Source organism: Coregonus clupeaformis, unplaced genomic scaffold (genome assembly GCF_020615455.1).
Source record: "Coregonus clupeaformis isolate EN_2021a unplaced genomic scaffold, ASM2061545v1 scaf0071, whole genome shotgun sequence".
NCBI classification, from domain to species: domain Eukaryota; kingdom Metazoa; phylum Chordata; class Actinopteri; order Salmoniformes; family Salmonidae; genus Coregonus; species Coregonus clupeaformis.
The window spans coordinates 543,963-665,858 of record NW_025533526.1 but is presented as its reverse complement, the minus strand read 5'-3'; the positions used below and the strand labels follow the sequence as shown (position 1 = coordinate 665,858).

General features: G+C 44.8%; 3 protein-coding genes across 4 annotated transcripts; 2 read left to right on the top strand and 1 right to left on the bottom strand.

Annotated features, from left to right (window-relative positions):
• The first annotated feature begins 227 nt into the window (after positions 1-227).
• LOC121586007 (cytochrome b5 reductase 4) lies at positions 228-18,225 on the top strand. 2 transcript variants are annotated; one of them, XM_041902411.2, is made up of 17 exons: positions 228-400; positions 1,014-1,135; positions 1,457-1,610; positions 4,764-4,864; positions 5,043-5,127; positions 5,227-5,265; positions 5,400-5,523; positions 5,655-5,712; positions 5,889-5,982; positions 9,839-9,871; positions 11,296-11,418; positions 11,680-11,820; positions 11,929-12,084; positions 14,468-14,618; positions 14,957-15,043; positions 15,628-15,789; positions 16,030-18,225. In XM_041902411.2, exons 2-17 carry the CDS (start codon positions 1,052-1,054, stop codon positions 16,082-16,084), a joined length of 1,647 nt encoding a protein of 548 aa, XP_041758345.2. In that variant the 5' UTR covers positions 228-400; positions 1,014-1,051; the 3' UTR covers positions 16,085-18,225. The 2 variants fall into 2 exon arrangements, with proteins under 2 accessions (XP_041758345.2, XP_041758346.2); XM_041902412.2 differs by lacking the exon at positions 228-400 and having other exon boundaries at positions 661-1,135.
• Positions 18,226-26,058: 7,833 nt separating this feature from the next.
• Positions 26,059-33,122, top strand: LOC121585462 (melanocortin-2 receptor accessory protein 2A-like). Its single transcript, XM_041901808.2, has 3 exons — positions 26,059-26,362; positions 28,612-28,711; positions 31,717-33,122. Exons 1-3 carry the CDS (start codon positions 26,239-26,241, stop codon positions 32,234-32,236), a joined length of 744 nt encoding a protein of 247 aa, XP_041757742.1. The 5' UTR covers positions 26,059-26,238; the 3' UTR covers positions 32,237-33,122.
• Positions 33,123-35,603: 2,481 nt separating this feature from the next.
• LOC121586008 (centrosomal protein of 162 kDa) lies at positions 35,604-63,770 on the bottom strand. Its single transcript, XM_041902413.2, has 27 exons — positions 63,366-63,770; positions 62,983-63,145; positions 60,422-60,577; positions 60,011-60,206; positions 59,615-59,691; positions 59,288-59,340; positions 58,856-58,886; positions 55,741-55,863; positions 55,303-55,518; positions 55,008-55,092; positions 54,673-54,895; positions 54,048-54,294; positions 52,915-53,108; positions 52,332-52,517; positions 51,687-51,836; positions 50,947-51,059; positions 48,987-49,086; positions 48,719-48,845; positions 48,366-48,529; positions 47,819-47,917; positions 47,467-47,706; positions 44,875-45,081; positions 44,210-44,715; positions 36,806-36,947; positions 36,594-36,692; positions 36,294-36,428; positions 35,604-36,114 (listed from the first exon to the last, which is right to left on the bottom strand). The coding sequence occupies exons 1-27, from the start codon at positions 63,423-63,425 to the stop codon at positions 35,929-35,931; spliced, it is 4,278 nt and encodes a 1,425-aa protein (XP_041758347.1). The 5' UTR covers positions 63,426-63,770; the 3' UTR covers positions 35,604-35,928.
• Positions 63,771-121,896: the final 58,126 nt, after the last annotated feature.

Sequence of the window (121,896 nt, the reverse complement as noted above, 5' to 3'; positions counted from 1 at the left end):
TCTGATACACACCTAACCTATAATCCACTGCACTTTTATTTTTAAATCACGTGTCAAGAAGAAACTATTCCCACCTAGGAATCCTTTTAGTGAGATTTGACTAATCAGATTACGTATTGACGTAAAGCTATCCCTGCATTACGCTGGTTGGTCATAAATACAAACCGTCTTTTTACCTTGTGTTTTGCAATAGGCCTTTGTACGTACAAGGCTCATGTGATACATGGGATAATCACATTTCTGAATTGTGACAAAATAACTGTAGGCCTATGGCAATTATTATCATATTGGGATGTCAAATCATTCCAACGAAGATTCAGAGGAGGACGAGGAGGAGGGAGATGGAGGAAGAGGGAAATATGTTTCTATTGTGAAATTTTTTTCTCTGGTTTCATACCAGGTAGGCTACGTTTTCTAAGTTATCATTTAGCATTTCCAAATACTCACATTTCTATTGCCAAAAAAGATACCCTATAAAAACATAAATGAGTCCTATTTTATCTTTATTTACATCGTCTTCTGAATTTGGGGGCGCTTTGTACTGTATCAGGGCGACTGTTGAGATTTATATGTACACTAGATGGCGCTCTAAGTATTTCGGATACAGTTTTACTTTAAGTGGTTTGACAAAATCATCATCATATTGCGACACCATCTGCAGCTACCGTGGGAATGTAGTTTTTAACAGTGACAACTCCAAATAGGTGTTGTTTACATAGTCAAATATTGTCTTACGAACAATGTATCGGAAGTGTAATTTGGTTCGGTCGATATCTAGCTCACCGGTTATTTCATACGTCTGATATTATGGACATATTTGGGCGTTTTGTTGTGAATTTGCTCTTCCGGGGTACTAGCCAGTCAGGTAGCTAGCTAGTTAGCTAAATTACTCAACTAGTGTCACTTCAGTGAAATGTGTTTCTTGTGACACAACGGAAACATAATTTCACAGTGGTTCACAACCAAGAGTTGGTCCTTTATTGTCGTGTTAATCGAAGGCCCGTCTTATACAGGATTCCTCCGGAATTTGGCCTGCTTTCGAAGAGTCGCGATGCTGAACGTCCCATCCCAGTCGTTCCCTGCAGCCAGCTCTCAGCAGCGTGTTGCTCCAGCCGGTCAGTCCGGCAGGAACAAGGTACTGTACCGGTAGCTGACGACATGATTGTTGTGTGAGAGTCATGCCTATATATCATTGTTACATAATGTTGATGACCCATCAGGGAGTTAAACTATTGTGGTCCTACTATGTGAATGTTCTGTGGCCCAATTTTTATATTGAGTTAGAAGACCCTGTCTGCCAAGTCAACCCTAAATTGATTGTCATCATGCCACACCCTTTGAATAAAGATAAAGACCTGTCTCTTGCCAACACATTACTCTTTACTGTACTGTAAGGCTGTGTTATCATGATGCCACCTGTGCTGACTGTGAGGGCTGCTCTTCCATGTTGTTTCAGGTAGCATTGAAGCCTGGCCACAGTCTGATGGACTGGATCCGTGTGGCTAAGAGTGGCCGGGATCTGACAGGGCTGAGAGGGAGACTCATAGACGTCACAGAGGAGGAGCTGCAGAAACACAACACACAGGACGACTGCTGGACCTGCATACGAGGTGACAGAAGCTAGCCCTGTACTGTTTACACACACACACACACACACACACACACACACACAATACTGGTCTTGGCGTTTCGCAGGTTTTTGTTTAAGCTCAGTACTAACACACCAGATTCAACTAATCAAGGGCTCAATGCCTCTCCAGGGCTAGAGTTGGCGAAACTGGGCTATTACTTAAATTGTTCAGGAAAATAAATGTGAAAACTACACACACACACACACACATACACAGTAGCTGCATACTATCTGTACACAATTCTGTCTCTTCTTTCCACCTTCCATAGGCCTAATTGAGTGATTCCTCACGAAACTCAGACAAACGAAATACCATGATTTTTGAGATTTTCACAAAATGTAATCCATAGAATAGTTCTTTCGAGGAATGATTGTGTTTTACATTTGTATCTAAAAGCATAACTGAGAAATAGTTCACCAAAGGTGGCAAATTTGTTAAATTTTTCCTTACCCAGGCTTCCTTTAAGACCCAATCATGTTTAACCTGTAGATGCTATAATACAAAGCAAAAATGTGTTTCATATGAAGCTTTACCACTTGCTCTGTAATATGAGTAGTATTTTGATTTCACAAAAACATTTCTTACATTAATTTATGAATATTGAAACATACAACATGAATATAGAAAATATGTTTAAAAATGCAATATATTGTTGAACATTATATACTCTACCGACAAATCAAAGTTCCAGGCTGGGATATCTGCCAGTTTTAAAGTTATTGCCCTTTTTTTAACACATACATTTGCATAGTTCAGCAATGTAACCAATCAAAGCTCTCCTTTTACTTGTATTGTTACACATCCTGCAAATCACCAGCAGAGGGTGACCATTTTGAATCCATTTTCACATTCACTCTGTTGTTAATGCATACAAATTGGATCATAACTCTTAAAGTAGCAGAGATCCCACTCTGGAACTTTGCTAAGCCTGTAGAGTATATTATCTTCAACCATATATTAAAACATTTGGCAATTTCAATATCATTTTTATATATTTGTCAATATTCATAAATTAATGTAAAGAAAAAGTTATTGAAATAGAAATACTACTAATTTTACAGAGAAAGCAGTATAGCTTCATATGACACCAATGTTTGCTTTGTAGCACCTACAGATGAAACACTATGGAGTCTTAAAGGAGGCCTAAGTTAGGCCATAATGTCATAATATGCCAACTTTGATAAATCAATTCTCAATTATACTTTTAAATACAAATGTCAAATGTATGTCAACAATCCTTCCTCCAAAGGACTATTATATGGATTACATTTAGTGAAAATCCCCTAAATCATGGTATTGTATTGTCTGGGTTTCATGAGGAATCACTTTCGTGAGGAATCTAGCACATTTCATCCTCTAATTTCCCCATGTGCGTCATTGAGATGAAATGCACTCATTGGTAGTCATGGAGTGGGTTCCTTTGTCTAAGGACATTGAGCAATAAAGCGTAATTGAATTTGCTGTGACTAGGTCTCTGTGCACTTCTTCTGATTCACTCACTCCTTCCCTCCCTCTGTGTACCTCTCTTTCTTTCTTTCTTCCCTCCCTATACCTCTCTCTCACACAAACTTATACACTCACAGATGCATGGCACACAGCAGGAACCTTTTTATGACTTATTTGACAATCAGTCCTTAATACAACAAATAACAACACCCGACAGCAGCATTAGGTTGTAGAGAATAAATATGGAGTTACACAACCGTATGCTGATGCCATTATCGTCATAATAATATAATAATATAATATGCCATTTAGCAGACGCTTTTATCCAAAGCGACTTACAGTCATGTGTGCATACATTTTTACGTATGGGTGGTCCCGGGGATCGAACCCACTACCCTGGCGTTACAAGCGCCATGCTCTACCAATTGAGCTACATATTTGTTGATCGCACTCATCAGCACTCCCATAGGGATATGTTATGAAGGCATTACCTAACCAATTTAATATCAGTAGGCTGTAAGACAGTTATTGGCAATTGTATACACAAATGAAGGTTCCCTGTGGTAGACACACCTCCTCCTCTCATACAGTGTTTCCATTGGGACTGTCTGTTTTCAGGGTCAGTGACTCACTCGGCTACAGCGTGGCCATGTGCTTGTGTTGGGAGGATAATGTTGTGTTTGTTGGGATAATATGTTTGAGTAGTGCATGTGTCTTTATGTTGTGAGAAGGCTTTCAATAGAAAGCGTTGGAGGCTGGGTCAACTCCCCCTCAATACCATACATTACAATGTGTATAGTTCAATAATTGTTCAAGCATAGTTCAATCATAGTTTAATCATTCATAACCATTTCTTTGAATGTATTGGCTGAATTCACTGTTATGTTTGTCGGTGTGAGTGGGCCCACATACCTGTAGACTGACTGTACACTGAGTATACAAAACATTAAGAACACCTGCTCTTTCCATGACATAGCTTTCACCTGGTCAGTCTATGATCCCTTATTGATGTCACTTGTTAAATCTACTTCAATCAGTGTAGATGAAGGGGAGGAGGCAGGTTAAAGAAGGATTTTTAAGCCTTGAGAAAGTTGAGACATGGATTGTGTATGTGTGCCATTCAGAGGGAGAATGGGCAAGACAAAATATTTAAGTGCCTTTGAACGGGGTATGGTAGTAGGTGCCAGGCGCACCGGTTTGTGCCAAGAACTGCAACGCTGCTGGATTTTTCACGCTCAACAGTTTCTGTGTGTATCAAGAATTGTCCACCACCCAAAGGATATCCATCCAACTTGACACAACTGTGGGAAGCATTGGAGTCAACATGGGCCAGCATCCCTGTGGAACGTTTTCGACATGTTGTAGAGTTCATGCCCTGACAAATTGAGGCTGTTCTGGGGGTAAAATGTTGCAACTCAATATTAGGAAGGTGTTCCTAATGTTTGGTATACTCAGTAATTTGTCACACCTCTTTCAGGACATGTTATACGTCAGTTGGGCTATTGGGTGATGACTTTTGGGAGCCACCATCCCTCCAATGCTGGTCATTTCCTACACGAGTTAGCCCTAATATACAGATCTTTAAAACATTTTGTATTGTGAATTGCTTATATGTTTTTGTTCTTTCTTTTGTTGCATTTTGTGAGTATTTTGTGAATAAATACTATTATTTCCTGTGTGTCTCAGGCATGGTTTATAATGTGAGCCCCTACATGGAGTTCCACCCTGGAGGAGAAGAGGAACTTATGAAGGCAGCTGGGATAGACGGAACAGACCTTTTTGACCAGGTCAGCTCTCATTGGACTTTCCCGAGTTAAAGGACAATCTTGCAAGTTCACATGTTAAAACACACAAGTTCAAAACATTAAAGCCATGATGTGTGTGATGATGCCGTGCTTGTCTAAGCTCTCTTGCTCACATTCTCCCTGTCTGCCCTTGTCCCTGTATCTGTGGCCATATGAGCAGGTCCACAGGTGGGTAAACTATGAGTCCATGCTAAAGGAGTGTCTGGTAGGGAGGATGGCTGTGAAGGCCAGCACTGCTCTCAAAGGTACAGTAACACACAATCCCTCTGTCTCAGGACTTTAATGTACCATATTTTCTCTTTCATGCAGGATGTTTTTTGAGACTTTCTTATTTGTCTCCACAGCTCAATCGGTGACAAAGGACAGCATCACTCATTTGAATGGTAATGTACAAACGAATAATAAGAATAGTGAACAAAACACGTGATTGTTCTGTATTGTCTTGTATTTGTGTGTGGGTGTTCTATATCACGTGTGGCTGAAATCAGAGTCCTTAATCTTGTCTCCCTCTCCTCAGGTCTAGCCCCTCCTCCCCCCACCTCCATGCTCCCTCCTGCTTTCCTCACCCCTCCCTCACCCTCCTCATCACTGCAACCCTCAGCCGCCCCGCCACCACCCCAACCCAAAGACGCCCGGCCCAGGTACGCTCACAAAACAACAAGAAGAACTGTTATGATATTGAGAATGGTGACACAGACTGGATGATGTGAAGTATGATAGATGGATATGAGCAGGTAATGAACATACTGTATCTGTATATTGTTTTTTTTAGGTATGACTGGTTTCAAACTGATGTCACGGTCAATATTGTGGTTTACACCAAACGGAAGGTAAACAGCCCCACTTTGCAATTTTTAAATGGGCATTTTTAAAATGAGGTTTGAATGAAATGTGAGCCAGAACGGGCACTAGTTGTTCTTTAACCTCTCCTCTCTCCCCCCCTCTTTTCTCTCCTCTCTTTCCCCCGTCTCCCTTATTTTCTCTCCTCTCTTTTATCCTCTCTCAGCTCCCCAGCTCTGGCTGTACCATAGTTGACCTGCAAGATGGTGTTCTACGGGTGGAAGTTCTTCTGGGGAAAATGTCCTACGTGCTGTGTCAACGTAAGTCGCAGCTTCCTTTGATACAACATTGTGACTGTTTTCTGACATGAGTTGTCGTAGCCGCCTCTTTCAATCTCCTTTCTTTTATCCATCTATTACAGCCATACTCTCATTCTCTCATTCTTTCTAACCATCCTGTACTAGGGGTGTGAACGTTTAAATGAAATTGGGATCGTTAACTGAAAAACCATGTTTATTATTATATATCTTTCTTATTTCCTCCCATAAAATTTAAATCACAGTGCAGTTATCACACTTAGCACTAACAGGTCCCGATCATCATCATAAAGGGAACATTTTAAATTAAAGAAATACCTAACAAAACAATGCTGTAAAGTTAGTAGGAGGAGATATGCATCTTTCGAATGATTTGCCACGGATATAAAGCGCTCTGCACTTCATTCGTCGTTAACAGTTGGAAAAATGGCAGAGAGTGAGACAGGGAAGTGACAGCAGCAAAGTCCTGTATGGCAATACTTTGAGAAGTTAAATGAGAAGGTGATGAAACGCAAACTTTCCGAGGTGAAATTGAGCTACAGTGGCAGTACAGGTGCAGTGCTTAACCATCTGAAAGGGAGGCACCTTGACACCCAAGCCGTTTCTGGCAGCAGCAGTGCAGGCCCCCAACAACAGACATTAGACTCTTCAGTCTTCACACGAAAGAAGTGCGATAAGAGACGGAGTGAGAAAATCACAGCGCTGATTACAGAAATGATTGCAGTTGATGTGCAGCCATTTTCAATGGTAGAGGATGTCGGCTTCAATGCCTTAATGGCATATCTAGAACCATACTACAAGATTTACATTTACATTTAAGTCATTTAGCAGATGCTCTTATCCAGAGTGACTTACAGGGGCAATTAGGGTTAAGTGCCTTGCTCAAGGGCACATCGACAGATTTTTCACCTAGTCGGCTCGGGGATTAGAACCAGCGACCTTTCGGTTACTGGCACAATGCTCTTAACCACTAAGCTACCTGCCGCCCCATGTCGAAAAACCATGTTGAAAAACCATGATTGCCCAGATGGACAAATTGTACAATGATTGCTCTGCAAGTACAAAGCGCGAGCTGTTTTCTATTTGATTTGTCTTTCTCCCTCTCCTCCTGATGCATGCCGCTTCTCATACTAAGCCCCCTGTCACTCAAGGAGTGAGCAGTTGCTCGACCACATGAGTCACGAGCACTTTCTTGCCATTCACTCTGCTGTCTGCATGGTCAAATACAGTGCCTTGCAAAAGTATTCATCCACCTTGGCGTTTTTCCTATTTTGTTGCATTACAACCTGTAATTTAAATTGATTTTTATTTGGATTTCATGTAATCGACATACACAAAATAGTCCAAATTGGTGAAGTGGAATGAAAAAAATAACTTGTTTCAAAAAATTCTAAAAAAACATATGTATTCACCCCCTTTGCTATGAAGCCCCTAAATAAGATCTGGTGCAACCAATTACCTTCAGAAGTCACATAATTAGTTAAATGAAGTCCACCTGTGTGCAATCTAAGTGTCACATGATCTCAGTATATATACACCTGTTATGAAAGGCCCCAGAGTCTGCAACATCACTAAGCAAGGGGCACCACCAAGCAAGCGGCACCATGAAGACCAAGGAAAGAATATGGCACCACAACAAACCTGCCAAGAGAGGGCCGCCCACCAAAACTCACGGACTAGGCAAGGCGGGCATTAATCAGAGAGGCAACAAAGATAACCCTGAAGGAGCTGCAAAGCTCCACAGCGGAGATTGGAATATCTGTCCATAGGACCACTTCAAGCCGTACACTCCACAGAGCTGGGCTTTACGGAAGCGTGGCCAGAAAAAAGCCATTGCTTAAAGAAAAAAATAAGCAAACACGTTTGGTGTTCGCCAAAAGGCATGTGGGAAACTCCCCAAACATATGGAAGAAGGTACTCTGGTCAGATGAGACTAAAATTGAGCTTTCTGGCCATCAAGGAAAAACGCTATGTCTGGCGCAAACCCAACACCTCTCATCACCCGAGAACACCATCCCCACAGTGAAGCATGGTGGTGGCAGCATCATGCTGTGGGGATGTTTTTCATCTGCAGGGACTGGGAAACTTTTCAGAATTGAAGGAAAGATGGATGGCGCTAAAAAGAGGGAAATTCTTGAGGGAAACCTGTTTCAGTCTTCCAGAGATTTGAGACTGGGACGGAGTTTCACCTTCCAGCAGGACAATGACCCTAAGCATACTGCTAAAGCAACACTCGCGTGGTTCAAGGGGAAACATTTAAATGTCTTTGTATCGCCTAGTCAAAGCCCAGACCTCAATCCAATTGAGAATCTGTAGTATGACTTAAAGATTGTTGTACACCAGCGGAACCCATCCAACTTGAAGGAGCTGAAGCAGTTTTGCCTTGAGGAATGGGCAAAAATCCCGGTGGCTAGATGTGCCAAGCTTATAGAGACATACCCCAAGAGACTTTGCCGCTGTAATTGCTGCAAAAGGTGGCTCTACCAAGTATTGACTTTGGGGGGGGGGGTCTCCCTCTCAGTTTTCAGGTCTCCCTCTCAGTTTTGCCCCTAAGACCCTCACAAACTTTTACAGATGCACAATTGAGAGCATCCTGTTGGGCTGTATCACCGCCTGGTACGGCAACTGCACCGCCCACAACCACAGGGCTTTCCAGAGGGTGGTGCGGTCGACCAACGCATCCCCGGGGGCACACTGCCTGCCCTCCAGGACACCTACATTACCCAATGTCACAGGAAGGCCAAAAAGTTCAAGGACATCAACCACCCGAGCCACGGCCTGTTCACCCCGCTGTCATCCAGAGGGTGAGGTCAGTACAGGTGCATCAAAGCTGGGACCGAGAGACTGAAAAACAGCTTCTATCTCAAGGCCATCAGACTGTTAAATAGCCATCACTAGCTGGCTACCACCCGGTTACTCTACCCTGCACCTTAGAGGCTGCTGCCCTATATACATAGACATGGAATCACTGGCCACTTTAATAATGGAACACTAGTCACTTTAATAATGTCTACATACTGCTTTACTCATCACTCATATGTATATACAGTATTCTAGTCAATGCCACTCCAACATTGCTCGTCCTAATATTTAGATATTTCTTAATTCCAATTTTTTTACTTTTAGATTTGTGTATTGTTGTGAAATGTTAGATACTACTGCACTGTTGGAGCTAGGAACACAATCATTTTGCTACACCCGCAATAACATCTGCTAAAAATGTGTATGTGACCAATATATTTTTTAATGTTGTTGTTGTGTGGAACGAACAGCTGACTGAAGACGGACGGCCGGGCATTTGTGCGGTTGAGTCTGTTTCTGCCGTAACATGGACTCTTAACAACGTGATGAAACTTTGTTGCTCCTTGCTGAAACATGCACAGTGTTGTAGCAAATGAGTCTTTGGTTGCCTAGGCAACGACCCTTCCCTGCAGCTGCACACATCAGCACATGCAGTCAGGAGCGGAGCGGAGAGGAGAGGAGGAGAAAACAAAAAACGTTTTTTTCCCCCATTATTATAATTTTTTGGTATTCTAACCGTTATTACGGTGACCATGGTCATTTTGGTTGGCCAATTATTGTCATCCAAAGTTCCATGACCATCACAGCCCTAGTCCATTATCAGCTTTAATTATATTGTTGAGTTCCCTCAGAGCTTATTTTTCCATCTGTGTTCCAGCCTGCCAGAGGACTTGACACCATTAAACTCTCTATATCGCTCTATCTCTATCCCCCTCTGTCTGTCTCTCTCTCCCTCTCTTTCTGTCTCTATCTCTCTGTAAAATGGGGACTTTTCTTGTGATTCATTTGATTATATTAATTTATGGTAAACAACTCACTAGGAGGCTCTCTTTTTCAGGTCTAGCCCAAGAAGTAGAGGGAAGCGTTGCTGGTAAGTAGAACATTCATGGTCTGATGTCTTTTCATAAGCTAAAGCTGACAAACTATTTAACGTTTTCCAACTCCCTCCCTCCCATCTTTCTCTCTCTCTCTCTCCTCTCTCTCTCTCTCTCTCTCTCTCTCTCTCTCTCTCTCTCTCTCTCTCTCTCTCTCTCTCTCTCTCTCTCTCTCTCTCTCTCTCTCTCTCTCTCTCTCTCTCTCTCTCTCTCTCTCTCTCTCTCTCTCTCTCTCTCTCTCTCTCTCTCTCTCTCTCTCTCTCTCTCTCTCTCTCTCTCTCTCTCTCTCTCTCTCTCTCTCTCTCTCTCTCTCTCTCTCTCTCTCTCTCTCTCTCTCTCTCTCTCTCTCTCTCTCTCTCTCTCTCTCTCTCTCTCTCTCTCTCTCTCTCTCTCTCTCTCTCTCTCTCTCTCTCTCTCTCTCTCTCTCTCTCTCTCTCTCTCTCTCTCTCTCTCTCTCTCTCTCTCTCTCTCTCTCTCTCTCTCTCTCTCTCTCTCTCTCTCTCTCTCTCTCTCTCTCTCTCTCTCTCTCTCTCTCTCTCTCTCTCTCTCTCTCTCTCTCTCTCTCTCTCTCTCTCTCTCTCTCTCTCTCTCTCTCTCTCTCTCTCTCTCTCTCTCTCTCTCTCTCTCTCTCTCTCTCTCTCTCTCTCTCTCTCTCTCTCTCTCTCTCTCTCTCTCTCTCTCTCTCTCTCTCTCTCTCTCTCTCTCTCTCTCTCTCTCTCTCTCTCTCTCTCTCTCTCTCTCTCTCTCTCTCTCTCTCTCTCTCTCTCTCTCTCTCTCTCTCTCTCTCTCTCTCTCTCTCTCTCTCTCTCTCTCTCTCTCTCTCTCTCTCTCTCTCTCTCTCTCTCTCTCTCTCTCTCTCTCTCTCTCTCTCTCTCTCTCTCTCTCTCTCTCTCTCTCTCTCTCTCTCTCTCTCTCTCTCTCTCTCTCTCTCTCTCTCTCTCTCTCTCTCTCTCTCTCTCTCTCTCTCTCTCTCTCTCTCTCTCTCTCTCTCTCTCTCTCTCTCTCTCTCTCTCTCTCTCTCTCTCTCTCTCTCTCTCTCTCTCTCTCTCTCTCTCTCTCTCTCTCTCTCTCTCTCTCTCTCTCTCTCTCTCTCTCTCTCTCTCTCTCTCTCTCTCTCTCTCTCTCTCTCTCTCTCTCTCTCTCTCTCTCTCTCTCTCTCTCTCTCTCTCTCTCTCTCTCTCTCTCTCTCTCTCTCTCTCTCTCTCTCTCTCTCTCTCTCTCTCTCTCTCTCTCTCTCTCTCTCTCTCTCTCTCTCTCTCTCTCTCTCTCTCTCTCTCTCTCTCTCTCTCTCTCTCTCTCTCTCTCTCTCTCTCTCTCTCTCTCTCTCTCTCTCTCTCTCTCTCTCTCTCTCTCTCTCTCTCTCTCTCTCTCTCTCTCTCTCTCTCTCTCTCTCTCTCTCTCTCTCTCTCTGCTGGTACAGTCCTGACAGCCTGTGCTGTGGGGAAGATTGAGGTCAGCATGCGTAAAGCGGCCAAAGGAAAGTGGGAGGAGCTTGGTCAACCACTGGAATTCCATCATTCTCTTTTCAGGAAGAAAGATCGAGGTATGAATAGGGGCTCTTTTCCAATACGTCTTTCCTTGATTCCTCACGGCCTCACTCCTCACCTTCTTCTCAAAATGCGTTTTGAGGAGGCAAGGAGAGAGGAAGTGAGGAATCGAGAAAAGACTAAAGAAAGACCCAGGATGCCATTTCAGACACATCCAAATAAATGTTTATCCATCTGTCTTATCTTCTGAATTGATTTTATTACATTCCCATATTAACCAAAATCACATGTCAGTTATTCACTCTCTCTCTCTGCAGCGATCTTCTACAGGGAGTGTATGTTAGTTTCTAAGACAGAGGTCACACATGACACATGGGTGTTCCGGTTACAGCTCCCTCTAGGGACGCTCATGCACGTGCCTGTTGGGAAACACATCTACCTCAAGGCCCTCATCCAAGGTAAGGGCTAGCCTATAGATCCATGCTAATGCTACATCTGGGCTAGCGCTAATCCCATAGCAGCCCATGTGGTCCATTGCTAGTGCTTATGCTATCCTACATGTGTAGACAGTGAGGTGGTGAAGCCCTACACGCCGGTCGAGGAAACACTGGTACCAGCTACACAGGACTCTACACAGGGGACCGCAGCCACTGACGTCTTCCTCATGATCAAAGTCTACCCAGATGGAGTGTTGACTCCACACCTAAACAACCTCAACATCGGTAAGTCTGAGGCCACCACTAACCCTCCCGGTTACAGCTAAGTGGGTTGATCAAATCACATTTTATTTATCACTTGCGCCGAATACAACTGATGTAGACTTTACAGTGAAATGCTTGCTTACGAACCTTTCACAACGATGCAGAGTTTAAAATAAAAAATTAATAAAATAATAGTTACTAACATGAGGAATAAAATAAAACACACAAGAATGGAGCTATACACAGGGAGTACCAGTACCAGATCATGGAACTTGTGGTGGATATATACATGAAGGCAGGGTAAAGTGACACGGCATCCGGATAGATAATAATAATAATAATAGTAATAATAATACAAAATAAATAAATATAAGGTTGTTAGTGAGTGGGTTGTGTGGGTGCGTGCGTGCATTTGTTTCTGTGTGTGTAAATGTATGTCTGTGTTCATGTGCTGTGTGTTCATATGTAGGTGGAATATTAATATATAGAGGTCAAGTGTATTTGTTTTATAATGGGCTACTACTTCATCCTAGCCATGTGTAGGCGTAGGCTGTACACAGTCAATTGGCTTGTGTGTGAGGTGTACAGCAGCATACGTCAATCTGCAGGTGGTTTAGCTGCGCTGTGGAATACTAATGTCTTAGATAAGTGAGCAAGGTAGGCACCAACAACAACATCAAAATAAAATAAAAATAGCACGTGAGAAACCGGAGGTAAGGCTATTTTTCTTCCAACCAGGATTGATTAGATGACCTTTTTGTTTACCATAAACGAATCTACATGTTTGCCTGCTGCATACACAAGTAGACTAGGTGCCTGACCGAAGTTGTTGACTCCTGTGCGTCGATAAAAAAAAAAAAACTCTAACAAGCATTTATTTTAATTATGATAGGGTACTGCATTTAGATGACCGTTAGTAATAACATGATTATGACATCAACATTCAAAGGTGCAAGGACTATACTCTTACCATTGTGATTAGGGATATTGTTATGATTAATAGGTGCACTTTGCACTTCTATTCTCATTATGTATTTTGAGTATTAAATGTCAAATGTTACAAGTAGTTAGGGCTGGCACAATTATCGTATAATCGTGTAACAAACAATTATGGACAATTATGTACTTTGATATTCAAGTAGATAATAGCATTTTTTAAGTTTTACATGAAGTGGGTACATTTGGTAGTCATTTTACGAGCAGAACGGCGCGGTCGGGAGGAGAAGCTTCATTTCCAAAAGTTCCAAGTGGTAAACAAACCATTTGTTTTTGAGATAGGGGTGTCACCAATGCTGTGTTGTATTTATTAGGTATGCATTACAAGCTGAAAACATTTTCCATCAAAAATGACAATTATGACAATAACTGTGTCCATTTGCATGACAATTAATCGTTACCAAAATTCTATAATCGTCACAGCCCTAGTTAGACCCTATCTTTTCTCCTCATCTCTCTCTCTCTCTCTCTCTCTCTCTCTCTCTCTCTCTCTCTCTCTCTCTCTCTCTCTCGCTCTCGCTCTCGCTCTCTCTCTTATTCATACATCAGCAGAAGCAGGCACTATTCAGATAAATCAATTACAGGGGGGAGATTGCTCAGCTCCCAAACAGGATTGATGGTGTAATTAGTTTCTATTTAAAGACTCATAAACAGGTCATTTTATCTCATCTATCCTCCTGACCACTTCTCAGAGTCCAGCCTTATACATAGTCAGGGCCAGAATATAACCCATCTTTCCTTTCCTTTCCACCCCCAATGAATCGGATTTCCTGGCCTTTGTCTTGTGTCTTGTCCTCTTAACAGTGGAATCAATACATATCTAAATCCATGACCTTCTCCTTCCTGGAAAAGTCATTGTCCTACCAGTCCATCTGCACAGAAGTGGACAGGAAATATAGACGCTTCTGTCTCTATCTTTCTGTGTAAACTACGCTCACTGACAGGGCATAGTTTATTGTGATTGTCCTCATCTGGCCCCCATTACCTGAATATTTCCTAGTGTTGTGCTTGTGTGCACGTGAACTTGCGCACGTGTGTGTCTGGTTGCCGGGTGATGCAGGCCCAGCTGCAACATTGGGACAGATGGAAGATGTTTAGTTCCCAGTCAGTCATTTAAAGAAGAAAAACCGTCTCCATTATAACGGTACCATGTGCCTTTCACTGATATACATTACATCTAGATAACACCTAATAACAAAAAGTAGCTGGACAGTACAAACAGAAACATAATGTAAGAGGAAATTGATAGCTGATGGTAGGAAATGAACAGACACTGTGTTCTGTATTCATTATTCAAGCTATCCTGATTTGTACTCATTTTCTATTGCCATCTGTTTTTGCTTATTCTTGTGTTTGTGTGGTTTCTCAGCTTAATGGTTTCCTTCTCTCCTCTTCCCTGGTTGCCTAGGTGACCACCTGTCTGTCAGCAGCCCGGATGGTCCGTTCAGTCTCCGCCTCCTGCGTGAGGTCACTCACCTCTACCTGTTAGCAGCTGGCACGGGGTTCACGCCCATGGCTCGGGTGATCCGATTGGCCCTCCAGGACCTGGGCTCACTCAGGTGAAATACGCTGTCATGGCTCCACCCAAAAACAACCCCTACTATAGCCCCTTCCCCCTAAGCACTTGATATGAAATAATTGGATGGGTATAAGCAGTATGGAAAATATTCTGCCTATCCTGTCAATATATACTACTATATTGTGGATGATCTCTTTCTTTCAGATATTTTATTCAGAGTATTTCATTTATACTTGTGACTAAATAGAAACTGAAGGAGGCTATACTCTGATTTACTCCTGTGTTATTGCATGGCTGTCATTGTTCTCTTTCTAAGGATTTGTGTACATTGTAAAGGGCAAGGTAGTTCTGACGGCATTAGATGTTTGTGTGTTCTAGGAAAACCAAGCTGATGTTCTTCAACCGACAAGAAAGAGACATCCTGTGGCACTTTGAACTTGACAGCCTCGCTGCTAAAGATGAGAGGTGTGTACGGTTGCACTGTGTGTTCGTATTGAGGGTGGTCATTATGAGGCTGGCTGCGTTAGATGTCAGTAAGACTGACCCTCTGTGGTGAATCTGATCATTAGCGTGTGTGTGTTCTTGCCCGCTCCAGATGTCTATAATTGCATGTCTTCATGGTGTGTGAATACTCCCCAACATCACCTTTGATCACATCATTACCATATTGACTACATTACCTGTGAAGCAGCATTAACACATGCATGTACTCTACATCTAGTCTTGCCGCTAGGCAGAGAATGTTCTCTCTCTTGATCTCTATGGTTACTCAGAGTGTACAGTATGTTCTGATGACCCGTCTGTCAATTGGTAAGGCAGAAGATACATTTTCGTTTCTTACATTCTATGGTTTCAGGTGGAGTATGTTCTGTCAGAACTGTGTGATAGGTTCTATTCTGCTCTATTCTATGGTTCCAGGTTCCAGGTGTAGTATGTTCTGTCAGAACCATGCGATAGGTTCTATTCTGCTCTATTCTATGGTTTCAGGTGGAGTATGTTCTGTCAGAACCATGCGATAGGCTCTATTCTGCTCTATTCTATGGTTCCAGGTTCCAGGTGGAGTATGTTCTGTCAGAGCCATGTGATGGATGGACAGGCAGGAAGGGGCGAGTTGAGGCCTCCATGCTGACTGACTTCCTGGTTAGGCCTGAGGGCTCAAAGGTCTTTGTGTGTGTGTGTGGCCCCTCAGCCTTCACCGAGCTGACTGTGGGGTGAGTGACACTCCACACCCCTCTACACACTCCAGTTAGGCATTTACATTTCTAAATGTAGAACCCATGCAGTATGTTTTTATGTTAATGTTGATGTAGTAGATTTAAGCCATTTCAGGTTATGCAGTGCAAGGAAGTTAACTTGTATAACATTGGTTAACTTTGGATTACTTTTCCCACCTTTAGGCTTTGTCTGAGTCCCCCTCTCACCTCTCTCAATCTCCCTCCTCTCTTTCTCAGGTTGGTGAGACAGTATTGTTTCAGTGACGAGGAGATTCATGCGTTCCAGGGCTGATTATGGAGTGTCAGACTCAGACCTGACATATCTCAACCTCACAGCCTGAGATGTCAATGGGACATTGTGTGAGAGCAACGTGTGTGTGTGTGAGAGAGAAGACACAGGGTGTGAGAGAGTGTGTGGGAGAAAATGGATGTTGTTAGGCCACCGGCCAATGTGTTTTTTGGAACAATGTCTTTCTATGCACTGTAGACTGAACTGATGGACCTGACTCCTGTGGTTAGCAGCGATGCCAGAGACCCACAGAGGCTCTTTGAGGCTGGAAGGAAAGCAGCTCTGTCTCTCTCTCTGTCTCTGTCTCTCGCTCTCTGTGTGTGTGTCTGCCTCACTCTCTCTGTCTCTCTCTCTGGTGCTTTGAAACACAGATGGACAGTCATTCTCTCTGGTCGCTAAGGACGTGACCGCTGGGCTCTCTGAGCTGGTGAATCACACACAAAGGATGAATGGCCAATTACCCAGCAGCACTGAACCCTCAGGTCAACATCCTCAGCTCACTGTCTGTCTCTCTCTGTACCAGAGTTCTTTGAACAGTCCTGTCCTTGTACACTCCTCTGCTCTGACCACAGAGAGAGAGGTCTGGGGTTGTTTATGAGAGGTCACTACCATGTCTTACATACTGTATCTCAACAACATCTCAATCTATCTCCCAGTCCACACACACCCGCTACATTGTGATGTTATCTTTGCTGTCGGTCCTCCCAAAAAGCAGGACTTTGTGAGCGTTTCATTAGTTCTGATCATTACATCTTCCTTTTGTTTAAGAAGTAATGAGAATTTCCAACCTGCTGTTGGCATATGAGACATCCTCCTACAGAGAGTTATTATTATTCAGCTAGTTGCTATGGCTGTGCTGCTGCTGTTGCCTCTGGTCTGTTCTGCAGCCTGTGGTTCTGTTTGAGAGAGACTGATGGTTAAGCAGACCAGTCTTCAGAATCAGTACATTTACTCTCTCTTTCTCTTGTCTCTCTCTTTTATCTCTTTCTTTCTCTCTCTCACAGGTTGATGTTGTAGTACTCACAGTAGGTGATACATACCAATGGGAATACATTATGCAATACATTACACACCTATGTAAATGTATTTAATTAATTAATTTAATTATATTTGTATTAAATGTATTTATTTAATTAATTCATTAATACCTAAAGCCCACAGTGATCTGATTTAAGTGCTTGGCGTTTGATGCAGTTAAATGATTCTAAAATGCGTCAGAGAACCCTTTATTCTCTCTCACTCTTGTGAAATACATGAGGTTGGTAAGACACCAACTAGATGTGCTGCTAAGTAATGCAGCTCACAATCATCCTGTTTTTTCCTCTTGGAACATCAAACTGCCAGACAGAACTATGTCAATCCTGCAGAGTTTGTCTAAGATGTAGCTCATCTATTAACCTAATGAGAGAGGCTCTTATCTGGACGATTCCAGCTGCAGTCAGTCCATCTGCCTCTTTACATGTATCCTTTCAGACATCATTACTGAGTCAATCTGGGTGAAAATGGAACGAAATGTCCATGAAATTCAAGTTGTGTTTTCATGAAGTCTAGGAGATGTCGTTTGGAGGAAGAGTCTTTTATATTGGACATTGGTATATAGAAAGGATGTCCATGCGATCTTCACCTTTTTACAATTTTTTCTCTAATTTGTACTCTGTAGGAAGGTACCATTTATAAACCTTACCCTGCGTGGTATTTACTTTTTAATAACATGAAAGTACATCATGTCATGGTAAATGTGTTCCTTTTTCACACAAAATGAATTGCAGCATTTCTTACCACTGAACATTACCAAGATCACACCTGTCAACGTAACACACATGGCCATGCTACGTGCAATACTATAACAGTTACACTTCTATGGATGAAGACTACTTGATGAAAGTACCAGTTTATTTTTGACAGGCGAAACAATGAGTGAAATGTCTTGGGTTCTGGTTATAAAGAAATACAGGAGCTGATTATTTAGATTGAGCTTCACTTGGTTTTGTAGCTCATCTAATCTTGATCTAACCAGATATATTTTAATGCATATCCAGCTTTGTACATCATGCACATTATAACTTAACATGTCAATCATATGAGCTGTCCTGAAGCAAATTAAAAGATGCACTAAACGTTTTTGTTGTGTTAAGATTTGGAGACCTGGTTGTATTGTGTTCAGTTGTTTCTGGCTGAAATGTACTACAGTAAATTCATTAATGAAATCCTTCACCTTAGGGAAGAGGCAATTCAAATGTGCAGGGGAATGATTCCACAACCACACCAGGAAGTAGAGGATTTTAAAGACTTACACTGAAAGACACATATGCAAAGCTTTAATTATCCAAGGAAAGATACACCCTGCGGTCTCTCTCATTCACTCACTGTGTCTCTGTCTGTCTCTGTCCCCCCATCTGCCCTCCGGACCCTCTACACACACACACAGAGTTATCTTAGTAAATCTCATCATGTTGGTGGCCAGCCCTTCCCTATAGGAATAGGTTCCCCACCCACTAGGCAATACGATGAAATTGCATGTCTTGGCAGATGAAAATCAAAGGTCACCATAGATGAAAAACCACTGTGTGTGGCTTTGATTCTCAATGAGCTTTATGGTATCTACAGGAGGGGGTGGAGAGCGCGAGTCTGACAATGGGAGTGTAAAGCTTTCGCATTAGGAATTCTCTTTAGATAAACGAGTCGGAATATAAGTGGACTGACTAGTTAGCATCATTACTGGCTTCCAGTTGAAGCTCGCATCTGTTACAAGACCATGGTGCTTGCCTATGGAGCTGTGAGGGGAACGGCACCTCCGTACCTTCAGGCTCTGATCAGTCCCTACACCCAAACGAGGGCATTGCGTTCATCCACCTCTGGCCTGCTGGCTCCCCTTCCTCTGCGGAAGCATAGTTCCCGCTCAGCCCAGTCAAAACTGTTCGCTGCTCTGGCACCCCAATGGTGGAACAAGCTCCCTCACGACGCCAGGACAGCGGAGTCACTCACCACCTTCCGGAGACATTTGAAACCCCACCTCTTTAAGGAATACCTGGGATAGGATAAAGTAATCCTTCTACCCCCCCCTTACCCCAACCCACCCCCCTCCCCACCTAAAAAAAACAACAACAAAAAACACATTGTTAAGTGGTTGTACTACTGGCTATAAGGTGAATGCACCAATTTGTAAGTCGCTCTGGATAAGAGCGTCTGCTAAATAACGTAAATGTAAATGTACAATTACTGGCTTCGCAGTGTGAGGGTACTTTCAAGGGAAATAATGTAGAGGTGAGGTCACATTGATATCTAAATCTGTTATCATGGCATTACAGATGCTTTTCAGTTAATTTGATTTGACTGATATGACACATGTAGTGCAAATAGCATGTTGTTCCAGACAGGCGAGAAAGCCCCTATCCCGTCTAGCAGCAGCAGCTCTATGATTGACTGTGAAAGCTGAGGGGAGTTGTGTAGGAGGTGAGGAGAGTACTAGTACCTGACACACTGAGAGTGGTGCTTGAGACTGGAGTGGCACTCACTATCTGTCGTCTGTCTGCCACCACCACTAACATTACTCACTGTCACCATCTCCAAGACCTGCTGCATAGCTTGATCTGGCTTGGGCATTACAAGCCTCCATTCACTGTACAGTCGTGGTCAAAAGTTTTGAGAATGACACAAATACTAATTTTCACAAAGTCTGCTGCCTCAGTTTTGTTGATGGCAATTTGCATATACTCCAGAATGTCATGAAGAGTGATCAGATAAATTGCAATTAATTGCAAAGTCCCTCTTTGCCATGAAAATTAACTTAATCCCCCCAAAAACATTTCCACTGCATTTCAGCCCTGCCACAAAAGGACCAGCTGACATCATGTCAGTGATTCTCTCGTTAACACAGGTGAGAGTGTTGACGAGGACAAGGCTGGAGATCACTCTGTCATGCTGATTGAGTTAGAATAACAGACTGGAAGCTTTAAAAGGAGGGTGGTGCTTGAAATCATTGTTCTTCCTCTGTTAACCATGGTTACCTGCAAGGAAACACGTGCCGTCGTCATTGCTTTGCACAAAAAGGGCTTCACAGGCAAGGATATTGCTGCTAGTAAGATTGCACCTAAATCAACCATTTATTGGATCATCAAGAACTTCAAGGAGAGAGGTTCAATTGTTGTGAAGAAGGCGTCAGGGCGCCCAAGAAAGTCCAGCAAGCGCCAGGACCGTCTCCTAAAGTTGATTCAGCTGCGGGTTCGGGGCACCACCAGTGCAGAGCTTGCTCAGGAATGGCAGCAGGCAGGTGCGAGTGCATCTGCATGCACAGTGAGGCAAAGGCTTTTGGAGGATGGCCTGGTGTCAAGAAGGGCAGCAAAGAAGCCACTTCTCTCCGGGAAAAACATCAGGGACAGACTGATATTCTGCAAAAGGTACAGGGATTGGACTGCTGAGGACTGGGGTAAAGTCATTTTCTCTGATGAATCCCCTTTCCGATTGTTTGGGGCATCCGGAAAACACCTTGTCCGGAGAAGACAAGATGAGCACTACCATCAGTCCTGTGTCATGCCAACAGTAAAGCATCCTGAGACCATTCATGTGTGGGGTTGCTTCTCAGCCAAGGGAGTGGGCTCACTCACAATTTTGCCTAAGAACACAGCCATGAATAAACAATGGTATCAACACATCCTCCAAGAGCAACTTCTCCCAACCATCCAAGAACAGTTTGGTGACGAACAATGCCTTTTCCAGCATGATGGAGCACCTTGCCATAAGGCAAAAGTGATAACTAAGTGGCTCGGGGAACAAAAAATCGAAATGTTGGGTCCATGGCCAGGAAACTCCCCAGACCTTAATCCCATTGAGAACTTGTGGTCGATCCTCAAGAAGCGGGTGGACAAACAAAAACCCACAAACTCCAAGCATTGATTATGCAAGAATGGGCTGCCATCAGTCAGGATGTGGCCCAGAAGTTAATTGACAGCATGCCAGGGCGGATTGCAGAGGTCTTGAAAAAGAAGGGTCAACACTGCAAATATTGAATCTTTGCATAAACTTAATGTAATTGTCAATAAAAGCCTTTGACACTTATGGAATGATGGTAATTATACTTCAGTATACCATAGTAACATCTGACAAAAATATCTCATAACACTGAAGCAGTGAACTTTGTGAAGACCAATACTTGTGTCATTCTCAAAACGTTTGACCATGACTGTAGTGTATGTGATAGAAAAGACAAATGAGTTGATTCATATCATCAATATCCTATATATCCTATATTTTTGTTGTTTTATGTGCTTCACATCCTTTTTATTTAATTTGACTAATTAATATTTCTTAGAACTAATTTACATTTCATTCGTTTTCATCACTGCTCCAGGCGACAACCTTGTAGGCTAATTCTCTGCTGCTGCAATGTGTAAAGCAATGTAGCAAATAATATGTAAATATAGCTTATGGTGTGGTCAGTACTTCAATGTTGAATTATATCTAATGTTTTTCTGAGTTAGAGAGAAGTTTGTCGTTGAGCAAATCAATCAATCAATACTGGCCCCTTAACATTCAGCGTAGTGCTCCCCAGATCCGTCCACTCCAACGTACAGCTGACAGTGGAGAAGACAAGAGTATCTTTAGAGAGAATCCATTAGAACAGATGCATGTTTTATTGAGCTGGTTCCGTTAATGAGATGTCTGATCCACTTTGGATGAGTTCATGTGAACTATTACACACAGAATTATTAATTTTAAGGTGCACGACCACCACTCCCCAGTAATGTGGAGCTTGATCCTGCTTAATTTTTCATCTAATTGCTATCCCCTCTCTGTATGAGTTCAACACAACAGCAGCCTAGCCCCAGTACACATCCTCATCTTCAAAAGAAACTGCTTTTATCAGAGAGAGGAGACGAGGGGTTTACTCCTCCTGAGGCCGCCTACCACTGAGTAAGTTCTTTGATAACATGACTCCCCCTCTGGCTTAGTGCAGTTGTGACCAGAGGTAGAGGGAGAGAGGCTTTGCTGAAACACTTAAAAAGATGGGTCTAAAGCTAAAGAAGGTTTTCCTGTTGTTCTTTCTGTAGCAGAGAAACAAAGGAACCCAGAGGAACAAAATGAATCTAATTTCAACACTTTATTGAATGTATTGTGTTGCAAAGAATTATTCACTTTAACTGACAGTAATTATGTTTAACTATGCTGAGTGCTTCAACATTTTTACTAAATGAAATGTTTTAATTTTGATTAATAAACCTGGTGATAAGGAAAGGTGACAGAAAGACAGGTTCACCATGATGATCCAGAAAGAAGAAATTCCATCAATCGTCAATAACCCCGTCAAGTGCCTGGAAAATGACGAGACCCTAAAGGACAGCCAAAACATCAAGCGCCTACAGAGCCAGCTGAAAGAAGATCCACAACACAGGGCTCCCCAGGAAATTATAATCCTGGATGAACCAGCACAGTGTCCTCCCCCGAAATAACCTGGCCGCTAACCCTGTACGAGGTCACCCCATCAACAACAGAGGCACTAGAGAGAATTGCGAACCGAGACCTACGCAGATGGCTTGGCGTGCCCCCCAGCTTCTCATGTGTGGGCCTGTACAGTAGAATAGAAAAGCTACAACTACCAATCTCATCACTGGTAGAATAATTCAAAGTGGCAAAGGCCAGGCTAGTGATGACCCTCAGGGACTCCAAAGACCTGAAGATACAAGGTGCCATGATTGAGGTCAGGACACAAAGAAAGTGGTCTGCCACCAAAGCCGTCAACCAGGCTGAAGCACGGTGACATTTTTGTAGTCTTTTTTTTTTTTTTACCCTTATTTTACTAGGTATGTTGACTGAGCACACGTTCTCATTTACAGCAATGACCTGGGGAATAGTTACAGGGGGGATGAATGAGCCAATTGGAAGCTGGGGATGATTAGGTGGCCATGACGGTATGAGGGCCAGATTGGGAATTTAGCCAGGACACGGGGGTTAACACCCATTCTCTTACAATAAGTGCCATGGGATCTTTAGTGACCACAGAGAGTCAGGACACCCGTTTAACGTCCAATCTGAAAGACGGCACCCTACACAGGGCAATGTCCCCAATCACTGCCCTGGGGCATTGGGATATTATTTTAGACAAGAGGAAAGAGTGCCTCCTACTGGCCCTCCAACACCACTTCCATTAGAATTTGGTCTTCCATCCAGGAAGCGGCCAGCACCAACCCTGCTTAGCTTCAGAAGCAAGCCAGCAGTGGGATGCAGGGTGATATGATGCTGGCGAAAAGTGGGGAACATCTGCCAATAAAGACAGGGCCTTGAAACAACACAAACCTCATGCTAGGCCAAAGCCAACACCACTGAAAGGAGGCACCTGGTGCAGCAGGAAGTAAGGCAAATGGAGGAACAGAGTAGGGCCAAAGCAGTGAGGTTGAGAGCACAGGGAGCCTGGACAAGGTGGGAAACAGAGAGGAGTCTCTCTTGGGGTGAGCTGTGGAGGATGGAGCCTACCAGAATCATGTTCCTGTTAAGATCTATCTATGATGTGCTCCCATCCCTTACTAACTTACACAGGTGGGGTCTCACTGAAAACCCAAACTTCCCTCTCTGCAACAAACCTGGCACCATGGAGAATATTTTAACATACTGCACCGTTGCCCTCTCCCTAGGCAAATTCAATGGAGGCACGACCAAGTTTTGAGGGAACTGGCCATGATCCTCGAGAATCAACAGAGATAAAAGAGGACTCCCACCAACAAAGGCCACCACTTCAACTTAGTCAGGCCACGAGAAGCAGAAGCAGCCAGACCCAGGACAGCATCCTGGAACAAGCCAGAATGTGGTAGATGCCAGATCGTGGTAGATGCGTGCTGACCTAGACAGACAGCTGAGCTTCCCCCCTGACATGGTTGTCAGCACTCTCTGTCCAGATATCATCATATGGTCGGAGAAGGAGAAAAAGCTGGTGACTGTGGAACTCACAGTGCCCTCAGAGAGGTGCGTGGAAGCATACCAGTGCAAGAAGGGAAAGTATGAAATCCTGGCAGATGAGATGCGAGGGAAGGGATGGAGTGTCTGGGTTTACCCAGTTGAAGTCAGCTGGCATGGCTTCCCTGCCCAATCAACATGGAGACTGCTTTCCACTCTGGGCATCAAAGGAAAGGACAGAAGATCTGCGGTATAGCGCCTAGCAAGTGCTGCTGAAAAGGCATCCTGCTGGTTATGGTTGAAAAGATCTGCGCCAAGCTGGAAGCCATCCACAGGCGGGCAATGATTTGGCCAATTTCTGTCGACTCACCATCTTGAGGGCGTTCCTGGATAGGAGTTGAAAAGTCCAGTGAGAGGTGGACCGGGCTGATGACGCCTGTGGATCAGCAATCAAACACTGATTGTATCAGGTACTACAAAACCCATAATCATATCATGAGAGGGAGAGGTCAGAATGCACTGTAGTAACCAATCATCGGCACTGAAAACCATGATCCACATGTGTTCTCCTGAAGGTCATATTTAACAAGCATGGTTAACAGAGTAGTCTATAACTGGTTATATAACACAAGCTATAACAGGATAATGCTGAATTCATTCTTTTTTTGTGAATCTAATTAAATATTCAGCTCAGGGTGTACCTACCAGATCCATATCCCAGGTGCGCTGTACAATTATATGGTACAGTTGTCCTGCGGTCCAATTAACTGTAGCAGAGACTGTGTGTGTGTGTGTGTGTGTGTGTGTGTGTGTTGTGGTCCCTGATCTCTGGTTAATAAGAGCTAAACACTGACCTTCAGGTCTGGAAGGATGACTCAATAGAATAGCACACCTGACCTGCTATTCACACAGCAGATTACACAGGGTTACACGCCTACAGTATAGCCAGATATAGTGTTTTATATACGTGCCTGCTTTGATTAATGTTCCCTTATTATCTTTGAGAGGTTGCATAGGTAGGCTATTGATCATTTCAGACATAGAGATTTCTCTTTAGTCTTGACCCTCTAGATGATCAATTAGAGGCATGGACAAGATGCCTCAGGGTTAAGAATGTGTACTATAATGACCAGGCCAAGGCCATTATGGTTCAGCATTCAAAGTGAAAATTGCTATCTTACTGTAACTGCAATGTGAGTTCACCCACATCTTTTACATGCACTACAATGATAGGCCTACACCAATTTTAAAGTGATTGTCCCATTTTCACCTCAAAATTAATATCTTCAAAAGCCCTTGCTTGTATAGTGTCTTGCTTGTATAGTGTCTTGCTTGTATAGTGTCTTGCTTGTATAGTGTCTTGCTTGTATAGTGTCTTGCTTGTATAGTGCCTTGTGCGTCCGTTCAGTTCAGTTAATATTTCATCCCTAAATATCATTTTAAACAAGATCATTGATTTCAATTTCAGCTGTGAGAAAGAAAGACAATGATGAACAAAGAGTGATGAATGAAATGTATCTTCTGAAAGTCATTGCTTTTCAAATATCCACTGATTAATTAACTGTTGAACCATAGATGAAGAATAGCCTGGATTCTGCTGCTGTAATTTCACTCTAAGACTTCGTGACAATAAAATAGAGTACACTTGACCTTTGAACATGATGGACTATTGACAGTATTCCAAAACACAGGTCCAGAACATGTTTAAAGCCACTAGTGCCTTTGCATAAATATTTTCATTGATAGATAGTGATAAGATCACTCCACATCGCAGCCCCTCTCTTCTAAAATTGTAGGCTACATATCCTACTTACCGCTCTCCATTTTACCGTCCTCCAACTCATTATTGCTCTGCGCATCCTAGCCAAGCGCGCGAGTCCGAAAGCAATCCAAGATGATGTCAATGGAGATGCACACCTTCGTTCCGAATCCAGAGAGGGAGAGCGTGCGGTGTAAGAACACGACGGAAGCACATAGCTGCGTGTGGTGAAGTTTAGTATACCTCATATAATAACTATGTTATGCTGTTATTAAACGGAGAGTCAATTTCAGAAATCCTCGCCTACTTCGCTAGCTTTTTTTTTATTGATGTGAGGGAATAAACCTGTCTCACTGCGCACGCACCGCACCAACATTGTCCCGTGTCCAATGACTGAAGCTTGCGAATCTACTTATGACCACTACTCGACATTGTTTGGCACATTGCGGTGTGGCATTTAACGTTAGCCGTTTTGGTTGTTTTTAATCTCCTGCGCTCTTGGATCTTTTTGGAGATGTCCAAGTTTAACCAATCAAATATATCAGGCGGAAACGCTCCGGACCCGGACTACAAGTGGACATATGAATATTACGACGATGAGGAGCCTGTTTCGTTCGAGGGACTCAAAGCGCACCGATGTAAGTACGGGATCTCTGTTTATAGTACTGTGCTGCCCCTCCATCCCATTCACCCATCTACTTTGCGTTACGAATGCATTACTTTATTGTAGAAAGGAATTGTAATCAAATCATGTGTGCATGTATTTATACCTGAGAATTGCCATGGCTCATTGCATCACATTTATATTTCTGGCTAGAAGTTAAAGTTAAGTATAGTGGCTAGATATTCTACATAATGACAAAGAGGTAGAGGGTGTGTGTGTGTGGTTTATGAAAGAGGGAGGGAGGGGTGGGGGGTCCGTTTTGTGTTGTCAGGGACAGCCTTAGAGTGGAAACCCTGAAGAGAAATATAAGCATATCAATGCTGAGAGTGTCTGAGTAAGGGGGTTCCTTGTTTAGGCCTGTATGTGTCAGCCTTTTAACATTAGACACACACACACAATCAATACATTTATTTTCCCTCTAGGATAACATGCACAAATCAATGTCACCTCAGTCTAGACACTTAGACCATAATACATTTTCATATCTTTATCTCTCTCTCTCTTTCTCTCTCTCTCTCTACTCTCCATCTCATGGTGCTTAAAATACTGTTGTTTTTGTCATGCTACAGATATACAGTGGGGAAAAAAAGTATTTAGTCAGCCACCAATTGTGCAAGTTCTCCCACTTAAAAAGATGAGAGAGGCCTGTAATGTTCATCATAGGTACACGTCAACTATGACAGACAAGACAAGACTTTTTCCAGAAAATCACATTGTAGGATTTTTAATGAATTTATTAGCAAATTATGGTGGAAAATAAATATTTGGTCAATAACAAAAGTTTCTCAATACTTTGTTATATACCCTTTGTTGGCAATGACACAGGTCAAACGTTTTCTGTAATTCTTCACAAGGTTTTCACACACTGTTGCTGGTATTTTGGCCCATTCCTCCATGCAGATCTCCTCTAGAGCAGTGATGTTTTGGGGCTGTCGCTGGGAAACACGGACTTTCAACTCCCTCCAAAGATTTTCTATGGTGTTGAGATCTGGAGACTGGCTAGGCCACTCCAGGACCTTGAAATGCTTCTTACGAAGCCACTCCTTCGTTGCCCGGGCGGTGTGTTTGGGATCATTGTCATGCTGAAAGACCCAGCCACATTTCATCTTCAATGCCCTTGCTGATGGAAGGAGGTTTTCACTCAATCTCACGATACATGGCCCCATTCATTCTTTCCTTTACACGGATCAGTCGTCCTGGTCCCTTTGCAGAAAAACAGCCCCAAAGCATGATGTTTCCACCCCATGCTTCACAGTAGGTATGGTGTTCTTTGGATGCAACTCAGCATTCTTTGTCCTCCAAACACGACGAGTTGAGTTTTTACCAAAAAGTTCTATTTTGGTTTCATCTGACCATATGACATTCTCCCAATCCTCTTCTGGATCATCCAAATGCACTCTAGCGAACTTCAGACGGGCCTGGACATGTACTGGCTTAAGCAGGGGGACACGTCTGGCACTGCAGGATTTGAGTCCCTGGCGGCGTAGTGTGTTACTGATGGTAGGCTTTGTTACTTTGGTCCCAGCTCTCTGCAGGTCATTCACTAGGTCCCCCCGTGTGGTTCTGGGATTTTTGCGCACCATTCTTGTGATCATTTTGACCCCACGGGGTGAGATCTTGCGTGGAGCCCCAGATCGAGGGAGATTATCAGTGGTCTTGTATGTCTTCCATTTCCTAATAATTGCTCCCACAGTTGATTTCTTCAAACCAAGCTGCTTACCTATTGCAGATTCAGTCTTCCCAGCCTGGTGCAGGTCTACAATTTTGTTTCTGGTGTCCTTTGACAGCTCTTTGGTCTTGGCCATAGTGGAGTTTGGAGTGTGACTGTTTGAGGTTGTGGACAGGTGTCTTTTATACTGATAACAAGTTCAAACAGGTGCCATTAATACAGGTAACGAGTGGAGGACAGAGGAGCCTCTTAAAGAAGAAGTTACAGGTCTGTGAGAGCCAGAAATCTTGCTTGTTTGTAGGTGACCAAATACTTATTTTCCACCATAATTTGCAAATAAATTCATTAAAATCCTACAATGTGATTTTCTGGATTTTTTTTTCTCAATTTGTCTGTCATAGTTGACGTGACGTGTGCCTCTCTCATCTTTTTAAGTGGGAGAACTTGCACAATTGGTGGCTGACTAAATACTTTTTCCCCCACTGTAATAGCCTACAATACATTGGAACTAAAACATGTATTTGACCTGTCAATCAAATCTTGTTATGTTGCAGACTCTATTGTGATAGGCTTCTGGGTGGGCCTGGCTGTCTTTGTCATCTTCATGTTCTTTGTCCTGACGCTGCTCACCAAGACAGGAGCTCCACATCCCGAGTGAGTCTCTTATCAACCAGCCATCACGTCAATCAAGTGAATTACTTAGCAGTCCACCAACCCCCAGTGCCTCTTAACATGTACACAATTATTTTCCGCTGTAGGTAAATGGCATAGACAGTGTGACTGGTCCATGTTCCAAGTTTCATGGTGCTTTTCAGGAACATGGACAGCACCATGCTTATTAGTGGTGGTTCAGCACCATGGACAGTTTCTTAGCATGCTCAATAATTTTTCACACCAGGTAAATACCATTGTCAGTGTGGCTGTTTCATATCCCAAGTTTTGTGGTACTTTGTTTTCAGCACCATGGACAGCACCAGGCGTGTTAGTGGCAGAGCCTTACACAGGCTGTGGTTAGTTCTGCTTCAGCACCACAGAGAGCGCCTGGTTCAGATCATTGTTTGGAGAGCTTCAGCATTATGCTAGAGTGTCTCTTGGTTTTCCTCTCTGTAAGTGAGACAATTCTCGCTCCCAGTCTCAGTGCACTCTGATGTTTGATGACCTCTTAGTAAAGTATTCTAATTATCAGCAGCCCTCTTCCCTTTTATCCATGGTTGTAGTCTCCATGGTTGTAGTCTCTCTCTCTCTCTCTCTCTCTCTCTCTCTCTCTCTCTCTCTCTCTCTCTCTCTCTCTCTCTCTCTCTCTCTCTCTGCCAGCGCCCTCATTTTTCTTATTATAAGCTCTGCCTCAATCCTTCTTTCTCTCTCCTTTTCAGTCAGAGATCTCTTCCTTGGTGGTCCCTCTCTTCTGCCTCCCTCTGTGCCCTGTCTCTCTCCCACTCCCCTCATCTCTCTCTCTAGCCTCATGCAAACAAACTGCGGTAAACTGTATGCGTTCCGGTGGAAGTCCATTCATTTCAATGGGAGGCAAGCCGCACCGCTGCGACTCATCTGCCGGACTAGGCTGCGGTCGGTGTGTGCAGTGTGTTGCATACTTTGGAATTTTCCAACTTGTGCGTTGCTTTGCCGTGCGATCTCAGAAACGGAAGCAGATTAACCACAGAAGACAGTGCAAATCTGTAGCTTTTTTGTGTGTTTATGGGATAGCAACAAGACATTTTGACAGGTCAATACATTTAAAGTACAAGATCAAAGTTTATGATGTTTATAATTGTAATGAATTATGTGGTAACACTTTAGTTGACACCCAGTGTCACAATATGTTATGACACGGTCATAACCCTGTCATAATATGTCATAACAGCTGACATAACTTGTCATAACCTGTCATAATATGGTCATACCACTGTCATGACCCATATATTTACACCTGTTGTGACATACATGGTGTTATTTTATGGCTGGTTATAACACCTACATAAGAGTGTGAAAGCCTACATTTATTCAAATTAGTTTTTTTCCCTGCCAAGAAGTTTCCTTTCATTTGAAAGTATGTCTCTTAAATCTTTTGTTTTTGTTGTAATGAATTCTTTACAGTCATGTTTTTTCATCATATTTTAAATACACTTTATGACACTGTCATGAAGCATTATGACCATCCTGTGTCACTTTACTTAGACTAAGAAAATACACTTTATGACACTGTCAAGAATCATTATGACCATCATAATCATATAAGCCAGATAGACATATCACATACGTGCCCTTACATCAGTCATCAGTCAAAAAGACTGTCTTGTCATGTTCCTGAAATCTGCTCCTGCATTCATCCCAGTCATCATCAACAGAACATTGGGGTGGGTGCATGTCTGACATCAATGTGTGCGCAATTACAATGATAATTTAACATGGTCAATAAAAAATAAAAATAAAGTATATAACATAAACATACTGTTGACATGTAGGCTATGGTGAAATTGAATGTTTTGCCTTGTGTGGTAGGTTTTGTGGGCTTTGACACTCTTATGTAGGTGTCATAACCAGCCATAAAATAACACAATATACGTCACAACAGGTCTAAATATATGTGTCACGACAGTGTTATGACCATATTATAACAGGTTATGACAAGTTATGTCAGCTGTTATCACATATTATGACATGGTTATCACTGTGTCATAACGTGTTATGATGCTGGGTGTCAAGTAAAGTGTTACCAATTATGTTTTATGTAATATAGACCTATGCCATTGCTATTGCTGATTTGATTCATAATAAAGTGAGCCTGTTGTTACACACAGCATGTGGCTGAAAGATAATGATTAAAACGTCCATGTTGCGTGATGCTGATTGTGGTGATGCGGTGCATAGACTGCAACAATTGCATAGCAATTATCGTACGGCAATGTGATGATGCAGTCTGTTTGCATGCAGTGTCTGAATTCTCTTTCTCTTGGAGCTCCATCCCCCCTCTCTCTCTGCCAGTCTCCCTTTCTCAACTCTCTCTAAGCTGACTCTTTCTTTAAGCTCAATTTCTTTCACTCTATGAACCACCCTCATCGCTGTGACTGTGTGTGTGGCGGGTGCCATGGCTCTCTCAATAGCTGTCAGAGCTGAGCCAGTGAGTCTGTATGTATCTGTTCCTCTGGAGTGGATCTCTGCCAGGCTCAGCTCTGGGATCCCTTACAGACAAACCTCAGGGCCAAGCCTGTTAACCTCCCAGGTCTGCTGATCACAGCACTCCACTGCTCCAGTCCAACACCATGACATCCATTTACTCAGCTTTCTCTCTCCCTCCCTCTCACTTCCTCTCTATACTGAGCTGAGCTAAAGACAAAAAACAAAGACACACCGCTAAGAGGATAGAAATATGGTGTTGAGCCAATATACACAGACTTAGCGCACGGATGTGCAACACAGCTCTTTCCAAACATGCATTGATTATACAATCCAAAGATTTTTGCACCAAAATGAGAGCATGAATGAAGAGTCATACGCCCCAAAAGAGAACACATGATACCCTCTTACCTAACATCCATGTCTCTTTCTTCCCTCTCCCTGATTCTGATTAAGGCAATTTATGTTTTTCACTTTTAATTGTGAGGTAGTCACACCTATTTTTCTTCTGATACATTCCTGGTCCTCAACTGTACCCCGTCCAGAGGAGCTGAGCCCCGTAACAAGCGTGTTCGTCTGACCAGCTGTGTGGAGGACCTCTGCCCCCCTGCAGACCCTGTCAACCGGCCCTGCCTCCATCGCCCCCTACTGGACTCCTCTCTCAGCTGCTCCCTCTTCCACTGCTACATCAATGAGGAACAGGCCCAGGCCCAGGGGGGGTCCAGGCCTAGAGCTGGGGCAGGAGCTGTGGGAGCACCCAGAGGAGGGCTGGTCCCGGGGCTGGGGCGAGGCAGGTCAGGCAGCCCAGAGGAGGAGGAGGGGGTGGTGGTGAGGATAGGAGAAGGGGTAGGTGTCAGCCTTGCCCTGCAAGGGGCTGCCATGCTGGGGGGGAACCGGACTGACCACAGAGAGGCAATGTTCCTGTCCCACTTCAACATCCCTAACGTTGTGAACTCCGAGCACAGCTCCGCCCTGGGGGAGGACGATCTGCTGCTGGGGGAGCCGCCAATCATCATGGAGGGGGAGTGTCATCGGCCCCACAGCACACATCACATGATGGACTAAGGTCCCCTCTACTTCCTGGGGAGCCGCCAATCATCCTGGCGGGGGAGTGTCATTCCCATGGGGCCCATCACACGATTAACTGGGGGAACCACCAATCATCCTAGAGGGGGAGTGTCATGGGCCACGCAGCGCCCTTCACAAGATGGACAGTCCTGCCCATCACACAATAGACTATGGTCCAGCTTATTTCTCACACCACCTCCGTTAGGACATTATGGATAATTATGAGGACATCACAGGACTCACCAGCCTTATATAGAGAGAGTTGTGTCAACCAAATTTATGGAGGTTCAAATAGGTCCTAATCTAACATTCTAACTGTGTTGTGCCGGTCATGTACAGTGCAAGCTCTCCAAATTAGGCTGTGGTTCCAGCTTCTCACAGCACCTCTGTTAGGACATTATGGAATATTATGGATCCTCTTACTGTAACTGTACATCCTGCCCTTTTCATTCTGTTCAGATTTGGTTCAGGCTAAAATAGTCCAAATATAATCATTTAAATGTACATATGTGAGATGAGCTACTTTTCTAATCTTTATGTCAACAAAGTTGCCTACGTAGAGCCAGAACTTGTGACGTCACATTAACGCTAAACTGGAAGTCCAACTTCAAGTTGATTAGAATGTATAGTGGTGGAGGCCTTGCAGGAGTCAATTAAGGGGATGGAGACAAGAAGAGGTAAGGACAATTTGATGCAATAACCAAAATACACCAGAAAGGCAAGACTCTTCTATTGGGTTTTCAATTCAACAGCAGTCTGAATGTTGTCCTTGTTCAGTACTAATCGTAGCACACCTGTTCATCACTCTAAACTGTTATATACAGTTGAAGTCCGAAGTTTACATACACCTTAGCCAAATACATTTAAACTCAGTTTTTCACAATTCCTGACATTTAATCCTTGTACAAATTCCCTGTCTTAGGTCAGTTAGGATCACCACTTTATTTTAAGAATGTGAAATGTCAGAATAATAGTAGAGAGAATTATTTATTTCAGCTTTTATTTCTTTCATCACATTCCCAGTGGGTCAGAAGTTTACATACACTCAATTAGTATTTGGTAGCATTGCCTTTAAATTGTTTAACTTGGGCCAAACGTTTCGGGTAGCCTTCCACAAGCTTCCCACAAGAAGTTGGGTGAATTTTGGCCTATTCCTCCTGACAGAGCTGGTGTAACTGAATGAGGTTTCTAGACCTCCTTGCTCGCACACGTTTTTTCAGTTCTGCCCACAAATGTTCTATAGGATTGAGGTCAGGGCTTTGTGATGGCCACTCCAATACCTTGACTTTGTTGTCCTTAAGCCATTTTGCCACAACTTTGGAAGTATGCTTGGGGTCATTGTCCATTTGGAAGACCCATTTGCAACCAAGCTTTAACTTCCTAACTGATGTCTTGAGATGTTGCTTCAATATGTCCACATACTTTTCCTTCCTCATGATGCCATCTATTTTGTGAAGTGCACCAGTCCCTCCTGCAGCGACGCACCCCCACAGCATGATGCTGCCACCCCCGTGCTTCACGGTTGGGATGGTATTCTTCGGCTTGCAAGGCACCCCCTTTTTCCTCCAAACATAACGATGGTCATTATGGCCAAACAGTTCTATTTTTGTTTCATCAGACCAGAGGACATTTCTCCAAATAGTACGATCTTTGTCCCCATGTGCAGTTGCAAACCGTAGTCTGGCTTTTTTATGGCGGTTTTGGAGCAGTGGCTTCTTCCTTGCTGAGCAGCCTTTCAGGTTATGTCGATATAGGACTCGTTTTACTGTGGATATAGATACTTTTGTACCTGTTTCCTCCAGCATCTTCACAACGTCCTTTGCTGTTGTTCTGGGATTTATTTGCACTTTTCGCACCAAAGTACGTTCATCTCTAGGAGACAGAACGTGTCTCCTTCCTGAGCGGTATGACGGCTGCGTGGTCCCATGGTGTTTATACTTGCGTACTATTGTTTGTACAGATGAACGTGGTACCTTCAGGCGTTTGGAAATTGCTCCCAAGGATGAACCAGACTTTGAGGTCTACAATTTTTTTTTCTGAGGTTTTGGCTGATTTCTTTTGATTTTCCCATGATGTCAAGCAAAGAGGCAATGAGTTTGAAGGTAGGCCTTGAAATACATCCACAGGTACACCTCCAATTGACCTATCAGAAGCTTCTAAAGACATGACATTATTTTCTGGAATTTTCCAAGCTGTTTAAAGGCACAGTCAACTTAGTGTATGTAAACTTCTGACCCACTGGAATTGTGATACAGTGAATTATAAGTGAAATAATCTGTCTGTAAACAATTGTTGGAAAAATTACTTGTGTCATGCACAAAGCAGATGTCCCAACCGACTTGCCAAAACAATAGTTTGTTAACAAGACATTTGTGGAGTGGTTGAAAAACGAGTTTTAATGACTCCAACCTAAGTGTATGTAAACTTCCAACTTTTTATATACCGTGTTGCTCCTGTCAATGCTTTGCCTACATGTCATATCAATGTCTCATCTGTCAAGTCTATAGAAGGTTGTGACTAAATAAAACTATTTAAAACGCCAGCTGATTGTGTTAATTATATAACCATTTCAAAGTACCATGGAACCATGAATCAGAACGTTCTCTAATTCTGAAGATAAAAGTGGTGAATTGTTTCACTATTGTTTTCTTTTCATTTTTACAGGATTTAACTTTTAACTTTCCCTTTTGAAAAGTGATATCCCAAGTATAAATACAGTAAAGTACACACTAAAATACATGAGTGTTTTATAGACAACTGCAAACTTCAAGGAGTAGGGCATTCAGGGAGTTGGTCTGATGTGATGTCATCGGCCTCCCCACTTGCTTGAGAAACAATAGAGAACAAAAGAGGAAAGGCCCGCCCCCCCACTTGTGCTATGTCATGAGTTACCTGGACCACCTATTGAGATGTGCCTTTTGCTAAGTAAATGAGGTGAAAAGGAGACTAGAGTAGAACTTTAAAATCCCTGCAGTGTTTGATGCAGAGTTTCAGTTACAATCCTCTAATTCTAAGGATTAGATCAGGGGAGAATAAACCTAACATTATTGTGTTGGGTTTACAAGAGAGCGAAAAGCCCTGCTGTGCACCTGCAGAACAAAACGCTTCGCTGCCATGAATAACTACAGCCACTTTCTTCTTGTCAGATGTTATGCTAATACGTGTAAAGGAGCTTTGATGATATGCTAATGAGTAGCAACAACCGACAATTGGAGTCAACAGCAACAATCATCTTGGGGATAACAATAGGCCAATTTCAAAATGTCTGAATTTGAATCATTTGTTAGTCAACTTTGTGCTTTACTGAACACTTGTTACAAATTCAAACACACAGGAAAAAATTATACAAAATGTCCTTTATTTTTCTAACACGCATTGAATAACTTAAAATAAATTCCAATGATCAAGTATAAAAATACAAATCTACAAAAATAAATTACCTGATTGTTCAGTACAATGATGGGTTCTCCTAAAGGGTGTGTGAGTTGGCTCTCAATTGCTTACAAATCCGCCCTCTCCTCGTCTCCTCCCCTTCATCTGCACTGAACAAAAAATACTTAACCGGTTTAAACAATAGTGGAAGCTCATCATTAGGCTGGCTTTCACCTGGTCAATTCTTTCAGATCAGACAAGGTGAGGACAGATTTGTAACTAATTAGAAAGAGCCTATGTCCCATGGTTCAGGTCCTCTAGGTGAAGGGTACAGCAGGGATGACCACTCCCTGTCTCTGTAGTTCTCTCAGGACGTCCAGGATAGAGTCCAGTTCCAGACGGAACACCTCCAGCTCCTGGGTCTTCCCCTGAGCCAGCCTCCTCCAACGCTCCACCTCAGACTGCTGCTCAGCCTCCACCACCAGCCGAGTCTGACCCATCACCTGCAGGATGGCACCGTGGACATATGTGTTAATGTTCAGTGTTTGGTCAGTGTGTGTTATTCAGTGTTCTTTCTGTGGGTGGTGTGTGTATTTACCTGCAGCAGCTCTTTCTTCCTCTGTGTGTGTGTGTGTGTGTGCGCGTGTGGATAGTGTGTGTGTGTGTGTGTGTGTGTGTTCACCTGCTGGAGCTCTTTCTCCCTCTGAGTGTGTCGTAGCTCCATGCTGTGGATCTTTCTCTCCAGGCTAGTGAAGTGTCTGAGCTCTGGGCTGTGGCACTCCTTGGCCTGCTTCAGCTCCTCCAACAGCTTTGTCAGCTAAAGAGAGCGTTAAAGAGATGAAACAACCATTAATGTTGAGCTATCCCCAGGAAATACACTCACCTTGTGTTGTTTCCTTGCTATGACACTTCAAGTACTGTGATAACACTAGTGTGTTGATGAAGTTGAGAGGACGATAAATGTTATCTGAATCATAAGTACCTGGTTCTGTAGGGTGTCCTCCCTCAGCTTGGACACAGCCAGAGCATCCTTTGTCCCCTGCAGTTCCTTCACCTGGTCACGCAAGTGCTGCACCATGATCTGAAGGTTCATAAAGACACACAAACCTGTTTATCCTGTTGATACGTTATACCTGGAAGAACAACACCAATAACTATTAGTTGACATGTGATTGGTCCATTGTGAGCCTTTACCTCCTGCGTGGTCACCTGATTGGTCAGTTCGGCCACTTTAGAGGAGGAGTGGGCGAGGGCGTGGCTGGTAAGCAGGCGCTCCAGCTCCCTCTGATGGTCAGCCCTGAGAGAGGACACCTGGTCTGCTGAATGCTCCTGTACCCTGCAGGATGGTAGATGCACCGTTTACATATCATTTAGCATCCTCTAACCCTAAACCTCTGGTGGTCAATGCTCCAGAGGGGTATACTACAACGCTAGCTAGATTTACATTCCTGCACAGGCTTACATTTTTTACGGCTTCATCCGTATTACAACGGTGGATATTGCTCAGCCGCCTGCCGCTAACTATCAGTCGTGTAACTGCACATGCAGTTTAGTAGTTCAAAGAAACTACTACTAAAGGACACCAATAAGAAGAGACCTGCTTGGGGCAAGAAACACGAGCAATGGACATTAGACCGGTGGAAATGTGTCCTTTGGTCTGGAGTCCAAATTGGAGATTTTTGGTTCCAACCGCCGTGTCTTTGTGATATGCGTTGTGGGTGAACGGATGATCTCCGCATGTGTATTTCCCACCGTAAAGCATGGAAGAGGAGGTGTGATGGTGCTTTGCTGGTGACATTGTCTGTGATTTATTTAGAGTTCAAGGCACACTTAACCAGCATGGCTTTCACAGCATTCTACAGTGATACGCCATCCCGTCTGGTTTGGGCTTATCATTTGTTTTTCAACAGGACAATGGCCCAACACACCTCCAGGCTGTGTAAGGGCTATTTGACCAAGAAAGAGAGTGATGGAGTGCTGCATCAGATGACCTGGCCTCCACAATCCCCTGACCACAACACAATTGAGATGGTTTGGGAAGAGTCGGACCGCAGAGTGAAGGAAAAGCAGCCAACAAGTGCTCAGCATATGTGGGAACTCCTTCAAGACTGTTGGAAAAGCATTCCAGGTGAAGCTGGTTGAGAGAATGGCAAGAGTGTGCAAAGCTGTCATCAAGGCAAAGGGTGGCCATTTGAAGAATCTCAAATATAAAATATATTTAGATTTGTTTAACACTTTTTTCTGTTTACTACATGATTCCAGGTGTTATTTCATAGTTTTGAAGTCTTCACTATTATTCTACATTGTAAAAAATTGTAAAAATAAAGAAAAACCCTTCAATGAGTAGGTGTGTCCAAACTTCTGACTGGTAGCGTATGTTAAAGAAAAACACCACTGAACGATTCAGAACATGAATAATCTTATTTGTCTTAGTAAAATGTATTTTATAACATAAGGAAGTGAAATTTCATCACAAAAGCTCTGGGCAGAGTGGGTTTGACACCCTACTACATGTTTTGGCAGAGTCACCTCTCCTCCTTCAATGAGATTACCTGTGATTAGTATGTAGATCCGTGTGCCCAGTCTGTTGATGCATTCAGATGTTGGGACAAGGTGCTGCCAACACCAGATGGCCAGGGACGCTGTCTGTGTTCCAAATGGCACCCTATTCCCTTTATTGTCCATTGCTTTTGACCAGAACTCTGGTCAAAAGTAGTGTACTACACAGGGAATAGGTTGCAATTTGGGACGCAAGTTAGTCTCACCTCTCTGTATGAAATAATGGAAATCCATGTATGTGTCACCTTCAGACAGTAACAAGGTTAGTGACTGCCGATCGATCATGTGATCAACCCAATCACCCTATTATGGATCAGATCAATATGTGAATCACTGGCTGGGAGCTACGTCCTCCTCTGCTACATAGGCTGAGTTCCAAATGCCACCCTATTCCCTATATAGTGCACTACTTTTGACCAGATCCCTATGGGTAGTGCACTTTATAGAGAATAGTGTGGCATTTGGGAAACATCCATACAGTAGGTCATCATGGAGGATAGTCCTCCCATCATTACCCTTCACACAGCCTATCAGTCATCCTTCATTCCAGCCATAATCAGACAGTTTATTAGACAGGTAGTAGTATGGCGAGAGAGAGCGAGAGATTTCCTGCCTCTCTGGGGTGGGGACAGATGTGGTTCAGTACCAGCCCAACCACCCCTGACCTTTACCAGCACCTGGTGGGGGAGACAGGGGGAGGTGGGGGGGAGACAGTTTGTGGTTCTTTTAGGTATTTTGGGGTTGTTTTGAGTACCTGTTTGTGGTTGTGTTGGGTTCTTTAGTGTAGGGCTGGCACAATTACCATATTACCGGCTGGGCATTCGTGCGGTTGAGCCCATTTCTGCACGTGATTAAACTTTGTTGCGCCTTGCTGAAACAAGGAAGGTGTTGTAGCAAACGAGTACATATACAAAAGGTGCAGGCAAGATGCAGCAGAGGCACACAGAAATATAATATATGGCAGCACATGCAGTCAGGAGCGGAGAAGAAATAAAAAAAATTGCGTACAAAAAAAGGTATATATATTTTTTGCTATTCCAACGGTTATTACGGACACTGCGGTCATTTGGCTGGCCAATTAATGCCCTACTTTTGGGTACCGGTTTGTGGTTGTTTTAGGAACTTTTGGGTTGTTTTGGGTACTTTTGGGGTGATTAGTAGGACCCTTTTAGAAGGGCCGTCTTTATTTTATTATTTATTGTTAATGCCGTCTTTGGTGTGTTTACCTTTTTTCCCCACTCCTATTGATAAAATAATTGTATTACCAACGTTTTACTGTGCATGAAGTTTCAAATGCATTCTGTTATTACTAAATGTGTAATGTGATAGGCATTTTAAACACAAAAAACATTAATACAATTTTTTATTAAATCAGTCGTCTTCCTCAAATGAAGGGATGATGACGTAATCTTTGCGAGAGGGAGAGAATCTGAATTCATTGGTCCTCAACTCGTGGCTCAGACACTTCATTCAGGATAAATGGAGTCAGCCATGAGTTAGCCTGCCCTGGAGCAGGGTAGTTGTGAAGGATTCGTTGCCTAAGAAATGTACCTGGCTAAAAGGTGAGCTACTTTCATACTACAGGTTATCCTGAGTTGAATTCAGAGTTGACCAAAGTTAACTCGCTAACTCCTCAAACCAGGTACGTAGTATATGGCTCTGGACCCTGTAGGACAGGTACAGTGGGGAAAAAACAGGCTTGGCCCTGAGGTTTGTCTGTAAGGGATCCCAGAGCTGAGCCTGGCAGAGATCCACTCCAGAGGAACAGGTACAGTGGGGGGAAAAAGGATTTAGTCAGCCACCAATTGTGCAAGTTCTCCCACTTAAAAAGATGAGAGAGGCCTGTAATTTTCATCATAGGTACACGTCAACTATGACAGACAAAATGAGAAAAGAAAATCCAGAAAATCACATTGTAGGATTTTTAATGAATTTATTTGCAAATTATGGTGGAAAATAAGTATTTGGTCAATAACAAAAGTTTCTCAATACTTTGTTATATACCCTTTGTTGGCAATGACACAGGTCAAACATTTTCTGTAAGTCTTCACAAGGTTTTCACACACTGTTGCTGGTATTTTGGCCCATTCCTCCATGCAGATCTCCTCTAGAGCAGTGATGTCTTGGGGCTGTCGCTGGGCAACACAGACTTTCAACTCCCTCCAAAGATTTTCTATGGGGTTGAGATCTGGAGACTGGCTAGGCCACTCCAGGACCTTGAAATGCTTCTTACGAAGCCACTCCTTCGTTGCCCGGGCGGTGTGTTTGGGATCATTGTCATGCTGAAAGACCCAGCCACGTTTCATCTTCAATGCCCTTGCTGATGGAAGGAGGTTTTCACTCAAAATCTCACGATACATGGCCCCATTCATTCTTTCCTTTACACGGATCAGTCGTCCTGGTCCCTTTGCAGAAAAACAGCCCCAAAGCATGATGTTTCCACCCCCATGTTTCACAGTAGGTATGGTGTTCTTTGGATGCAACTCAGCATTCTTTGTACTCCAAACACGACGAGTTGAGTTTTTACCAAAAAGTTCTATTTTGGTTTCATCTGACCATATGACATTCTCCCAATCCTCTTCTGGATCATCCAAATGCACTCTAGCAAACTTCAGACGGGCCTGGACATGTACTGGCTTAAGCAGGGGGACACGTCTGGCACTGCAGGATTTGAGTCCCTGGCGGCGTAGTGTGTTACTGATGGTAGGCTTTGTTACTTTGGTCCCAGCTCTCTGCAGGTCATTCACTAGGTCCCCCCTGTGTGGTTCTGGGATTTTTGCTCACCGTTCTTGTGATCATTTTGACCCCACGGGGTGAGATCTTGCGTGGATCCCCAGATCGAGGGAGATTATCAGTGGTCTTGTATGTCTTCCATTTCCTAATAATTGCTCCCACAGTTGATTTCTTCAAACCAAGCTGCTTACCTATTGCAGATTCAGTCTTCCCAGCCTGGTGCAGGTCTACAATTTTGTTTCTGGTGTCCTTTGACAGCTCCTTGGTCTTGGCCATAGTGGAGTTTGGAGTGTGACTGTTTGAGGTTGTGGACAGGTGTCTTTTATACTGATAACAAGTTCAAACAGGTGCCATTAATACAGGTAACGAGTGGAGGACAGAGGAGCCTCTTAAAGAAGAAGTTACAGGTCTGTGAGTCAGAAATCTTGCTTGTTTGTAGGTGACCAAATACTTATTTTCCACCATAATTTGCAAATAAATTCATTAAAAATCCTACAATGTGATCTTCTGGAATTTTTTTCCTCAATTTGTCTGTCATAGTTGACGTGTACCTATGATGAAAATTACAGGCCTCTCTCATCTTTTTAAGTGGGAGAACTTGCACAATTGGTGGCTGACTAAATACTTTCCCCCCCCACTGTAGATACATGATACACCATCACATATCATCTAACCCTAATCCTCTGGTGGTCAGCACACCAGGGGACATATTTACAACATTACGTATGTACAACATATACCACAAAACATGCGTTTTCACACAAAAGTTGGCATTTACAAAAACTAAACTTGACGTGAGAAACTGCTTACCTCCTCGCAAACTTTAGACCATGCGTACGCACAATTTCTAGTGGTTGAAGTAATGCATTGCAAGGAGGCAAGTAGTATTTTATGCAAATAAGGGATATAATGACAAGCTATTTCATAAAAAAACGTTTAAAAAACTGGAAAGTATAATAACAAGATGCAAAAACATTTGATCACATTTGCCATTGCAATTTCTTTTAGAAACCGCTTTGGGCTAATTCCAACAGTTCCAAATTATATGGAAAATAAGGGTGTTATTCTCACCATAATATGTGAATGATTGGCGTTTTCCAGGTGGAGTTATAATGCTCGTTCAAAATGTGTTTAATTTTAGGATGGGTTGATTTATAACGGGAAGCATGCGTATGTATGACGTATGCCAAGTTTATGAATCTCAATATTTGTATATGCATGCATTCTTTTCAGAAATGGCTTACGCAGATATTTAAATGCGAAATTAACGCAACGTTTATAAATGAGGCCCCTGGACCTCGGAGGTAGTAAAAACCACCACACGGTTACATATTACATCACATACCAGTGGAGGCTGGTGTGACTTTAAAAATCGGAGGACATGCTCAATGTAATGGCTGGATGAATGGGACGGCATCAAATGCATGTATCAAACGCATGCCTAGGGTGTAGTGATTAGGGGTCTATTTGGGATTGAGAATCATGTTGACATTTCTCTGAGTGCCTGAGTGTGTTGCAATTATCTCTTTAGGCTTCAGTTATAAATTACCACCAGCCTCGGATTAGACAGCCATTTCTGGGAGTTTATTTTTTGTGGTCTCGAACAAGTGCATTAGCGTGGGCTGCAGTTTGCAACAGGGCTGCCATAGAAAAACAGCTAACCAGGTGCAGGGCTTGACATTAACTTTTTTAGCCACTTATCCTTTGGACAAGTAGGTCTGTTTTTTTTTTTTTACTTGTCCAAAAGCTTAGGTCACTTGTCCCCCACAACAACAAAAAAATCTGTAACACCATTTTTACTTCATTGTATGATGCAAGGAACCACTTCACAAAATAAAATGCATTACTATCTTTTTTACCATAGAGAATCAGACATAAATGTAGGCTACACTCTGCCTATTGGCTTCTTTGTATATTCAAGCCTGTCTCAAAATACAACACTGCCCCTTTAAGGCTCTCTTGGAGGACAGTTGGCCACTCTTGGTAGCCTATAGAATTTTGCAACATCACAATTACAACCAAATTATTTTTATGTCTTCAAAAAATAGTTTCCAGCCAGTGCTCGAAATTAAGGGCGTCCCATCGTCCCTGGGACGATAAAAAAGGTATTCAAAACAGACTCTGGGACAGCTCTGGGAAGATAGATCCAAAATTCATACAACCGCTGCACATACAATTTTAAAAAGCAATGAGGCTGATGAAACAGATCAGACCGTTTAGTTTAAAATGTTGATAACATTTTATTTCTTCATATTATAAGCTCAACAATGCGCACATGGCTGAAAACTAAGCGGGAATATTCCTAAATGTAATTTAGAGGGAAAACAGTTCTCAAAAGTTCACTGCATGCGTGAGCGGTTTCATGTGACTAGGATTATGCCTTTGGCTGCTGGACAGTAAAAAAACATTGATATGAAAAATAAAGGAACACGAGCAAAATGCTGGTTTGAAATGGCATATTAAGTGTTTATAAAATAATTCCCTCAACACTTCTATGGTCGTACTTTGGCTAGGCTAGGCTACTTTGAATCAAGGTAAAACATGCTTCATAAAATCACATAAAACATCCAGGTTTTAAACAATTAAGTTTATGGTTAAATAGTTTCAAAAGGCTGACCGCCTCAACTCAGATTCAAGGTGGGTGATGTGTGGTACACAACAGACACTGTCCTTCACTCTCTGCTCGTGACCATTTGATCTGAACGAACTGTGGCTTGAGTATGTCGACAGAATCAAGCCTTTAGACGTTAATGTTAATCATCCTTCATTATATTTGTCAAACAAGACTGCCATTTTGCCTATATTTATGTAATGAAATGTCTCATTAAAGTTTGGCTACATTTAAATGGCACCTCCCTCATGTCAGCATTGGTTTAGCCAAGGCTATAGCCAATATGCATATCACCTACACTTTGGCTTTTTTATTTATGTACATGAAAAATAGATTAGAATATTATTCCAATGTTGGCCTCTCTGATCCAATTCTGTTCGGAGTAATTGTTTGACATTGTGATTTCTTACTTACTCAAATCTATTTTCTTATTTTCCGACATAAAAAATAAAATTAAAATACTTGCCCCGGACAAGAGGAAGAGTATTAATGTTGAGCCCTGAGGTGGAATATGAATTCAGGCTGCTGTTATGGGCAGTATGTCTGTATGGAGGAAACTGTGTGTACACACCATTGTGAAAAAGCCTTACAGAAGTTCTATCAATGAACAATGTTCAGGCACCTGCATAACCACTGAACTATTGGAGTCCTTTGTACTGAAATAAAGCATTCAAAATGAGTGTGTGTCTACATACCTGCGTAGCTGGGCCTGGGCCTGTGTGGCTGCAGCCTGCACTACCACCCTCTCCTTGTCCATCTGCAGCTCCAGCTGCTCTAGACGCAGCCTTAACCCCTCGCTCTCCTGCAGCACCTCTGAGATATGGCTCCCAGAGAACGCTGTGGGCTGGTAGTCCTTCTCATCCTGAGTGGGAGGGAAGGTTGCGGTCTCTCCCCCTCCTCCCACCGTGCCTCCCCTCTCCCCTGGGGTAGCCACCACCACCATGGGTCCTTTGGATCCGGTTGCCTGCCGTCTGGCCTCGCCAGGCCCAACACGGCCCTCTGATCTGGGGCCAGGGCCACACAGCATGGTCTTCCTCTCCCTCTGGAGTCTCTCCACGGTGCGGCTCAGCTCCTGGACGCTGCGGGTCTTGGCTGACAGCTCCTGGTTGAGTCTCTCTATCCGGACCCCCAGGGCCGTCTCTGTTTGGCGCTGGTGGCGGGACGGGCTGCGCTGGGGGGCTCTCTCTGGCTCGTTGGTAGACTGATCAATTTATTTGATTAAAATACACATACACCTGCTCCAGGTAACATGACATACATTTAAAACAATTATCCAGGATGAATTATTAAGGCTTATTTCCATAGTGGTGCTCTTAGGTGGGCTAACAAGAAGGCAGGTAGGCAAGACAGGTAGGCCTACCTGTGCCTGTTGTGTGAGCTGCTCCTGTAGGGAGTGGACCTCAGCCTGTAGAGTTTTCTCTCTACTCTGATGGTTCTCCTTCAGGTGCTCCAGTTCCTGCTGCAGGGAGCAGACCTGGGCCTGCCAGACCCCAGGAGACCCGGTCTGGTCCTGGTGTTTCTGGGATAACCGCTGCTCCAGACTACTGATCTGCTGCTCATACTGGAGCTACACACACACACACACACACACACACACACACACACACACACACACACACACACACACACACACACACACACACACACACACACACACACACACACACACACACACACACACACAATGTAAGTGAGTCTACTTCTATATTTAAGGGATTTATTTCCATTCATACAATTTATTCATCTCACAACACATTTTCTGAAAAAAGCTTTTTCCGGTGCAGTGTTGGTCTAATGAACCATTACATTAAGACTAATGACATCATACATTTGGAAAGGATAACACATATCATACAGAGGAGGAGGGAGTGAATCATGGACATCATCAAGGTCTCCATCGTGAGCTTTTAACAGAACTTTCAATTCAAGTGTTGTGTTGTACAAGGCGGTTGGAACTTGCCCTCTCTAACCCCTCTCTAAAAAGACATGCGAAGAGAATTGGGGGAACAGTAATGAGTCATCACCATGTTCTCATCTTTCCTTTTTGTGAGAGAGGACATTCAGTGAGTGTTTTATGTTGAGGATGAACATCTTCAAGTAGTTCTAAGAGGCAATTTGAGTTCTGTTGTGTGTGAGGCCATTTTGTGTGTGTGTGGACACCGTTACGTGTATGAGACCGTTGTGGCAATGTGTGGAAGCTGTTGTGTTTACAGCAAGGCCATGTACACTACCAGTCAAAAGTTTGGACACAACTACACATTGAAGGGTTTTTCTTTATTTTTACAATGTAGAATAATAGTGAAGACATCAAAACTTTGAAATAACACATATGGAATCATGTAGTAAACAGAAAAAAAAAAAAAAGTGTTAAAGAAATCAAAATATATTTTATATTTGAGATTCTTCAAATGGCCACCCTTCGCCTTGATGACAGCTTTGCACACTCTTGGCATTCTCTCAACCAGCTTCACCTGGAATGCTTTTCCAACAGTCTTGAAGGAGTTCCCACATATGCTGAGCACTTGTAGGCTGCTTTTCCTTCACTCTGTGGTCCGACTCATCCCAAACCATCTCAAATTGGGTTGAGGTCAGGGGATTGTGGCGGCCAGGTCATCTGATGCAGCACTCCATCACTCTCCTTCTTGGTAAAATAGCCCTTACACAGCCTGGAGGTGTGTTGGGCCATTGTCCTGTTGAAAAATAAATGATAATCCCACTAAGCCCAAACCAGACGGGATGGCGTATCACTGTAAAATGCTGTGAAAGCCATGCTGGTTAAGTGTGCCTTGAACTCTAAATAAATCAGAGACAATGTCACCAGCAAAGCACCCCCACACCATCACACCTCCTCCTCCATGCTTTACGGTGGGAAATACACATGCAGAGATCATCCGTTCACCCACACTGCATCTCACAAAGACACGGCAGTTGGAACCAAAAATCTCAAATTTGGACTCCAGACCAAAGAACAAATTTCCACCGGTCTAATGTCCATTGCTCGTGTTTCTTGGCCCAAGCAGGTCTCTTCTTCTTATTGGTGTCCTTTAGTAGTGGTTTCTTTGCAGCAATTCCACCATGAATGCCTGATTCACACAGTCCCCTCTGAACAGTTGATGTTGACATGTGTCTGTTACTTGAACTCCGTGAATAATTTATTTGGGCTGCAATTTCTGAGGCTGGGAACTAATGAACTTATCCTCTGCAGCAGAGGTAACTCTGGGTCTTCCATTGCTGTGGAGATCCTCATGAGAGCCAGTTTCATCATAGCGCTTGATGGTTTTTGAAACTGCACTTGAAGAAACGTTCAAAGTTCTTGACATTTTCTGGATTGACTGACCTTCATGTCTTAAAGTAATGATGGACTGTCGTTTCTCCTTGCTTATTTGAGCTGTTCTTGCCATAATATGGACTTGGTCTTTTACCAAATAGGGCTATCTTCTGTATACCATCCCTACATTGTCACAACACAACTGATTGGCTCAAACGCATTAAGAAGGAAAGAAATTCCACAAATGTACTTTTAACAAGGCACACCTGTTAACTGAAATGCATTCCAGGTGACTACCTCATGAAGAAGCTGGTTGAGAGAATGCCAAGAATGTGCAAAGCTGTCATCAAGGCAAAGGGTGGCTATTTGAAGAATCTCAAATCTCAAATATATTTTGATCTGTTTAACACTTTTTTGTTTACTACATGATTCCATATGTGTTATTTCATAGTTTTGTTGTCTTTACTATTATTCTACAATTTAGAAAACAGTACAAATAAAGAAAAATCCTGGAATGAGTAGGTGTGTCCAAACTTTTGACTGGTACTGTATGTCAGAGTAAGTCATCGTAAGCATGTGTAGAGAGTTAATTGGTACAGGACTGTGAGGCCTAGTGACAGGGAATGGGAACACAGGGTTGTATGAGTACATAACAGTGCCACACAGCTGAGAGTATGAACAGACCTTAATCCGCTGGTACTGCTGTTCCATGGCTCGGAGGCTGCGTTTGGCCTCGTCGTCACGGCTCTCTAGCTCCGCCTCCAGCCTCTGGATGCGCCGCTCCAATAGGGCCCTGGTCTGAGTGGGCGGGGAGCTCTTGACCCCTCCATCCTCATCCACTGCAGGTGCGTTGACTGCAGCGTAGATCAGCGCTGTGAGGGAGTTCGGGTTCCTATGTCTGAGAATCTTCTCCATCTCCTTCACCTGGGAGAGAGGGGGAGGATAAATATTAGTCATGAGATAGGAGAGGTATGCCGTTAATCAGGGATAGGTGCACGCACGCACACACAGTGGAAATATTTCTCAACTGACTCACCTGTCGTTCTAGGTCCTGTATCCTCTTAGCGTCTCCAGCTCTCCCTTTAGACTTACTCTGATTGGCTCTCTTCCCCACCTCCATCTTCAGCTTTTCCACCTGATTGGAGGAACAAACTTTTCATTCAAAATACTGAACTACAGGAAATGACAGTAATACAATACACACTCTCAAATAAGGTCAAGTAAGTCTAACCTACTGTGCGAGTTGGTCCTACCTGCTCTGTGAGTTGGTCCTACCTGCTCTGTGAGTTGGTCCTACCTGCTCTGTGAGTTGGTCCTACCTGCTCTGTGAGTTGGTCCTACCTGCTCTGTGAGTTGGTCCTACCTGCTCTGTGAGTTGGTCCTACCTGCTCTGTGAGTTGGTCCTACCTGCTCTGTGAGTTGGTCCTACCTGCTCTGTGAGTTGGTCCTACCTGCTCTGTGAGTTGGTCCTACCTGCTCTGTGAGTTGGTCCTACCTGCTCTGTGAGTTGGTCCTACCTGCTCTGTGAGTTGGTCCTACCTGGTCTGTGAGTTGGTCCTACCTGGTCTGTGAGTTGGTCCTACCTGGTCTGTGAGTTTGTGTGTCTCTGCGGTGGCAGCCCTCAGTCTGGCAGAGTCTCTGTCTAGCAGCTCCTGGTTCTCAGCGTACCACTGGACCCTCTTCTTCAGAACACACACCTCCTCCTTATGCCTGTCCTCTGCCACCCGCAGCTCAAAGCTCTTATCCCCTGGCAGAGACAAGGACAATACAGACCACAGCATGTCACAGAGCTCCACTTGACTGTCAACCACAACAATGGGATGTTTTAATGGAGGTTAAACCACGTCTGTAAACAGGGAATATTTCATTGTCTTTTGGAAGTAGAAACAAGAGATTTGACTGCACACTCAAGCCTCCATGTCTCACACACACTAACCTGAGGTGTAGACCACCTGTGCTTTGACCAGGTCTCTCTCTTTCCTTATCATTTGAAGGTCCACCTCCAGGGCCTGTTTCTCCTGCTTCAGCCTGTGGGTCTCCTCCACCAGTCTCTGTTCAGTCCTCTAAACACACACACACACACACACACGGTCAAAGGTGAGACTGATCCTTCCCTTTTAAGATGAGTTGATTGATTAATCTCCAAAGCAACGTCTAGGCCTTCCTTTTAGAGGTGGTTGTGTGACGTGACTCTGAACACTCACCTGTGCTGCCTGCATCTGGCCCAACAGCTGTGTGATGCGCTGAATATGGTCCACACAGCCTACATTTCCCACAGTCCTCTGCGAATTGCTCATCTGCTCCCTGGGCATAAATAAGTGTCAGTGTTAACATTCAATGACGTGGATAGGTACGTGTGTGTGCGTACGTACAGTTGAAGTCGGAAGTTTACATACACCTTAGCCAAATACATTTAAACTCAGTTTTTCACAATTCCTGACATTTAATCCTTGTACAAATTCCCTGTTTTAGGTCAGTTAGGATCACCACTCCTCTGTAGCTCAATTGGTAGAGCATGGCGCTTGTAACGCCAGGGTAGTGGGTTCGATCCCCGGGACCACCCATGCATAAAAAATGTATGCACACATGACTGTAAGTCGCTTTGGATAAAAGCGTCTGCTAAATGGCATATTATTATTATTATTATTATTATTTTAAGAATGTGAAATGTCAGAATAATAGTAGAGAGAATTATTTATTTAAGCTTTTATCACATTCCCAGTGGGTCAGAAGTTTACATACACTCAATTAGTATTTGGTAGCATTGCCTTTAAATTGTTTAACTTGGGTCAAACATTTTGGGTAGCCTTCCACAAGCTTCCCACAATAAGTTGGGTGAATTTTGGCCCATTCCTCCTGACAGAGCTGGTGTAACTGAGTTAGGTTTGTAGGCCTCCTTGCTCGCACATGCTTTTTCAGTTCTGCCCACAAATGTTCTATAGGATTGAGGTCAGGTCTTTGTGATCGCCACTCCAATACCTTGACTTTGTTGTTCTTAAGCCATTTTGACACAACTTTGGAAGTAGGCTTGGGGTCATTGTCCATTTGGAAGACCCATTTGCGACCAAGCTTTAACTTCCTGACTGATGTCTTGAGATGTTGCTTCAATATATCCACATAATTTTCCTTCCTCATGATGCCATCTATTTTGTGAAGAGCACCAGTCCCTCCTGCAGCAAAGCACCCCCACAGCATGACGCTGCCACCCCCGTGCTTCTCGGTTAGGATGGTGTTCTTCGGCTTGCAAGGCACCCCCTTTTTCCTCCAAACATAACGATGGTCATTATGGCCAAACAGTTCTATTTTTGTTTCATCAGACCAGAGGACATTTCTCCAAAAAGTAAGATCTTTGTCCCCATGTGCAGTTGCAAACCGCAGTCTGGCTTTTTTATGGCGGTTTTAGAGCAGTGGCTTCTTCCTTGCTGAGCAGCCTTTCAAGTTATGTCGATATAGGAATCGTTTTACTGTGGATATAGATACTTTTGTACCGGTTTCCTCCAGCATCTTCACAAGGTCCTTTGCTGTTGTTCTGGGATTGATTTGCACTTTTCGCACCAAACTACGTTCATCTCTAGGAGACAGAACGTGTCTCCTTCCTGAGCGGTATGACGGCTGCGTGGTCCCATGGTGTTTATACTTGCGTACTATTGTTTGTACAGATGAACGTGGTACCTTCAGGTGTTTGGAAATTGCTCCCAAGGATGAACCAGACTGGAGGTCTACAATTTTTTTCTGAGGTCTTGGCTGATTTCCTTTTGATTTTCCTATGATGTCAAGCAAAGAGGCACAGAGTTTGAAGGTAGGCCTTGAAATACATCCACAGGTACACCTCCAATTGACTCAAATGATGTCAATTAGCAAATCAGAAGCTTCTAAAGCCATGACATCATTTTCTGGAATTTTCCAAGCGGTTTAAAGGCACAGTCAACTTAGTGTATGTAAACTTCTGACCCACTGGAATTGTGATACAGTGAATTATAAGTGAAATAATCTGTCTGTAAACAATTGTTGGAAAAATGACTTGTGTCATGCACAAAGTAGATGTCCTAACCGACTTGCCAAAACTATAGTTTGTTAACAAGAAATGTGTGGAGTGGTTGAAAAACGAGTTTTAATGACTCCAACCTAAGTGTATGTAGACTTCAACTGTATGTGTCAACTCACTTGGTAAAGGCCAGTTCATTTAGCAGCCTCTGGTTCTCTGTGAACATGGCCTCTTCATTGAGTTTACCCTGAGCCTGAAGAGCCTTCATCTGCAGGTACAACTTCTCATTCTCCTGTTATACACACGCCACAAGCAAGGAGAGAGAGAATCACATTAAGTGCCTCAACTATGGGCGCATCTGGGAAAATTGGTTTGATCAGAAATACCTACGCATTTAGGCGACATAAAATAAAACTAGAAAGGAATACGATTAGAAGCTGTGAAATGAGGAAATGCATTCACCATGCCTAATTAAGAACTGCTACAGTTCCACCTTGGTGGTGTGTATGTAGCCACTGATTCTAGGAGCTCAGCTGTAGGCACTGTGATTATGAAAGGTTATCAGACAGTGTTTATGTCATATCTCTAAGCTGCTCACAATCTGGAGGAAAAAAGGCTAACTGTGCTGCCTAACACAAACCCACCCACCCTCCAGGAATTAAGTCAGTGAACAGAGGAATTACATTCATTACTCTGAACAGTGGCCTGTATAGAACCTCCACAGTCTCAGAGACTCTGGGTAATTGGGATGGATTCAAAGGCAATGAGTCACCCACAGCCTGGCGCTGAACAAATGCAGTACAATTAAGTCTTGTTTCCTTAAAACACAGACTGGAAGAGAAAAGACCCAGAGAGACGGCCAAACAATCACAGACAAATGGAGCTGAGTAGACAGAGACTAACAGACATGTGTACAGACCTGCTGGTATCCCTGGATGATGGTCTCCTGTTCCTTCACCTCTTTCTCGATCAGTCTGAGTTTGTCCTCAGTGAGGGGGTCCGAGGGCTCGTCCAGACCCAGACCCCACCGGCCCTTCTTCCTGCTGTTGGCTTCCTCTGCACTGTGCAGCTGAAACACAGGGGACAAGATACACATCACAAATAACACACGAGTGATGTCTGCATCTACTACAGTTGGAGCTCATTTAACTGGCCTTCAGTGGATGGCAGAGATGTCTTAGATAACATGCTATTGTTTAATGGTATGCTTTATTTTTCTCCTGTATCAGCTGGGTCCTTCACAACTGCTTTATTCAATGGCTTGAATAACAGTATTACAAAATTCAGACACAAAAAGCAGCCAAATAAAATGAGCATTGCTAGTGCCATAGCAACAAGAGTGCTGACGTAGGGGTTTTAAACTGTTCCGACAGTCAATGAGAACATGTTAGATGTAGGAAGCCACAGGTGACCAAACAGATGGAACTATGCTACTATGCTCTTTACAGACATTACTGTCCATGTGAATGTAATAGAGTGTGTGTGTGTGTGTGTGTGTGTGTGTGTGTGTGTGTGTGTGTGTGTGTGTGTGTGTGTGTGTGCCTGTGTGCGAGACTCAGTCTACCTTGCTCTGCAGGAGGTAGTTCTCCTGTCTCAGTGAGCTGAGCTCTGTGTCATGCTGCAGCAGTAGTTCTTCCTCTCTGGTGTGGAGCTCTCTCTCCCTCTGGGCTAGCTGCCGTCTCAGCCTTGACACTAGGGGGCTCTCCTCCTCCACCTCTCCAGCCCTGCCCCCCTCCTCCCTGGGCTCACTCTGACAGACAGAGGGGTAACATGGTTAGTCTTTATACTGGATACTTGCTAGCGCTTGAATGTGTTTTGAAGGTCATAATATTGGCTTGATCCTTAATTGCAAAAACAGGCACATAGAATCCAAAGAAATGTGACTGCTATAGTCATCCAGGTATGGACACACACTACATAAGATCTGAACTGAAATGAGTCAGACTTATGATAGATCAAGGAGCAATCAGCTAGGTTGGACGACCCATAAAAGTATAAGTCACACTCCTATCGTATGACCAGGTGAACGGAGAAACACTGCATACTTATCTGAAAAGAAATTCCAGCACAATGATGTACAAACTTGATGCGCCACAGACTGAAAAACTACTCCAGTATGTTGACTTACTTCCTCTTCCAGTACTTACCTTCCTCTCTGATGGATGCTCAGTCTCCTGAGTCTGGCTGGCTTCCTGCTGACCTTTGGTTTCCCAAGAGACAGTGTGACTGGTATCCTGGCGACCTCTCGTATCCATCTGATGTTGCTGCTGGAGGAAGGCAGCGAAGGACTGGACCCCCGCCACCAGTTCACTGCTCACCCTCAGACCACCAAAGTCTGGACCTAAAGAACAACCACACATCAACATTTAGCTAACATTAAGGCAGCGAAGGACTGGACCCCCGCCACCAGTTCACTGCTCACCCTCAGACCACCACAGTCTGGACCTGGTGTAGTACAACCACAAAGCAACATTAGTCTGGATCAGGAGTACAACCACACAGCAACAATAGTCTGGATCAGGAGTACAACCACACAGCAACATCAGTCTGGATCAGGAGTACAACCACAAAGCAACATTAGTCTGGATCAGGAGTACAACCACACAGCAACATTAGTCTGGATCAGGAGTACAACCACACAGCAACATTAGTCTGGATCAGGAGTACAACCACACAGCAACATCAGTCTGGATCAGGAGTACAACCACAAAGCAACATTAGTCTGGATCAGGAGTACAACCACACAGCAACATCAGTCTGGATCAGGAGTACAACCACAAAGCAACATTAGTCTGGATCAGGAGTACAACCACACAGCAACATTAGTCTGGATCAGGAGTATAACCACACAGCAACATTAGTCTGGTTCAGGAGTACAACCACACAGCAACATTAGTCTGGATCAGGTGTACAACCACACAGCAACATTCGTCTGGTTCAGGAGTACAACCATACAGCAACATTAGTCTGGATCAGGAGTACAACCACATCAGTCTGGATCAGGAGTACAACCACATTAGTCTGGATCAGGAGTACAACCACAAAGCAACATTAGTCTAGATCAGGAGTACAACCACACAGCAACATGTGGCAAATGTTAGTGTTATGTATTATACTGTACTACTGTTTTGTGCTATACTACTTAGATATAGTTCTAGCTCCGATACAACAGATCTTTAGTTGTGTGTCTGCCAAACACACAAGTGTGTTACTGTAAGCACGCTTACACTACACATACTAGTTTTGGTTGTCAGTGTGTGAGGAGTTCCTTTTCTCCTACCTTTATCTCTCTCTGAGAGGATGGGGCTGAGGCGCTGGTATGTTGCCTGGCTGAGAGGCTTCCTCTGGGTTAGAGGAGAGGGGGGCTTGGCCGCAGCCCCAGGTCTGGTAGGACCAGATTGACTAGCTCCAGAGGTCCTGGTGGCCACGGCTGATGGTTTACTCTCCCCTCTACCTCTACCAGGGGCAACATAAGGCTTCTTCAACGAGGATGTGAAGGGACCAGCTACCGTAGAGCGTCCAGGAACCTATGCCAAATATGTTATTGTCAATGTCAATATACAAATCATTGCCATGTCACCGTCTACATTGTAAGTGATAATCACCTTTAATGCAAATTAAATCAAATGTTATTGGTCACATACACATATTTAGCAGAGGTAGCGAAAAGCTTGTGTTCCTAGCTCCAACAGTGCAGTAGTATCTAACCATTCACAACAATACACACACATCTAAAAGTAGAAGAATGGAATTAAAAAATATATAAATATTTGGACGAGTATTGTCGGAGCAATGGCTATGTAATGTGGAAACACAGTTCTGGCAGGTGTGAAAGCCTGAATCAGTGTGGTTATGTATGGTAGGGTTTAGTGCTTATTAACAAGGGCTCCGTTTCCGTCCCTTACCTGCTGGCATCTCTTGGCTTTGCTGGGTTGAGTGGAGGTCAGGTCAGGGGAGGAGCTGTCCTGATCCTGCATCATCAGCCTCTGTACCTCCTCTCTGATGCTTCTGGGACGGGGGCCTGGGGAGGCCGGAGGAGTGTCTGGCTCTGCTGAGCATCTTGGGCTTGACTCACCGGATCTATGGCTTAAGGACTGGCCAGTCTTCTCTGGGGTGAGCTGGGTCCCACTGTGAACATACAGCTCATGTTAATGTCTTTCCACTCCATTCTGTACCTTCCAGCCAGTGTCTGTTGTCCTTCCCTCCTACAGCCCTGTGTGACAGACAGCTGTAGACTCACCTGGCAGGCTGCAGAGTGAAGCCTCTGGTGTCGTCCATACTGTCTGGTCGGATGGGACGCATCAGCTCCTCTGCAGTGGGCAGCTCTGAGAAAACATATCGAAGTCAATCAATCAATCAGACATTCAAGTCCATTTGTAACACCTCAACACCATCTAACAACTTAAAATATACCATCTTGTTAGATATGAATATACATGGACATGTGTGGATCTGCAGTTAGTTTTGATTGAAGAGCATATTCTATTTACTTGACAGGTTCACCACAGACATATCAGTGTTTGAGATGGACCAACCTGACTCTGTGGTGGAGACTGGTGGTAGTAGTGTTCCTCTGGAGAGCTCAGGTACAGAGGGAGAGACAGGAACAGGACTGCTCCTCCTTCTCCTCTCCCTCCTGACTGGTGATAAAGGGTGGTGATGGTCTGAGTCCTCCAGAGAGCCACTGATCTGTCTGTAGGCCTCCTGTAGAGCCTCCATCTCACTGGCCCCACTCTGTCCATACGACTGGGCTACACAGACCAGACAGGAACACCACCAAGTTCACTATCATCCGCCATCACCAAACTGACACAGATGGACCCTATTGCTTGTCAACCTAACCAATACATTCAAATCCACATAAGTGGCTAGGGGTTATTTCTGGAAAGGGCCAAAGTCATCTCTGTTTCCACCAGGTTTAGATAGTTACATCCAATAGGACCTGAATGATAGCCTGTATAGTCTGGTCTCACCTGGTAGTGCCGTCTCTATGGACTCCTCTGCTCCCTGGTTCCTCCCTGGTTCCTCGTTGGTGTCACTGTCCGCTCCAGGGGGCAGGAGTCCACCGGTCGAGTCCAGTGAATCATGGAGGGACACTTACACCAGGAAATGATGTGATAAGGACAAATAGAATATTGATTTTAGGGGTAGGTCAGTTTCAATACTGTATGAATAGAGGATGGTGTCATAAAAGCAGGAAACGATTCATCAGGAAATATCCAATCCCTGTGAAACAGGGGTACTGTTAGAGGAACCAGAGACACTGTATAGACATACTGTGTACACAACACACACTAGTGTTGTCACGATACCATGTTTAATATCACGATACTCGATACCATCACGATACTCAATACCAAAACGATTCCACGGCAAAAAAAGAAGGCGTATTAGCCAAAGTCACAGAAAACTAAACTGGGTAAAATCAAGATGAAGTAATAAGAGTGTGTGCATGTATTGAGTTATTGAGCTGGTGTTGGCTGATTTCATGGGGCTACAGATGAAAAGCAATGTGTTTCCCTTCCATTTGGGACTTATTTTATTGTACTGATCAACAACATTCACATAGAAGAAGCAATCTCTTCTTTTATAAAAGTGCGGGCTGTCTCTTTTAAGACCCATGATGTCATTCACACAAACAGTCAGTTATGGCTCTATGGAACGGTATTCGGGTCTGTGTGTCAAAACACTTGACGTGTATCTTTTTTGACATGCAAAGACCCAAACGGTGTTCCATAAGGCTCGAGCAAAGATGATCTTGACTGGGAGAGACGTGAGGCATGAATTAATAACGTTTTTGGGGAGAATCAGCAATGTTTTCATATCACAAACAAGGTACTAGGGTAGTGAATTGATAATAGCTTCAGCTGTAAGCTAGCAAGGCATGTTAGCCTACAAAGCTGAAAGCTACCGGTATCTTCTTGCATTGTAAAGTGTTCTAGCCTGTAATGGACATTATTTTGTTAACAGTAATGAACAGTTTCAACATTGACATGCCGTGTTGCATTATTTAAGTGTTAACTTCTGTGCAGCATAAGGCGGTGATTCCTCAGGACAGGCTAGCAATGAGTAAGAGGAGCAGGCACAGTGCTCTCGCGCTACAAGGGAACATTGGCTATGCTGATAGACACAGACTTGATCCCCTTTCAAATCAGTAGACGACGTGAGACACATTTGACAGAAGTACCAAAAGTAACAATAATTCTAGTACCGAACCGCTTTTCCATGTTCTAGTATCGAAAAAGTACAGAAGTTTCGTAGTCCGTGCAACACTAACACACGCACTAAAGACTTGTCCCCCAATTCCCCTTTCCCCAAAACACATGTAAATATTGGACTATATTCTGCCTTCCTATATAATTATGCTAAAATGAACTCAGCAAAAAAAGAAATGTCCCCTTTTCAGGACCCTGTCTTTCAACGATAAATTAGTAAAAATCCAAATAACTTCACAGATCTTCATTGTAAAGGGTTTAAACACTGTTTCCCATGCTTGTTCAATGAACCATAAACAATTAATGAATATGCACCTGTGGAACGGTCATTAAGGCACTAACAGCTTACAGACGGTAGGCAATTAAGGTTACAGTTATGAAAACTTAGGACACTAAAGAGGCCTTTCTACTGACTCTGAAAAACACCAAAAGAAAGATGCCCAGGGTCCCTGCTCATCTGCGTGAACGTGCCTTAGGCATACTGCAAGGAGGCATGAGGACTGCAGATGTGGCCAGGGCAATAAATTGCAATGTCCGTACTATGAGACGCCTAAGACAGCGCTACAGGGAGACAGGACGGACTGCTGATCGTCCTCGCAGTGGCAGACCACGTATAACAACACCTGCACAGGATCGGTACATTCGAACATCACACCTGCGGGACAGGTACAGGATGGCAACAACAACTGCCCGAGTTACACCAGGAACGCACAATCCCTCCATCAGTGCTCAGACTGTCCACAATAGGCTGAGAGAGGCTGGACTGAGGGCTTGTAGGCCTGTTGTAAGGCAGGTCCTCACCAGACATCACCGGCAACAACGTCGCCTATGGGCACAAACCCACCGTCGCTGGACCAGACAGGACTGGCAAAAAGTGCTCTTCACTGACGAGTCACGGTTTTGTCTCACCAGGGGTGATGGTCGGATTCGCGTTTATCGTCGAAGGAATGAGCGTTACACCAAGGCCTGTACTCTGGAGCGGGATCGATTTGGAGGTGGAGGGTCCATCATGGTCTGGGGCGGTGTGTCACAGCATCATCGGACTGAGCTTGTTGTCATTGAAGGCAATATCAACGCTGTGCGTTACAGGGAAGACATCCTCCTCCCTCATGTGGTACCCTTCCTGCAGGCTCATCCTGACATGACCCTCCAGCATGACAATGCCACCAACTATACTGCTCGTTCTGTGCGTGATTTCCTGCAAGACAGGAATGTCAGTGTTCTGCCATGGCCAGCGAAGAGCCCGGATCTCAATCCCATTGAGCACGTCTGGGACCTGTTGGATCGGAGGGTGAGGGCTACGGCCATTCCCCCCAGAATTGTCTGGGAACTTGCAGGTGCCTTAGTGGAAGAGTGGGGTAACATCTCACAGCAAGAACTGGCAAATCTGGTGCAGTCCATGAGGAGGAGATGCACTGCAGTACTTAATTCAGCTGGTGACCACACCAGATACTGACTGATACTTATGATTTTGACCCATCCTTTGTTCAGGGACACATTATTCCATTTCTGTTAGTCACATGTCTGTGGAACTTGTTCAGTTTATGTCTCAGTTGTTGAATCTTGTTATGTTCATACAAATATTTACACCTTAAGTTTGCTGAAAATAAACACAGTTGACAGTGAGCGGACGTTTCTTTTTTTGCTGAGTTTATTTATTCTATTCTACTGAGCCATTTACTTTATGTTTGTATTCTTCTATTTTATTAGTGTTGTTGCATTGTCAAGAAGGAAACTGCAAGTAAACATTTCATTGGACGGTATACCATGTGTATGCCGTACATACGGCTAATAAAACTTGAAACACATACTTGTGCTGACTTAAAAACCCACTCTGACACAGAAAATAAAAATGGATGTTGGTTTATAATACCTTTGGTGAGCATGGCAGCCATTTTAGGCTTCTAAAAGAAAGAGAGAGAAGAAACAAGATGAGCAAAACAGAAGAGCCATGCAGTCAGTCGTCCACCACATATTCAGCCAATCACAGACAAGACCTGGCACACTCCCCATTAAAAGACCCCTTCTTCTCACTCTACCTCTTGAGAGAGAGCTGGGATAACTTCTGAATGCCTTATTGCCTTTATTCACTGTGGCTTTTTTAACCCAGAGTGATTAGCATGTGAGCAGCACAAACAACTCCTGCTTACAACTTATCATGGGGCAATTCTACATGACGCAATTACAATCAACTTTCGGTTTAAAGCTCTGGTTCAAAGCACGCCCTTACAAAGAGTTCTTAGAACTAAACGACTGCATTTTCAAACCAGACTTGCATAAAACCCAGTCTCACCCAATTTCTCACCTCCTCAATGACCTCATCTTCGAAGTCCTCATCCTCGCTGTAGCGGGGGGAGGCTGCAGCAGGCACAGACAGAATGACAGATTCACTGATGAGCTCCAGTCATGCAGATGAGGTATGTGCAAATACTTGCTTTGTATTGATTGAGCTTGCCTGTTGCAACTGAACCAACGGAATCATCCCAAAAGCGCAAACCCCCTCCCAACTTCAAAGTATTTGAAAGAAAACAAAACCTATTGAACCAAGCAAGGTTTGGAGTAGTGTGAGCATAGAGATCCTATTAGGTTACTATTATAATTCCTAATTATATGAGTGCATCATCTCTCCTACCTGGGGAGAGTCTGTCAGACTCCATAGCTCTCTCCTCCTCTCTATGATAGACCCCCTCCACAGCCACCTCTGCTTTCCTGGAGAAATAGCAGAACAAGTGTCATTCACAGATCACACACTGGGAGTGACAGTAATTATCTTACCCAGCCACTGTCTGCAACACTGAGGGTCCCCTTGGGACAACCCCAGCAGTGGCTTCAAAAGGCAGCTACAGCTAGGCCTGGGGCGACTCGCAGTGTCATGCTGCTGAGTGAAGGCTCCCCTAGGTACAGATCTAGGATCAGCTTGTCTTCACCAAGTCCTAACCTTAACCATTCGAAGGGGAAATGCAAAACCAACCTGAGACTAGTGTGTAGAGACCACATCCCCTTTAGCTCCATCGAGTGTCATAGATACCTGAGGGTGGTAGCGGTGTTGGAGGCGGTGGTGGAATCCAGATCTTTGTTGAGTCTGGAGTAGTCTATGGTGGAGGACGCACCTCCCTCCAGGTGGGCAAAGAAGCGGGCCTTCTCCTCTTCCTCCTCCAGGGTGTCCATGCCCAGACCTAGACCCACTGCAGCGTTCTGACCTGGTCCAGACGCCATCACAGAGTCTGGGTAGACACAATCACGGGCAGACACAGACATACACATTTCAACCCTTGCTATTTTCACACAGATGTTTTCAAAGAGCTTAAAGCAAAATAGTTTTTAGCTGGCACGTACAGCTGCTTTCATGTCACTACCCTGATGTCAGGTTAGCATTGCATTGAGATAGATCTGGTGACATCATAGAGAGTATCTATCCATCTCTCCAGTGCAGACTCACCCTCAGGCTCCAGACTGTCTCTGCTGAAGATAACAGGCTCTGCCCCCTCTTCCTCCGAACCCTTCTCTCCTCCCTGAGGCTGCAGCTCCTCTTCCTCCTCCTGGATGGGCTGGGATCTCCTCAGAGACTTACGGAACTTCTCAGAATCCAGCAATCCTGGAAAAACACAAAAATATTGGAGCGTTCAATTCAGGTAATTCCAGGCTACTGGATTACTTCCTGAATTTTAAAAAAAAGAGCTCAAAAAGGAATTCATCCATCCACCAAGCTGTCAGTATTCCTGATAGTATTTGAAACCCAGCTATGGAAATGAAGCTCATTAGCTCTGTGTTTTATCATTCACAGGACATTGACTCCCTGGGGTATACAGGCCTGCAGAGCCCCTCAAAGGCCATGCAGTCCATTTAAGTGGTGAACTGTACACACAGAAAAGAGAAGACAGAGCAGTAGAGCTAACTTTGATCTCAGCTCCACAACCACTTGCTGTCAGTCTACTGAAGGGAGGGTACTGTAGAAAAGTGCCATATCCTCATAAATACTAAAATGGTCTTGCAATACGAATAGCTGTCAAGATAAAAGGGTAGAAAAAAACGTTTCCTAAGTTAGTCTCACCATGTCAAAACAGGCCTAACTTTTCCATTTCAGCACTGAATGATCATCATGACATTTACAGAAGGGAAAATAAGCACTGGTTACAGTAAAAAAAAACAAGAGCTAATCTATCAGGCTCTCCAGAGTTAGACTAGTAAAAGCAGCTGGGAGTAATTTTACTAGTGAGAATATTTTCCCAAATGAACCACTAACACTAATGGTAAGATAGTCTGCTAGATGCACAGAATCAAAGCTCGCCTCGACACACTGGATTGTCTGACAGTGAAAGAACATGACCGGATTTAGCACCAGTAACCATAACAACTGTCTTTGAGGTCCAGAAAGTTATTTATTTTTTCCAATGCTTTTATGGTCACTGTTTATTTACACCACTCCATTTCCAGAGGAAAACAAAATAACTAAATGTGAAATGAAGACAAAGACAGTAAACAGTATGAATTAAATCCAGGTTTCACTCTAAAATCATGGTTCATCATAGTTTCAGTCATACAAACATTGATTTCCACCTTTCTAATGTGGATACGGGTCTGGGAAGTGTGGCAACACGAGACTACAGTCATACTGATGTTGAATATTCACCTCTAGCCTCTACTTTCTAGTCTACCAGGGTAGCAGGTTTGGAGCTGTCTCTAGCTACTATCATTATACTATACTAGTCTAACTACTAGTCTACAAGGGTTTGGGGGATTTGTCTCTAGTCTAGCTACTACCACTTTACCATCTTCACGACCCTGTGAGTCACTATCACTGCTGTGACTGTCCACTGGTGTGTCACAGAGTGAGGTACTCCCCTCAGAACTCCTTTCTCCTGATGCATTATGGGAGCTCTCATTCGTGGGGGGGCTCCCCTGCCTGGCAGAGTGGGAGTAGTCGTGTTCTGGGCTGTTATTTTCCGGCCCCGCGGCAACGTGAGAAGAAGCATCCTGATTGGCTCTATGGATCTTGTCCAGCTGACTGAGCCTATCCAGAACTTTCCTGCGTGGCTTGGGGGTGGGCCTAGTGGGGGCTTCCACTGTGACAGCTAACCAATAAGCAGCATGAAGTAGGAAGATAAGAGGGTAGATAAAGATGAGAAAGGAATCATGTTCTGTACACACAAATAAAAGGAACTCAGGGAAAGGGACACCCTCAAAGAGTACATGCATGGTTAGGTGGGCAAAAGGACAGAACTACTAAATGTGAGCTAGAAATATTTAAGGGTTAGCTTGGAGGAAGAGAAGATCTAAGGTAAAAAATATATATAGCGAAGGAGAGGGTAGAGGGCAGGACTAAAGCTAATGAGAGAAAGTGAAGGTTGGCAGCATGTCACCGCACTAACACCAATGATGAGGAGATAATGTGCTATTGGGTGGCCCTAAGGAACTAGGGGGTTACAGTAGTGATTCCTATACCCTGATGGGGGCTTCTCATTGGGCTGCTCTCACTCTCGTCCTCCTGAGTTTTCACCACAGCCTGCTGCTGGGGCTTTTTGGGTTTAGTGAACCTGCGTTTGGCAGCCTCTGCTGGGGACAGGTGGAAGGAAAGAGGAGATGAAAGAGAAAGGAGAGAAGGTGGGAGACAGAGAACAGGACTGATATACAAATTAGTCATGAAGAGTCGACTGATGTAAACCAATCGAAGATGAACTCATGAAAGGAGTCAAACCATTATTATCAGGGGAGTAGCAGCAAGGAACAGGTTATGATGGACATGTTATGATGGTGAAATTAAATGCAACAGATGTTCCAGGAATAACAGAGCAGATGATGAGAAAACAGCAGAGTCACAGTGTCCCTCTAAAGATATTACAACCTGACAGCAGGTCATGAAACACGCAAGCACAAAGACACACACACACGGAGAACGAACCAAAATGACAAGCACAAACACACACAGAATCCTAACTGAACTAAAGCCTATCAAAGCCTTGTGGGTAGCACATCAACCTACACATCCCTGGCTTTGCTTACCTCTGCCAGGTGTCTCTTCGCTGTCCTCCTCCTCCTGCCACCATGGCACAGGGGCAACTGATGTCTTCTTTGGTGGTAGTTTCTGAGAGGCTCTGCCTAGGCTGTCCAGAACACTGGAGCGCTTAGCAGTGCCACCCAAATCCACTGAGTCATCTGAGACAGACTGAACACAAGTCAATGGTGACTAGGTTAAAGTAGCCATCTAGCTAGTTGGTTGAGTGAATACATAGTAGTATGGACACAGATGAAAGGGCTGATTAACAGTATCTTTGGTGTGGATATAAAGAAGGGCAGTCATTAGTGAGTAACTTTAGCTATAGATATGAACACCCAGAATTGCAGACATAGTGCTGCTATCGTGTCTGCAGTAACGTTAAACTCACCTCTTTCAAAAACTGCTCGAACTGTTCATCAAGTTCATCTTTCGTCAGTCGATGTGCCATGATTCCAGTCAAAGATGATAGGTAACTAGCTAGCTAGACACCTGTAAGTAGTTAGGCTAGCTACCTGTATCTTGCCGAAACAAATACAGTACAAGACTCAAGCGCCCCTTCAACTTCCTAACTAGCTAGTTACCTAGGCAACCAACGTGGCTGTAGCTTTTCACAATGTTGTCGAGCTTTCTTGTTTAGTCAGTGTCGTTCGCTAGCTGGCTAGGTATCTAGTCTTGACAGTTGTAGCAATTATACAAACATTTGGTTGTAGCTAGCTAGCATGGTAACAAGCTAGCTAAGCGGATTAGGTAACTGTTAGCTAGCTGGCTTTAGTTAGCGTTAGCCACCTAGCTAGCTATACATTATTACATAAATTTACGTCATTTAGCAGACGCTCTTATCCAGAGCAACTTACAAATAGGTGCATTCACCTTATAGCCAGTGGGATAACCACTTTACAAAGTTTTTTGTTTGTTTGGGGGGGTTGGGGTAAGGGGGGATAGAAGGATTACTTTATCCTATCCCAGGTATTCCTTAAAGAGGTGGGGTTTCAAATGTCTCCGGAAGGTGGTGAGTGACTCCGCTATAGCTGGCAACAGTGTCTTCTAGCTAGCTATCTTATTTGCAAACATATTTGAACTCCACCAAAATATTCAATCGGTGTGATACATGTATAATTAGCTACACATGTCTGGCTGGTGGTTTGCAAACTGTTATATTTGCAAACGTTAGCTACAGTAGCAGCTAACAAGTGTTCTATATCGTGGAGCTCCGCCCCATAGGGGAGCTCTGCTCCTATTGGTTTACCCTCTGCCCTAGGGCAGAACAGCCTGAAGCAAAATTATGCACACACCTACAGCCAATGGGAGTACAGGTGTCCCTATATAAGGAACCCCGTTCCCTCAATCTGCCTCCCTTTTATCTTCAGCGACTGGACTAGAACTGAAGAAGCCATACGAAGACTCTAGAAAGAATTTCGCCGTTGACTGCCAGCCGTCAACGTCTTTCGCCATGAGCACACCTGGGAATTTCCCACCCCCAAAGGCCCTTTTAAGGGCCCTGTGTCGGTGTTCCACCATGGCTACCTCGGACCCCCACGACCTCTGCTTCGTGTGTTTGGGACCGCAGCACGCCGAGATAGTCTCGACAACCCTCCTAATTGCGCCTCCTGCGCCCTCCCTTACTATAAAGGAGAGGCAGCAGCGTCGGGCGTTCTTTATGAAGGACGTCCCTCTGGATGATGTAATGTCCTCACTCCTCTCTGCTTCAGAGGGGTCAGAGGACAGTGCGGTGTCGGAGGATGACAAGGAAGGCGCCGAGGCGGATATCCCAGTGGGACAATCCAGACTTCTGGCGCCTACCTTCAAAACCCCTTTCATTCTGAAAGCGCGAGGTTAGAAGGATCCTTGTGCGATGACGACATGGGCTCTGCTAGGTCAGAAGCCCTGTCCGTCGCGGTAGCCTCTCTGCGCTCGGATTTTCCCGGGCTCATTGAGAAGGCTGCCACACGACTCGAGATTGCGCTGCCCCCAGTTCCCCTTCCTATGGAGGTGGACCTGATGGAGGGCGGCCCTTACTCCAAGCCGAGGAGGGCAGCTGAGCCAATGGCTCCAGCCTTGCCCTCTCTCGGCAAGTATGTCGAGGGTTCGTGGGGGACACCTCTGGCGGCGCGTTCGCCGGCCAGAGCGTAAATCCCCTTCACCAGAGTGAGCGGCTATGAGTGGGCGGCTAAGGGAATCCCCAGGCTCGAGGGCGCCATGGCGGCGTTCCTAGTGCCGGGGTCGAGTCCCTGGGCAGCCTCCAAGAAGGCCACTCTGCCAGCACAAAGAGATAGGTTCACAGCCCAGTTGGCTGAGAAATCCTTTACGCTGGGAGCCCAGAGCGTAGCAGCGGCAAACAATATCGCCCTCCTCGCGGCCTCCCTGTCCCGTCTCACAACGGACAGGTCGGAGATGACCAGTGAGGAAGTGGAGGAGGCCTCCAGAATATCTGGAGCCATTCTACACCTGACGCAGGCGGTTGCCATATGCGCGGGAAGGACCATGGCCACCTCCGTGGTCACAGAACGACACCTCTGGCTTTCGATGACGGCCATGAAAGAGACCGACAGAGCGTCTCTACTCAACGCCCCGTCTCCAGCGAGGGCCTTTTTGGCCTCGCAGTGAAGGATGCGACGGAACGAATCGCCAGGCTGGACGAGGAGAGGAGGCACCTGGCCAAGCATTTGCCGCTGGCAATGAGGTCCAGCAAAGCCCCAGCTAAACCGTCCATCTCCAACGCCCCCCAGCAGAGCTACAGTGAGGCGTCGGGCCAGGCGACAGACGCACACCACAGACAGCAGGAGAGCGAGCTCGGCCCCTCCAGCAGCGACGGTGGCAGCGACGGTCCCGCCAGCTAGAGAGGTTGTCACGAGACCAGCTTGGCAGCACCAGAAGGCCTCCCAGAAGCGCAAGCACCTCTGACGAGGCGAGGGGGAGAGGACGGAGAACGGCCCGGCGAGTTTCGCAGAAGGGCCTACTGTTCCCCCCCACCCCACTGTTCAGGGCGTGGAGGGCTGTGTTGTACATTGTGTGAATAAAGAGATTGTTCTCATTGACATTGTCAAAGAAGGACATTTATTCCATAAGGTTCGGAACACTTCACGTTCTATGTTTCTCCCTCACCATCTTGAGCGCAGCCCAACCCACTTAGAGTGTGTAGCTGAGCGTGCTCAGGAGAGGAAAGGGGTAAAGGTAGCAAGGCGCAGCCTTAGCTCACCTAGTAAAGATCTCTTACTACAGACTCCTAGGAGCTCTGTAGTAAAGGTCTCACATAGTAGGCAGTTGCCTCTGTCCCAATGTGACATGAAGGCGCAGCCGCTAGCCGGGAGTGACGCCTTACTGCAGGCTAATGCCTCAGTTAGTGCAGATCAGACCCGTGCGACGTTCACGGAGAGCGGGAATACCAGGGCTACTAAGGTAGCCAAGGTATGGATGCCTCCGGTATATTCTGAACGTATCAATGCCCATGGCTCTGAGCGCAGCTCACCACACATTGAGTGTGTCGTTGAACAGCCGCATAAGACCAGTGAGGAGGCATTGTGGCTCCACCATGTGGTACCAGTCAGTGATCACATCTTTCAGACTCTGTTGAGTACTGCAATGAATGGGTCTCATGGCAAGCAGCAGTCTCAGTCAGACAATGACGTGATGACGCAATTGCTTTCCGGGGAGAACGCTCTGTCTCAGGCCAATGCCTCAGTCAGTGCAGTTCAGAACCGTGCTGCGTTCACGGAGGGCCGGATTACTGGAGTTACGGTCGTAACTAACGTATCAAGGCCCCCGATTCACCCAGAACGAGCTGAGGTTTCCTCTCCCTTTCGAGGGGGGCCCGCCTTGGGCTATTCCACCAGCTCAGTGCTGGGGAATAGCAGCGGCGAGGGCCATAGAGGAATACAGGTCCTTCCTAATGGATGCACCACAGCTTTGTGCGCGCCCGCTTTCTCTGCATCGCGGGCAGTGGCAACAAAGCTGTACCCTCTCACGCTGGCTAGATCAGACGTTGCAGAAGGGTTATGCCCTCCAATTCCATCGGACCCCCACCCCCGTTCAGGGAGTGGTGGAAACGGGTGATGAAAACGCCAGACAAAGTAGCCGCTCTGATGTCAGAGATTACGGAACTTTTGGCGAAGGAGGCGGTCACAGTAGTTCCCCGAGAGCAAAGGAACAAAGGGCTGTATTCGCCCTATTTCCTAGTGCCCAAAAGGACGGGGGGAGTGAGGCCGATTTTGGATTTACGCATTCTCAACGAGGCATAACCAAACGGTCCTTCCGAATGCTGACGACAAAACGTCTACTGGAATGTGTCCAGAAGGGGAGACTTTTGTACAAGCATAGACCTAAAGGACGCGTACCTTCATGTGCCGTTACAATCACGCCACAGAAAGTTTCTGCGGTTCGCATTTCAGGGGGTGGCGTACGAGTTCACGAGGATGCCGTTTGGGTACGCCCTGGCACCTCGAACTTTTTCCAAATGTGTGGAGGCGGCATTGGGACCACTGCGTCGTCAGGGGATAAGGATATTAGCCTACCTAGACGACCGGCTGGTTCTCGCCCGTCAGCAGAGCTGGCGTTCACTCACACGACACAGACGGTGATTCATCTCACGCGTCTGGGGTTCGCTGTGAATTGGAAAAAGAGCGCACCCTGGCCCAGTCATCAGATTGTCTACCTGGGACTACAGCTAGACACTGTAATGATGAGGGCTCGAATTTCGGACCCTCGAAGGGCAGCATTGTTACTAGCCCTGAGGAGGTGTCGTCCGAATCACACAGTAACGGCGCTATCGATCATGTCACTTTTGGGTCTCATGTCGGCAGCCCACTCTGTGGTCCCGCTGGGGCCTCTGCACATGCGCAGAACACAGCGGTGGTTCGCCAACTAAGACTAGACCCAGTGCGTCAACGTCATCGGTTGGTGGTGGTTCCTCTCTCGCTAAGAGCAGACCTGGACTATTGGAGGAACCCGTGCGTTCTCACGCACGGAGTCCTGATGGGCAAGGTGTCATTCCACATTCCAGTGTTTACAGATGCCTCTCTGACTGGATGGGGAGGGACATGTCAGTCTCAAGCGATAGGAGGTGCATGGCCTCAATCAGGTCGTCACATCAACCTCCTAGAGTTGGAAAAGGTTCGACTGGTTTTGACCCACTTCGCGTCTACCCTTCGGGGTCGCGATGTGTTGGTCTGGTCAGACAACCGGACCACAGTGGCTCACATAAACCGCCAGGGAGGAGTCAGGTCTCCTGCTCTCCATTGGGCGGCAATGGAATTGTGGCTGTGGGCTCACAAGCACCTTCGCTCGTTGAGAGCAGCGCACATTCCGGGCTACTTGAACGTAGGGGCAGACCTCATGTCAAGAGGGGGTCCTCGAGACGACGAGTGGTGTCTGCACCCGGACATTGTTCTACGAATTCGGGAACAATTCGGGAGAGCCGAGGTGGACCTGTTCGCGTTCACGTGTGAACGCGCAGTGTCCCCTATGGTTCTCTCTGAGAAACCAGGACGAACCGCCATTGGGAAGAGACGACGTTTGCGCACTACCCGTGGCCGAAAGTTCTCCTGTATGCATTCCCTCCGCTGTCTTACATTCTCCCACTGCTAGCCAGGGTGAGGTCAGAGGAGCTGTCAGTGATACTGATAGCGCCCGATCGCCCGGGGGCTCCGTGGTTTGCGGAGATGAGTCAGATGTTGATTGCGCCACCATGGCCAATTCCACATCGACGAGACGCGTTGACCCAGGCGGGAGGCTCGATAGGGCAGTGGCCCATAATCGGCCAACCACTGAGGGCTTGGTTCCTGAATGGGACAGGTTGAGGCGCCGTGGGTTATCTGATGCAGTGATCAGAACCATACAGGGCGCAAGAGCCAGTTCCACTTCTAAGGTGTATACCAGCAGATGGAATGTTTTCTCACAATGGTGTGACACACAGGACGTGGACCCCATGAGCTGTCAGGTAGAGAGTGTGCTCTCATTCCTGCAGTTTATGTTTGATAAGCAGAAATCGCCCTCCACCATTCGGGTGTTTGCAGCGGCAATTTCAGCTGGTCATGAAGGGTTTAACGGGAAAAACGTGTTCAGTCACCCATTAGTGAAACGTTTCTTATTGGGAACGCGACGGCTTAGGCCGAGGCCTAGAGCTACGCTGCCCAAGTGGGATTTGGACTTGGTTCTCGAAGCGTTATGTAAGTCGCCGTTCGAGCCATTGAGTCAAATACCCCTCAAGATGCTGTCTATCAAGACGGCGCTGTTGCTCGCCTTGACTACCGCTAAGCGGGTCAGTGATTTGTGTGCACTGTCGACGAGACCCGACTGCATTGCCATCAATGGCGATCTGAGCAGAGCGGTGTTACGTCCTAATCCGGCATTTGTGCCGAAGGTTATTAACAGTGCATATAGATCACAGATCGTGGAATTGTGGGCTTTTTCATCCCCCTCCCCATGGGGAGAGGAGTGAGGAAAGGCTTCATTGTCTGTGCCCAGTACGCGCTTTGGCGTGCTACATTGAGCGCACAGCAGCGGTTAGGTCATCGCCTCAGCTGTTTGTGTGTCACGGTGCGGCTGCATTAGGTAGACCACTTTCAAAACAGCGATTGTCTCATTGGCTTTGTGAAGGAATTGAGACGGCGTACGAGGCGGCGGGGCAACAACCGCCTCAGGGTATTAAAGCGCACTCCACTCGTGGAGTAGCAGCTTCTACTGCCCTCTTCAGAGGTACAGAGGTAGTGGATATTTGTAGAGCGGCGTCTTGGTCGACACCGTCTCCTTTTATCCGTTTCTATCTGTTGGATATGTCTTCTAACTCTTTGGCTCGATCTGTACTCAGCGTGGCTGAAGGGAGATCTTGAGAAAGAAACAGAGAAAGAAAGCAGGATTGTGACCATGTTCATAAATCCGTTTTTATTAGAGGAGACATATTATGGCACGTTTTTTTCCAACCCTTTAGCTCGGTCGGCATTCAGTAGAGCTGAAGGGCGATTTTGAGCTAAAAGGAGAGGACAGAGCAGGACCTTGGACAGGTTCCAATCAGGTCCGCCTTGGTTAGGAAAACGTGTTATGTCAAGAATAGGCTTTTTAACTTTCAAGTTCGATTGCACTCAGCATAGCTGAAGGAGAATCTTGAGCTAGAGGAAAGAGAAGCAGGACGATAGACAGGTCTCTATCAGGTCCGGCTTCGATGAAAAGCTACCTGTAGCATGTCTCTTGACTCAGGGTCAGTACATAGAGACATGTATTGAACTGACAGAATGTGAGGTCATCTATCTGATTTAGATAGTATGACTTATATATTTTGTTCCTGCCTACTAATCTCTGGGTTCCAGTGAGTGAGTAGGGCGGTCTGTTGGACACTTAATGTAGAGTGACTGATGTCATTCCATTAGTGGACGATAGTGTTGTCACAGAATATTGAGGCACGGCTATCTGCTGGTACAGATTAGCACGGCGTCTATTCTGATGATCTGCCCACTAGCCATTGGCATTGCCATTGAGCTAGATGGGGCGGATCTATAACCAATGACGCGGTATATTGTGACGCCCGGGTGGGTCTTTTAGTCGCAGTATTGCGGAAATTGGTTGCAGCCATTGCTGGGCTTGGCCTATTCTCATTTTGAAGGGGATGTGTTAGGTTCGGCAGGGGGTACATTTTGGAGCGTTTCGCTCCGCCTTAAACCAATAGGAGCAGAGCTCCCCCTATGGGGCGGAGCTCCACGATATAGAACGACTAGTTACCGGAGTGTAACTCCAGTTCTATGAGTGGAGCGGAGCCCCATAGGACTTAAGGCCCTACCGACCCTCTCTAGTCTCGCTGAAGATAATATCTCGGGAGGCAGATTGAGGGAACGGGGTTCCTTATATAGGGACACCTGTACTCCCATTGGCTGTAGGTGTGTGCATAATTTTGCTTCAGGCTGTTCTGCCCTAGGGCAGAGGGTAAACCAATAGGAGCAGAGCTCCCCTATGGGGCTCCGCTCCACTCATAGAACTGGAGTTACACTCCGGTAACTAGTCGTTTTGTTTTCATATCTCCATAAAGTTCCCGCGACAACAACAGTGTGAGACCTCTAAGCCCATTGGTTGGCTATTCAGAGACGCGATAACGGAATGACCAACCACCGTTATCCTTCCGCTTCTGATTGTTTGTATCTTTATCTCCCTTTTAAAATCCGTCCATTCATAATTAATTCACGTATCAGAAAAGTTATTATTATTATTTAGCGTGGGAAGGGTATTTCATATTTCCTGTCGGTGTCAATCTCTGAGTGGTTTCCAACTGAAGGATAGATGAGCAACACATTCAACGCAGACATTGAAGTTTCAACCAATAACGTATTAAAAACCCTGGATCGCTGATTCTATGTATTGGCCATTGAGAGGCTTTGAAGCCACGGGTCGGCCATATTGGCACTCCCTCCAGCAGAGGGATGTGCTAGGACTAAATTTAATGTATTTTAAGTATTTTTTGTTGTAGTGGGGACAGTAATATTAGTACTCTCTAAAGATTTTTTTTTAAAGGAAAATATTTATATATATTATTTTTATTTTATTTAGGTTTAGCTCACATATTATAATTTAAAAGTATGCGTTAAGGTGTCTGTAATATAATAAACATGTCAAAAACGATTGTAAACATGAATGAATGCATTTCTATAGTCACCTTATAGTTCTGTTTTGTGGAGGATTTCCGTTGTGGCGTTCTTGCCGTTTCGCGAACATTAGCTAGCTAGATAAAAATGTCGTGGGATCATACCAAGAACATTTTCAAATTCGAATGGCAAGTCTGTGCCACATCCGCGGATTATTCTAAGCATAACTCTTGATTGGTGATTTTTTTGTCTTGCAGTTCTCTTCATATGCACATTTACCTGATTATATTGGCATAAATCTTTTATTTTATTATATATTTCCTTGTACAGCTCTCTTCATACGTTTATCTAATGCCTACGGCTAACTCATTATGATTTATGAATATTTTTTATTGTACCTTGTATAGCTCTTTCTTTTCATATGGTACTTAATGAATTTATCAAAGCATACCGTAATTCATCTTGCACTTGGCAAATTATGGTGTTAATAAAAACACTATGAAATTCAGCTTTGTTGACATTTTCTTTGATACTTAACATTTTGAAATGAAGGACGAGGAGGCATGTCTAAGGGTTTCAAATGTGTTTTCAGTTTGATTCTGGGTTTGGTTTTCAAGGGCACAAATTAGGAAAACAGTGTGGCACTTCATAAACAGTTGTCTTCTCTCTTGGTCTGTTAAAGACATTTTGGTGTTGATTTTTATTTTATTTTAAATAGATTGAAGAAGGCATGATAACAGCACCTATTGGATGCCTGTAATTATCAGGAACCGGCAAAGTTACAGTACATTTCTAATGTAGGAACATTAAAATGATTCTGATTAAATAGGAAACTATATATATACACACAGTATCTCATGTGGATGAAATTATAGTGTATATAGTTACATTTCATATTGTAATGACCCAGCTGGGTCATAAAGTAAAAGAGAGACGGGCACCAGGTGTACAGGCAGAACACAGGTTTATTCCTAAATGGGCTATTGTTCAGGCCACAACCCACGCCGCTAAACCTCGAACATACACAAATAGAACATGTCAAAATCAAGGGTCCCGAACCGAAGAGAAGAGATATGAGACCGTAACCCCTATTTAATCATTCCCAAAATCCCGCGGGATTACCCATCATACCCCCCAACCTTTCCATCTGTCCTGGCATATTTAACCCCTGCTAGTACCCATGAGAACGATAACACATCCATGAACACAGAACACAATACAGGGTCGTTACATAGCCCCCTCCTTTCTAAACCCTAGCCCCTAGGGTTACAAAACAAAATCCTTAAAACGACCCGGAGGTCGCATCAGTCTCTTGTGCCTCCCCTTGACTCCCACTGGTGGACCCCCAGAACACTCATCTGCCCCAATGTCATTTCCAGCACCCCCCGAAGAGGCAGCCCCCGTCCCAGGCTCAGCTTGCATTAGAGTCTCCTCGCTAGACTGTCCCCGTGTGCTCACATCAGAGTCCTCACTTCCATTCCCTACCGTTTTCCTCCCTCTGTAGGGCGCCAATCGGTCCCGGTGGACCACCACCTTCCTGCCCCGTGGGGAACCTCCACCCGGTACGTCACCTCCCCCACTCTCTCTATCACCAGGCACGGCCCCACCCAGGCACTGTCCAACTTTGGGCACCGCCCCTTCTTGCGCGTGGGGTTGTGAAGCCACACTCGTTCTCCCGCTCCAAAGTGCCTCCCCCTAGCGCGTGAGTCATAGTGGCGCTTTTGGCGCATTCCTGCGTTCTCGAGTTGCTCTCTTGCGAAGGTGTGAGCCGCTTCTAACCGGTTCTGCAGTCGACGAACATAGTTCGGGCCAGGCAAAACCCCGTCGTCGTTATCAGGAGGGTGGCCAAACGTCAGTTCGGCTGGGGTGCGCAACTCACGACCTAACATTAGTAGCGCTGGGGAGCACGCAGTCGATTCCTGAACAGCCGACCTACATGCCATGAGAATAAACGGTAAGTGGGTGTCCCAATCTCTCTGGTGTTTTGAGGTAACGATAGCCAGCTGTTGTGCTAATGTTCTGTTAAATCTTTTCCACCAGCCCATCACTCTGGGGATGAAGCGGAGTAGTGCGCGTCTTCTCCGCGCCTAACCGTCTACACAACTCTGAGAACACCCGTGACTCAAAGTTTCTCCCCTGGTCGCTGTGTATAGACTGTGGCACCCCGAACCGACTGATTATTCCCCCTACCAATGCATCAGCTACTGTTTCTGCCTCCTGGTCTGGGAGAGCGTAAGCCTCTGGCCACTTGGTGAAGTAGTCCATAGCAGTTAGAATCCACCTGTTACCGCTGTCTGTGATTGGAAACGGTCCAACTATGTCTACCCCCAGTCTCTCCATGGGCTCCCCTACTGGGAATTGTTGTAGGAGGGCGTGTGACTGACCTGGAGGTCCTTTCTTAGCAGCACACTCATCGCACTGCCTGCAAAAGTCCTCCACATCCCTCCTGTGCCTGGCCCAATAGAAGCCTTTACGTACGCGCTTTAACGCTTTTGGAGACCCCAAAATGCCCTGCGCCTACTCCCCCGTGAAGCTGCTGTAACACGCTCCCTTGCAGCCTTTTGGGAACCACTACCTGCCACGTCATTTCTCCAGTAGCTGGCTTTTTCCACCCCCTCTGGAGCACTCCCTCAGCCACTCTAAGGACTGAGAATTTAGCCCAGAGGCCTTTGGTGACTGGTGATAGAGGGGCTACTTCCCCCCATGGCGGTCGTCTTCTCTCTTCCACCCACCCCAGCACAGGACACAGCTCTGCGTCCTCCTCCTGGCGACGCCTCCACTCCCCGACGTCCACAGCCTCAAGCTCCCGGCACTCTGTCACCCTCAGCTGACTCACCGTGGCGGTGACTCCCTCCTCCATGCACAGTTCCCTCTCTCGCTCCACCCGTTTGGCGCAGTACCCACAGCCGTCCTCAGCACACGGGCGGCGGGACAAGGCGTCTGCATTGCTGTGGCGAAGGCCGGCCCTGTGCTCCACCTGGAAGTCGTAGGGGTTGCAGCTCCTCCAACCAGCGGGCGATCTGACCCTCTGGCTCCTTGAAGGAGAGAAGCCACTGCAGGGCGGAGTGATCCGTCCGCACCACAAACGGCAGGCCCCCAGGTAGTACTTGAAATGGCGTACTGCTGCCACGACAGCCAAAAGCTCCCTCCTTGTCACGCAGTAGCGTTTTTCAGCCTTATCAAAAGTTCTGCTGTAATAAGCTACTACGTGCTCCCCGTCAGAACCACGCTGAGCCAGCACGGCCCCCAAGCCCTCATTGCTTGCATCGGTGTCCAGAATAAACGGACGGTTTGGGTCTGGTGAGGACAGGACAGGGGCCTCCACCAGGGCACGTTTGAGGGCCTCAAACGCCCGCTGGTGCTCTTCGGTCCACTGAAAGACAGTGTCCTTCTTGAGAAGGTGGTTCAAAGGAGCTGCTATCCCCGCAAACCCTTTCACAAACCTACGATAGTAGGATGCCAGACCCAGGAAGCTCTTAACCTCTTTTTTTTCCTTTGGAATTGGCCACCCCCTCACAGCCTCCACTTTGTCTGGCAACGTGCTGATACCCTCACCACCCAGCTGATGACCCAGGAACGCCAACTCCCTTTGCATGAAATGGCACTTTTCCGGGTGTAATTTTAGCCCCGCCCCGAGATCCTCTCCAGCACTCGCCTAAGTGCCCCCAGTGCCCCCTCAAACGACGTGCCGTGTACCAATATGTCGTCTAGGTACACGACACACTCGTCTCTCGGAACCCCCGCCAGCACTCTGTCCATGAGCCTCTCAAAGGTGGCAGGAGCATTACAAAGCCCGAAGCACAGCACCTTGAACTGCCAATGGCCCCTATCCGTGGAGAAGGCCGTTTTTCACGTGCCCCAGGCGAGAGGGGCACCTGCCAGTAGCCACTGCGCAGATCAAGGGAAGAGAACCACGAGGACCCTCTGACGTGGTCTAGCGACTCATCGATCCTCGGTATGGGGTAAGAGTCTTTAATGGTGACAGAATTTAGGCCCCTGTAGTCCGCACAAAACCTAAGTTTACCCCCTTTCTTAGGCACCATGACGACCGGCGCGGACCACGGGCTGTCTGATGGCTCAATGAAATCAGCCCGCAACATGTCAGCAATAGCTGTGGCTGCTGCTTCCCTCTTGGCAAGGGGAATGCGACGGGGCCGAATTTTAATGGGTTGGTTGTCCTACCTCATCTTCCCCCCAAGCGAAGCTATCTTTAAAGTCAAACAGCAGCTGCTTTAATTGTCTCTGTTGTCCCTCGTCCAGACCTTGACAGTTTTTCAGCCACACAGCCTCAACGGCGTCGATAACTTCCTCCTTCCCCCCGTCGGGCTGATGGGGTGAAGGAGCCAGTGTGTTTTGGGCTACTGGGATGCCTGTGCTTGCACCATTATGGGGAGTGAAGGTCGTTGCCGCCGGAGACAGCTGCTGGGATGGAACAACGACCAAGGGAGCAGCCGGGACGACCAGTGGAGTTTCGGCAAGCTTGGAGGAAGACGGAGGGACAGCCCTGCCCCCTGCTGGCCCTCCCGTGGGCGACATTCCCACTGTGGGCCCCCCCGACAGCCTCAAAGTGCCCGAAGCTAAGTCCAACTGAGCCCCACAGTTTTTCAAAAAGTCCATTCCTAGTATACAGGGGTCCTGTACCGCTGCTACCCACACCGGACACCCCACAGTTCTCCCCCCACAGTCACAGACACCCGACACTTCCCTAACATGGGGGCTAGCTCCCCCGTGACAGTCCGTAGCTGGACAAAGGTCGGCTCCACCCGCACCCCAACAGGTAGTATGTCTGGTCTCACCAGGGTTACTGTAGAGCCCGTGTCGACCAGGGCCAAACATTCCACCCCCTCTACCTTGACGATGACATTGCAGAAGTCCCCAATGGTGGTACGTCCCACCACAACTACCGGACTAGGAAACACGGTGGCCGCTACACCCTGGGGAAGCAGGTCCCCACCCTCTTGCCTGCACTGCTGGGTACATCTTCTGCTTACTGTGGGTTCGGGGCGGAGGAATGGGCCCGCGCTGCCCCCTGCGCGAGAACCCGCTGTCGTTTCCCTGTTGACTGGAGAATCTGCCACACTCCCGCTGAATGTGGCCAGTCTGGCCACAACCCCAGCAGACAATGGAAGTTGAGCTGACACTGCGATGTTGTCTGGAGCCCTTCTCAATGACAAGCGAAGCGGTCTTGACTAACCCTCCCAACTCGTCGACCCACTCTGGTTTGGTGACCCCCAGCACCCCGGCCGCCGCTGCTCTCACCTCTGGTTGACTGGCAACCTCCACTCTCACTCCCTCACCCCCAGATCAGCTCCCTCTTCCTGGCTATCTCCACTGCAGCCCGCAGAGATGCTGGGTCCGACATCTGCACATGCTTACCCAGTTCGGTGGAGGAGAGCGCTCTAATGAAACTGTCCCGTGCCAGCTCGTCTTGCACCCCAATCGACATATTTGCATAAGCCCGCCTGGTCAGGCTCAGAATATCACTTGCCAACGCCTTTAATGATTCCCCCTGAAGTCTCTTTTTGTTATTCAGTTCAATCCGCAGCATGTTGGGCTGTGCATCGCTGCCGAAACGGCCCCCCCAATGCCTCCACTAGCGCACCGTAGTCGCCCCTCTCGTCCGGGGCTAGCGTTAGCAGGCATTCCGACGCCTCCTCTGACAGGCTCAGGGCAAGCTGTAACCCTTTCGTCTCGTCAGACCACCTCCGGCTCTAGCCAACAACTCGAATTGAGTGAAAAAAACTTCCCATTTACCTTGTCCATTGAACTTTGGAAGTTTAGCCGCTACCGTGGCTAATGGCAATAGGGCGCTGCCATCTCTGTTTACATAAGGAGGTCCAGCCATTTCCGCACGCGGTGACGTCGATATCTCCGTCGCCGTGACGTCTGTTCTGGTCGAGCGGTTTGAAGGAAAACCCGCCCGTTCTGCCATCTTGCTGACTGACAATTTAACTCCCGCCATGTGGCTCTCCAGCTCCTCTACAGCCGTCCCTCGCCTGACCCTCCCGACCGGGTACACCCGAGCCCCCAACGGCCACTTTGTCCGACTCTTCCTTAACTTTCCGCCTCGCCCCGATCATCCTGACCGTAGATGCGAGTCACGCTAACGCTAACCACGGCCTATACTGAAACAGCTAACTCGCCTAATCTCGATCTATCCCGTCGCTCAAAGCACTTCTGACACCAATGTAATGACCCAGCTGGGTCATAAAGTAAAAGAGAGACGGGCACCAGGTGTACAGGCAGAACACAGGTTTATTCCTAAATGGGCTATTGTTCAGGCCACAACCCACGCCGCTAAACCTCGAACATACACAAATAGAACATGTCAAAATCAAGGGTCCCGAACCGAAGAGAAGAGATATGAGACCGTAACCCCTATTTAATCATTCCCAAAATCCCGCGGGATTACCCATCATACCCCCCAACCTTTCCATCTGTCCTGGCATATTTAACCCCTGCTAGTACCCATGAGAACGATAACACATCCATGAACACAGAACACAATACAGGGTCGTTACAATATGTATGAACATTATCACTGCTCACTCTGCATCCTCATGGATGATCTCACCCTGCATGTTAACAAGTGCTGCACAGATTCTAAGGACTTTGTCAATTTTGTGCATCAGGTTGATGGGAACAGTCTGGGAGAGGATTTTGAACACCTTGAGTTGTCTTATAACTCGCTCAACATGTATATGTACATTAGCTATCGTTCTTGTGCTTGTGACATCCTCGTCAGACAGCTGGTCTCCTTTCTGAGTGAAGGCTGGTATGGCAAGGTTTACCTTCCTCTCATACAGCAGATCTCGGATGGTGAAGCCCCTGTCTGCCATAACTATTTGATCAGTGATATGCATTTTGAAGTTAGCCGTGTAGAATTTCTGCAGAAACGCTACATGGTCAAAGAAAACACTAAGAGGAAGGCCAGTATACAACACTGAGCTAGTGTCATTCTTCAGGATGGTGTGGGCCAATAGCTCTGCACCACCACATTGGGTTTGTTTGTGGCAGGTGGGCTTGTTGACTGGTTCTCTTGACACGTAGCTGTGATCAGTCAGTGCTGGAACCTCCCATTGAGTATCAGCGTCTTTATGCTGCAGTGGCATTGGCACACTCAGATTAGACTCTGCATCACCACAGTTGTCTTCACCTGTCAAACAAACATAAGAGAAACCACAAGTTTAACACAATAAAATACACAGACAGCCTACTGGTCATGGTTAGGAAAAAGAACAAACACTTGAACGTTTATTACATTTACGTCATTTAGCAGACACTCTTATCCAGAGCGACTTACAGTTAGTGCATAGTGCATTTATTTTTTCATACCCCCTGTGGGAATCGAACCCACAACCGTTGCAAACGCCATGCTCTATCAACTGAGCTACATCCCTGCCGGCCATTTCCTCCCCTACCCTGGACGACGCTGGGCCAATTGCGCGCCGCCCCATGGGTCTCCCGGTCGCGGCCGGCTGCAACAGAGCCTGGATTCGAACCAGGATCTCTAGTGGCACAGCTAGCACTGCGATGCAGTGCCTTAGACCACTGCGCCACTCGGGAGATGTATTATTAATGTAGCTAGTTAGACATTTCATGAGCATCACCAGTGGCATGCTAGCAATGATGGGGATAATCATGGCATGGGGGAGACATTGTCAGACAGAAGTTGTTAGACAGCTAACAATGTAGGGACTAACTAGCTAGGCTAGTTAGCTAGCAACACTAAATAGCCTTGGTTTCTCAAATGACTGCCTCGCCTGGTTCACCAACTACTTCTCAGATAGAGTTCAATGTGTCAAATCGGAGGGCCTGTTGCCTGGACCTATGGCAGTCTCTATGGGGGTGCCACAGGGTTCAATTCTTGGGCCGACTCTTTTCTCTGTGTATATCAATGATGTCGCTCTTGCTGCTGGTGACTCTCAGATCCACCTCTACGCAGACGACACCATTTTGTATACATCTGGCCCTTCATTGGACACTGTGTTAACAAACCTCCAAACGAGCTTCAATGCCATACAACACTCCTTCAGTAGCCTCCAACTGCTCTTAAACACTAGTAAAACTAAATGCATGCTCTTCAATCGAACGCTGCTGGCACCCGCCCACCCGACTAGGATCACTACTATCGACGGGTCTGACCTAGAGTATGTGGACAACTACAAATACCTAGGTGTCTGGTTAGACTGTAAACTCTCCTTCCAGACTCACATTAAGAATCTCCAATCCAAAGTTAAATCTAGAATCAGTTTCCTATTTCGCAACAAAGCCTCCTTCACTCATGCTGCCAAACATGCCCTCGTAAAACTGACTATCCTACCGATCCTTGACTTCGGCAATGTCATTTACAAAATAGCCTCCAACACTCTACTCAGCAAATTGGATGTAGTCTATCACAGTGCCATCCGTTTTGTCTCCAAAGCCCCATATACTACCCACCACTATGACCTGTACGCTCTTGTTGGCTGGTCCTCACTACATATTCGTCGCCAAACCCACTGGCTCCAGGCCCTCTATAAATCACTGCTAGGCAAATCCCCGCCTTATCTTAGCTCATTGGTCACCATAGCAACACCCACCCGTAGTATGCGCTCCAGCAGGTATATCTCACTGGTCATCCCCAAAGCCAACACCTCCTTTGGCCGCCATTCCTTCCAGTTCTCTGCTGCCAATGACTGGAACAAATTGCAAAAATCTCTGAAGCTGGAGACTCTTATCTCCCTCACTAACTTTAAGCATCAGTTGTCAGAGCACCTTACCGATCACTGCACCTGTACACAGCCCATCTGAAATTAGCCCACCCAACTACCTCATCCCTATATTGTTATTTATTTTGCTAATTTGCACCCCAGTATCTCTATTTGCACATCATCTCTTGCACATCTATCATTCCAGTGTTAATACTAATTGTAATTATTTTGCACTATAGCCTATTTATTGCCTTACCTCCATAACTTGCTACAGTTGTACACACTGTATATATATTTTCTGTTGTATTTTTGACTTTATGTTTTGTTTTACCGCATATGTAACTCTGTGTTGTTGTTTTTATCGCACTGCTTTGCTTTATCTTGGCCAGGTCGCAGTTGTAAATGAGAACTTGTTCTCAACTGGCTTACCTGGTTAAATAAAGGTGAAAAATAATAATAAAAATAAATAATGGGCTGCCCTCAAGCTAGCCAGCTAAGTGAGTAAGTTAGGCAACAGTTAGCTAGCTACAGTATTACATTTTTACATTTACGTCATTTAGCAGACGCTCTTATCCAGAGCGACTTACAAATTGGTGCATTCACCTTATAGCCAGTGGGATAACCACTTTACAATATGTTTTTTTTTTTTTTTTTTTGGGTGGAGTAAGGGGGGGTAGAAGGATTACTTTATCCTATCCCAGGTATTCCTTAAAGAGGTGGGGTTTCAAGTGTCTCCGGAAGGTGGTGAGTGACTCCGCTGCCCTGGCGTCGTGAGGGAGCTTGTTCCACCATTGGGGTGCCAGAGCAGCAAACAGTTTTGACTGGGCTGAGCGGGAACTGTGCTTCCGCAGAGGTAGGGGGGCCAGCAGGCCAGAGGTGGATGAACGCAATGCCCTCGTTTGGGTGTAGGGACTGATCAGAGCCTGAAGGTACGGAGGTGCCGTTCCCCTCACAGCTCCGTAGGCAAGCACCATGGTCTTGTAGCAGATGTGAGCTTCAACTGGAAGCCAGTGGAGTGTGCGGAGGAGCGGGGTGACGTGAGAGAACTTGGGAAGGTTGAACACCAGACGGGTTGCGGCATTCTGGATGAGTTGTACGGGTTTAATGGCACAGGCAGGGAGCCCAGCCAACAGCGAGTTGCAGTAATCCAGACGGGAGATGACAAGTGCCTGGATTAGGACCTGTGCCGCTTCCTGTGTAAGGCAGGGTCGTACTCTCCGAATGTTGTAGAGCATGAACCTACAGGATCGGGTCACCGCCTTGATGTTAGCGAAGAACAATAGGGTGTTGTCCAGGGTCACGCCAAGGCTCTTTGCACTCTGGGAGGAGGACACAACGGAGTTGTCAACCGTGATGGCGAGATCATGGAACGGGCAGTCCTTCCCCGGGAGGAATAGCAGCTCCGTCTTGCCGAGGTTCAGCTTGAGGTGGTGATCCGTCATCCACACTGATATGTCTGCCAGACATGCAGAGATGCGATTCGCCACCTGGTTATCAGAAGGGGGAAAGGAGAAGATTAGTTGTGTGTCGTCTGCGTAGCAATGATAGGAGAGGCCATGTGAGGATATGACAGAGCCAAGTGACTTGGTGTATAGCGAGAATAGGAGAGGGCCTAGAACTGAGCCCTGGGGGACACCAGTGGTGAGAGCACGTGGTGTGGAGACAGATTCTCGCCACGCCACTTGGTAGGAGCGACCTGTCAGGTAGGACGCAATCCAAGAGTGAGCCGCGCCGGAGATGCCCAACTCGGAGAGGGTGGAGAGGAGGATCTGATGGTTCACAGTATCAAAGTCAGCAGATAGGTCTAGAAGGACGAGAGCAGAGGAGAGAGACTTAGCTTTAGCAGTGCGGAGAGCCTCCGTGACACATTACCATCTGAGTAGGGGCAGAGTGAGTAGTGTTGGAGGAGAGCGAGAGAGAAAAGGATACAAAGTAGTGGTCGGAGACATGGAGGGGAGTTGCAGTGAGATTAGTAGAAGAACAGCATCTAGTAAAGATGAGGTCAAGCGTATTGCCTGCCTTGTGAGTAGGGGGGGACGGTGAGAGGGTGAGGTCAAAAGAGGAGAAGAGTGGAAAGAAGGAGGCAGAGAGAAATGAGTCAAAGGTAGACGTAAGGAGGTTAAAGTCACCCAGAACTGTGAGGGGTGAGCCATCCTCAGGAAAGGAACTTATCAAGGCAGAGCGAGTATGTTAGGATTTAGGAGTGGCTACCAACTAATAACATAATTAGCTAAGCTAGCTAACTTCTGCCTGATTCAGGACACCCATCTGTGACGATAGCTAGCGAGTAGCAGCTAGCTAACAGCTACCTGTATGTGTTGATGTCCTGATGAGATGTCGCCTTCTGGTCTGTACTGGAGCATCATAGCCCAGCCACTTCTCAGGGAAAGGATGCTCTTCAGTTGGCCTCTTGTCCACGAAGTGATAGGAACACACATAGGGTCGGTTTGGTGGTTTCTTCAAGTTCAATGCTTTTAGCCAAAGCCGAAGAGACTCCTCGTCCTTAGGAGGTGGGTGCAAATCAAAAGGCGCCTCACAACTGCACTCGCTCCTCAAAAAAGTTTGGTGGTCAAAACACTCCTGCTCCATGAACAGCTTCTGTTTCTGCCAGTTATTGTGGCATCCCCTTACCGAACATAAAATGCCTGTTTTGCGTGAATCCATGCTTGGAAAGTTGTGAGAAGTGATACTGAGTTAGTTAGCTAGCTGCAAACTATTGGCCGAAAGTGCTTAACCGGAAGTCCCCCACAAAAAAACCTAAACAGACCCCACCCATATTTCCGTTGAAAACAAGGTGAATAGATTCCCAATTTTTTTTTTTTTTTTTTTACAATTGAGGAGGAGTGCCAAGATGGCTGCCCGGTGGCTTCAATACAGTCATTCAGGGTTTATACACATCATTGGTTACAACCCACATTGTTGTTGTTTATTTGGTAGGCTAGTCTTTTGTATGCATGGATATTTTACAGTCTCTGGGATATGCACTGACATTTTTAAAATATTTTAATTCCGGTATGGCTGCCGCAAATTTTGGGAGAGTTTGTTTGGTCGCTGCCAATTCTTCCACCTGGTTAAACTCCCAAAACATTGTAGCGGATTTGGGGGGTAGCCCAGACCAGAGCTGTGTTCGAATACCCATACGAACATACTGTATACTACATACTTAATGAGAATATACTACATACTATAAGTTCATTTTAGTATACTGTAAACAAACGGTATCGTTTCAATTGAGCGTACTAGAGCTTCGCCGGTCTACCGGAAGTTGATGCTGTTGCTATGCAACCTCTTGCTAGCGTTACAAATAACTAGCTAAACATTTAACGATTTCGGGTGTGTTCGTAAATTTAATCTGGACTGGAGTGCTAGAGTGCGCTCTGGGCGTTCGTAAATCCAGAGCGTTGTCAGATTGTTCGTAAATTCAGAGTGTTTCGCTCTGAGCGTACACTGGACGCTCTGGTTGAGGAGTAGGGTTGATCCGACCGTTCAACGCCGGCAACTAACCCAAGCTAATTGGCTAACGTTGGCTAGCTCCTTCCAGATACAAATGAGAGAACACCTCACTCTCACCATTTTACTCGCCCTAGCAGAGCTGGTTAAGCTGTTTTCATGTTATCCAGAGCGTTGGTGACAATTTCATTATGTTTTCTTTTTTTGCCAACGTTACTGACACCCGCCATAATTAACCGGTGTTGAGCGTTCCTAAATTCTTCAGTTATTCTTTGCGAGTGCTCTGAAATCGGAGATAGACAGAATTAACTATGTCAATTGAAACACACGACTATACCACTTAGCTAAGAATGATGTGAATAATTAAGTCAATAAACGTTGGGTAGTAGCAGATAGTTAATATACTGCCTGGCAAGTTCGATGTATTAGTAGCCAACTAACGTTAGGCAACTAGCTAACAACATACCCGTACATAATGCTGTAACGCTATGCGGTTTGTAAGGATAGCGTAGCTAACAAATTGTCAGTCAACATAATGTGTAACGTAACTTATTTGAAAAGTCATTACTTACAACATTTTCTTAACATTTGTCATAATTAGTTAAAGCAATGAATTTGTATCCGGTCTTGTCGGACTTCGGCTACATATTTTCCGCCATTTTCTTCAAATCTGAAAACGTTGTGAAGCCATGCCTGTTTTCTGAAGAATTGCATTATGGGCCCTAAAAGCACTGAAATAGTGTCCACTGCACGTATACTATACGAATTTAGTACGACATCAGGGAACTTTTGGCATACTAACTATATCCATACTATGACCAATAAGCATACTATACACTCAATTCACATCACAAATAGTACGGTTAGTGCGAGTATTCGAACACAGCTCTGGACTCTCAAAGCCGACTCCAGCAACTGTCGTCAATGCAACAACATAACCGTTATGCCAAGAGGTCCGAACCCCTTGACGAGATTGCTAGGTGTTGGGTTAAGGTCGCTCGCTACATTACCCCCACTCTTCAGGAGAGCATGTCCCCATGCTTCTCTATAGAGCTTGCCAGCTTGTAGTCCTAAAACCCGGAAATAAGTTACCTCTGTTTCGTTCAGCCATCCCTATGGAAAAAATGAAATTGGGAATTAATAGGGTTTTCAAATAAATGCCGAAAATAAGGTCTGAGGTTAACACAGTCTTAGGTTTTGTTCTATTAGATAATAGCAGTCAGTTATTATGAATCCTTTATTTGCTTTGTGTTTTTTATCATGACATAAATCCTTCAAAATTCACAAAAAGTGACACTAGCTGATGAACATTATCTCAGTACAAAACTTATACAGTGAGGGGAAAAAGTATTTGATCCCCTGCTGATTTTGTACGTTTGCCCACTGACAAAGAAATGATCAGTCTATAATTTTAATGGTAGGTTTATTTGAACAGTGAGAGACAGAATCCAAAAAATCCAGAAAAATGCATGTCAAAAATGTTATAAATTGATTTGCATTTTAATAAGGGAAATAAGTATTTGACCCCCTCTCAATCAGAAAGATTTCTGGCTCCCAGGTGTTTTTTATACAGGTAATGAGCTGAGATTAGGAGCACACTCTTAAAGGGAGTGCTCCTAATCTCAGTTTGTTACCTGTATAAAAGACACCTGTCCACAGAAGCAATCAATCAATCAGATTCCAAACTCTCCACCATGGCCAAGACCAAAGAGCTCTCCAAGGATGTCAGGGACAAGATTGTAGACCTACACAAGGCTGGAATGGGCTACAAGACCATCGCCAAGCAGCTTGGTGAGAAGGTGACAACAGTTGGTGCGATTATTCGCAAATGGAAGAACTGTCAATCTCCCTCGGCCTGGGGCTCAATGCAAGATCTCATCTCGTGGAGTTGCAATGATCATGAGAAAGGTGAGGAATCAGCCCATAACTACACGGGAGGATCTTGTCAATGATCTCAAGGCAGCTGGGACCATAGTCACCAAGAAAACAATTGGTAACACACTACGCCGTGAAGGACTGAAATCCTGCAGCGCCCACAAGGTCCCCCTGCTCAAGAAAGCACATATACAGGCCCGTCTGAAGTTTGCCAATGAACATCTGAATGATTCAGAGGAGAACTGGGTGAAAGTGTTGTGGTCAGATGAGACCAAAATCGAGCTCTTTGGCATCAACTCAACTCGCCATGTTTGGAGGAGGAGGAATGCTGCTTATGACCCCAAGAACACCATCCCCACCGTCAAACATGGCAGTGGAAACATTATGCTTTGGGGGTGTTTTTCTGCTAAGGGGACAGGACAACTTCACCGCATCAAAGGGACGATGGACGGGGCCATGTACCGTCAAATCTTGGGTGTGAACCACCTTCCCGCAGCCAGGGCATTGAAAATGGGTCGTGGATGGGTGATCCAGCATGAAAATGACCCCAAAACACACGGCCAAGGCAACAAAGGAGTGGCTCAAGAAGAAGCACATTAAGGTCCTGGAGTGGCCTAGCCAGTCTCCAGACCTTAATCCCATAGAAAATCTGTGGAGGGAGCTGAAGGTTCGAGTTGCCAAACGTCAGCCTCGAAACCTTAATGACTTGGAGAAGATCTGCAAAGAGGAGTAGGACAAAATCCCTCCTGAGATGTGTGCAAACCTGGTGGCCAACTACAAGAAACGTCTGACCTCTGTGATTGCCAACAATGGTTTTGCCACCAAGTACTAAGTCATGTTTTTCAGAGGGGTCAAATACTTATTTCCCTCATTAAAATGCAAATCAATTTATAACATTTTTGACATGCGTTTTTCTGGATTTTTTTGTTGTTATTCTGTCTCTCACTGTTCAAATAAACCTACCATTAAAATGATAGACTGATCATGTCTTTGTCAGTGGGCAAACGTACAAAATCAGCAGGGGATCAAATACTTTTTTCCCTCACTGTATGATCTCCTAAGCCTGTGTTTACCACAGACCTTATTTTCGGCCTTTATCCAAAAACCCTCTGAAAATACCATTAATTTCTTCTTAGTCCAACGAACCATAGCGTGGCAAAACCCTTGTTGGCAATCACAGAGGTCAGACGTTTCAGACGACTGGGCACGCGTAGACAAGATGGCGTATTGAATTGAAATCGGTACAAAACACCTCAAGATAAAAACATAATATTCAAAATCAGTAAGTTAGACTAAATATTTGCATTTCATATATTCGCAGTTAATATAATTCAATATGGATAATAACACAAAACAGATCATAAGGCTAGAGAAATATATCGACAAATATTACAACAACACGCAACACCAAAACATGACTGAAGACAAGCGTGGAGAGCCGATCCCCAAAAGGAAACGCGACTCATCAACTGATACAGATGATATATGCTTTTCACCACTGGGTATGGTAAGTGTGGAAAGCGACCTGTTGAAGTCGATAAATGACAAATTGGGCATATTAGAATTGGTCAGTAAAGACGTAAAAGAGTTGAAAGCGAGTCTTCAAATGAGTGACGAAAAAGCTTTGGTAATGGAGAAAGAAACCAACGAATTAAAAGTGACAGTCTCTAAAATGGAAACGGACGTTAGGGAACTAAAAAAGGAGAACAGTCTTCTGAGAGAAGCCTTACGAGACATCCAAACTAGATCGATGAGGGAAAATCTAGTACTTACGGGTATTCAGGAAAAGGAGGGAGAAATAACAGAGGATATTATGAAGGACTTCCTGCATACAGCGCTACAAATCCCCACTCGAGGCTGTCGATAAAATCCAACTCGAACGTGTACATCGTTTCGGAAAAAGAGGACAGAAATATGAGCGCCCAATCGTTGCCAAATTTGCTTTTTTTAAGGACAAAGCTATGGTGAAAAGCCTAGGAAAAAGACTTGCTGGCACGAAAATAGGCATGAATGATTAGTTCCCGAGGGAGATTGTAGAAAGGCGCAAAGTTCTGTATCCAATCTTCAAGGAAAACAGATTAAAAGGGAAACGTGTTGCACTAGTGGTGGATAAATTATATATTGACAACCAAATGTTCAGAGACACAAAGACTACTCCATGGCTATTCTAAAAGTTGTAATAGAGGAGTCAAATATTGGAGCACCTGATACTAGCAATGATAGGGATTGTAATATTAAATAACATTTATAGTAAGTATAGTATTTTATAAAAGGATAAAACGATATAACAAGCAGAATAATACATCTTATAATACAAATAATTAGAACATGGCTTTTTTGGCGGGAGGTTGTTGTTTTGGCGGATGGTTGTTGTGGTTGGTCCTGTGTTCTCTCTGGCGTCAATTCCCCCTTGCAGCAGATGTGGATGCGGGTGCGTTTGCATGCTCGGCCCATTTCTTCCGCAGTCAACCATGTGGTGTGCATTTTTGTGTTTGAAAAGGTGCGGCGTTAAGTGAGTGAGAGGGGAAATGGTTGCATATCCCAGAGCCGACCGGGGGTCTATGAGCAGGGGTAGTGAGAGAGAGAGCTTTCAATTTTGTGTAGATGAGGGATATACATTTTTAAATATAGTATACATCTAATCTAATTTTTCATTGTCCTATCATGATGGAAAGATCCCTAACCCTATAACCTGGACACCCAACTGAGCGACCCATACACCAAAGAGAAGTTCCCATCTCTTTTATGGACCTGCTGTGAATATGCAGCCTAAACAGAGAAATAAATGTGGTCAGAGACCTATTTGAGCAGCACCGCCCCCTCAAGATTCTGAGCCTGCCTGGCAGGGTTGGTCCTACAAAGCCAGAGCCCCCTGATGGGAGAGCATAATATACAAGGAAATTCTCAAAGCTGCTAATGAGAACCTTTACGACCTTTTTACCTAGCCGGTGGGGATTCCGGTGGGGTACGCCCACCCAGGTAGTGGCAGTGCTGGCAACACTGGCTGCAGTCACCCATGGGGAGGGGGTCACACTCGGACAATCAGAGAGGGGGTTTATCATTGTGGCCCAGGTGGCACAAAATAATCAAAGGTCTGACCGCATGGAGATGCTTGGGAAAATGGTTACAACGGGGGATCAGAGTGTTTGTGTCTCAGGTGAAGAGGGTGGATCTGATCTCCATCACCTAGGACTTGACATAGATTAAGTAGATTAATCAAATCTCACATTGTTATCAATTTCTGCTCAATCTGCATGCTTTCTCAATCAGCTTTAACTGTATGTGCACTCGTAAATCAAGTTATTTCTCGAGTTGGGCTCTGGGATATAACAGCTGTTGAGTATCTGATTTTATGGTGGATTGTGGAGGAGGGAGTTGAGTGTGTTGGAGTATGTGAGTATGTGAGTGTGTGCTTGTCTGGCATCTGTTGTGGGGGGGTGGGGATGTTGGGGGGGGAGGGTATGGGATGGACCGCGGGGATTATTTGCTAGGATAATAATTGCTTGTCAATGAATTAAGTGTAATACAATGGCAATCTGGGTTATATGTTGGAATCCTACGCGTGAACTGCCGACATTATTACGCATATTAATTGATAATGATGGAAAATAGGATATGCATAATAAAAAATAAAAATAAAAAATATATATATAGAGGTGAAAGCATTGGAAATGCTTTTGGCGGTTAATCTGCTTCTGTTTTGTGGGTGCCACTGTGTGCTGTTTTCGATGGATGGGTCCTGGCCTCTCGGGGCCTTAGGGATACGGAGGGACGTGGGTGGGATGCTGATCACTGGGATGACGGCTCAACTTGGGATGGGGAGGGGCTTTAGCGGGGGAATTAGTGGAGAACAATTGAAGGGTTACTCAGTTGCAATGCAAATATCACGGTACAGCTATATGGACACTCAATCATTACGCTATTTTTTATTGGTAAATTTACAAACATATATAATGATAAATAGACTTGAAACTTGTATCTCATTATGGTGTATGGTGAAATAAGTATAGCCAGTTATAATTGTAATGGCTTAGCTGATAATAACAAAAGAAGAACAATATTTACATGGCTCAAAGAGAAGGAATATAATATCTATTGTATACAGGAAACTCATTCAACAATTCGAGATGAAGTAGCGTGGAAAAAGAATGGGGGAAATATACTTCTCCCATGGGCAAAGAAATTCAAAAGGGGTGATGATATTAATTAACAGTAATTTTGATCCGAATGTGCAAATTGTCCAAATAGATACGCAAGGTAGATGGATTATTTTAAATATGTTATTGGACCATAAACAGATATGGCTCATTAACCTTTACGGACCAAATAATGATGATCCACAATTCTTTGACAATATATATAATAAATTATCAAGCCTGCAAGCAACTCAAGACAATATTATTATGGTGGGGAATTATAATACTGTTTTAAATAGCTCAATGTGTAACGATCCCGGCAGTCTGAGTCGGGTCCTGTCTGTGGACTAGTTTTTCTGCTCGTGATCTCCAGTTTCCCGAGGGTTCTGGAACGCTCCCTGCCTGGTTGCCGGGCAACGTTGCTAGGCGGGAGCTCTCTTGATTTCCGCACCTGCATCCCATCAGCAATCTGCACACCTGGTCCTGATCATCACCCTTCTTAGGCTCTGGCCTAACATCCATTCCCTGCCGGATCGTTAGCCATGAACAGTAGGTTTACCAGAGTATCAGTCTTAGAGCTTCTAGCGTTAGTTTGTTGTTTTGCACCTTGTTGGTTTGTTGTTTACTTACCTCCGTTTTGTTCCATCTGCAGTCACTCGTCCGGAACCTTCATCCAACCTCTGCCTGGTGGTCGGCGGCTGCCGAGCCATGATGGGATCAACCACTGCACCCCCAACAACTAATCAACGCCGCCCGCTCTGTTCCCTGGATTATTCAGCATCACTCTTGAATTTGTAAATAAACACTCACCTTCGTTTCAACTTACCTTGTCCTGGTCTGCTTCTGGGTTCTGGCTTTGTAACTCGTGACACAATGGACCGTAAAGGAAATCACACCACAAACAATCACCCACATGCTCTTAAGGAAATTGTGAATGTCATGGATACATTAGAACTAGTAGATATATGGAGGCTTAAATATACTGATCTAGTGAGATATACATGGCGGAGACTGAATCAAGCTAGTCGTCTTGACTTCTTTCTTATCTCATTCTCGTTGGCACCAAAAGTAAAAAAAAGTGTTGATAGGGGACAGAATGCGGTCGGACCATCATATAATAGGCATATACATTACTCTTACTGAATTTCCACGTGGGCGAGGATATTGGAAATTTAATCAAAGCCTATTGGATGATAATTTATTCATAATTAGAACAAATGAATTTATAACTGACTTTTTCCAACATAACATAGGTACAGCGAATCCCCTTATTGTATGGGACACCTTTAAATGTGCCTTTAGAGGCCATGCAATTCAGTACTCATCTCGAAAACAAAAGCAATTTAGGTCAAAAGAGTTTATACTAAGAAAGGAAATAGAAAATCTAACAGAACAGATAGCTGGCAATAAAAACTGTAACATAGAGGCTCAGAATAAATTAGAGGAAAAACAAAAAGAAATGGAGAAACTTATTCAAGAAAGATCAAGTGTCATATATTATAAAAATAAAGCAAACTGGATGGAATATGGGGAAAAATGCACAAAATTCTTTTTTAATCTTCAACATAGGAATGCTACCAAAAGAACTTAATGAAACTGGTTACAATTGGCGAGTCACCCATAATTCACCAAATGATATTTTGAAGGAAGAAACAAAGTACTTTAAGCATATGTTTTCTTTTCAGTCGCCTCCATCTCCTCTAACTGAAGCTAATTGTAGAGATTTTTTTCTATTGATAATGTCAAATTAACAGCCACACAGAAAGACTCATGTGAAGGTGAAATTACAGAGGAGGAACTTCTGGATGCAATTAAAGACTTTAAGTCCGGGAAAACTCCAGGGTTGGATGGCATACCAGTCGAGGTATACCAAACCTTTTTTATATACTAAGCGGACCGTTATTAGCATGTTTTAACCACTCCTATGTAAATGGTAGATTATCTGACACTCAAGAAGAAGGTCTGATCTCATTATTACTGAAACAGGATACAAGTGGAAAATATAAAGATCCAGTCCATTTACAAAATTGGAGGCCCCTTACACTTCAGTGTTGTGATGCAAAAATCCTAGCAAAATGTATAGCGCATAGAATTAAAAAGGTATTGTCGGATATTATTCATTCTAATCAGACAGGTTTTTTACATGGAAGATACATTGGAGATAATATAAGGCAAGTATTGGAAACAATAGAACACTATGGAAAATATGGGAAACCAGGCCTGCTATTCATAGCAGACTTCGAAAAGGCATTTGATAAAGTTCGACTGGGGTTTATATATAAATGCCTGGAGCATTTCAATTTTGGAGAATCTCTTATAAAATGGGTCAAAATCATGTATATTAACCCTAGGTGTAAAATAGTAAATAATGGCTATTTCTCAGAAAGTTTTAAACTGTCAAGAGGAGTGAAACAAGGATGTCTACTATCGGCATATCTATTTATTGTGGCCATCGAGATGTTAGCTATTAAAATCAGATCCAATAATAATATCAGAGGATTAGAAATACAGGGCTTAAAAACAAAGGTGTCATTGTACGCTGATGATTCATGTTTTCTTTTAAATCCACAACTAGAATCCCTCCACAGCCTCATAGAGGATCTAGATACATTTTCTAACCTCTCTGGATTACAACCAAATTATGACAAATGTACTATATTACGTATTGGATCACTAAAAATACAATTTTTACATTACCATGTAGTTTACCAATAAAATGGTCTGATGGTGATGTGGATATACTCGGAATACATATCCCAAAGGAAATAAATGATCTCACTTCAATACATTTTAACAGAAAGTTAGCAAAAATAGATAAGATCTTACTACCATGGAAAGGAAAATACCTGTCAATTTGTGGAAAAATCACCCTGATTAACTCTTTAGTATTATCCCAGTTTACCTATTTGCTTATGGTCTTGCCTACGCCTAGCGAACAGTTTTTTAAATTATATGAGAAAAAAATATTCAATTTTATTTGGAACGGCAAGCCAGACAAAATTAAAAAAGCATATTTATATAATGAATATGAATTCGGAGGACAGAAATTATTAAATATTAAAGCATTAGACCTATCACTAAAAGCTTCAGTCATACAAAAGTTATACTTAAATCCGAACTGGTTCTCAAGCAAATTAGTAAGATTGTCTCACCCAATGTTCAAGAAAGGCCTTTTTCCCTTTATTCAGATTACAACCTCTCACTTTCAGTTATTTGAAAAGGAAATAATCTCCCAAATGTCACTATTTCTAAAACAAGCCATAGAAAGTTGGTTGCAATTTCAATTTAATCCTCCAGAAACGACAGAACAAATAATGCAACAAATATTGTGGTTAAATTCAAATATACTAATTGACAAAAAAACCTTTATTTTTTGACAGAATGTTTAAAAAAGGTATAATCTTCGTAAATGATATCATCGGTAGGACTGGTGGAGTTATGTCGCACATGCAGCTAATAAAAACATATGGAAATGTCTGCTCTACCCAAAATTACAACCAAATAATTGCAGCCTTACCGCAAAAGTGGAAGAGGAAAGTGGAAGGGGAGAAAGTAAGGAACTTGTCTGTCGGCCTTGCATTAAAGAACATAATTGGTTAAGGAAAACTGTGATAAATAAAAAAGTATATCAGTTTCACTTAAGGACCAAAGGATTGACAGCCGTCCCATATAGATTGCAAAATAGTTGGGAAGAGATCTTTGACGTACCGATCCCATGGCATAGTGTTTATGAACTGACACGCAAAACGACACCGGATTCAAAAATTTGAATCTTTCAATTTAAATTATTATATAAAATTCTTGCTACCAATAGAATGTTATTTATATGGGGGATACAATCTTCCCAGCTCTGCAGGTTTTGCTGTGAAGAGACATAATCATTAGATCATTTGTTTTGGTTCTGTCCATTTGTAGCTTGTTTTTGGACACAGGTCCAGGAATGGCTAAAGGATTGCAATATTTACCTGGAACTAACCTTGCAGATAGCATTACTGGGTGATCTGAAAAGTCATAGTCAATCAATCAATAATATAATAATACTTTTAGCAATTTTTTTTATTTTTAATTCACAATCTGTAGAAGCAATGAGAATAGAAAGGTTCAGAATTTTTGTAAAACATCACAGTACGGTCGAAATATATATGGCAAATAGAAATCCTATATGGATGGTGTTAAGAGATAGATGGGAGGTATTGAATAGAGTTGAAGGATGGGACTAATAACAAATAACAACAAATAATAACAAAGATAGCTAATAATGTAAGCATACTGTGTCCATAATAAGTATATAGGTTGTATGTTGGGAGCTTTTGGGAGGGAGCACAGTTAGAAAGATATGGCAAACCGGATGGACACCATGAAAATGATCGGAGAGGTTGAGAGTAGAAGAAGTTCAGGAGCAAAAAAAAAAGAAAAAAAAATATATATATATATATATATATAATAGAATTATTGTAAAATGAACTCTGTCCATAAGGTGTAGATAGTAAGTATAGACCAGAAGTAGACGCCTGGGCATTGTTGTTCACTAATTTACTCCAAGTAGGGAAAGGATGGTGGGGTTGAAAAGTAATAAAGGGGAGTATATATATAAAAAATAAAAAAAAACATGGGGGATTGGAAGTGATGCAGACAATTACATTGATAGAAGATACAATCTATCTGCAATATTAAGCTGATCCATTCCCCCCCCCAAAAAAATAAAAAAAAATAAATAAATAAATAAAAGTCATGTTTTTCAGAGGGGTCAAATACTTATTTCCCTCATTAAAATGCAAATCAATTTATAACATTTTTGACATGCGTTTTTCTGGATTTTTTTGTTGTTATTCTGTCTCTCACTGTTCAAATAAACCTACCATTAAAATGATAGACTGATCATGTCTTTGTCAGTGGGCAAACGTACAAAATCAGCAGGGGATCAAATACTTTTTTCCCTCACTGTATGATCTCCTAAGCCTGTGTTTACCACAGACTTTATTTTCGGCCTTTATCCAAAAACCCTCTGAAAATGCCATTAATTTCTTCTTAGTCCAACGAACCATAGCCGCGGGAAGCAGGGGTGCTGAGGGTGCAGCAGCACCCCCTTAAAAATCAGAATAATACAAATTATTAATTATATTATTTTTTAAATAATTAAACAAATATATTTTTTTCACCAAAGTTGTGCACTGGGCCTTTTATTTATATTAGCAAACGATTTAGACCTCTGTAGCATGGGCAAAAACTTTTTTTCAGCATCTCTGCTTTGGCAAAAAAGGTAGTTGTATAATTAAGAACAGTATCTTGCAGGACTCAATAGTTGGAATTGTAAGAGTTGTTGCCCTGTCCCTTTCTCTGCGATTGTCATTCTAATGGCATTCAGAAAGAACAAAACCTTGTTCTCAAACATTTACATCAAAAGGTGCAAAGTTATGGGCAAAGACACAAAACATCCACAATTAATTAGATATTTTTCTTGATCAGTATTGTGCAGTATTAATTTACCATCCTTACAAACCACTTAATGTAAATGTACATTACTGTATTGTACATAGGCTGGTCATCTAGGTTTGTAACTGTAGACTTTCCATCACCATGAAGAAAAACAATCCACAATACAGTAATTGAGTGCATTGAGATGTCAAGTGATTTGTGATGATGTGGCTCAGCTGGTAGAGCATGGTGCTTGCAATGCTAGGGTTGTAGGTTCAATTCCCATGGGGGACCAGTATGAAAACAGATGCACTCACTACTGTAAGTTGCTCTGGATAAGAGCACTATTGCCTTACCTCCATAACTTACTACATTTGCACACACTGTATATAGATTTTCTATTGTGTTTTTGACTGTAAGTTTTGTTTATTCCATATGTAACTCTGTGTTGTTGTTGTTTTTATCGCACTGCTTTGCTTTATCTTGGCCTGGTCGCAGTTGTAAATGAGAACTTGTTCTCAACTGGCTTACCTGGTTAAATAAAGGTTAAATAAAAAAATTAACTAAACTACTGAAATGAAACACATAGAAATAACTATTTCAAGAAACTGGAAAACATATCAAGCAAGTCTTTTTATATTCCAGAAGCCCCGTGTAGCTCAGTTGGTAGAGCATGGTGCTTGCAACGCCAGGGTTGTGGGTTTGATTCCCACGGGGAGCCAGTATGAAAATAAAATACAAATGTATGCATTCACTAAGTTTAAGTCGCTCTTATCCAGAGCGACTTACAATTAGAACCCACAACCCTGGCGTTGCAAGCGCCATGCTAATTGTAAGTCACTCTGGATAAGAATGACTAAAATGTATTATCAGATTAACTGTTTTGTACAGATAATTATCAGACTGAAGTTACAAATGCAGGTAAACACTCATTTACATTTAGTTTTTAAAAAATCACAAAAGTAGTGAACTGGGCCTTTACTAGTCCTGTATTAGCGGACATATATAGACATCTTCAGTGCGGGCAAATCGTTTCTTCTGATACACCCCCCTCCCCCGGCAAAAATACGCCATTACTATTTCTCTCTATATTAAGTCTCTCAAGCATACACACCTCTCTGATCGCCTTGACTGTCAATGCAACACCTCTACAGTTAGGCCAATAGGTCCAAACCCCTTGACGAGGTTGCTAGGTGTTGAGTTAAGGTCGTCACATTACCCCCTTCCTTCGGGAGAGCGTGTCCCGACACTTTTCTATACCAAGTCTCTCACATCACGTGTACACACCTCTCCGATGGCCTCACGTGCATCATCCCATTTCTGACACCAGTGTAGCAAATTCAGAAGTAGCCCCAACTGGGACTTGAACCCTGGTCCAACGACTGCCAAGCCAACACCTTAACTATTACGCCAAAATAACTGAATCCCTTGATGAGGTCACTAGGTGTTGGTTTAACGTCACTACAATATGAACGGCAAACAGCATTCATTTAAACAGTGGCATCTAAGAATATGTCTGAATCTTTAAGAACCAAAGGCGAAACAAAAGAGACTGAAACAGACACTGGTCAAACAATTAACCAAACCAACGAATCGCAACTCACCGGTACAGGTATGTTGGAGCAACAAACATTAGACTTGATGACTATTCTGAATTACATTTGTCCTGGAAACAAGGCACTAACTGATAGAGTTTAACTTTTTTAATAAATTCTCTGGTAGTCCTATAGTAAAAGGCCTACTATATTTCCAAGTATTTGATCTTAGTTCACTCCATTGGAGGGCAGTGTTGAGCTATGAATACTTATCCGAAGCTGTGAATCTGTAGGCTGTCACCATGACAGATCAGTGGTAATCTAATAGACTCTCTCAGAAGTCAGGACAGATCCATTTAAACTCTGTTCTCACCTTCCTCATCTCCTCACTGTCCGTTCTCTCTCTCACACACTCTCTCTCTCAGTCACACACGCTCATACTTCCCCCCCCACACACACTTTCTCTCTCACTCTCTCTCTCTTTCTCCCGTGCTTGTATTTATCCACTTTGTCAAGGATACCAGGTGTTGTGTGTCAGGACGACATGTGTCATTCCATAGCAAATGCTAACCTTCACTTTCCCTGTTCTAGTTTCAGTGACTTCAGTGATTTCCATGCTTAACATACACGTCTTCTGAGAGCAAGGCAGAATCACCTCCCCTCCCACCACTATTCACTGACCCACACTGCTACTGAGGCAAAGTATTCTCACTGCTCAACCCAACAGAGACAACGACAATTTCAGACAAAGAAAAGCAGAGCTTAATTTGAGTTGATTACGTCCCGATTGGATTAAATAACTTTTAATTAAAATGGCTAAGTGCAGCTTGGGCCTTTGAATTGCAAGGTTTTTGGGGATGGGGAGCCTGTCTCTGCATGTAAATGAGATTACTCAGTGCTCGATATGAGGACACAGAGGAGGAGAGAACTAAAGAGGCTTAGGAGTGTTTTATTTAATATAGTAGAGTTATAGAGTGTGTGATCAATGTTATTTTTGTCCCTATTAAAGGGACATATTAATGCCTAAGTGACATGGTTGCATGCAACACGCCCTGTGAAGTTCAAATGACAGATTTACAGGACGGTACTCAAGCGTCAGCACTTGAATCAGGTCATAATATTGCTCTTTGGCTATAGACGTGAGTGGAAATATCAAGTGGCCCTGATTGATAAGTCTCACTATAGAGGCTGGGGCAATATTAGAGATGATAGTATGGTAACAATGCAATAACACATGACCTTGGCAACCCCAGAGGCAATCAGAGACGCATGGCATGTCCCTCCATCTCAGCCCGCTTGTCAGCCATACCATCTCTGCTGCATTACAGCCCTGATAAATACAGAGAGTGAGGGGTAAGGAGAGAACAGACCAGAAATGAGGGGAAAGCAAACATGCAAGCGAGTGTGTGACGCTCATCCCCCTAGTCAGTAAAATTAACGCTTATTGCATTCTTATCACAGACATCACAAGTGCCATCAGTACGCTAGCCGAACCTGTCTGACTATGATAACTAAGTGAGTGATTAGGAGGGGAATGCTGGTTAGCACGCCACTGAGGCTGCTCTCCTCTCTTCTTGTCTGCTGCGGTTCTGATGTAAATGCTAGGCCAACTCACCGCCCTAATGAAGGCGCTGTCCTCTCCTGTCACTGGGTGACATTGAGATCTCTCTCTCTATCTCTGACTTACAGTAATAACTGGACAACCGTTTCTACTGCCCTCCCATGCCACCCTATGCCCCCCACCCATATTTATTCTGATTCCTATTCATACATAGTTTGTTGATTCTTTAGAGCAGGGGACGGGGAGGGTGTGAGGCATTGTAAGGGGCTAGTTCCATCACAGATAATTGGCCTGACCTTCACTTACATTTTGCTGTACCCCCACTTCCTGTTTTTGACTTATGGAATTAAAATCCAAAGAGGATGTATTAGGTTTCCCAGAGCTCTGCAGTTTGAGAGATTACAATGCCCCAATCCTGCATGATTGTCCCTGGTCAGAGCACATTGGATTAATGAGATGGCTGTGGGTTAGTTCCCCAGGTTGGCCAGACAGTGATAGTGTGAGATTCACCTATGAGCAAAGAGGGAGAGGGAGAGGGAGAGGGAGAGGGAGAGGGAGAGGGAGAGGGAGAGGGAGAGGGAGAGACTTTGCAGGCGTCATCCCAGAAAGAGGGATGCAGATTGGATTTCCTTTCTTCCGCTCACACAAGGGTATGCAAGGACACCTTGTTGTGTTGTTTATTAAGTGTTTTCTAACAAATCAAACCCTCATAAATTGATAGCATCCATCATATCATCGTTGGAATGATAAATGATCTAATGACTGTTGTCATGCAATCATGATTACAATGTCTATATTTGAGGTCTATATCTGTTTTCTTATAATAGTATGAGCAAAATACCGGAACCAAACTCTCCAGGATGGGTTTATACAAAATGCCATGGAATCTAGTTAAATGTAAATGAAGGCAGACACTAAGCCAGCATTGTAGTATCCACATTGTAATGTACATAGAGCTTTGAAATAAAGGTAAGAGTAAAGAAGAAAATGTGACACCTGCCACGTGTGCTGTGGAGTAATGAGCCTCGTCAGAGTGAGAAGACTAACAGTCCCTCAAGACCTCACCTCCTTTATCCTCATTCTAACTGAACGAGCCGTGATTGATTAGCTGTCTGCCCATCCACTTTGGCAGAGAACACTCAAGCCTGGCAGATCCTCTTCATCATTTTCTCTCTGGGCACACTGCATAATGTCTGCCTACCGCTATCACTGTGAAGAAGATGGTTATAGGAAAACACAAAGGACTGGCTGATGATCCAGTGTGATAAATAGATGGATAGATCTAGCCTTGTAATGACTTGGGGTCAAAGGTAGGAGAGGCCCGGCCGGCCCCACACACCTACCTACTGTATATCTGCACGGCAGGCGTTCTTTGTGTCCCCTGCTTCTGCACTGTACTGCAGGAGTTCTCAAACATCTACCCCCAGCTGTTCTATATATTTTAACTATTCCACAGCTAGCACACCTGAAACAAACTGTCAACTAATCATCAAGCCCTTGACTAGTTGAATCTGGTGAGTTAGTTCAGGGCTCCTCAGGTCTCCGAGGAGAGGTTTGAGCCACTGCTACTGTACTCTACAACCCACATACTTATGATGAGAGATCCTCACATTACTCACTCCTTCACATTTCCTCATCGTCACACACACAAATCCAGTTCAATCTCCTCATTCCTGACATTTTTATTCAGATAAATCTGTACTAATCTCTACAGTTTATACTGTATATCGAGGATCACCCTCATTTGTACGTTTTGCAAGAAAACTGTCTTTGGAATCTCATCAATGGATTTAGGAATTGTCTCTCGCTGTCTGTTATAGGGCCATTCCGACATTGCTCGTCCTAATATTTATATGTTTCTTTATTTCATTATTTTACTTTTAGATGTGTGTATTGTTGTGAATTGTTAGATACTACTGCACTGTTGGAGCTAGGAACACAAGCATTTAGCTTGCCTTGCAAGTATTCATCCCCCTTTGCATTTTTCCTATTTTGTTGCATTACAACCTGTAATTTAAATGGATTTTTATTTGGATTTCATGTAATGGACATACACAAAATAGTCCAAATTGGTGAAGTGAAATGCAAAAAATAACTTGTTTAAAAAAATTCTAAAAAATAAATAACGGAAAAGTGGTGCGTGCATATGTATTCACCCCCTTTGCTATGAAGCCCCTAAATAAAATCTGGTGCAACCAATTAACTTCAGAAGTCACATAATTAGTTAAATAAAATCCACCTGTGTGCAATCTAAGTGTCACATGATCTCAGTATATATATACACCTGTTCTGAAAGGCCCCAGAGTCTGCAACACCACTAAGCAAGGGGCACCACCAAGCAAGCGGCACCATGAAGACCAAGGAGCTCTCCAAACAGGTCAGGTACAAAGTTGTGGAGAAGTACAGATCAGTGTTGGGTTATAAAAAAATATCTGAAACTTTGAACATGCCACGGAGCACCATTAAATCCATTATAAAAAAATTGAAAGAATATGGCACCACAACAAACCTGCCAAGAGAGGGCCGCCCACCAAAACTCACGAACCAGGCAAGGAGGGCATTTATCAGAGAGGCAACAAAGAGACCAAAGATAACCCTGAAGGAGCTGCAAAGCTCCACAGCGGAGATTGGAATATCTGTCCATAGGACCACTTTAAGCCGTACACTCCACAGAGCTGGGCTTTACCGAAGAATGGCCAAAAAAAAGCCATTGCTTAAAGAAAAAAATAAGCAAACACGTTTGGTGTTCGCCAAAAGGAATGTGGGAGACTCCCCAAACATATGGAAGAAGGTACTCTGGTCAGATGAGACTAAAATTGATATTTTTGGCCATCAAGGAAAACACTATGTCTGGTGCAAACCCAACACCTCTCATCACCCCAAGAACACCACCCCCACAGTGAAGCATGGTGGTGGCAGCATCATGCTGTGGGGATGTTTTTAATCGGCAGGGACTGGGAAGCTGGTCAGAATTGAAGGAATGATGGATGGCGCTAAATACAGGGTAATTCTTGAAGGAAACCTGTTTCAGTCTTCCAGAGATTTGAGACTGGGACGGAGGTTCACCTTCCAGTAGGACAATGACCCTAAGCATACTGCTAAAGCAACACTTGAGTGGTTTAAGGGGAAACATTTAAATGTCTTGGATTGGCCTAGTCAAAGCCCAGACCTCAATCCAATTGAGAATATGTGGTATGACTTAAAACCCTCCCGTTGTCCTAGGGTCAAAATGACCCGCCACTGTGTTGAACCAACTTTATTTAATTTGTATATTTTGGGGATCATTTGTGAGAAGGAGGCAGTGAGACTTTCTTTAAAGTCTCACTGCCTCCTTCTCACAAATGATCCCCAAAATATACAAATTAAATAAAGTTGGTTCAACACAGTGGCGGGTCATTTTGACCCTAGGACAACGGGAGGGTTAAAGATTGCTGTACACCAGCGGAACCCATCCAACTTGAAGGAGCTGGAGTAGTTTTGCCTTGAAGAATGGGCAAAAATCCCAGTGGCTAGATGTGCCAAGCTTTTAGAGACATACCCCAAGAGACTTGCAGCTGTATTTGCTGCAAAAGGAGGCTCTACAAAGTATTGCCTTTGGGGGGTGAATAGTTATGCACGCTCATGTTTTCAGTTTTTTGTCTTATTTCTTGTTTGTTTCACAATAAAAATATTTTGCACCTTCAAAGTGGCAGGCATGTTGTGTAAATCAAATGATAACCCCCCCCCCCAAAATCCATTTTAATTCCAGGTTGAAAGGCAAGAAAATAGGAAAAATGCCAAGGGCGGTGAATACTTTCGCAAGCCACTGTATGTGTATGTGACCAATACAATTTGATTTGATTTGATTCGAAATCTCGGTCTTATTATTTAATATTTGAGGAACCGCTGAGCTTTGTTTTATGGTGCTATGTCTCTATCAGTGTCTATAGGCACATGTCATTCAAAGGGAGAGGACTGTGAAACGAAACATTCACTCACCTACACATTGTGTGTGTGTCCCCGTTTGAGTGTGAGTGTATGTCCTTGTGTGTGTGTTCCACTCCTGTGCCCATGTGCAGTATGACCGTCATACCTCTATTTACTCCTGCAACCATATGTAGGATGTATGGACTGATGTTTAGAAAATAGTCATCCCCACTTAGCACTATATTCATATTAAATATTAAATCCAATTTAAATACTAAATTGCCATATTAAATATTAGCCACTGTGTAAATATTTAATGCGAGCCCTTTACCATAGGCTGGTATTCATTACCAAGCAGTGTGGGTTTTAATGGTCTTTTTCCCAGGAGACGGTGTAGATGGGCTCCCGAGTGGCGTCACTGCAGACCCCCTGGTTCGATTCCCGGCTGTATCACAACCGGCTGTGATTGGGTGTCCCATAGGGCGGCGCACAATTGGCCCAGCGTTGCCGGTGTAGGCAGTCATTATAAATAAGAATTTGTTCTTAACTGATTTGCCTAGTTCAATTATGGTTCTCAGACTGACCTGCAGGGGGAGACAAAGGTATGCTGTGAGAGGCCTGCCTCAAAAGAGAGACTTAAAGTGTAGAATAGGCTACAGTGTGTGTGTTTTGTGCTCATAAATTTAACAATATTTGAATAGGGCTGAAACCCTATATTTTGAAGTAACGCTCCAGCTCTCATGTGGTTTGTGAAGAAACAGAGTATGACTAGTACACTAACTGTAAGTCGCTCTGGATAAGAGCGTCTGCTAAATGACTAAAATGTAAATGTAATGAAAAGGGAAGTATCTTAGAGAAGGCTATCCAATGACTAGGAGGTCTGCTCTAGAACCAATAGGGGTCAGGGTTACACTGTGAGTCTCTCATCAAAGCTACCTTCAACGGTATGAAAAATGTATGCACTCACTAATTGTAAGTCACTCTGGATAAGAGCGTCTGCTAAATGACTAAAATGTCAATTGGATCACAAAAAAATAAATAATGTATACTGCACTTTGTTTTCTGAGGCGAGGAGTCCCTGACTTGCCTCTTTTTGTTTCTCTTTCTTGGATTTCGTGTCTAATCCTCAGTACACACTAACCAGCCTTATACCAAGAGCCCTCACCCATCCTCTGTCCTTCACGGCCTGTCTACCCCCATATCCCCAACACGCTACATGCATATAACTACATCTATGAAATTAAGCAGAGTCCAGTGCTGTTCTCGCTGGATGCTTTGTGATAGCTCTCTCACCATAAAGTCATCAAACGTCCTCATTCGGCCCTTCCTATGGAAATGCATGCGGAGCTGACATACCCATTGTATTTCTTTTCAACAAAGTAGTCTCACCCTACTAAATATGCCTATCCACAGCCATCTCAACCCATATTATACTCTCACCTCATATCATCCTATCACACATCTCCTAACTCTCCAAGACTCTAACCCATTATTTAGTCCATACATTTTTTTTCTATATCACTCCATGTCCCTATAACCCCACCTCTGATAGGCCACATATCTGTGAGAGAAGATTAAGAGAAAGAGAGGCATAAGAGTTCTATGAAGGATGAACTCGGGAAAAGACAGAGAGCAAGAGAGGTGCGGAGAGAGAGAGAGAGAGAGAGAGAGAGGGGAGAGAGAGAGAGAAAGATAGAGAGAGAGAGGGGAGAGAGATAGAAAGATAGAGAGAGAGAGAGAGAGAGAAGTGAACAAAATAGCTTTACAGAGTGACTATGAGCAGTAGGAGAGAGAGAGAGAGAGAGAGAGAGAGAGAGAGAGAGAGAGAGAGAGAGAGAGAGAGAGAGAGAGAGAGAGAGAGAGAGAGAGAGAGAGAGAGAGAGAGGGGGGGAGAGAGAGAAAGATAGAGAGAGAGAGAGAGAGAGAGAGAGAGAAGTGAACAAACTAGCTTTACAGAGTGATTATGAGCAGTAGGAGAGAGAGAGAGAGAGAGAGAGAGAGAGAGAGAGAGAGAAGAGAGAGGGAGGAGCGAGAGAGAGAGAGAAAGAGAGAGAGAGGAGAGAGAGAGAGGAGAGAGAGAGGAGAGAGACAGAGAGAGGAGAGAGACAGCGAGAGAGAGAAGAGAGAGAGAGAGCGAGAGAAAGAGAGGAGAGAGAACGAGAGGAGGGAAAGAGATGCACGGGCACGCAGCTCTTCAGAGGAGAAGAAGTGAGGCACATTAATCATTGGGAGACATCTGTTCATTCTGCCGCTTTAGAATCCTGTCAAAGAGCTGCTCGGAGTCAGACGGACTCCCCCCATCCACCCAGGCAGCTAGCGCAGAAAGAGAAAAACCTGTTTCCTGTTAAGCATTGACAGACACATCAGAGCCATGTGCTCCTCCAAGCGCTGCCTTTAATCTGATTTGATTTAATTCTCATTTAGAGAGAACAAAAAGGGAGACAGAGGTGCAGGGACGATGAGAGAAGAGTATAATATGTAATACATCACTGATCTGTCTCGTGTGTGTGTGTTTGATTCTGTCGGGTGTGTTTATGGTGTGTACACTTGCATCTCACAGATTAATGTAATTCATAATGCATTTCTAGGAGCACACAGGAACGCACACGCACACACTTGCACCCAACCATCCGCGTGCACGTGTGCGCGCGCGCGCACGCACGCACGCACGCACGCGCACACACACACACACACACACACACACACACACACACACACACACACACACACACACACACACACACACACACACACACACACACACACACACACACACATGCAGACCCATATAGCCCCATCAATACCTCCACATTTTGTATAGACTGAAGCCCATATAAATCTCTCTTATCTGGCCACACTGGCCTTATTTACCCATGGCCCTTTTCAGGAGCCCCATAACATTCTCAGTGGGAGTATCAAATCAAATCTGAATTCCGCCTGAAGGAAAAGCACACCTGCACAATTGGTGTCCTCCCAGTGGCAACAGAGCAGAGCTGAAGATGAATGAGTAGAAGTAGAGGCTTGGCTTACCTTGGCTTTCTCAGAATACTGTAGGAGTGTAGGGAGTTTTGGAGGAAAGAGAGAGAGAAAGAGGGTTGCAGAAAGAGAAGGTTGTTTCTCCCTCTTTCAACAATTTATCAAATGACAGTCTTTCTTGTATTGTGTAATAGCAGCTTATAAAACTAGGATAGCATAACATATACAGTACCAGTCAAAAGTTTGGACACACCTACTCATTCAAGGGTTTTTCTTTATTTTTACTATTTTCGACATTGTAGAATAATAGTGAAGACATCACAACTATGAAATAACACATATGTAATCATGTAGGAACCAAAAAAGTGTTAAACAAATCAAAATATATTTTATATTTGAGATTCTTCAAAGTAGCCACCATTTGCCTTGATGAAAGCTTTGCACACTTGGCATTCTTTCAACCAGCTTCATGAGGTAGTCACCTGCAATGCATTTAAATTAACAGGTGTGCCTTCTTAAAAGTTAATTTGTGGAATTTCTTTCCTTCTTAATGCGTTTGAGACAATCAGTTGTGTTGTGACAAGGTAGGGGTGATATACAGAAGATAGCCCTATTTGGTAAAAGACCAAGTCCATATTATGGCAAGATCAGCTCAAATAAGCAAGGAGAAATGACAGTCCATCATTACTTTAAGACATGAAGGTCAGTCTATACGGAACATTTTCTTGAAGTGCAGTCGCAAAAACCATCAAGCGCTATGATGAAACTGGCTCTCATGAGGACCACCACAGGAATGGAAGACCCAGAGTTACCTCTGCTGCAGAGGATAAGTTCATTAGAGTTAACTGCACCTCAGATTGCAGCCCAAATAAACGCTTCAATGAGTTCAAGTAACAGACACATGTCAACATCAACTGTTCAGAGGGGACTGTGTGAATCAGGCCTTCATGGTAGAATTGCTGCAAAGAAACCACTACCAAAGGACACCAATAATATGAAGAGACTTGCTTGGGCCAAGAAACACGAGCAATGGACATTAGACCGGTGGAAATCTGTCCTTTGGTCTGACGAGTCTAAATGTGAGATTTTTGGTTCCATCTGCCGTGTCTTTGTGAGACACAGAGTAGGTGAATGGATGATCTCCACATGTATGGTCCCCACCGTAAAGCATGGAGGAGGAGGTGTGATGGTGTGGGGGTGCTTTGCTGGTGACACTGTCAGTGATTTATTTAGAATTCAAGGCACACTTAACCAGCATGGCTACCACAGCATTCTGCAGCGATACGCCATCCCATCTGGTTTGCGCTTAGTGGGACTATCAATTGTTTTTCAACAGGACAATGAACCAAGAAGGAGAGTGATGGAGTGCTGCATCAGATGACCTGGCCTCCACAATCACCCAACTTCAATCCAATTGAGATGGTTTGGGATGAGTTGGACTGCAGAGTGAAGGAAAAGCAGCCAACAAGTGTTTAACATATGTGGGAACTCCTTCAAGACTGTTGGAAAAGCATTCCTCATGAAGCTGGTTGAGAGAATGCCAAGAGTGTGCAAAGCTGTCATCAAGGCAAAGGGTGGCTACTTTGAAGAATCTCAAATATAAAATATATTTTGATTTGTTTAACACTTTTTTGGTTACTACATCATTCCATATGTGTTATTTCATAGTTTTTGATGTCTTCACTATTATTCTACAATGTAGAAAATAGTAAAAATAAAGAAAAACCCTTGAATGAGTAGGTGTGTCCAAACTTTTGACTGGTACTGTATATATATATATTTTTTACTGGAAAACAACTCAAATGTTGTCTATTACTAAAATACAGAAGTATGTTAACTGTACAGTTGTGCCAATGTGTTAACTCATCTGTTTGGATAATGGTCAAAGGTCTGTACTGAGATAATGATGGCAATCCACAGTCCTGAGTAGACTATTACACTACATATTGTGTACTGGGACTTTAAAACAGTCATATGGATATATGGTCTCACACTAAAACCATTACTCATGGTTACATCTCCTGCTATCCTTATTCATTTAATAAAACATGCCATTTCTCATCCTCTATGAGCTGTTCATAGAGTCATTTTCAAATCCTTAGCTCTCTCTCTCTCTCTCTCTCTCTCTCTCTCTCTCTCTCTCTCTCTCTCTCTCTCTCTCTCTCTCTCTCTCTCTCTGCACTACAGATAAACTAATGCCCCACTAAGATGATTTTCTAAGCTATGTTGGGGAAAGAACATTACTCTCAGGGTGAGTGGTGAAAGCGGTGAATAGAGAAGTGTTTATTTTAAACGATGAACAGAAACTTAAGTGATATATGTCAAAGGAGCTGGTGTTATATTGCAAAAGACACACTAGAAACAACTCCACCAAAACATCCCCTTCAGGGTGGTGTCAGGCTTGGGTGAACATAGAGCAGTGGAGGCTCCTCAGAGGAGGTGTCACGATCGTCTGAAGGATGAGACCAACGCGCAGCGCGTGTACCGATAAACATGATGACTTTATTTAATTAAAGTGCAACACGACAAAACAATAAACCACGATCATGAAGTTCCACGGTGCACTCACCGTAACGGAAACAAAAACCCACAAACCCCCACAGGAAAACATTCAGAATAAATATGGCTCCCAATCAGAGATAACGAGCCGACAGCTGACACTCGTTACCTCCGATTGGGAGTCATAGACAAACCTAGAAATACAACCAACAGCAAGGCAAACCTAGAAATACAAAACCAAAACAAAAGACACCTAAATGAAAATAACAACCCTGGCTCAACAATCAGAGTCCCTGGAGCCAGAGTGTTACAGTACCCCCCTAAAGGTGCGCACTCCGGGCGCACCAGCATCGTCTAGGGGAGGGTCTGGGTGGGCGTCTGTCCAGGTGGCGGCTCTGGCCCAGGTCGTGGTCCCCACCCCACCATAGTCATTACCCACTTAATATGCCTCCTACACATTACCCCCCAACTACACCCCACTGGGTTAAGGGGCGGCACCGACTAAGGGGCAGCACCGGACTAAGGACCAGCACCGGGATAAGGGCAGCACGGGCTAAGGGGGCAGCACCGGGCTAAGGGGCAGCACCGGCTAAGGACCAGCACCGGGATAAGGACCAGCACCAGGCTAAGGAACAGTACCTGACTAAGTGGCAGCACCGGACTGAGGGGCAGCTCCGGACTGAATGGCGGATCCTGGCTGGCTGGCTCTGGCGGATCCTGCTGCTCATGGCTGGCTGACGGATCTGGCTGCTCATGGCAGGCGGAAGGCTCTGGCTGATCCTGTCTGGCAGAAGGCTCTGGCTGATCCTGTCTGGCAGAAGGCTCTGGCTGATCCCGTCTGGCAGAAGGCTCTGGCTGATCCTGTCTGGCGGAAGGCTCTGGCTGATCCTGTCTGGCGGAAGGCTCTAGCGGCTCCCGGTCTGGCGGACGGCTCTGATGGCTCATGGCAGACGGGCGGCTTTGCAGACTTTGGGCAGACGGGCAGTTCAGGCCCCGTTGGGCAGACGGGCAGTTCAGGCGCCGTTGGGCAGACGGGCAGTTCAGGCGCCGTTGGGCCGACGGACAGTTCAGGCCCTGTTGGGCAGACGGCAGACTCTGGCCGTCTGAGGCGCATCGTAGGCCTGTGGCGTGGTGCCGGAACTGGAGGTACTGGGCTGAGGACACGCATCACAGGGCTAGTGCGGGGAGAAGCAACAGGGCATGCTTGGCCCTGGGGGACGCACTCGTAGGCCTGTTGCGTGGTGCCGGAACTGGAGGTACCGGGCTGAGGACACGCATCACAGGGCTAGTGCGGGGAGAAGCAACAGGGCATGCTGGACCCTGAGAACGCACATAAGGGCTAGTACGGAGAGCCGGAACAGGGCAGACCGGGCTGGCGAAGCGCACCGTATCCATGGTGCGGGGAGCAGGAACAGGCCGGGCTGGGCTGGCGACGCGCACCGTATCCCTGGTGCGGGTGGCCGAACAGGCCGGGCCGGGCTGGCGAAGCGCACCGTATCCATGGTGCGGGGAGCAGGAACAGGCCGGGCTGGGCTGGCGAAGCGCACCGTATCCATGGTGCGGGAGCAGGAACAGGCCGGGCTGGGCTGGCGACGCGCACCGTATCCCTGGTGCGAGTGGCCGGAACAGGCCGGGCCGGGCTGGCGTAGCGCACCGTATCCATGGTGCGGGGAGCAGGAACAGGCCGGTCCGTACCGGGAACACACACCACTGGCCTCAACCGAGGATCAGGAACGGGCCGGACCGGACTGGCAACACACGTCAGTCTTTCACGCCGTGCCACAAACACTTCCCCTTCCTCTACTCGCCAATGGCTCCGTATTCCGTTAGCCTTCTCTCCTTTTCTCCCTGTGGCAGCCTCCTGCTGCCCAGCCGCCCAAGCCATGTGCCCCCCAAAAATTTCTTGGGGTTGCCTCTCGTCCTTCCGACGAAAAACCTGCTGCCGCCGATGCTCCTCTCCGCCAGGGCCTTGATCTTTCCCCAAGGTCCCTTGCCTCCGAGCATGTCCTCCCAGGACCACGATGTGCCCACCTGGGCCATCGCCAGCCTCTCCATCTCCTTGCCCGGCGCCTCCACCCATGTCCAGTCTCTTTGCTCCTGTACACGCTGCTTGGTCTTGGTATGGTGGGTTTTTCTGTCACGATCGTCTGAAGGATGAGACCAACGCGCAGCGCGTGTACCGATAAACATGATGACTTTATTTAATTAAAGTGCAACACGACAAAACAATAAACCACGATCATGAAGTTCCACGGTGCACTCACCGTAACGGAAACAAAAACCCACAAACCCCACAGGAAAACATTCAGAATAAATATGGCTCCCAATCAGAGATAACGAGCCGACAGCTGACACTCGTTACCTCCGATTGGGAGTCATAGACAAACCTAGAAATACAACCAACAGCAAGGCAAACCTAGAAATACAAAACCAAAACAAAAGACACCCTAAATGAAAATAACAACCCTGGCTCAACAATCAGAGTCCCTGGAGCCAGAGTGTTACAGGAGGAAGGAGGACCACCCTCCTCAGTGAATTTCATTAAAAATAAAAACAGTGAAACATTAAAAAAGTATTCATTTTTAGACAAAACTATACTAAATATATTCACGTCACCAAATAATTGATTAAAACACTACAGTAGCCTCAACAGCACTCTGTAGGGTAGCACCATGGTGTAGCCAGAGGACAGCTAGCTTCCGTCCTCCTCTGGGTACATTGACTTCAATACAAAATCTAGGAGGCTCGTGGTTCTCACCCCAATCCATAGACTTACACAGTAATTATGACAACTTCCTCCAACCTATCAGAGCTCTTGCAGCATGAATTGACATCAAAGGATCAGATAATGAATCTAGAACTGAAAGCATAAGCTAAAGCTAGCTAACACTGCATTGCATTAAATATGATGAGTAGTTGACTCAAAGAGAGAGAAAGACAATTGTTGAACAGATTTTAACAAATTAATTTATTCAAAAAGATAGGAGAAGCAAGAGAGAGAGAGAGAGAGAGAGAGAGAGAGTTAGCTATATTTCATATTTTTTTCACTTTCACTTTCACTTACTTAGCTAGAAAATGCAGCTAGCTAGCTAGTTTAGCCTACTCAAACACCCAGCTCAAACAGAGGAGGATGCTATGTTACCTAGTTGGCTAAAGCTATCCAACACTGGAACCCTTCTAAGTGAAGGTAAGCTTTTGGTTGTATTAATGTATTGCCACCGGGGCCCGCCGGTGTAACTGCTAAACTGCTTGCTAACTGTACACTATACTTCATGATTGTAGCGGGTTTACTAATGCGTTAGTTCTAGTAGCTATGTTGTAGACTTGACGTTAGCTAATATGGTGACAACGGTGTAGGCTGTGTGTAGTGGTTAGCTTTTATGACATGAAGGTTTGGCTTGGAAAATATTTTTTGCCTGGTCATAGACAGCTGATGTGTTGTGCACTGAAGTCCATAAGCGAAGGGAAAAGGTGAGAGGAGGAGCGCGCGTAGATGTGAGAAGGAATTATGCAGCGATCTTTATACAACTATCTGGCTACTATGAAAGTGAACTGCTTTTGCAATGTGATCAGGGGTGTATTCATTCTGCCAATTCTGTTGAAAAACATTTCTTAAACGGAAGCAAACGAAACGAAACGGCGATAAACATACCTGAATTTGTCCAATAGTAACTCTCGTTTGCAACTTTTGGACTAATGGTTACACCCTAGATCAGCTAGATGCAGGCAAGAAAGTGCAAGGCACTGTTGAATGTGTCAATGTCTGTCACCTTGATTACTCAAATTTCTCTCGACCTGCGCACCTACGTTGTAAACTTTAATTCATAGGCTAGGTTGTAGCAACCTCATGATGGGTATGGGGAAAATTTGAGTATCATGTAGTAAGTAGCCTAACCCTATCCATTTTACATTGATCTGGGTGAATGGAATATGAACGACAGTCATCCAATATGCTGTAATAGAAATCAGGCCATGCTAATTAAAAATAAAAGGCACTGGCATAGAGAACACTGTCACTCTGTGATCAAAACTTCTAAAATGTAATAAGTGAAGAAGTAGCATGACACAATATAGAAAGAAACAGCAACAAAAATATACCCTCTATTGCATTACGTTCACATTCTACTGTCATGTATGTCATCAATTGTATCAACACCAATATAATTGATTGAACAAGGACATTGGTCAATGTACTAAACTGACCTGCATTATAGCAGACATAATTGAACTTGATTTCAGTGCGCTCAGAATCGCAATGCTATGTCTGTAAAAATTTATTTATATAGCGTGTCTGTAAAGGAAACAGAAGGTTACAGTAAACACATCACCAATCAAGTCAGGTTGAGATATTACAGGTTTAGTAATGCCATCACATTTGTGTCAAGAAAAACAATAGTAAATAGCATAATGTACAGATTTGATATTCATACTATCATATCAATGCCAGCCAACTGGGCAGTCTGAGAGAGGAGAGAAGATTGGGCCCGATCATGTACGTCTTGCGTTGCTTGTAGTGCTCTGAGATGTAGATCTTCTCGATGTGATTGTTGTTCTGGTTGTACTTCACCAGCACCCTGTCCTGGTTGCTGAGGAGATTGTCCTTGTCGTAGTACTGCCTCACTTCATAGGGCAGGTTCTCTGCACCGTGGGAATGGAGGTTACCGATGGTGTAGTAGGTGTACAGGTTCTGGTCTTTCAGTTTGGGGAGTAACAGTTTATAGTTCTTGAACATATGGAACCCGTATTCTCCCTCCCTTGGGTCACAGAGAGACACCATGTTGTTGTCGATGCAGGTCTGTACGTACCAGAGGAGTAATTTGAGGCCGTGGCGAGGCGGCGGGGTCCCGAAGTTGGTCTTCTCCAGCTCTTCGGTCGTGTCCAATGTTCTCAAAGCCCGAGGCCAGAGCGATGGCCAATAGCAGCAGCAGGATGCATCTCAGGACGCTGGTGTGATTGGCCATGCTGAACACCAATTAAGGGTTATCTATGAAAAGTGATTACATGTAAAAGATTACACATTCTTTCTAAACATAGCGACAAAATTATCATATATAAAATAGATAACATTTGATTATCGACAAAACTGTAGATATTTCCCAAATAATCTCCATCTGTTTTGATCTGGCATTAAAATGTATAAATTGCTCTAGTTCACTAGAATCTCCTTACCCTGCAATGTCGCTATAGGATGAGTCTGTAGGTTTAGCTTGCAGGTCTCTGCTCAAAGGCTGTGGTATAAGGCTGTGTTGGTTGCAGTGTAGCACCTGACCCTTACTGTAGCAGAGTAAGACCGGGTTCTGTCATGAGTGTTTGAGGGAGGGCTCATGTATACAGCGTATGTATCTGCCTACTGTATGAGAAGCAGACCTGGGTTCAAATAATATTATGAAATCTTTCAGATATTATGAGAGTTTGCTTCAGCCTGCCTGGATTGCTGGATGAGCAGGGTTTGCACTTTTGCGACTACTCTATTGGTTCCATTGCGCCAGGCAAGCTCAATCAAGCACATCTAAAGTATTTTAAATGATTTCTAATAGCATTTGAACCCAGGTCTAATGAGAAGAGTTGAAAATGAAGAAATGAAAAACGAAGGTGAGAAAACAGCTGTGGTTTATAGATCAAGGTCAGGTACAGCATATACTGTATGTTTCTCACAGGATGCCGTGCCAATAGTTACAGAACTTCCTCTTTCACTTCTACTGATAAACATTCTCTATTTGAAATAACTCAATGGGTTAACGCAGAGAGAGAGAAGAGTACATGCAGAGTAGACTAGTGTGTATAATACTGTAGGCCTATGACTGTGTCCATAACAGTTATTTAAATAGATTAAATGAGTAAAAAGCCGTTCTGTGGATTACAGGTTTCATGAGTGACATTTCATTCTGTTACTGTATAATCACTCCCATTCTCCAGGTGCCATACTGCATTTTGTCTAACACCTTCAAAGGCCTGGAGGAATTATAAACTATTGGCAAAGTACCATTCTACGGGATTAGAATTTACTTCATGAATATCACGTTTTATAGAGCCGCATGTTTGTATTTGTGCTTGTTTGCCTTGATAATAGGCCCCATAATTTGCATTTTATTTATTAATAAATAAACAAATGTGTTACTGTGGATAACAGTGAGACTGCATAACACATAACAACCTGGCTGCGAGTAGCATTCTACTTTCCCCTGGGGACAGAGAACATGACTGGGGTTGGTGAGTGAGCCTGTCTGTCTTTAAGCACCCACTGCACGCTGACCTGCATTGCCTTGTGTACTGGAGGCTACATACCGTCGCTTTGCAGACATTTGTATTACTATCTTGTTTACTTTATGAATAAAATATATTGTGTTTGTCTCTATTATCACATTTTGACACAGAGCTGAATGAATGTCCCACAGGGATGAAGGGAGAGTGTGAAGAAGGGAGAGGGAGAGGGGAGAGAGGGGAGAGAGGGGAGAGAGGGGGAGAGAGGGAGAGAGAGAGATGTTCAGTATAGTAAACACAACATGCTCTCCTCTGTCCACTTATTCTGCCTTGCTCTGCCATATCAAAGCTTTCCCAACTTCATTATCAATAAATTATACTTTTAAATGATCCCAGCGGTACAAACAAGTGCTACTCTTAGAGAGAGGGTAGAGAGAGGGAGCGGGAGAAGGAGGAGGAAAGAGATAAATAGAGAGAGAGAGAGAGAGAGAGAGAGAGAGAGAGAGAGAGAGAGAGAGAGAGCAAGCGTGGGAGAAGGACAGAGGGAGGCAAGGCATTAGGCATTCCATTTGCAAAGATTTAACAGCAAATTGTGTTTCTTTTTGCTGCATTTATTTCTTTATTTCTTTAACCATGTCCACGGGGGGCCAGTATGAAAAATGTATGCACTCACTAATTGTAAGTCGCTCTGGATAAGAGCGTCTGCTAAATGACTAAAATGTCAATTGGATCACTAAAAAAATTTCACCCTTCCGCTAGTGAAGGGGCCCGCACAGCTAATCTCCACGGCAACAGGCTACGCTGCTGCTCAGTGCTCTGCAGTGCTTAGAGCTGTCTTTGATTCAAATGGAATGTGTTCACGTGACTCCAGGCAGGGCCTACCTCTCTCCACTCTGCTAGGTTACATATCACTACACTGGATCAGCTGCGGTTCTCTGAAGGAGACAGCCAGGCAGGCTACAATAAGGAGATGTTCTGCTGTATTAACATGGTAAAACAGAGCTCTAAATGTTAGCATAGAATAACATAGTTACATGGTATACTTTGTGATGATGTTATGTAACACGTTTGGTGCTGCTGTGTGAATGAATGTCAGGGCTTAGGGTGCTATAGTAGGCTAGGCTCTCTCTACCAGTGTTAATCTCCTTTGACACAAACATGAAAGGGAACCAACGACTGATATCTTTACTGTGTGTATGGATGAGTTTTGATCTCTCTCTCTCTCTCTCTCTCTCTCTCTCTCTCTCTCTCTCTCTCTCTCTCTCTCTCTCTCTCTCTCTCTCTCTCTCTCTCTCTCTCTCTCTCTCTCTCTCTCTACTGTATGGCTTCCTTTTTTTCTTCTATCCTATTTCTCATATAGCCTATGAAATATATTATCCCCTCCATTCTTCCATAGTTGAGGACATAGCAGATTATCAATAAATGGATGGCTAAAATGGATGGGTAGAGTGAGTGCAGACAAACCAGTGGAGATTGAAATATTCCACTTATGCAACCCTGGTGCAATTCATGCAAAGTGTATTGATTTAAACATCATGTACTGTACATGATTCTCTGTAAGGGTTGGGGTGAGGTGTGACCCAGGTGCGGTGCAGGATATACAGTAGGCAGTAGCGAGAGATGGTGAAACAAGGATCTTTACTGGTGGTCCCGAAGCCAAAAACGATGACAGAAAAGCCCTTGAACTGGAGCATTAAAACACATCTATTGAGTAATGTTGATGTGCCTGAATCGAAAACTTTCTATAAAAAATATGATAATGGAAAGCCTTGGTTTTTAATGTAAATACATGTATGCAGGAATGTAAAAAGCATCATCAATGTGAATCAGCCTCACCCTGTCAAATGATGGGTAAAGGCTGGGATTGTTTTTAATGTTTTTATTATAATTTACTCTCTCTACCTTCTATTCCATTTTCCATTAAGTATTATAATTCATGGACATTGGATGAGAGACTGAAAAATTGTGTGTGTGTGTGTGTGTGTGTGTGTGTGTGTGTGTGTGTGTGTGTGTGTGTATGTGCATGTGTTTATGTGAGTGTGAGAGTGAGTGTGTATATGTTGTCAAAGGAGGAATCATAATGGCATTTTTGTGTGTGAAACATTGGTTATGTGATTGGATTTTGCTTCTACACAACCCATTCACCCTGAGGCCCATGTTTCACTCAGGATACCTGACTATGTGACCAGAAAGCATAAGGTGAATAAATGTAGGTGATTCTGAAACCCTTTCTTCCATAACCTTTTTAGTGAACATCAATTGATTGTCCAAATCACCAAATATTTGAATGAGAGTGAGAGAGAGAGTGAGAGAGAGAGAGAGCGAGAGAGAGAGAGAGAGAGAGGGAGAGAGAGCAAGAGAGAGAGAGAGAGGAGAGAGAGAGAGAGAGAGAGAGAGAGAGAGAGAGAGAGAGAGAGAGAGAGAGAGAGAGAGCTGTGAGAGGTTCACAGTCAGACGAGGCATAGGCACAAAAGTGTATCTGTGCTTTTGAGTTCCTCTGTTGAGAGTCTGCATCGAGTCAGATTGGTTGTAAAACCTCCCCTATAAGAGAGTGTGACACTTCTATTGAGAGTCTGCCAAGCACTCCGAAGGCTCTCTCTGCACCTAATCCCTTCTCTGCACCCCGGGGCTCTCTCTGTATCTCATTCCTTCAAATCAAATCAAATCAAATTTGTTTTGCCACATGCACCGAATACAACCTTACAGTGAAATGCTTACTTACAAGCCCTTAACCAACAATGCAGTTTTAAGAAAAAAAAGTAAAAAATGGATGAGTAAAAAATAAAAGAGGGGGTGGGGTGCGGTGGGGTGCGGGGGACAATGCAAATAGTCTGGGTAGCCATGATTAGCTGTTCAGGAGTCTTATGGCTTGGGGGTAGAAGCTGTTAAGAAGCCTTTTGGACCTAGACTTGGCGCTCCGGTACCGCATGCCGTGCGGTAGCAGAGAGAACAGTCTATGACTAGGGTGGTTGGAGTCTTTGACAATTTTTAGGGCCTTCCTCTGACACCACCTGGTATAGAGGTCCTGGATGGCAGGAAGCTTGGCCCCAGAGGTGTACTGGGCCGTACGCACTACCCTCTGTAGTGCCTTACGGTCGGAGGCCGAGCAGTTGCCATACCAGGCGGTGATGCAACCAGTCAGGATGCTCTCGATGGTGCAGCTGTATAACTGTTTAAGGATCGGAGGACCCATGCCAAATCTTTTCAGTCTCCTGAGGGGGAATAGGTTTTGCTGTGTCCTCTCCACGACTGTCTTGGTGTGTTTGGACCATGATAGTTTGTTGGTGATGTGGACACCAAGGAAGTTGAAGCTCTCAACCTGTTTCACTACAGCCCCCGTCGATGAGAATGGGGGCGTGCTCAGTCCTCTTTTTTTCCCTGTAGTCCACAATCATCTCCTTTGTCTTGATCACGTTGAGGGAGAGGTTGTTATCCTGGCACCACACGGCCAGGTCTCTGACCTCCTCCCTATAGGCTGTCTCATCGTTGTCGGTGATCAGGCCTACCACTGTTGTGTCGTCTGCAAACTTAATGATAGTGTTGGAGTCGTGCCTGGCCATGCAGTCATGTGTGAGCAGGGAGTACAGGAGGGGACTGAGCACGCACCCCTGAGGGGCCCCCGTGTTGAGAATCAGCGTGGCAGATGTGTTGTTACCTACCCTTACCACCTGGGGGCGGCCCGTCAGGAAGTCCAGGATCCAGTTGCAGAGGGAGGTGTTTAGTCCCAGGGTCCTTAGCTTAGTGATGAGCTTTGAGGGCACTATGGTGTTGAACGCTGAGCGGTAGTCAATGAATAGCATTCTCACGTAGGCGTTCCTCTTGTCCAGGTGGCAAAGGGCAGTGTGGAGTGCAATAGAGATTGCATCATCTGTGGATCTGTTGGGGTGGTATGCAAATTGGAGTGGGTCTAGGGTTTCTGGGATAATGGTGTTGATGTGAGCCATGACCAGCCTTTCAAAGCACTTCATGGCTACAGACGTGAGTGCTACGGGTAGGCAGTCATTTATGCAGTTTATCTTAGTGTCCTTGGGCACAGGGACTATGGTGGTCTGCTTGAAACATGTTGATATTACAGACTCAGTCAGGGACATGTTGAAAATGTCAGCGCATACTCGGAGTACACGTCCTGGTAATCCGTCTGGCCCTCCGGCCTTGTGAATGTTGACCTGCTTAAAAGTCTTCCTCACATCGGCTACAGAGAGCGTGATCACAAAGTCATCCGGAACAGCTGATGCTCTCTTGCATGCTTCTGTATTGCTTGCCTCGAAGCGAGCATAGAAGTGATTTAGCTAATCTGGTAGGCGTATGTCACTGTGCAGCTCGCGGCTGTGCTTCCCTTTGTAGTCTGCAATAGTTTTCAAGCCCTGCCACATCCGACGAGCGTCGGAGCCAATGTAGTACGATTCAATCTTAGTCCTGTATTGACTCTTTGCCTGTTTGATGGTTCGTCAGAGGGCATAGCGGGAGTTCTTATAAGCATCCGGGTTAGAGTCCCGCTCCTTGAAAGCGGCAGCTCTACCCTTTAGCTCAGTGCGGATATTGCCTGTAATCCATTGCTTCTGGTTGGGGTATGTACGTACGGTCACTGTGGGGACGACGTCATCGATGCACTTATTGATGACGCCAGTGACTGATGGGGTGTACTCCTCAATGCTATCGGAAGAATCCCAGAACATATTCCAGTCTGTGCTAGCAAAACGGTCCTGTAGCTTAGCATCTGCGTCATCTGACCACTTCATTATTAACCGAGTCACTGGTGCTACCTGCTTTAGATTTTGCTTATATGCAGGAATCAGGAGGATAGAGTTATGGTCAGATTTGCCAAATGAAGGGCGAGGGAGAGCTTTGTACGCATCTCTGTGTGTGGAGTAAAGGTGGTCTAGAGTTTTTTTTCCTCATTTAACATGCTGGTAGAAATTAGGTCACTAGGAGCGCTGTCTCTGGATTTCCTGTTTGCTTATGGCCTTATACAGCTCATTGAGTGCAATCTTAGTGCCAGCATCGGTTTGTGGTGGTAAATAGACAATTACGAAAAATATAGAAGAAAACTCTCTTGGTAAATAGTGTGGTCTACAGCTTATCATGAGATACTCTACCTCAGGCGAGCAAAACCTCAAGACTTCCTTCTCATTGGATTTTATGCACCAGCAGTTGTTTACAAATATACACAGACCGCCACCCCTTGTCTTACCGGCGTCAGCTGTTCTATCCTGCCGATGTAGAGTATAGCCCGCTAGCTGTATGTTGTCCATGTTGTCGTTCAGCCACGACTCGGTGAAACATAAGATATTACAGTTTTTAATGTCCCGTTGGTAGGATAACCTTGATCTTAGGTTGTCCAATTTATTTTCAAATGATTGTACGTTGGCTAATAGGATTGATGGAAGAGGCAGTTTACTTGCTCGCCGTCGGATTCTTACAAGGCACCCCGACCTACGTCCACCATATCTCTGTCTCTTTCTCATGCGAATGACGGGGATTTGGGCCTTGTCGGGTGTCTGTAGAATATCCATCCGACTCGTTGAAGAAAAAATCTTTGTCCAATACGAGGTGATTAATCGCTGTCCTGATATCCAGAAGCTCGTTTTGGTCATAAGAGATGGTGGCAGAAACATGTTCAGAATAAATTACAAATAACGCGAAAAAACACACATAATAGTACAATTGCTTAGAGGGCCGTAAAACGGCGGCCATCTCCTCCGGCGCCATCATTATTCACTGCACCCCGGGGCTCTCTCTGCACGTCATCCCTTCACTGCACCCTGGGGCTCTCTCTGCACCTCATCCCTTCTCTGCACCCCGGGCTCTCTCTGTACCTCATCCCTTCACTGCACCCTGGGGCTCTCTCTGTACCTCATCCCGTCACTGCACCCTGGGGCTCTCTCTGTACCTCATCCCTTCACTGCACCCGGGGCTCTCTCTGTACCTCATCCCGTCACTGCACCCTGGGGCTCTCTCTGTACCTCATCCCGTCACTGCACCCCGGGGCTCTCTCTGTACCTCATCCCGTCACTGCACCCTGGGGCTCTCTCTGCACGTCATCCCTTCACTGCACCCTGGGGCTCTCTCTGTACCTCATCCCTTCACTGCACCCCGGGGCTCTCTCTGCACCTCATCCCTTCTCTGCACCCCGGGCTCTCTCTGTACCTCATCCCTTCACTGCACCCCGGGGCTCTCTCTGTACCTCATCCCTTCACTGCACCCCGGGGTTCTCTCTGTACCTCATCCCTTCACTGCACCCCGGGGCACCTACAGTGTCAGCGTGCTTGGGAAGGCACTTTTGGAAATTGCCCTGCGCACTTGATTTACACAGTGTTTTTCCTTAACAAAATTGGTCTACATTAAATCTACAGCACTCGTCAGCCTCAATAATGAATCCAGAATACATCATATCACTGATATCACTGAACACTCACACTGCATGATGAGGTGTAATATAAAGACTGTATTATCCCTGTGGGGATATTGTGTGTGTGTGTGCGTGCGTGTGTATGACTGTGCGTGTGCCTGTGCTTGTCCCTGTGCCTGTTCGCACACAGAATAAGAAAGGAGAGTGCATGCACATGTTTGTGCTATGTGTGGATACGTGTGCATGTCCGTGTATAATCACCTGTTGTTTAAGTGTGTACATTGTCATTCATTTGGTTTGAGCTCTCACTCTTCAGGTGTGGCAGCCTCTCTGTTTCCTGAGAAACAGACACCTCTATCACTGTTCTCTGATTGTTTATGTCAATCCAGTTTTTATGAGACCTCATGCGTCCAAATCCCCATCCCCGCTGGCCTCACGGCCCTCAGTCTGCCTGGATGATTAGCTGTACATTAACGAGGTAATTTATATATGAGGGCCACTTCTTATGACCTCAGGTTTTCACTGCAGATTGCTGTGCCACTTCTCGTTCATTCTCTATGTGTGTGTGGTGTTTATTCCCCTCAGAGCACAGACACCATGAGAGAGAAACACATACCGCTCAAAACAAACACTGTAATTGTACCTCTCAAACAAATATACCCTTAACGAAGAGTAAAAAACAGAATGAATGCTTTGAAAAGTGCCATTTGCTCTTGTAACCCCCTTCCATCTGCATGTAGAGTACAAAGGCGTAATGAAAAATACAATCTCAATTTCAGATCCATTTGTTGTTATTTTGCTGTGGGCATTTGCATCAGATGGGGAGAATTAAGTAGTGGGATGAAAACAGTGGGTTGGAGAGACTGAAGGAGGTGTGTTCTGTGTACTGATCACTGACTAGTTCTCTGTGTTAGAACAGAGTAGGAACCTGAGCTGACAACAATAGTACTCACTGACCAGGCCACAGTCTCAAACAATCCCACTTTTAGTCCAACTGAGACTTCTGAAAGAGTGTGTGTTGCGTGCCTGCAGGCATATTTGAAGGAGTGTGTGTGTGTGTGTGTGTGTGTAAAGCTAGGACAGCAGAGTCCCTTCCCATCTTCCGAAAAACATCTGAAACCCTACCTCTTCAAAGAGTATCTTAAATAATCCCGCAGCACCCCCTCGAACTAACACTTGCACTTGACTTTCTCTCTCACTAGCTCTGACTTTGCTGATAGCTACTTTATTGAGGAAAATGTACTTATTATGACTATATGTGGTTGTCCCACCTAGCAATCCTAAGATGAATGCACTAACTGTATGCCACTCTGGATAAGAGAGTCTGCTAAATGACTGAAATGTAAATGTAAAAAAATGTGTGTGTGTGTGTGTGTGTGTATACAGCATTGTGTCTGTGGTTTCTCCTTTGTGCTCCGCCTGGTTGTGGAGGCCAGTGGAGCCTGTGGTTGATGGGTTGGCCATCCGGGCTGAGGAGCAGACTGAGAGGTCATCCTACAGTAGCTCACTGAGGGAGGAGGGTGTCATTAGGCAATGTCCCTTACACTGTCCCTTCCTGCTCCTCTCAGCCCTGCCGCCACCTCCTACCCCACCCAGCGGCCTCTCATTTGTGTCCCATCTCCAGAGCCAATCATATCCCCATTATTCTTCATTTCTCTCTTTATGGCCTTCTCCTCCCGCTCTGCCCAATGAGCTCTGGCTCTTTTCCTCCCATTGGTTTTATCTACAGAATCGACAGGGCCTCCCTTTCCCCCTCCCCCTC

Coding starts and splice junctions, on each gene's coding strand:
- LOC121586007 (XM_041902411.2), top strand. CDS start 1,052: ATGCTGAACGTCCCATCCCAGTCGTTCCCTGCAGCCAGCTCTCAGCAG. Junction 5,524..5,654: donor CCCAAAGACGCCCGGCCCAG/GTACGCTCACAA, acceptor TGTTTTTTTTAG/GTATGACTGGTTTCAAACTG. Junction 15,044..15,627: donor CTCGCTGCTAAAGATGAGAG/GTGTGTACGGTT, acceptor CTATGGTTCCAG/GTTCCAGGTGGAGTATGTTC.
- LOC121585462 (XM_041901808.2), top strand. CDS start 26,239: ATGTCCAAGTTTAACCAATCAAATATATCAGGCGGAAACGCTCCGGAC. Junction 26,363..28,611: donor GGGACTCAAAGCGCACCGAT/GTAAGTACGGGA, acceptor GTTATGTTGCAG/ACTCTATTGTGATAGGCTTC. Junction 28,712..31,716: donor ACAGGAGCTCCACATCCCGA/GTGAGTCTCTTA, acceptor TACCCCGTCCAG/AGGAGCTGAGCCCCGTAACA.
- LOC121586008 (XM_041902413.2), bottom strand. CDS start 63,425: ATGGCACATCGACTGACGAAAGATGAACTTGATGAACAGTTCGAGCAG. Junction 55,864..58,855: donor GGCTGCCATGCTCACCAAAG/GTATTATAAACC, acceptor TCCTGGTGTAAG/TGTCCCTCCATGATTCACTG. Junction 54,295..54,672: donor AAGCCAAGAGATGCCAGCAG/GTAAGGGACGGA, acceptor TATTTGGCATAG/GTTCCTGGACGCTCTACGGT.